Source organism: Rhinopithecus roxellana, chromosome 5 (assembly GCF_007565055.1).
Source record: "Rhinopithecus roxellana isolate Shanxi Qingling chromosome 5, ASM756505v1, whole genome shotgun sequence".
Classification (NCBI taxonomy): Eukaryota; Metazoa; Chordata; class Mammalia; order Primates; family Cercopithecidae; genus Rhinopithecus; species Rhinopithecus roxellana.
Window position 1 is genome coordinate 74,942,952 of NC_044553.1, and position 143,505 is coordinate 75,086,456.

General features: G+C 42.3%; 6 protein-coding genes and 2 pseudogenes across 10 annotated transcripts in view; 5 read left to right on the forward strand and 3 right to left on the reverse strand.

Moving 5' to 3' along the window:
- The window catches only part of LOC115897561 (golgin subfamily A member 8S-like), a 2,989-nt gene extending 448 nt beyond the window's left edge, over positions 1 to 2,541 (reverse strand). The window contains exons 1-4 of the mRNA XM_030930818.1: positions 2,455 to 2,541; positions 1,358 to 1,477; positions 716 to 775; positions 457 to 537 (exon numbers count right to left, since the gene is read on the reverse strand). Coding sequence (XP_030786678.1) covers positions 457 to 537; positions 716 to 775; positions 1,358 to 1,477; positions 2,455 to 2,541 — 348 coding nt within the window. The remainder of the gene's footprint in view (positions 1 to 456; positions 538 to 715; positions 776 to 1,357; positions 1,478 to 2,454) is intronic.
- A 35-nt stretch (positions 2,542 to 2,576) lies between these two features.
- On the reverse strand, positions 2,577 to 3,219 carry LOC115897562 (annotated as a pseudogene).
- Positions 3,220 to 19,149: 15,930 nt separating this feature from the next.
- LOC104666513 (NADH dehydrogenase [ubiquinone] 1 beta subcomplex subunit 4) lies at positions 19,150 to 19,629 on the forward strand. The gene has a single exon (XM_010368587.2). The coding sequence runs from the start codon at positions 19,166 to 19,168 to the stop codon at positions 19,553 to 19,555; it is 390 nt and encodes a 129-aa protein (XP_010366889.1). The 5' UTR covers positions 19,150 to 19,165; the 3' UTR covers positions 19,556 to 19,629.
- Positions 19,630 to 24,504: 4,875 nt separating this feature from the next.
- On the forward strand, positions 24,505 to 49,960 carry LOC104666514 (rho GTPase-activating protein 11B). Of its 3 annotated transcripts, none has more exons than XM_030930140.1 (12): positions 24,505 to 26,297; positions 30,117 to 30,187; positions 33,506 to 33,602; positions 34,178 to 34,431; positions 35,081 to 35,244; positions 35,488 to 35,580; positions 39,037 to 39,111; positions 39,905 to 40,072; positions 43,277 to 43,406; positions 44,223 to 44,331; positions 46,050 to 46,188; positions 46,531 to 49,960. In XM_030930140.1, the coding sequence occupies exons 1-12, from the start codon at positions 26,169 to 26,171 to the stop codon at positions 48,117 to 48,119; spliced, it is 3,018 nt and encodes a 1,005-aa protein (XP_030786000.1). In that variant the 5' UTR covers positions 24,505 to 26,168; the 3' UTR covers positions 48,120 to 49,960. The 3 variants fall into 3 exon arrangements, with proteins under 3 accessions (XP_030786000.1, XP_010366890.2, XP_030786001.1); XM_010368588.2 differs by having other exon boundaries at positions 35,488 to 35,634; positions 46,531 to 49,646; XM_030930141.1 differs by lacking the exons at positions 39,037 to 39,111; positions 39,905 to 40,072; positions 43,277 to 43,406; ... (1 more) ...; positions 46,050 to 46,188; positions 46,531 to 49,960 and having other exon boundaries at positions 35,081 to 35,207; positions 35,488 to 35,631.
- A 1,969-nt stretch (positions 49,961 to 51,929) lies between these two features.
- Positions 51,930 to 108,337, forward strand: SCG5 (secretogranin V). 2 transcript variants are annotated; one of them, XM_010368591.2, is made up of 6 exons: positions 51,930 to 52,095; positions 53,860 to 54,092; positions 91,019 to 91,168; positions 96,351 to 96,463; positions 102,922 to 102,975; positions 107,751 to 108,337. In XM_010368591.2, the coding sequence occupies exons 2-6, from the start codon at positions 53,867 to 53,869 to the stop codon at positions 107,844 to 107,846; spliced, it is 639 nt and encodes a 212-aa protein (XP_010366893.1). In that variant the 5' UTR covers positions 51,930 to 52,095; positions 53,860 to 53,866; the 3' UTR covers positions 107,847 to 108,337. The 2 variants fall into 2 exon arrangements, with proteins under 2 accessions (XP_010366893.1, XP_010366894.1); XM_010368592.1 differs by having other exon boundaries at positions 96,354 to 96,463.
- On the forward strand, positions 94,893 to 95,220 carry LOC104666515 (annotated as a pseudogene). Its single transcript, XR_004057243.1, has one exon. The product of XR_004057243.1 is annotated as a 60S ribosomal protein L38 pseudogene (transcript).
- A 20,497-nt stretch (positions 108,338 to 128,834) lies between the features above and the next one.
- The window catches only part of GREM1 (gremlin 1, DAN family BMP antagonist), a 17,035-nt gene continuing 2,364 nt past the window's right edge, over positions 128,835 to 143,505 (forward strand). Inside the window, exons 1-2 of the mRNA XM_010368593.2 lie at positions 128,835 to 128,979; positions 141,907 to 143,505. The exon at positions 141,907 to 143,505 is cut by the window's right edge and continues 2,364 nt beyond it. Coding sequence (XP_010366895.1) covers positions 141,908 to 142,462 — 555 coding nt within the window. The 5' untranslated portion in view covers positions 128,835 to 128,979; position 141,907 and the 3' untranslated portion in view covers positions 142,463 to 143,505. The remainder of the gene's footprint in view (positions 128,980 to 141,906) is intronic.
- Positions 128,843 to 129,677, reverse strand: LOC104666520. The gene is made up of 2 exons (XM_010368594.2): positions 129,363 to 129,677; positions 128,843 to 129,184 (listed from the first exon to the last, which is right to left on the reverse strand). The coding sequence occupies exons 1-2, from the start codon at positions 129,511 to 129,513 to the stop codon at positions 128,871 to 128,873; spliced, it is 465 nt and encodes a 154-aa protein (XP_010366896.2). The 5' UTR covers positions 129,514 to 129,677; the 3' UTR covers positions 128,843 to 128,870.

Here is a 143,505-nt window from a genome sequence, read left to right on the forward strand (position 1 = left end):
TTGGCCCTGAGGTTTCCATTCTAGGCGGCCTTTAAATCTCGGACTCTCAGAGCTAACAGACACCTTTGATAGTCACTACCTCCTCTGAAAACACGAGTCCAGAAAGGAGAGGCGGCTTGTCCAGAATCAAAGAGCAAATTAGGGACTGAGTCACAGCAGAAATACGGAGCCCCTGACAACCAGTCAGGCTCGCACTCCCCCGAGAGGCCACAACCCCAGGGCGTGTGTAGCAAGGACTAGAGCAGGGGTGTGTGGAGAGGAGACAGTCAGCAAAGAAGGCAGCAAAAGAAGAGCCATGCTGCATGCTCTGGGGTCCCTCCAGGTGAGGTCTTGGCGCCCCAGCTCCCTATTTGTCCTTGGCACCAGGGGCCCGCAGTCTCTTTCTTCAGGGCCCCAAGGGAAAACTGGAGCCTGGGATTGGCAGCGTGGAGTCAGGGGACCCCATTGGACTCTTACCAAAGATTTGATGGTCTTCTTCAGTGGACTGATTTTGACGGACCTCGAGTCCAGGGCTGCTGGTAGTTCTTGGCACGGGCTCTGAGGCGCATGCAGAGAGGAGGAGGTGGAGGAGGAGTGGGGGAGAGGTAGAGAGAACAATCAGGGCTGGGGTGTGTGGGGCTGACTCAGCTGGCAGAGGGGCACCCACTCCCCGCTGTGGGAGGAGGTTGGAGGGCTGCCCTGCGGGGTCACTGCACCTCCGCCCAGAGCCTCTTACCTCCAGTTCCTTCAGGGGAGCAAATGATGTATGGCCGTCCCCGAGGATACCCGTTGCTGACTACAAGAGATGAGAGTGCACATGGAGATGTTCTGTCCCTCTGTGTCTAAGCCCTCTGACTTCCGTTCTTCCCCATCAACTGGCAACATTTTCTTTTCTGCCTATCTTGAACCCTTTGTCCCATAACCCCTTTGTGCCAACTTCTCTCATGGTTCTTATCTCCCCACCATCCCACCCTGGGGCCCTTTCTGTGACTCCTGATGGCAAGTGGCTGTTCTCATTGTCCTGGCTTCCCCATGAGACTGGGGATGAGGAAAATCGAACAGCAATGACCATATCCTGGTGTCCTGGGTGTTTACAGCAGGCCATGTACTAGAGATTAACATAAAACACTAACAAATCTCATTTAAACCTCACAAATGGAAGTCAAACAATAACACCACCTCTATTATACACATGTGCTAAGAGAGGCCCAAAGAGCTCAAGCAACTCACCCTAAATCCTATCCCTAGCAGACAGAGAGGCAGGATTCAAACCCAGAGTTCTGAACCAGGACCCAACAGTCCATCCACAATCTTAGCAATTACCCTCTACTGCCCCTTGTGCCCCCTGCCCGCAGGAGCCTGGTCAGCCAAGACTCACATCCGCAGGTGAGTGGCAACCACCAGAAGTGGCTGTCTCAGGGACACCGCCATTTGTTTTCCTGTTCTTCTTCGCTCCTGCTGGACCACCAGGGCTGTTTCTCTGCCAATATTCTTTTAACTGTGGGAAAGAAGAGCAGTAATCCTCATGGAACCATGAGCTCCTACAGCCACATCCTCCTTTACAGTTTTTACAAAATACTCTTATACACCTCTGATTTAATGACACCAACCACTGTACAAGGTGTTGTCACAATCATTTAGTGACTGAGAGGGATTGATATCATGGCTAGGAAAAAAAAAAAAAGGAAAGGAAAAGGTGATACTGGAACTTTGAAATCAGTCTTCTGACTCCAAGCTCTGGGGTTTTGAGAAGAATCAGCAGCTGCCTGGGACCAAAACCAGAGGCAGAGGTAGAAAAGTAAACATTAAGTAGGCAGGAACTCTGTGCCGTGTGGTTTAGTCATACATCCTGACATGTCTGTTAGTGTGAAGAAGTGCACCAGTACCTCTCAAACTTTTATATCAATGCATCCTCATGGCAGAAGGCAGCCTTTCTGTGAAATCTGGGAATTTATCAGAAAGAGGACAACCCAAGCCTCATTTCAGAGAGAAGTCTGATATACTCTTGGAAACCTGTGACTGTCATCCCTAAGTACATTAATGTTTTTTCTCCTGATCTCAAGAGAATCAAGGGAAACTGATGCTTCAGAAAGATGTCCCATATTTATCCCGTGGCACTCAAGGTACACCAGGTTGAGATAATATGGGGAAGAGTCAAACTGTCAAGTTCAGTTTCCCAAGATCTATTCCACAGAAGATGAGCAAATCTCACTTCAGAGACGACTGACTGAAGGGCAGTCTGGTCCCAGAACCATGGAGAATTAGAATACGAGGTGGAGAACTCAGAACAAAATGTTAAAATCTCTCTCCGGAAAGTAGAAACCTGGGAGAAAACCAAACCAAACCAATTCTCTCATTGTCACCCAGAGATACTGTCAACGTTTTGCGCTCACGGGGGAAGTGGAGGCTTTTCCCCCGTCAATGTCGATGTTAAGGGAGTGAGGCAGCCTGTAACCTCTTGCTCCTAGGTCCCACAGTCCTCCATTCCCCTTTCAGCTGGAAATTTGTGCTGTGACCAGAGGAACCAGAAATGGGGTGAGAACGCTTAGGGGACTGGGTCATAAGATCAAAGGCCAGTCTTCCAGTAATGACAGTTCCTAGGCAGACTGTGACATCACTACATTCCACTCCTCCATGGTGAGGGGGAGGGACCACATCAGCGCAATGTCCTAGTCACCACTCCACTATGGGGGAGGGAAACACAAGGTTGGGACCCAGGTCCTTGGAGACGCCAGTGCAAAGAGCCCAGGGAGGTCGACCTTGAGGCAGCAGGATGGGAGGGCAGAGTCTGCAGCAGGGAGCCCCAGGAGTCACCAGCCCAAAGTCACCCGGGGATGACTCAGGAGGGCAGGGCCTGGGGCTGGGGGACCCAGGTCCCAAGAGATGCAAGCCCAAAGAGCCCAGGGAGGTCAAGCTTGGGGAAGCAGGAGATGAGGGCCCAGTAATGCAGCAGGAAGCCCCAGGAGTCACCCGCCCAAAGTCACCCTGGGGTGCTTGGCAAGGGCAGGGACTGGGCTGCTTGCTGAAGGGGTGAGGCTGACTGACAAAACTTTGATGGGGGTAGCCCAGAGGCACCAGGGTTAGCAGGCCCAGTCCGGTGTGCCTCAGGAGTGGTATGGACTCTGGCAGTGGTCTTGTTGTCAGAGGGGATCTGTGGCTGGGTTGGGGGGCCATGACCTGGTATGTTTTTACCTTTTTCTTGGCCTCAGCCAATATGCTCTGTCGAGTTTCTTCTGCCATTGCAGAGTGGGGAGGGAGGCGGGGTTGGGGCCACATCAGCAAAATCCCAGCGAGCACTGATCAACACCTCCAGTCACCTACCAGGCAGCTGTGTGACTGAGCCAGAGGAGGCGTAACCAGGGTTGCAGTAGAATGCCAAATAGGGGCGTGGCCTTAAGGCTCTGAGCCCATTGGTCAATTAGAAAGATGAAAGGGAATGGGGGCGTGGCTAGACAGCAGTGTGTCCAGAGGGACTGGTGGCTCACAAGGAAAGCTGCCCATGCAACTGCTGTCCCCACCCACTCTAAGAGAGGGGAGTGGTTGTCCACTCTGGGAGAACGGAGGGGCTTTAAAAGCTTTAAAACTTTAAAAAATATATGTGTGTGTACTTTATATATATGTGTGTCAGTTTTTGTGTATCTATGTGTTCCTCCAGAGCTATCTTCATGACCCAGCTTCTATTCAAGGTCTATGATTTTGACCTATATTTTTCATACAGTACAAAAATTACCAGTATTACGTTAACTGAGATACAGATCATATAAAAATGGAAAATCCATAGCATGCTTGATGGTTAATGAAGCAGACTATATTATTCAACATTCCAATAAGATAAAAGAATCACAATGGTTTCTCTTTTTTGGAAAAATATTTCTTATTCTTCTATGTTATTGTTAAGATTATTTTTTCTTAAACAAAAGACATGTTTAATATCTGTAAAAACCAAAGCTTTTGGGCCAGGTGTGGTGTCTCATGCCTGTAATTCCAGCACTTTGGGAGCCTGAGGCAGGCGGATCAGGAGGTCAGGAGATTGAGACCATCCTGGCTAATACGGTGAAAACCATCTCTACTAAAAGTACAAACAATTAGCCAGGCATGGTGGTGGGTGCCTGTAGTCCCAGCTACTTGGGAGGATGAGGCAGGAGAATGGCGTGAACCCAGGAGGCGGAGCTTGCAGTGAGCCGAGATCATTCCACTGCACTCTAGCCTGGGCTACAGAGCGAGACTCTGTCTCAAAACAAAAACAAACAAACAAACAAACAAAACAAAACAAGGAACTTATATTTCTCTCACTTTCTAATATTATTTTAATACGTCCTCCAGGGATTTCACTAAGACATATTTTAGACCTCATTCTGATCTCCCTGTCCCTGCCAAGTCCACCAACTCCTGCCCTATCATCTATCCTCATGTCTCTCTGTGTAACATACTGACTTACTTTTTGCAGAGAATCATCTAACCAATTAATTCTTTCTTCTTGTGTCTAATCCATCCACTGAGTCTCTTATTTCAACAATTACATTTTTAATTTTATTTTATTCAGAGAGAGAGTCTCACTCTGTCACCCAAGGCTAGAGTGCAGTGGCACGAACCTGCAGCCTTGACCTCCTGGGCTCAAGTGATCCTCCCACCTCAGTCTCCTGAGTAGCTGGGATTATAGGCAGGTGCCCTATACCCAGCTAATTTTTTTTTGGTGGTGGTGGTGGGGTATTTTTTGTAGAAATGAGTTCTTAGCATGTTGCCCAGGCTTGTCTCCAACTGCTGGGTTCATGCCATCCTCCCGCCTCAGCCTCCCAAAAAGTGCTGGGATTTCAGGTGTGTGTGTCACCATACCCAGCTATGTATTTTATTTCTGTAAGTTCTGTTTCATCCATTTTCCTTTCAGGTCTTCCTCATCATTTCTGGTGGTCTTACTGCTTGCTTAATTTTATGAATGAACTTATATATTTGTATATATATATATTAGATTTCACATGTAACTATTTTCCCACAATTTTAATATTTGAAGTTTGTGTTCTGTATCTGATAATTCCAAAAACTAGTCTTTGGGAAATATGTTATTCATTATTTTTAACAATTCTCAAACATGTTGGGTTGACTACTTGAATGTTATGATTTATCTGAATTCATAGTTGCCTGCTTTTAATCTTTGGCAACCTATAGGCTTCAGTTAGAGAAAAATTCCCTCAAAAAGTATTGGCGTCTGCTTTTGATGAGAGCTGTGGATACAACTAACATATGACCACTTTACCACCATGCATAGTGCTCACATTCTCTTAGATTCTCTTGGAGAATCTTAGGATTACACAAGGTTTTCAAATTTGCCTCCCCAAACTTGCTCATTTATACACAGAATACTAGACTGCTTAGTATAGGTGGTGACTCACTTCCTCCTACCCTGGAAGAAACAAAACAGATCTCTCATCTGAATGTGATCACAGACTAGGAAAATCTGAAGGTGAATAACTGGAGGTTGTGGGCAGCAGGGAAAGACAGGTGTCTTTCCTGACCATAGAAATAGGTCCAAAGCTGCCCTAAAGGCTGTGTGCTCCTGGATTTCACTATTTAGCTCAACAACCAGTCCCTCCATGAGAGTGAATAGAAGCTTCTCAGAGCACCATGTTGCCTTTAAACCAAAAATTCTTGCTAAAAGTCATGGTCATGGTAAAAAAGCTATGGCTTTGGAAGACTTTCTCAGTAATGTCCTAGAATTAAGGTTACAGCCTGCATTTCATGTTAACTGAACAGAAAACCAGTCTGAACAACATCCTTCTGCCCCATGGCGTGCTCTCAGCTCCTCTCGGTTGGGCCTTGGGCAGCCAGACTGTCTGGTTTTAATCCTTGCTCTGCTGCCTGTGACCTTGGATAAGTTACCTTCCTTCAGTTACCTCATCTACAAGATGCAGAGATTAGTAATACCCTCTTTTTAAGTTATTAAGAGGATTGAAAGAATAAAAAGTAAAAATTAAAAAGACTTGGTAAGCATAGGCACAGAGGGGAAAAAAAGTAAAAATCAATCCATAAATAAAAAGACTAGTGCCTAGGACATAAAAGTTCATCAGGAATTAATTCCATAATATGAACTCAATTTTGCAAAACTTCAAAGTACATATAACTTTTAACTTACTAGGGTATACATACCAATAATAAATTTACAACTGTAGCCATGTTTGTCTTCAGTAAATATAACAAAGACTAAACAAGCAGGTACTAAATCATTAAGTGATTATCAGTATCTTCCAGTTTCTTATACTTCTGTATTTTCTGTAGATCATCTTTGCAACAAGAAGAAAACAAACTAAATGAAAATGAAATGAATTCTCTCAAAAAGAATTAAATCAAGACAGGAAGAAGGCTCACAAAGTAATACAAAATATATCTTATGGTTTAGGTAAAATTCTTAATAAAAGTAACTTATTTACTCCAAACTGCACTCTGGCTTTGCCTTTGAGTCAGGTGGCATTTCTTTGCACGATGACCGGTTCTATTGAGTAGGCACTGCTTCAGCCCTACAGGAAGAACAAAACATCTCTAGAACGCAGCAGCATTCCTGATTCCCACTTGAGAAGGCCTAGCAAGATGGCATATGCCTCAACAGCAGCAGATCAGTGTTTTTTTTTTTTTTTTTAAGACGGAGTCTCGCTCTGTCACCCAGGCTGGAGTGCTGTGGCCGGATCTCAGCTCACTGCAAGCTCCGCCTCTCGGGTTCACGCCATTCTCCTGCCTCAGCCTCCCGGGTAGCTGGGACTACAGGCGCCGCCACCTCACCCGGCTAGTTTTTTGTAGTTTTTTTTTTTTTTTAGTAGAGACGGGGTTTCACCGTGTTAGCCAGGATGGTCTCGATCTCCTGACCTCCTGATCCGCCCGTCTCGGCCTCCCAAAGTGCTGGCATTACAGGCTTGAGCCACCGCGCCCGGTCGCAGATCAGTGTTAAAACATCTGGAGACAAGGGGAAAAAGTAAAATTGGACCGTTTCCAGAATCTCACAAAAACCAACAAACTGACATTCTAAGTGCCCAACCATGAGCAAATTAGAACCTTAAATAAAGGTCACTCTTAATGCTGATCCTAGCATAGATTCAGCACCAAGTACAATCTCATTTTACTGGTTGACCTCTTTCATTCTTGAAAGTAGGGGCTATGAAAAAAAAAAAAACACTAAAATTTCTTTAAGAGAATCTAGCTTAAATCTAGCTTACATAATCAAAACACTCTATTGAGGGTGAAAATTGAGTATCATAAGAAAATCACCTGTTTCATGAGAAGTTCCATACATAATGCTGTTCTACCCAATATATACCTTAAAGAGAAAAAAGGAAAGATACAAAATTATCTCGAGAATTATTCCTGCTTAAACAATTTCTACGTGCCATTACTAAGAAAGCAAGCACACAGTAAAGATGAGAAGAGAACATGCAAGCATGAACATACTTGTTAGGGATATAGGGCTATGAGTAATTTAAAAATTCTAATGGTATTACTCTCATGTAATTGCTCTGAAATTCTAGTCAATTGTTTGAAATGGCTCTTAGAACAGGATACTTTGACATTTTTATGATGTCAAAAACTAAGAACTTAGCCTAAATATTTCAAAGAATAGGGGCAGAAGAACCCGTTTCCTTAAATGGCATTTGAGTATTCTTTTTTTTTTTTTTTTTTTGAGGCGGAGTCTTGCTCTGTCGCCCGGACTGGAGTGCAGTGGCCAGATCTCAGTTCACTGCAAGCTCTGCCTCCCGGGTTTACGCCATTCTCCTGCCTCAGCCTCCCAAGTAGCTGGGACTACAGGCGCCCGCCACCTCGCCCGGCTAGTTTTTGTATTTTTAGTAGAGACGGGGTTTCACCGTGTTAGCCAGGATGATCTCGATCTCCTGACCTCGTGATCCGCCCGTCTCGGCCTCCCAAAGTGCTGGGATTACAGGCTTGAGCCACCGCACCCGGCCGAGTATTCTTTACAACTGAAACTTTCTCTCCCATCCTGTGATGGCCAAGAGTTTTTCCTCTGACAACAGCACTGATCTTACCGTATCCAAAATATAAACATCTGCATCGTTTCATGGTTGGAATTGTTTTTATCCATTCTGTTGTGAGAATCAAAGGGTTCAGACCATGCAGCTCCTCTCTGGGACTCCTCAAGTCCTTTCTAGATCTGAAGACTGTTCTCTGAACCAAAGTCAACTTTTGGGGGTGTACCAAATCTCCCATTAGAAAATTATTTATATCAAGACGTTTTAACCTTTTAACTCTTTCTCAAACAAAATAATTTCATTTCTCCTTTACTGTTACTTTAAATTTCAAAATACACAGATAGCGTGCCTACAATAAAATCAAGGGAATGACAGTTTTAGAACACAAACTGTGGTAATTTTGAAAACACAAAAGCTAAGACCACTAATTAGGTCTATGTGGACACCAAGTCCACCACAACCTGTTCTGTCCTCTGGGGCTCTGTCCACGCCTTTCCCTTGCCTGAGATTCCTTCTGCTTCCCACCCTTCCAAATGCTGTATTTCCCCCCAGAAGAGTTGCCAAGACCACTCTCTCCCACACATCTTCCATTCCAGCTAACCAAAGGCATCCTTGCGTTGACTAAACCGAATTATTTTGCAGAGAAGGCATCTGAAAACTTCTACTGTAGACCATTCACCTTAATAATTGTTCTCATCACATTATTCAATAATAAAATGAGGGCAAGAAGTCCTCTTCACTCCCTTATCCTGGAGAATCCAAGCCAGTGTCTTTCCCACTTGCTTTGCCCAAACCCTAGGACCTTTCAAAGTAACAGTTTAATGGAAGGGAAAGACAATCTAAAAGAAAAACTCTCCAAAAAATTAAACTCAGGCAAAGAACCATGGGATTAAAAATTTTTATTCTTTATGTATTTCATTTCTGAAATGTAGAAATCTATCTCCCACTGCTTAAATCTGCCACTGGGCTAAGAGAGTATTGTATACAATGTGCACTCACTGATTTAACAGAATTAGAACATCCAGGCACTCACTGAGATTTTGCTTCCACAACCACTCAAAGTCTAGTGATTAGTTAATGAGTTAACACCACACTTGGTCTTCACATTTTGGAAATGCTGACGGCAGACAGGGACTTGTTTTGGGAAAGGAAGTGTACAGTAGACATTGTTCCCCATTACCAGCCACCACCACCTTTCCTTTAAAGTACCCCACTCTTCCTTTAAGGTTGCAGAGTCTCAGGAAGTGGGAAGAAAGGAAGTTTTTGCATTTTCAGGTCAAAAGAAAGTACATTTGTACAACCACATAATACCTCTGCAAAGGTTTGTTGAAATCTAAACACAAGACAGAAGTAGTTCTAGCACCTCCGCCAAAAGTAAGGTAAGTAAACTTTTCCTTAATATACACTTTCAGCAGCATTGACACCTAAAAGTGTTCGACTTTACTACTGTACTAAATTAAATTACATTCATTTTGTCAATATGTGTTCCAAATTCATACTGCTCTTTCTCTCCAAGGGGTTCCTGCTGAATATAGAGACAGTTGAAGATTACTAGGGGAAAAAATTCTTAATAATTGAAGTAAGGGTCATCTAAAGATAATATGCCACATAGACAGACACAGTCATATTTTCAACTTTAAAAAATTCAGTTGTGAAAGTTGTACAGCAAACACTATGCTAAGCTTAGCCTCTTCAGGCATTTGATTTATAATCACTGTAAAGAAAAGCCGGTCACAAAATGCCACATTTTGTATGATTCTATTTATATGAAATGCCCATAGGCAAATCTACAGATAGAAATTAGATCAGAGGTTGCCAGGATCAACGGTGGGGGAGACGGGTACAGGAAGTGACTGCTAATGGGCACGGGGTTTCCTTTTGGGGAGATGAAAATGTTCTGAAATTAGGGAGTGGTAATGGTTGTGTAACTCTGAATACACTAAAAACCACTGAACTGTACGCTTGAAGGGTGAGGCTTATCACATAAAAACTGTATCACAATAAAGCTGTCAGTTTGAAAAACGTTTGGCTATGTCAAGAAATAAAGAAATAGGGTCATAGCTAGAAGATATGGGATATAAAATACATGGAACAAAACTGCTCAATAATCTATCTAGAATCACACAGCGCTTAAGCTTCACTCTGACTAAAATCATGAGCTTTGTGTTTTACTGATATTTCACATTTTTCACTTCTTCTGTCAGCCAATAATTCCTCCTCCTCACTTAATAGTGGACTACAAAGACCAAGCCATTCTGATTCTGCCGCCAATGGGCTTTCACATTTCATTCCTCCTGCCATTCCCGTGACTACCAAACCCATATAGGTTCTCCTCACTTCACTCTAAGACAACAGCGTGGCCCTCAACTACTGTCAAGTGCAGTGGCTCACACCTGTAATCCCAGCATTTTGGGAGGCCAAGGCAAGTGGATCACTTGAGGCCAGGCATTCAAGACTGGCCTGGTCAACACAGTGAAACCCTGTCTCTACTCCAACCTAGGTGACAGAGCGAGACTCCGTCTCAAGAAAACAACAACAACAACAACAAAAACCCCAAAACAAACCACACACACAAAGAATGAGGAGGAAGTTTGTTTAAAACAAGAAAATCTAAATTTAAGAACATAGACTTTCAATTAAAGAAAGAAAAGATGGACTTTCAAGACAAAAAGACGGGGTAAACTTAATATTGCCAAAAAAAGATCAGCGACATCAACACGACCCTGGGGGCCCGTGGACAACTCCTGGCTGCAGGTGCAGAGCGTCCTTGCTGGACGCAGGTACCAGGGCTGGCCCCCACAACCCCAAAGCACCCCGGCCTCCATGGCTGAGCCTGGGGGCTCTTGGAACAGGCTCTGTGCCCAAGCTGGCAGACGTGGGTGCTCTCTGGAACCGTCAGAGAGCTCGTGGTTTATGGTGTAAGGGCTGAGAGCTGGGAGGGGGTTGTGTGTGGGGCTGTACTCTGAGGCCGCCAGAGGCCTAGGAATGTCATCCTGGGCACGCTGTACCTGTTGTGCCGTCTGAGTCATGCTGCCAGGGCAGAGCATCCAGCTCCCAGCCTGGGAGTGCTGAGAACCAAATCCACTGCAGATGAGGGGTGAGAGTCAGGGTCCCACCTCCCCTATCTGTCGGCAATCCAGTAGTGAGCCAGGATAAAACCTCGAGAGTCCCAAACACACGGTCAACCCACAGCACACCTCACAGGCCAGGCAGGGACACATGGCCCCATCCCTCCCTCCCAGGTACCATCATAGCTGCCAGCGTGTGACTGAAGGCAGGGTCCCTGGTCCCCGCTGAAGTACTATCGCCGGCCAGCAGGCTCACACACCTTGGCCTGTTGCTCCTAGAGGTCACCTCTGCTATTCAGCCAAGGGGACCACAGTGCCTGGTGTCCCGGCTGAGCTCTGCCCAGCAAGCCCACCTACCTCCCCTGCCATGGACTCTCCTTCTTCTGCTTTTCCGAGCAGGAAGGGCCCAGCCTCACCTATACAACCTGCAACCCCCAACAAGCTGAGGCTCCCCTCTTAGACTTATAAAACTTATAATTCTATAGCCAGTGGCATCCAGCTGCCTGCCCTCCCTGCCTCCCCCAGGGTCCCTTCAGAGGGTCCTGGGCTTTCTGACCACCCAGAGGGTTCTCCGGCGATCACTCCAGCCACCCATCCCTTTTAGCTTCATCATCCTGGTTCAAGCAGTGTTCCTTCTCTATCAGGCCTGGTGGCTGTTGTGTTGGGCTCCCCAAGGCGAGAGGTGGCCCTGGACCAGTGGGTTGGAAAACAGGGTGACCAGAGAAGAGGGAAGCCTGAGGGGGGCGAGCATTGGTCTTAACAGAGGGTGCACTGCCTGGGTGCCGTGGATGAGGCCAGCGTGCATGGGGTTGGGAGGGCTGCCACAGCCCCCAGGCACTACCTGTGAAGCTCTGGCTCCTTCCTCCATCTTTCTCCCCTTTCCCTTCCAGCCCCTCTTTTCCAGGAACCTTGCCACACCTGCACCTGTGCCCTCCGCTCCCCGGCCCTCCCACAGCTGCTGTGGCACACCTGTGCTCTGCATTTGCCTCACCAGCTCTCTGCTCGCTTTTCTCTCGCCTGTTTTCTCTCTGCTTTCTCTCCAACTGCCAGCCGATCGGGTCCGACAAGTCCATCCTATTCTGAGAGCCCCAGGACCCCCTTCAACCTCTAAATAGGTCCCTCTTCTTCTCGGAGACCTCCCTTTCCAAGCCTGCCTGGGCGGCTGTTCTGTGATTTGACAGTGGCTCCCCCAGACCCAAAGCCAGCCCCCTTCATCTGTGACTTGGTCTGTTGTAGTGGTGAGCTGACACCTCCAGGTGTGACCGTTGCTAAAAATGTGTGCCCCCCTCTGTGGTATGCCCCTGCCTTGTTCTATAAATATCTATAAATACATATATGTACATATATACACATACATATATGCACAAAAATGAGGTGGGCACGGTACGCACTTGTACTCCCAGCTACTTGGGAGGCTGAAGTGGAAGGATGGCTTCAGCCTGCGAGGCTGAGGTTGCAGTGGGCCGAGATTGCACCACTGCAGTCCAACCTGGGTGACAGAGCAAGACCCTGCCCCACCCCCCACCAAAAAAAAAATGCTAAGCTTTGAAGCTTTTAAAGACATACATCATTGCTTCCACTGAGTTCCATTGGTCAAAGCAAGTCATGGGGTCAGCCTGGATTCAAGGAGAGGAAAAACAAAGCCCACCTCTTCATGAGAAGAGTGGTAAAGCCATGCCTCAAAAAGTCGCCCAGGATGGAAACAATCTGTGCCTCTATTTGAATTCTTTTGGGGATGAGTGTAAATGTGATCAAGCCTCTAGATCTCACTAATGTATAAATTAGTTCTTTCCCTTGTTGGATGATTTTAGATGATAGAAATGTCTTCATTATTTTGAGGTAAAATCTGTCTCTCTTAAACTCACATCCATTTTCCGTCACCTATCCTTTAACACAGCACAGCATAAATCAGTACTTATACTTTTCTATACCAAAAGGCTGAAATACCCATATGTCGTCTCTTCTAGTCTTCAGGCCTATACCTCCAAGAGTTAACAAAGGTTTCCAAGACCCTGCACCACTTCGGTAGTGCTTCTCTCTTAGTGAACTCAGTGTGTCAATATCTCTTATAAATATGGACTCCAGAACTAAATAAAAAGACCCCAGATGTTGCCTGATTAGTGCAGAAAAGAATGAGTTTATTATTGCCTATAATTTGGAAATGTCCATCAAGTGAAATGGTCTAAGGTTGTGTGTTAAGTTTTTGGCAGCTGCATCAGGCTATTGGTTCAACATTTAGTATGTAATAAAGCAGCCAAGTTTTGCTTTATAATAGCCTGATATAAATACATATTTGTGCTAAGCAATTTACCATAAACATCTCTTCTTTGTAGAACATTATACAGGAGGATTTATTTTAAAAGCATTTTCTAACTTTTTTGGTCAGGACTTCAAGTATGCAACATGACATGCATAAATAGGCTGACCAAGCTTTTAATTAAACCGAAATCCAACAAAAATGGAGCTTTATTGCCAAATATGTATTTCCTGAAATTGTGAAAATAAAAAACTTAAGACCAGGAAGAAAAGGATCACCAAGTAAAACACCATTGTTAGAATGATGGTGAAACTGAGGCTCAGAGATGTTAAGTGACTATCCCAGTGTCACACAGTCAAAGGGAACTGGCCTGATGTTGAAACTGGGCCTGAAGACCTGCAGCAAGCATACTGTAAATGACACCATGCTGACAGCATTATTATTCTCCACCTGTGTACTCCATGTTTCTCCCAGGATCCCACGTTCTCTATAGTATCTAAGACTGGAAAGGAAAGGCTCTCCCACATTCCCAGTCTGACCCCGACTCTCTTTGACTTTGGCAAAATTACCACACCAAAAAATTCCACCTTTTGGATTCCCCTTTAATAAACATAACCAATTGTTTATTTTTCTTTTTTAAATGTATGAAGTGGAGATAGTTTACATAGCATAAAGTCACCCCTAAAAATCTGTGAGAATAATAAATGGAAGGAAATGGAGAAAAGGTAGTACCTTATTTTGTGGGGAAAGTTAGATTATTGATTAAATATTCAGGCTGTTGGGGGTGCCTAGTGAAATGTGGAAGTGCCAGAGTAAAACATTACATCCTTTCTGGGGAAATATAATGATGAATAAAGAGAAGATATATGCCTGTACTTATAATGAAATATTTAAAGAAATATATCAGAAAGTGGCATCTAACATGTATGCAAAGGGATGAAGACAGAGGCACAGTATTAAAGTTCAACGAAGTCGTTTTTCTTGTTATAACTAGATTCTTTAAACAGACTCTATCCTGGTGATTCCACTTCAAACCTTCCCACACCAATGGTCAGCACACCACTGTCAGATTTTCCTTTCTGCAGTACCACTTTACCTGGTCACTCTCCTGCTCAAAGGCTGAAAATGGTCTATGATAAATGTTTGCAAAGCCACATTTCTCATTCAAGGGTCTGCCTATTTGGAGCTCAACTTACTCCTTCCCCTTCAATACTCTATTTCCTGGCAGAGGGTTGCTCACTGTCTGCTATATGTCAGTCTTAATCCTCCTTGACCCAGCACGTGTTACTACTGTCTCCACGAGACCTTCTTGACAAATCTAGCCCAGGCCAGTCTCGTGCTTCTTAAATCTGAACTCATAGTGCATTCTATCCAGAACAGTAGTTCATTGTTCTTTAATTTGTGCACGTATGCTAGATTGATCTTCCCACCTGGGTTGTATAGGGTCTTAGGCTTATGACTCTGGACTGCCTGCACTATCATAATATCCAAATGCGCTGATACAATTCTAAAGGGAGTGTTGACAAGCCAAAGGGAAATAGCAAAGATGCAGTAAAGTAATTAAATGGAGGCTAGAATGAGGAGAGACTGTAATCTGGCATTTGAACAAACAAAACAAGAGGCTTCTTTTTGAGACTGCAATATGAAGCAGAAATAGAATACTCCAAGAGCTTATTGTTTCATGCTTGTTTCCAGGGTTTTGGGGGAAGAGCATTTCTCGTGAGCCCTTAGAGAACGTGAATTGGGCCCATTCTGGATTGCAGTAATCACTACTATCTGAGTCAACCGTTGACCATGTGAAGTCCATGTTTTCATTTGTTGTAGATCAATTGTCTACTACTTTTTAGTGTCCACTTGGACTCTGAAATGTGTTCTGTTTATATGACAAATTATATGGTCATCCTTCATAGGTAAGTCAGGGTAACCTCTCTACAGGAAACACCTTTCAGCTAGGAACAGAAAACCAAGCAACGGTTTCCCAGGATGATGCGCTGAAGGAGACAGCCAAGTCTCAGTGGTCCTATAGTAAGCTCATACCAAAAAACAAGCAAGCAAGCAAACAAATCAAAAGCAAGATTTAGTGCATTATTACAGGCATTTGTCACATACAAACACACACACAATCAGCCTAGGAATCCTCCACCATCCCCAAGTCTAAGTGCATGAAATTGCCTCCATGTCTAGCCTCTTCCTCCAGATTCTCTCAAAGGGTTTTCAAAGGTTTTTAGCTCTTGTGATTTCTCCCATTCAGATTGCTTCCTCCAGGAATTTTCTTTTATTTGGTGCCATCTGCATAAGCACATGTGGACCCAGGATGGGGGCCTCATGGTGCAGTGGACCCGCTCCCCCCACCTTTCCTGCCTCTGCACAGAAAGGAGAAGGCTATTTCCTCTTCTCCCCAATAAACTTGCTGACATTCAGGACTGGGTGCAAAATGAAATTTTGAAAGAGCATCTGTAATGAGGAAGATGGTCAGAAAGGAACAGTAGCTCAAGGAAAAATGAAATCTTTATACGAAATAACGGGAATCTAGGGAAGTAGCCTCTCGGATGCTATTTTTATTTTCAGCATTTCAGGGCAACAGATTGAGTTAGTGATGTTTTCCTATAGCTCCAAGGCAACTCAGAAATGGCAGTGTTCAGACCAGCAGAGATGCACTTCCTGCAGATTTGAAAGGGGTGAGGAGCCAAGTCTGGTGGTGTGCTGTGTCCCCGAGCTACAGATCCAGAGCAAAGTAGTACCGTATTAGGGAATTTCGCATTCCACCCTAGGCGCCTGGCAGTTTGCACAGATCCTCTCTTATCAGTTTCACCACTTTGAATCAGCTGCTCCATTTCCGTGGCTAACAGGCTTTTGTACTGAAGTAACCCCAGAGGTTCGATGATGGAAAATTAGCCATATCAGAACAGGGGACCATTTAAGAATCCTGAATTCCATTTCACCCCTGATGTTTATGTTTTCCATGATAAAAGTGTGTAGGTTCAAAAACAGGAAATTGCTGAAACCCAACTGGAACAGTTTGAGATGTTTCCTGCTGTTAAAGAACTATTAAAGACCAAAGAATTAGCCCAAACTGAGGTCCGTTTTTTGGATGACTGGTGATTGTTATTTGGAGGTTTTATGTCAACCTATTAAAATCAGTGAAGACTGGTAGAGACACTTTGACGTTCCAGCTCTTCTCTCTCCTTTAGTTACATTTTCTCAACATACACCTTTTGCAGAATTATTTATCAACATTGTTTGAACTCTTCAAAACCCTGACACATGGATGCTTCCCCAGCCTCAGCATGTGCATGTGTGTGTGTGGATATTTTCCCAGACACACTTCAGACAACTCTCTGTCTATACACTTTCCAGATAATTGTCTACCTTGCAGTTATAGTCTTTAGATTGTAAACTCCCAGAGAGATACTTCTATGTCTGTTAATATTGAACTCTTTTATGTGGTAAAGCATGATAATAGAAATGGGGAAGGGTAGAGTACCTTTCCTGAAAAAGGAAATAGAATTTATTGGTTATTCATATCATATTATAATTCATATTGTCATATTTTGTTACTGTATTTATATATGTTATTTGTACTATAATCCTTTTTAACAAAGGAAAACATTCAAAAAGATTAGATAGAAACATTCATCCCGACGGCCGGGCGCGGCAGCTCACGCCTGTAATCCCGGCACTTTGGGAGGCCGAGGCGGGCGGATCAGGAGGTCAGGAGATCGACACCATCCTGGCTAACACAGTGAAACCCCATCTCTACTCAAAAAAAAAAAAAAAAAAAAGAAAAGAAAATAAATTAGCCGGGCGTGGTGGCGGCGCCTGTAGTCCCAGCTACTCTGGAGGCTGAGGCAGGAGAATGGCATGAACCCGGGAGGCGGAGCTTGCAGTGAGCTGAGATCGCGCCACTGCACTCCAGTCTGGATGATAGAGCGAGACTCCATCTCATTAAAAAAAAAAGAAAAAAGAAAAGCATTCATCCTGATATGGCCTGTAAAAGCATAAGTTGTGACTTTAGTCTTCCCATCCAGCCCTTGGCCTCCAGAAAGTATCTAGTCCATGTCAAATGCATTGCCTCTCACTGATTTTTTTTATTATGATAAAAAACACATGCATAAAATTTACTGTCTTAACCATGTTTTAAGTTTAAAATTTACTGTCTTAACCATGTTTTGGTAGTGTTAGTATATTCATATCATTCTGCCACCAATCACCAGAATGTTTTTATCTTGCAAAACTGAAACTCTACACCCATGAAATAACTACCTGTTTCCCTCTACCCCCCAAACCTGGCAGCCACCATTCTACTGTTGGGGTTCAGAAAATATTACCCCAAAATGAAGGTCTCAGAAACAACTTCAAAAGCAAAAGTCTCTCTCTGACCTCCTGTCTCTGGCCCCTCATTCTCCCCTGAGGCTAACCTTAGAAACTAGAATACCTCTTCCCCAAAGCAGGTCATAGAAGCCAGAACTGCTTTTCCCCTTTGTGGTTCTTTGTTGAATCTAAGCATTAAAAAAATGGACAGCTCCCCCTGCATCTCTGAGTGTTCATTCTCAGGCTCCCATGTCATGTACAATGAGGACCAAATCAATTGTATGCCTTTTCTCCTGTTGTATGACTCTGCCATTTGTCCCCGATTTTCAGCAAACCTTCAGAGGGCAAAGAGGAAGTTTTCCCTTGGCCCCTACACTACCTTCTGTTTCTATTAGTTTGACTACTTTAGATATCTCACAAAAGTGAAACCACTCATTGTCTTTTTGAGACTGGATTATTGAATTTAGCATAATGCCCTCAAGGTCCATCCATGTTACAGCGATGTGACGGGACTTTTTTCATTTTTAAGGCTGAGAGATACTCCCTTGTATATATAAACCACATTTTGTTTATCCATTTATTTGTCAATGGTCATTTGGGTTGCTTCCACATTTTAGCTATCGTGAATAATGCTGCCGTGAACGCGGGTGTGCAGCTGTGTCTGAGACCCTGATTTCAATTCCTTTGAATGTATACCCAGAAGTGAACTTGCTGCATCAGATAATAAGTCTACTTCTAATTTTTTGAGGAACTGCCATATGGTTTTCTATAACAGTTGAACTGTTTTATAATCCCACCAACAGTGCACAGGGGTTTCAATTTCCCGACATCCTTGCCAACTACTTGTGATTCTCTGTTTCTCTAATAGTAGCCAGCTTAATGGATGTAAGTTAGAAATTTTGGACTAGCAAATTTCACAGCTTGTATTAGGGTCTTTTCAGTGTCCTATAATTGTCACTATTAAACTATCTCACTCTGTGTTTGTTCATTCCTTCATTCAGCCTTTGTTCAGCACCTACTTTGTGCTAGGGAAAAGGGGATATCAAGACTTTTTAAAAAGACATCTTGCCTGCCGTCAGAGAACTAACAGACTCATCAGGGACAGGCCTGTAAATACATAATCATGTGTTTATACGTGGCATAATGTGTCTAAACACACTCAGGTACTATGTGACAGAGCAGTACTGAGGAGGGGTGCTTAACAGCCTGGGGAGGAAACCCCAAGGAGGTGATGGTTGAGCTGATTCTTGAAGCATAAGGTTCACAAGACAGAAAGAGAAAGAAAGACCTAAGGGACTTGCATGTGCAAAGGTTATAAAGGGATGGACGAACATTCAAGTTTAGAAAACCACCAGTTGTTTCCTATGGACATAGGATTCTCCAGGGTTTTGTCCTCCATCTTCTCCTCCCATTCTGCACAGTCTGCCTGAGTGATGTCATTCCCTTCTAAAACTTCATGTATTAATCAGTGGCAACTTCCAAATCTATGTAGCATAGAACGTCTGGTGGAGCGTGACAAAGGAAATAGAGTTGATGCCAAAATGTAGTCAAGAGCCAGGTATGGAGTTGTGCCCTGGGGCGCCAAGATGTCGTTCACAAAGTATAAGTCGTCGCGCCTGGCCGCTCTGCCCTCGACCCTCGACCCAGCTGAATATGACACATCTCCGGAAACCCGGCGGGCGCAAGCCGAGCGGTTGGCCATAAGAGCCCGGCTGAAACGAGAGTACCTGCTTCAGTACAACGATCCCAACCGCCGAGGGCTCATCGAAAATCCTGCCTTGCTTCGTTGGACCTATGCAAGAACAACAAATGTCTATCCTAATTTCAGACCCACTCCTAAAAACTCACTCATGGGAGCTCTGTTTGGAATCGGGCCCCTCATCTTCCTATATTGTATTATCAAAACTGACAGGGATAGGAAAGAAAAACTTATCCGGGAAGGAAAATTGGATCGAACATTTCAGCTCTCACGTTAAGTCTGGCAATGATGACTATATGTATTCCTGCCTAAATAAATCGTCTATTAATCATTAAAAAAAAAAAAAAAAAAGAGCCAGGTATGAAGGGGCTTTGTGTGGCATACTCTAGAAGAGGATGTTAATTCCACTATGTGGGAAGTGACGGGGATAGAAAATGTAATAGGGTTGTAGGAAGAGTGGGGAAGATGAGACTGAAGATGAGAAGGACAACTCAGACATTTCAATTGTTATAAGGGTTGAATTAAACATGATGTTAATGTGTTACTAGATCCAGAAGCTACTTAGGGGTTGAATATATGGGCTCTGATGAGTCATTTGCTGACACGCAATGGAAGGTGAGGAATCCAGGATGACTCGCAGATTTCCGATTTGAGAAACTGAGTGGATAGTGATGCCATTAACTGAGTGCAAAAATAGGAAAAACAGGCAGGCTGTTAGTGCTTCTTGGGGTGGGGACGCCAGAAGGATGACAAAGACATAAGAAGACGTTGTGAAGGACCTATAAGATATACAAAGAGAGATGTTTAGGGGAGTGATTTAGAGGGAGTGTCCTGAAGCCCCAGAATGAGATCTGAACCAGAGCAATACAGATTTGGAAGTCACCACAGATGAGTAAGCGAAGCCATGGGAGGGAATGACATCACTCCGGCAGACCATGCAGAGCAGGAGAAGAAGATTGAGGACAAACTTCTGGGGGAAGCCCAGCATTAACAGAGCAAGAGACACAGGAAGGGACGAGAAGGCAGCCAAAGGAAGAGAGTCCTCTGGTTGGTCAGAGAAGTGACGTAATGACTGAAAACTGTCCAGTGAACTCAGCCATCAGGTTATCGTCATGTCAGCAAGAACACTTTCAGTAGATTGGTGGCCTTCACTCCCAGACTGCAGTGACCTGAGAGGCGAGGAACTGAAAACCACAAATGTGGAATACTCTTTCAAGGTGCTTGTGAAAGAGGGGGAGAGGGTAGGAGGGAGTAGCTTGAGAACTGGTTTTTTATGTTTTCCTTTTTTCTTTTATTTTTCTGACATGAATATGTTTTTAGGCTAAGTGATGGAACCAGTGGAGAAGGAAAAATTGGAAATGGAGGAGAAGGAGGAAAACTGATGAAACAAGATCCTGAAGGAAAGAACTGGGTGGGCTTAAAAGCGCACAAGGAGACTTTAGCATTGGGCAAAAAGAGGTTCCCTTCTTTCTCAAAGGCAAAAGGTAAGAAGAGATGTTCTAGGCCGGGCGCGGTGGCTCAAGCCTGTAATCCCAGCACTTTGGGAGGCCGAGACGGGCGGATCACGAGGTCAGGAGTTCGAGACCATCCTGGCTAACACGGTGAAACCCCGTCTCTACTAAAAAATACAAAAAGCTAGCCGGGCGAGGTGGCTGGCGCCTGTAGTCCCAGCTACTCGGGAGGCTGAGGCAGGAGAATGGCATAAACCCGGGAGGTGGAGCTTGCAGTGAGCTAAGATTGCACCACTGCACTCCAGCCTGGGCAACAGAGCGAGACTGTCTCAAAAAAACAAAAATAAAAAAAAAATAAGTTGATGCATTAGGAATGTAATGCCTCATACATTCTGTGGATTAAAATTATGTACTTTACCGTGATGACCTTTTCAATACTCTGTCATTTGTTTGACTGATCCTGGAGCTCTCTTGTGTTTACAGCATCATTGACCTCCACAAAATGCACACAGAACAAATAGATAAACACACTAAACTCTGCAAGGGAAACGTGCAGATGAGGGTCCCCATACTAGCCATGTCATTCTGGCAGGTAAATGAGGCCGTTGTCCTTTTCCCTGGTATTAAGCATTTGGAGGTGAAGTTCAGCAGATAAGGCTTTTGCTGTCTGAGAAGCAAGAACAGTCACATTCAAAAGGTCCTAGAGAAGAGTTTTAGTGGCACTGTACATGGTACACACAGTATAGGCTTTCTCTTACCTTTTAGCATTTCGCCAGCTGTCAACATTTCCTGAGGGCTGAGACCTCTGACTTTGTACCAGCTAAAAGTATCTATAATAAAAATAGTTAACGTTTATTGAGGTGTTTGATACCGAGGTGTCTGAGAATAACATGATCTAAGTAAGAATATTATACGGTTCATGTGATTCAAATAACAACTCTTTGAGATAGATACCTTACTAATTTCCATTTTACAGCTGATGAATTTTGGGCTCAGACAAATTAGATAATTTTTCCACACTTAAGTGGTAGAACTAGAATTCAAACCCAGGTCATCTGACTTCATTCCCCATGGCGGCCATAAAAAAATGTACCAGTCAGATTTCCTGCTGCAAGGAGCATCGTTGACTGAAAGACCTAGCTGCTCGTCTCGGGATCCATCACTGCCTTTGCACTCTGGGCTGTCCTCAGTCAATGACTGAGGGTTACTAGTGCTGGTCCATTCCTGTGGGATGCAGAACTCTAACGTGGGACTTTGGTGGGGAATTCCCTATCAACTTGTCCAAAATGTCTTAGAAGGATGCTGTAGTTTGAGGCTCAATCCTCCTTCCTTCCCTTCTCTTTTCAGAGATGTCTGAGCTACATCTGATCAAGTCAGAGTTGACTGTTCACAAGTCCTGGCCTATCATTTTGGATGCCAGAACAGCCTACAAGGCAACCTCAAGAGTAAGAGAAACCCCTGTTACCTGAGGAGACTAGAATACCGAAAATTATCTAGTCAGATAATCAAGTTTCTCCTCTGGATGCTTTCTACTTTTTGTTTGTTTAATTTGCATATTATAAAGCACAACAAAACATTGCTTGCTTTCTCCACCTAATAAGCCACAGTAAGAAACATTTTTGAACTCAGGCCATTATCTTTTGAGCCTATACCAGGTCTTCTTAAATCTTGATGTACAAATTTTTTTTGAGAATCATAAAAATGCAGATTCTGATTCAGTAGGTCTAGGGTGGGGCCCGAGTTACTTCTTTTCATGCACCACATAGCAATGTTTGGTCAACAATGGACCATATAAATACATCACTGTCTTCCACCTCCACATTCTGTCCCACTGGAAGGTCTTCAGGCGCAATAACACACAAGGAGCTATCATCTCCTATGATAACAATGCCTTCTTCTGGAATACCTCCCCACAGACCACCACAAATACGTGAGGATTGCACTGTGCTACAGTGATGCTACTACAGCAACATCATCACTAGGCAATAGGAATATTCCAACTCCATTATAATCTTACGGGACCAGCGGATATGGATGATCCTGACCCCGCCTAGGCCCAGGTTAATGTGTGAGTTGGTATCTTCATTTTGGTTTTGTTTTTGAGACAGGGTCTCACTCTTATCGCCCAGGCTGGAGTGCAGTGGTGCAATCTCAGCTCACTGCAACCTGTGCCTCCCAGGTTCAGGCAATCCTTCCACCTCAGCCTCCCAAGTAGCTGAGACTACAGGTGCGTGTCACTACGCCTGGCTATTTTTCATATTTTTTTGTAAAGGCAGCGTTTCGTCATGTTGTCTAGGCTGGTCTCAAACGCCTGGACTCCAGCAATCCACCCACCTCGGCCTCCCAAAGTGCTGAGATTTTAAGTGTGAACCAACACGCCCAGCCCTCTTAGTTTTTTTGTTTGTTTGTTTTTGAGACAGAGTTTCGCTCTGTTGTCCAGGCTGGAGTGCAGTGGCGCAATCTCGGCTCACTGCAAGCTCTGCCTCCGGGGTTCACACCATTCTCCTGCCTCAGCCTCCGGAGTGGCTGGGACTACAGGCGCCCGCCACCATGCCCGGCTAATTTTTTGTATTTTTAGAAGAGATGGGGTTTCACCGTGTTAGCCAGGATGGTCTCCATCTCCTGACCTCGTGATCCACCCACCTTGGCCTCCCAAAGTGCTGGGATTACAGGCGTGAGCCACTGCGCCCGGGCCTATGTCTTAGTTTTTAACAAACAAGTTTAAAATATAAAAATAATAGAAAAAATCTTATAGAACATGGATAGAAAAAAATATTTTTGTACAGCTGTACAATGTGTTTGTGTTTTGAGCTGTTACTACAAGAGTCAAAAGCTAAAAAATTTAAAAGTTGATGAAATTAAAAAGTTATAGTAAGCTAAGGTTAATTTATTACTGAAAGAAAAAATTTTAATAAACTTAGTGTAGCCTAAGTATACACTGTTTATAAAGTCCATAACAATGTACAGTAAGGTCCTAGGCCTTCATATTCACTCACCACTCACTGACTCACACAGAGTAACTTCCAGTCCTGCAAGCTCCGTCGTCTCAGCTGCTCCTTCAGGAAGCTCTAGAGCTAGGAGGTCCTTCAGTTGTCTTGATAAGGGGGCCAGGCCTATGAAACCCCATATTAAGCAGGCATGGAATGTAGACTGCCCAAGGGAAGGCGTCACTTGGGGTGAGGCAGGTCCTTTCCATGGAGCAGCTCTCAGAGGGGGACTTAGCTGTGAGCCATGAGGAGCCAGCACTCCTGTAAGCGGGGCCAACGAGCACTTCAGCCTGGAGGGGGATCTAGGTGAAGTACCAGTGTCTACTACTCTGGTGCTAGCCCCAGTGACCTCAGGAAATCACTGTCCTGTTTTCCATCTTGGTCCACATTTAGGACAGAATATGATAGACCTTTCTTCAAACATTTCTGTTTTAATAATAAATGGGACAATGTGTCTGTGGAATGTGCCAGGCCCTAGAGGCAAGTGATTCTAGGAACAGTCATTCTGGTTTTACAGAAAAAAAAACTCTGACCTAATTTGAAAGTTGCACAAATCATCTTATTTCAAGCAGGGATGCCGGTAAAAGGTTCAGGAAGGCCCTTTGGCAGATACTTCATGTATTGATTTCACAGAAATGAAAGCTAGGTGAGCTAACATCTGAGGAAAAGGATGTGTGTCATCTAGTGGCACTAAAAGCAAAGCCTAATGCTTAAGGGAAGATTTCCCTTTTCATTCTCAGGGAACTCAGTGAGGTTTTCAGTAGTGTTTTCCTACTTAAAAGAACGTTTCCTCCTTAAAACTCATTCATTGGGCAACTATTCATTTAGTCCCTGGCACTATTTGGTAATGGGAATACAGGAGTGCATATGGCAGATAAAGTTCTGTTGCTGCCCTTACCGAGTTTAGTGGGGGTGAGATGTGGTGTTAGTAAATGCATACTATATTGTCTGTATTTAAATCGAGTCCAAATCTCCCGCTCTAAATCTCGCCTTGGGATGTTTCTTACATCTCAAGAAACAGAGTATTTTGACGGGATCGCTGATGTTTCAGAATGCAAAAGTTTGCAGTCGTGCAAGTCAACAAGATAACCGTCTGAACCGAAAGCTGGGCTCCTCCGGGTCTCCTAACTCCAAATCCAACTCCAAGCTTCTGCAGCTGCCACCTCCCATAGACTTCTCATTTCTTCCGCACTCTCCTCTCACGACGGGTCTTCTTTGTTGTACTTAATTTCCTATGCAATAAGATTTCAGCATCACCATCAGTCCCCCAAAGACCAGTTCTCACAGAGCCGAAGTTCCCACCAAGGGCTGTGGGTAAGGGTTACTGAAATCAGCGTTTATGAATCCTGTCTCAAGTTGTCTCACCTGGGGTTCCGTAGAACGGTTTCTTCGTAAGAGGTCCTTCAGCGACAGCCGAGCTCCGGGAAAAAACGGGAACAAGGTGTCTTTTACATTTCCTCAAATACCGTGTATGGTCTGAGGCGCAGGTCAGGTGTATTTAAATATCCTTTAAACAGTACTCCCCCGCCCCAAAAACTGGCCTTGAAGGAACAAGTGAAACTCATCCTGCTTTTCATGTTTGCTGGGTTTGCCCGTTACACCCCTTCCCCCCGCACCTACCAAGACAGGCAGTTCTTGGCCACCCTCCGGGGCCCTGATTTTGAAAAGAGGAGTGGACCAATCAGATGTGGAGCGCTGTTTGGCGCTGCAGTTTGAGCCTGGGCTGAAACTGCGGGTGTGACTGCCGCGGTGGCTCGGGGTGTCTGCGGAGGCGGTGGGGGCGGAAGCATGAGGCTAACGACTTGGCTTCAGTGATCCCACCGGGATGTGCAGGCCGGGAGCTAGAGGCAGGCTGATGGGGGAGGGAACGAGCAGCCTGTGAGACGGGGTGACTGCGGCGACCAGCCCGGGCGGGCACCGGGACTGGAAGAGTTGCCTGAGCAGCCGGCTGGTCCGGCGGCCAGACTGGGGCGGGGGCGAGCGCCCAGTTGAGCCTGCTGGGGCTGGAGGAGCGAGAAGGGTCCTCTTCATATTTCAGAGCGAACCAGACGGGAACAGTAAGGTTTGGAGGAAGGGGGGGATCGTTGGAAGCAGCCGGAAGTGGTGAGAATCTGGCAATAGGCGAGAAACGGGAAGAGTCAAAAAGAAGCGAAGTCTATGTGAGTATCTGAAAGGATTGGGTGACCAGAAAGAAGGTCGGTGTAAGTGAAGGAAGAGTGAGGTGTGGCTGGATCAAAGGGCTAAGAGAAGAGGGTCTGTGTAAGTGGATGTGAGTGAGGATCAAGGAAAAGCAGTGGAAGTGGCCGGGGTTCGGGGCCGCAGGAGTGCCAGACGGGGCCGGAAGGCAGCCGAGCGGAGTTCAGATTTGAGAGCGTTTGGAAATTGGAAGACTTGGTGGCGAACGAGGGTCAGGACCTGCATCCTGCCTCAGAGAGCGATCGACGTGTCCGGAATGTGGGATCAGAGGCTGGTGAGGTTGGCCCTGTTGCAGCATCTGCGGGCCTTCTATGGTATTAAGGTGAAGGGTGTCCGTAGGCAGTGCGATCGCAGGAGACACGAAACAGCAGCCACGGAAATAGGGGTAAGTTCTGTGAAAAGGGATTTAGGTTTAAAAGAAAGGGCACACCCTTTATCATCACTTACTACCAGATCGTGCTAAAATGTTCACTCTGTGTATCACAAAGAATGGTTAGGTGTGTAATTCAGTTCAGATGGTTGATTGCTGATATTTAAAAAGGGACCTTGTTGGTTTTTGGTGGTTTTTTTTCCCGTAAGGATTTTTGATCATTGAGAGAAAGTTGCAGGATTTTCCAACTTCAGCACTATTGACATTTTGGATTAGATAATTTTTGTTAGGGGAAGAGGAAATGCTGTTCTGTGAATTGCGGGATGTCTGTCTTTTACCCACTAGATGCTGGTAGCATCTCTCGGTTGTGACAATTAAAAATGTCTCCAGATATTGCCAGCTTACTGTATTTGGAACAGGTAGTACGTTGGGAGGGACAAAAACTCTACCCCTCCACCCTTGTTTTAGAGTAAGGTTGTAGAGGGACAAGGGAAACCAGTGCATTTTCTAGAAGAATTCATAGATGAAGAAGTATGAGAGAACATTAGAAATAGGCTTCAAATGATAACTGCATATTCACCAATTTGAGAAATAAGTTTGCTGCTTGGCCATGTCATACTTTTGAGACAGCAATTTTTTTTTTTTATTTGGGTAAATTGAGAAGCCAGAGTGGAATAATTGAAAAGTTGTTGATGTTTTGGTGGTTGAGGTAAAGGGATTTTGAATGAGGTTTTAATAGCTCTGCCGCATCATCAAGAATTCCATTGTGAAAAATAAGCTGAATGTAAAGCATTTTATTTTAAATTTATGTGCCTAATTTATATGGCATTTCCTATTACTTGGAGACAAGCTAATAAAATTAATATACATTGCTCTTAATAGTTTATGGTTTCTTTAAAAAAGTACTTGGAGAAGAAAACCACTAACAAAACTAATATGTGTACCTCTTAGTCGCTGATAAACTTTGGAGAAGTTATTTTTATTGGTAGCAAATTAATGGCAATACATGTACTTACATTTAAAAAGCTACAGTGATTTCTGATTGTAAAACTGGTTTTCCAAGATCTCAAATGTAGCTGATTTTGTAAGTATATGGAAGTTTGTATATGGACTTTTTTTCACCCCTTCACCCCTTTTCTTTCTTTCTTTTCTTTTCTTTTTTTTTTTTTTTTTTGAGACGGAGTCTCACTCTGTGGCCCAGGCTGGAGTGCAGTGGCGCGATCTTGGCTCACTGTAAGCTCCGCCTCCCGGGTTCACGCCATTCTCCTGCCTCAGCTTCCCGAGTAGCTGGGACTACAGGCGCCCGCCACCACACCTGGCTAATTTTTTGTATTTTTAGTAGAGACGGGCTTTCACAGTGTTAGCCAGGATGGTGTCGATCTCCTTACCTCGTGATCCCCCCGCCTCGGCCTCCCAAAGTGCTGGGATTACAGTCGTGAGCCACCGCGCCCGGCCTTTTCACTCTTTAACAAGAAAAACTGATGCCTGCTTTCAGAGTCAGGTAGACCTGAGTTTGAATCCTGTTCTACCCCTGCTACATCTGTAACCTTGGGCTGCTTGTTTGATTTCCCTAAGCTTCAGTTTTCTATCTATAAAGTGGGAACAGTGGTATTTCTCCTTGAATTGTTTAGGGATTTTTAAAAAGTGAAGCTCTTTATGTAGGCCTCGCACAGTGCGTGTCACATGCCACTTCTTCATCTAATGATAGTTGTCATATCAATGGTCTGCCTCCTAATTGGTAATCATGCCGTATAAATTCAGCTAGAAACACTTAAAAGAATATTCTAATGAAGCAATATAGATCATTGTGTTATGAGATCTAATGGGATAGGTAGGTTGTTTGAAAACAATTTCTGTAGTCCACTGTGTTTGTTAGCTATTTGTAGTTTTTGAGCTTTTAAAGAAAAGTACTATAAATCTTCTTTAAAATGATACTATAGGTGAGATTCTAATACATAACGTTTTAAAAACATTTTATGAGATTAAATTATAGTGGTTACTTGTGAAGCCAGTTATTCTAAATAATAAGACTTAAGGAAGAAAACACGCTGAATTCTAGTTATATATAACAGAAGTAGACTTAGCAGCTTAAGTATCTGGTTTATTTTTACATTTGGTTTGGCTGCACAGTATCAAGAAAATTCTGATTTACCCAATAAGGGGTTGCCCATACTAACATTTTTTAAATAGCTCAGCTTAAAATGATGATCATAATATTAACAAATACGTTTTGAATGCTTATTCTGTATCAGACACTGATACAAGTGTTTTGTATGTTTTAATTTATTTAATTCTTCCTACACCTCTATGACTTAGGATCTGTATGAGGATACTGAAGAACAGAACGTTAATTTGATCCAGGTCACTCAGCTGATAAGTAAGATTTAAAACCTGGCATTTTTGTGGGCGCAGTAGCTCACACCTTAAATCCCAGCGTTTTGGGAGGCCGAGGCAGGTGGATCACAAGATCAGGAGATCGAGACCATCCTGGCTAACACGGTGAAACCCCGTCTTTACTAAAAATACAAAAAATTAGCCGGGCATGGTGGCGGGCGCCTGTAGTGCCCAGCTACTTGGGCGGCTGAGGCAGGAGAATGGGTGAACCCGGGAGGCGGAGCTTGCAGAGAGCTGAGATTGCACTCCAGCCTGGGCAACAGACCAAGACTTTGTCTCCAAAAAAAAAAAAAAAAAACCTGGCTTTTTTGCCTTTAGGAGCCTACTCTCTTAAGCACTCACTATACCATACTGTCTTTTCAGCTTAAAACGTTTGTAAATTAATTGGAGCCAGGCACTTGAAAGGGAATTAGTAAAATTTTGTTACTGTGTTGTGTCATTAACAATGCTGAGTGATTTTTATTGTAAATATAAAGTTAAATTTAATGCTCTTAAAACATAAATGCTACTTGCTTGATAACTTATGATATCTAAAAAAAAGTACTTTAGCAGCATTCACAGAGCAGATGCATGTAAACTAAATTAACATGTGAGATTATATACCCACTTAATTTTGAATAACCAGACATTTACAGACTTGAATTTACCTTTCAGTGCTATGGAAAGCAACACATTTTTAAGAGGTTCGAATGCATGCACAAAGATAGTGGCAGATTCTTTATCCTTCAGTATGCAAAAACATTCAAGTTAACCAACACACAGCTTTACTCTCGGGATCTTCAATGTATTAAAATTTGAATGTGAGGTTTTAAACATGGGTTTCCAGCTAGTTAAATGAAGTTTGACTTAAATATTTGCACACCCCTGCCTTGCTTACCTCAGGGCATGGTTTGAAAAGCAGTCTTCTATAGAAGGTGGAAAATGGTTTAGGTATAAAAATAACCTCTTCTGATATAATTTTAGGAAGACTCAATGAAGGACAGGAATTACTGTTTTGCTTTTCAGTTAACTTAGTCTTTTGTGTGTTTATAAGGTGAGCAAAAGAAAGTATATAGTCAGTATTTATAAGGTCATTAAAGGAACCTATAGTATTTTTGGGGTAAATGTTAGTGTTTTGGTCCAAATTCTGTTTTAAGAATTTACTAAGCACTAACCCAATTATTTTTTATGATCAGATTGGAAACTTGAGTTTACTAGATTATTTGAGGGGAATGACATTATCTTGGCCATCTTTGTACTCCCAGCACTTAGCATCCTGTCTAATATAGTAATTATTTGTTATCGAATGCACTTGAAATGATTTGTTTTTTTCTTGATTGACAGTTTATCATTTATTTCTGATTCTTTTTAATTTCTTGAGGTCTTTAATTTGCCTAAAGTTTAAGAAAACTGATATTATGCCTAATATTTGTGTTAGAGTAACTGAATTTGTCATTTTAGGGTAAAATATTTGGAGTACCTTTTAATGCACTGCCCCATTCTGCTGTACCAGAATATGGACACATTCCAAGGTAAGCAGAGTTTGAAATAAAGAAGGCCGGGCACAGTGGCACATGCCTGTAACCCCCACATTTTGAGAGGCCAAGGTGGGCGGATCACTTGAGTCCAGGAGCTCAAGACCAGCCTGGGCAACATTGTGAGACCTTGTTGAAAAAGATTAAAGGATTAGCTGGGCGGAGCACAATTGTAGTCCCAGCTAGGCAGGGGACTGAGTTGGGAGGATTGCTTGAGCCCAGGAGGTTGAAGCTGCAGTGAGCCTTCTAGCCAGGCAAATGAAGAAGAGAGTAAACATTTCAAACTGGTTTTAGAGAGTTTAAAAGAAATAGTTGATTAAAACATACTTGTTTCAAACCAGCAAATGATTTCATCTCTCATTAGCTAATGTTAAGAAATTTTTTTAACTTTTACATATTTTAAATTTATAATTTGTACCCCTTCCCAGGATTGGATTTTTTTTTTTTTTTTTTTTTTTTTTTTTTTTTTTTTGAGATGGAGTCTCGCTCTGTCGCCCAAGCTGGAGTGCAGTGGCGGGATCTCAGCTCACTGCAAGCTCCGCCTTTTGGGTTCACGCCATTCTCCTGCCTCAGCCTCCCGAGTAGCTGGGACTATAGGTGCCCGCCACCTCACCTGGCTAGTTTTTTTTATTTTTTAGTAGAGACGGGGTTTCACCGGGTTAGCCAGGATGGTCTTGATCTCCTGACCTTGTGATCCGCCCGTCTTGGCCTCCCAAAGTGCTGGGATTACAGGCTTGAGCCACCGCGCCCGGCCCGGGATTGGATTTTAAAGTCCAGTAATAAGTAAATGTTAGAAATCACAAAAAAAAAATTTGTCTGTTAAAGTCACTTTTCAGTTCTATATGAATTCTTTTGCCACAACTCAGATTAAGTAATATACCGAATTACCAATTCAGTAATAATTTTGACTTCTTGTTTGTTTAAAAAATATTGGCCACGCATAGTAGCTCATGCCTATAATCCCAGCACTTTGAGGGCCGAGGCAGGTGGATCGCTTGAGCCCAGGTTTTTGAGACCAGTCTGGGCAACAAAGCAAGATTCCATCTATAAAAAAATTTTAAAGAAAAATCAGCTGGGCAAGGTGGTGTGCACCTGTAGTCCCAGCTACTCCTGAAGCTGAGGCAGAGGATTGTTTGACCCTAGGAGTTTGAGGCTGCAGTGAGCTATGACCATTGCCACTGCACTCCAGCGTTGGCAACAGAGTGAGACCCTGGCTCTTGCAAAGAAATATTGGATAAAAGAATATTTAAGCTAAGATATTAGAGTATTTGTGAAAATGTATTATGTATCACTTAGCTTTTCTATGCCACTTACTATTTATAAATAACCTTTTTTTTTTTTTAAACAGTTTCACCCTTGTCACCCAGGCTGGAGTGCAATGGCATGATCTCGGCTCACTGCAACCTCCACCACCCGGGTTCAAGTGATTCTCCTGCCTCAGCCTCCCGAGTAGCTGAGATTACAGGTGTCCACCACCACGCTTAGCTAATTTTTGTATTTTAGTAGAGATGGGGTTTTACCATGTTGGCCAGGCTGGTCTCAAACTCCTGACATCAGGTGATCTACCCGCCTCGGCCTCCCAAAGTGCTGGGATTACAGGCATGCATCACTGTGCTGGCCTATTCTAACTGCATGAGAAAGTACTAGGAAAGTCTATGTTTTAAGAATATAATTTTAAAATGCATATGATGAAACTTATCCCTTAATTCATTTCCCCTCCATCTAAAGTAGGGTTCCTTTTGGCTACTATAGACCAATAATCTAGGTTTTAATTGACATGTCATCCCAAAGCAATTATTGAACACCTTGTTGCCTTAGGAGAGTTTCCCCCCATTCATCCTATAGGTGTAGATTCACAGTCTTCTTAGGTAACCGCTTAACCATTATGCTCTTTAAATGACCTATGAAAGGCTTGATTTTCTTATAATAAACACCTATAATGATTTTCAACAGGCTGGGCACAGGAGCTCATGCCTGTTATCCCAGCACTTAGGGAGGCCCAGGTGGTGGATTGCTTGAGCCCAGGAGTTCAAGACCAGCCTGGGCGACATGGTGAAACCTTGTCTCTACAAAAAATAGAAAAATTAGCTGGGCGTAGTGATGTGTGCCTGTAGTCCCAGCTAGTCGGGAGGCTGAGGTGGGAGGATCACTTGTGCCCAGGAGGCAAAGGTTGCAGTGAGCAGTGATAGCACCACTCCAGCCTGGGTGACAGAGCAAGACCCTGTCTCAAAATAAAAACTGAAAGAAAAAAAATTTTTAAAAAACCCCAGATTTTCAGCATCTGGAATTGCAAAGTCATATTCCCAGGAATAATGACTAAATCTTCATTGTAATTTCATTACCTACTTTTTATTTAATTAAAAGACTGTTTTGTCAGTTACCATCTATAAATAAGGCTGACATTCAGCCACTACACCAGTACAGCTGTCTCAGTTGCTTGTAGCTGATATTCATTCTAATTTGTGGGTGCCAGCTGTTCAGTATCTAGGTATCTAAAGCCAACATTGATTGAGATTATTGTTCAAAATAAAGAAATTGAGCACATTCCCCTTAATATGAAAAGGCTTGTAAGGACTGGGATAGGTCCTACTTCTCTGAGGGATGATATTGGTATGAGGGAAAAAAAACACATTGCCCTATTTTTGGGTAACGTGGGAGATGAGAAGATCACCCATGGAGAGATAGTAGACAAAAGAAGAAGGTGTTGGACAGAGCCCTGGGTTGTTCCAGCATGTAGAGGTCTGGCATGAGAGGAATGAGAAAAGGAGTTTGAGAAGGAGCAGTCAGGGAGACAGCAGGAAAAGTAACAGAGTAGTGAAAAAGTATTTTTGAGATGAACAGGGAAGGGGTCAGGTGTGTCAGATGGTGATACATCAAGCAATATGAGGACAACATACTGACCATGGATTTGGCAAGGCAGAGGCTGTTAGTGAGCTTGAAGACAGCTATTTCTTTGGAGTTATGAGGTATGAGAATGATTGGAGAGGGGTGAGTGGAGACTGAGATATGAAGAAGTAGAGGCAGTAAAAAAAGACAAGTCTCGTGTCCTGAAGGGAAACAGAAATGAAGTAGGACTGAGAAAGATAAAATTTAGTGTGCACATTGGAGTTGTTATGAGTGAAAAGATGGGCCTTGGAAAAGAATTTAGGAAGCACGTAGACAACTAAAAGTAACATTTTATCTCAAAGACTACAGACATTTGTGACTTTAGAGCTTCTGAAAGGTATGTAGTACTTGGCCTGCTCATGTGTGTTAGCAGAGGAATAGGATTTGATAAGATGTATATCTAGCCAACTGAAGAAACGTCTCTTTCAGCTTTCTTGTCGATGCTTGCACATCTTTAGAAGAACATATTCATACTGAAGGGCTTTTTCGGAAATCAGGATCTGTTATTCGCCTAAAAGCGCTAAAGGTAAGCATATTGTTGAACTATAATTTTTCATTTGAACCATTTTCTGATTTGGTTTTTAAAACAAATATTTAGAACTATTAATATGAATAGTTGACAGAAATTGAATTTGCATTTTTTTCATGGCAGAAGAATTTTTTTCCCAAAAGAAATGGTGTATTATTTCTATCGTGCTTTAAAAATTTAATAACTTTTAAATTCATGGTCCTTATTTCTATCAACTATTATGTAAAATGAAAAAATTTGTTAAACTGTATTGTTGTTAGCCTTCTAGAAGGAGTGATATAGCTGAGTGTGGTGGCACATGCTTGTAGTCCCAGCTACTTGGGAGGCTGAGGCAGGAAGATTGCTTGAGCCTGGGAATTTGAAGCCAACCCAAGCCACAAAATCTGCACCACATTTCTATAAAAATAAAAATAAATTTAAAAATCGTTAAAAATAAAGTAGTGACATATTTTAAAATAAGAGTTAGGAGAAATTTATTAAATAAAACTCTCTTATTAGAGTATAACAAAAGATACTTTATTTGCAATAAACTCTTAAGTTGCCAAAATACTAGATTATTATATTTATTTCAGAATAAACTGGATCATGGTGAAGGCTGTCTATCTTCTGCACCTCCTTGTGATGTTGCCGGACTTCTTAAGCAGTTTTTTAGGGAATTGCCAGAGCCCATTCTCCCAGCTAATTTGCATGAAGCACTTTTGAAAGCTCAACAGTTAGGCACAGAGGAAAAGAATAAAGCTACACTGTTGCTCTCCTGTCTTCTGGCTGACCACACAGTTCATGTATTAAGATACTTCTTTAACTTCCTCAGGAATGTTTCTCTTAGGTAAGTGGTAATTAAAACTCTTGGCAAGTAATAGTTGAATTTTTCAACTAACTAATGTTTAATGCTTGTAGATATGTTCCATTTCACTTGGAATGGAAATTTTTCTTTAAAAATTATATATTTCTTTACTATGAGGAGTATACTCTGTAATTTAAGAAACAGCATACCAAATGATTTAATATATCCTTATCTTAAAGTCATCATCATGAATGCCTTAATGGTTCATTGCTGTTTATAAGATTCATTGTCCACTGAAAGGTTTTGTTTAAATATTTCTGTTTTGCTTTTCAAAATTTTCCTCTCCCTGCTCTCAGTGAGCCTACTTATTCTAGACATGCTTGCTGCCTTCTGATACTTCCAACTTTTTATGTGTAGGTTTGAAAATCAGATAAAGATGTTCAATTTGTGTGGTAAAGCAAAGTATGAAGTCTAAGATTAGCATGGTTTTTATAATACATATTTAAATATAGAGAGGCTATATATTTCTGGTTCTTTTTTGTGTTCAAGCCAATCATGTACATGAAGGGTAACTATTTTGCCTTGTGTATGACTGATAGTAAGAGGTCTTCAAAATGTACTACCTACGTTATTTTAACTGTTGTATATTTTTACTTTGGACTCCATCTAATAAAGCCTTTATTCACTTAAGGTCCAGTGAGAATAAGATGGATAGCAGCAATCTTGCAGTAATATTTGCACCAAATCTTCTTCAGACAAATGAAGGACATGAAAAGATGTCTTCTAACACAGAAAAAAAGCTACGATTACAGGCTGCAGTAGTACAGACTCTTATCGATTATGCGTCAGATATTGGTAAGATGTAGTTGCATTATTAACAGGATTTGTTTAAATGAGGAAAATCTCTGTTTCTTCCAAAGGAACTATGAAGGCAACTGTTAGAAAGTTGGTGTATTACTGATTTCACCCCCACCCCACAGTAGCGGCCCCTCCTGCAAAGACAAAAAGAAAAGAAATGGGTATATTACTGTCACAACATTTTTGGGGAAGAGTGGAGGAAGAAGAGTAATTGTCTTATTTGTGAACATTTTCATTTAGGGCGTGTACCAGATTTTATCCTGGAAAAGATACCAGCTATGTTGGGTATTGATGGTCTCTGTGCTACTCCATCACTGGAAGGCTTTGAAGAAGGTGAATATGAAACTCCTGGTGAATATAAGAGAAAGAGAAGACAAAGTGTAGGAGGTAAATGGCAGTCCCATTTTATGGAGGTGCAGTGATGTGCTTTAATTGAAAGTACATTTCACATAAAGAAGCATGAATTGTGGTATGTGCCTTTTTGAGGCTTATAGCACAGCTGGAAAGATAGGACGTGTGGATGTAAAAAGTTACAGCGATAGTACAATCTAATGTTAAGTGCTAAATCTTTAGCATAAACATAAGATGTATTAAAAGGAGAAAGTTCCCTGGGTTGTAACAATCAGGAACTTGTCAAAGAGGAGTCAAACTGAACCTTCTTGAATAATGGGTAGAATTTAGTGGGATTGGGTGGAGGATTAGAATACTTGTATCCTATTCTAGATGAGAAGGATGCTATGAAGAAAGGTTTGTGTAGGGAAGAAGTAACCTATGTGTAATGTAAATAGAGCAGTATGACTTGAGTGAAGTGTTCAGCATAAGGATGAAGGATGGTATTATGGTAAACTTAATGCCAGGCTAAAGAATTAGAATATTGGCCGGGCGCGGTGGCTCAAGCCTGTAATCCCAGCACTTTGGGAGGCCGAGGCGGGCGGATCATGAGGTCGGGAGCTCGAGACCATCCTGGCTAATGCGATGAAACCCTGTCTCTACTAAAAAATACAAAAAACTAGCCGGGCGAGGTGGTGGGTGCCTGTAGTCCCAGCTACTCGGAGGCTGAGGCAGGAGAATGGCGTGAACCCAGGAGGTGGAGCTTGCAGTGAGTCGAGATCGCACCACTGCACTCCAGCCTGGGTGACAGAGCGAGACTCCGTCTCAAAAAAAAAAAAAAAAAGAATTAGAATATTAACCTGGGTGTTGGTGAATCATTGAAGATTTATGATGTGAGGTATGATATGATTAAAAAATTTTAGAAAATTACCTGATTTGAAGAATTGAGACTTGGAAGTAGGGAGAATGGTCAGCAATGTGTGTCAGTAATCCAGGCATGAGATTATTGTTTGAACTTGTTAGTGACATGGATTAGTTAGGAGTACAAACTAAATAATGAAGCAACTATTATCAAGGAAGAATCAGAAAGACCAAAAGTTTTATGATGGTGGAGTTGGTGATAAAACTTGCAATCTCCTTGATCAAGAAATCAGAGGCCATTCTTCTTCCAATTACTTTAGGAAATTTATCTTTTGAATATCAGAACCAGATGTTACTAACTGTCCCATTCCCTTTCTCATCTTTTGGCTTATTTGTTATCGCATGCTTGTGTTTCTTCTTTACCTCCTTTGTAGATAGGATAATATTGATGACTTATGTATCATTTTCCTAGGGCTACTGTAGCAAAGTACTAAAAACTAGGTGGCTTAAAGCAACAGGAATTTGTCTCACTGTTCTAGAGGCTAGAAGTCTGAAATCAAGGTGTTGGCAGAATGCCTGAAACCTGCAGGGGAGAATCCTTTCTTGCCTCTTTCTGGCTCCTGGTAGTGGCTGTCAGTCCTTAGCATTCCTTGGCTTGCAGCTGTGTCACTCCAGTCCCTGCCTATGTCGTCCCGTGGTGTTGCTCTGTATCAGAACTTCCCTCTTATAGGACACATTGGATTAGGGCGCACCTGAATGACCTCATTTTAACTCGAGTACATCTGTAAAGATAGTAATTCCAAGTATGGTCACCTTCATAGGTACTGGGGGTTAGGACTTAAACATAGGTTTTTTGGAGAACACATTGCAACCCATAAAACTTCCTATCCCAAATGGACATATTTCCCAGATGCAGATCGTCTTTATCGCCCTCTTCCCCAGTCCTGTAGGTGCAGTTATCACGTCTAAATAGATAACCATCACATCTGTACCACCGTTATCTTGAAAATGTCAGTTCTGCTTTACTAACGGCCTGCTAGGCAGACCTCATCACATCTGCTTTTCATTGGTGTTTTAAGCTTAACATTTTGAAATGACCATCTTCATCCTCTTTAACCCGGTTCTGTGTGAATTCCATTTTCTTCTAACAGCACCACTATTCCCTAGATACTCAGGCTTTAACCATGGGTTCCACCTCGTCCTCTACCATCTATAATCAGACAGTTTTCATGTCATATAAGATTCTATCTTTGTAGTGTTTATTGCATCGTTACTGTAAGAATCTTCCTGGCCGGGTGCGGGGGCTCACACCTGTAATCCCAGCACTTTGGGAGGCCAAGGTGGGCAGATCACGAGGTCAGGAGATGGAAACCATCCTGGCTAACACGGTGATACCCTGTCTCTACTAAGAATATAAAAAAATTAGCCGGGTGTGGTGGCGGGCGCCTGTGGTCCCAGCTACTTGGAAGGCTCAGGTAGGAGAATGGTATGAACCTGGGAGGCGGAGGTTGCAGTGAGCTGAGATCGTGCCACTGCACTCTAGCCTGGGTGGCAAAGCGAGACTCCATCTCAAAAAAATAAATTAATTAAAAATAAAAATAAAAAAAAGAATCTTGGTCTTTATGCTTCCTCCTTGAATCTTCCCTATGTATTGCTATTAAGGCTCACTTTTTTTTTTTTTTTTTTTTTTGACTGAGTCTCTCTTTGTCACCCAGGCTGGAGTGCAGTGATGCTATCTTGGTTCACTGCAGCCTCCACCTCCTGGGTTCAAGTGATTCTCTTGCCTCGGTCTCCGAAGTAGCTGGGATTACAAGTGCACACTACCACACCTGGCTAAGTTTTGTACATGTAGTAGTAACAAGGTTTCACCATGTTGGCCAGGCTGGTCTCTAACTCCTGACATCAAGTAATCTGCTTGCCTCGGCCTCCCAAAATGCTCGGATTACAGGTGTGAGCCACTGCACCTGGCCAAGGCTTACATTTTAAATGTATAACTCTACTCAAGTATCTCACATACATACCCTTCAGGAATTTTAATTGATAATAGTGATATTTATAGCTTGGCATTCAAGGTCTTTTGTAGGATTGCTGTAGCATACCTACTGTTTCCTGTCTTTGAGCAACTTTAGTCAAACTACATTATTTATTGTTTTCCAGACACTTTTATTCATTTGCTTACATTATTTATTGATACAATATTTTTACTTCCATCTCTACTGATCTTTTAAATATCTTTATTCGTGCCTCCATTTCCATGGTTCTTGCCTCAGTTCAGACCTTCATCTTTTGCCTTAACATGTAATGATTTCTTCTTCCCTACCCTTACTGTACATTATGTGTATTTGTATTACATTTCTTTCTGTATCATGTCTTTTTTTTTTTTTTTCTTTTTTTAGGGATATGGGAGTATAAGTGGGGAATGAATAAAAATATATCCTTTAGTGTTTTTCCTATTTTGAAATAATTCCTCTTAAATAACTTAAAATTTATAAGCCGATATAAAGTTACATGTTGAATGAAAACCGCAAATATTAATATGAATTATTGGTGAAAGACAAGTAAATGTTAAGTTGTAATTGCTTATGCCTTGCATTTCAGATTTTGTTAGTGGAGCACTAAATAAATTTAAATCTAACAGAACACCTTCTATTACACCTCAACAAGAAAGAATTGGTAGGTATTTATTATATGCATTTATTTTAATTAAAACTTTTATAATATTCTATAAACTATAATTACAATAATAATTATCTAACTTATATTAGTTAATCAAATTTAATCAAATCAAATATTTTTAATAGACATACTGTACTATATATACTATGTTGTGACATTGCTAATTACATAGGCTATAATGAACCCAGAATTGTAGGCAAAAATTTTTTTAGTCTGTTATGTCTTTAATCTTCTTAATCATGCTTTTCTGTTTGTAATTTAGATGCTATTGAGCATGTGAAAATAGTTCAACCTCATTTTTGTCTTAGGACTAGAAGTTCATTATTGTGTATTTCAACTTTTTATCCTAATTTGCTTGTGGCTGCAATTATTCAGCCAGTAAGAGGCAACATGATCTTTTGTTTTCTAGAATGAAGAAATGAACTGGTTAATACTCAACTATGATGAAAAGCAAAAATAATATTTAGATTAGTTTTTGTTTCAACTCCTTGATTGTAATGTCTTCCTTAAAGTAATATTTTTTAATATATATCATATGCATCTTTTAGTCTGTTAGATTTAAGTAACTGCTGTCTCTTAAGAGTCCTGCCTCTGCGACTTCCTTATTTTCATTTAAGGAATTGCAGAGTGTTTTAGTTAAACAACATCTGTTTAACTGATAATGTAAATATATCCTCATTTTTTGTTTAGCTTTAAGTAATATTTTTATAAGAAGAAATTAACGTAAAGCTTTTATATGTTGTCAACTCTGCAGTAGAAACAAGTTGGTTTTGTTTTGATATTTTTTCAGCCCAGCTGTCCGTATCACCAGTGATTCTTACACCAAATGCTAAACGTAAATTGCCAGTAGATTCTTCTCATGGTTTCTCAAGTAAGAAAAGGAAGTCCATCAAGCATAATTTTAACTTTGAGCTGTTGCCACGTAATCTCTTCAATAGCAGTTCTACACCAGTATCAGGTAGCAAATAGAATGTATATAAATGAATTGTAAACATTAAAATGGGTGCCTATTCCAGGCACAGTGCAATTTCATACGAATAATACCACCCTAAGGAACTACAACTTTTTTCTGTGTTTTATCAAATTTATGAATTTTTATAAAACCCCCTGCCTTTAAAATAGACACTGTTTCAATATAGTGTGTGTGTATATCTGTGTGTGTTATGACCACATCTATTGAAAGTTATGATAACCCAGAGTAGTAGTAGTGATAGCATTGATGCTTAGGTTTTATGTGATTAGACATCCTGAATCCTGCTACAGGTACTTCTGGGTCTATAGCTGTGGCTTTATTGCTGTCATTTGTTGAATTGAGGTTGCCAGATGTTTGATCATCTCTGATTCCCAAGTGGGAGTGTTACAATTGCAGGTTATGGTTTGAAAATGAGGGTATTTTTAAAGTTTTAGACTCAAGTACCTTTTGTAAAAGCTTTAGAACTTTGTTGACGCTGTTCCTTGTGCCATGGCTTCCAGATCCCTTACCAGCCCAGCCATTTTCTTCCAAATTAACAACAAGTTCTAATGTGGCCAACCAGAGCCTTCAGAGAATAATAGAGTATGATCACGCTAATCCGAAGATTAGTCTGGGTCTTAGATTGAATTGGCTCTTTTAGCATATACAGAATTCAAGTTGGCTTATATTAACCTTATGATCAACCAAAAATGAAATGAAACTCTAAACCCAGGGTCCTCCATCTCATTTATTTTACATTTAGTCAAAATGTGAGTGATCTCTCATTATTTTAGATTTTTATTTTGTTGGTTTCAGACAATGTTAAGTTTCATTTTTAATTCATTATCTGAGTTATATGAGTTCTTCCCCAAAGCCTTTTTTTTTTCTGTTGTCCAAAAGGGTTCTTATTTGTTTTATTGAGAAGTTGAACAGAATAGCAACTTGAGATTTTCCAGAAGAAACCACTTCTTCACAGGTTCTCTAGGACTCATTGAAATGTGATGATAGTAACTCTGAAGCTTATGTCTATAGCTTTTGCAGTGTTCACAGGTTGGAGACTTAAACTTTTTTAAGTCACATAGTTCAATTTTTTTGTTTTTGAATATTTAAGAGGCTTTGCAGTTTGGAGGACTTTTTCCAAGTGGCAAATGGGAATTGTAGTTCTACCTGCCTTTGCTTATTAGCATTACATCTTCCCCAAGATGAACATATTGATTCCTTCTCCTCCTCCAAGCTCCGAAAACAGAGGTTAAACAGTCTGTGCTATTTTTAGTTTTAGCTTGCCTAATCAGTGAATTTTCTTTATAAAAAAATAAAAAAATTCAACAACAGTAATTCTATTATTTTTACACCATTTTTCTTTGACCCTACTTTCTCAGCCACAATTCAACAAATTCCATATGCAAAATTGAAAATAGATTGATTTCTATGTTTAGATTGTAACAAATATGATGCTTTTTAAAATATATAAAGGCAACATTAGTCTGTAGTCCATAGAGTATCTATTCATAATTTTCTTTTTTTTTTTTTTTTAGACAGAGTTTTGCTCTTGTTGCCCAGGCTAAAGTGCAATGGCACGATCTCAGCTCATTGCAGCCACCACTTCCCAGGTGCAAGCAATTCTCCAGCCTCAGCCTCCCAAGTAGCTGGGATTATAGGTGCCCGCCACCACACCTGGCTGCTTTTCTTTTGTATTTTTAGTAGAGACGGGTTTCTACCACATAAGGCCAGGCTGGTCTTGAACTCCTGACATCAGCTGATCCACCTGCCTTGGTCTTCCAAAGTGCTGGGATTACAGGTGTGATCCACCACGCCTGGCCATAATTTTCTTATATATGTGATAAATTTGCATTGTTCCATATATTCTGACTGTGCCTTCTGTGACCATTGACACATTTTTTATTTTTATTTTTTGAGACGGGGTCTCGCTCTGTCTCCCAGACTGGAGTACAGTGGCATGATCTTAGCTCACTACAACGTCCACCTCCCACATTCAAGCAATTCTTGTGCCTCAGCTTCCCGAGTAGTTGGGATTACAGGCATGCACCATCATGCCCAGCTAATTTTTGTATTTTTAGTAGAGACGGGATTTCACCATGCTGGCCAGGCTAGTTTGAACTCCTGGCCTCAAGCAATCCGCCCACCTCAGCCTCCCAAAATACTGGGATTACAGCAGTGAGCCACTGTGCCTGGCTGGACACATTTTTAAAGTGACTAGACTGCAGCCCTAGAATAAAGCTACTTATGTCACTTTAGATGTATAATATTGGCTTCCAAAATTTTCTTTCGCTAAATGTACCCAAAAGTTACTATGATGGTCGTATTTTTTCTGTTTTCATAATTGAAAAAATGTGAATGTCTCTGTTTGGGAAACTTTGTGAATTCTTTATTAATAACTCAGATGAATTGAGAGGGTTCATGTTTGTTGAATGTGTCCTGGGTATGATTCAAACATAAGTCAAGTGTATATGGAGCCTTTGTTCATAACTATTTTACTTCTTTCATAATTGTTTACTGCAGTTGATTTCATAATATAAATGGTGTTAAATAATTAAATCGAGCTTCTGTTGTACCAGTAATTATTTGAATGGAACATAGCAGCAGCCAAGTGATTAGGCATGTTATAGAATAATTAGTTTTTGTTTACTTGCCAAAAATATTGCACAAATTACATTCTGGAGTCAGGTGGGTAGCAGTTGGCCAGCAGGTGTATCTCAAATATTCTGATTCCAACTTGTTTGCCAATAGCTTATTTTTTATAATACCATAAATTAGTATTATGTACTGGATACTTACTAAATATTTTATATAGATAACAGTAATATTCATCATAGAAGTCCATTTTCAGAGCCTAAAGCCATTTAGTAAGTGATGGAGCAAACTCAAGCCTGTCTCCAAATCTTGTTTTTTTCCAGTCTGCAATGGTGCCTATCCCTGCCTTGTATTATTAAAAGAGTTTAAAGAAAAGCTCTAATATAAAAGTAATGCTTAATCTGACCTTTAATTGGCAAGTCAAAAGTAAGAAATGAATGCTTTTTCTTAGCTGAGTTGGGTTATTTGACACTTGAAGTTTCTAACCAGAAATTAAGTGATTTCAGTTGTTGCTTGGTATAGAAATTAAAGCTTTGAATCTAATTGTAGCTATTACTATTTTATACTTTAAAAGGAAAATAGGTATGCGTGGTATATTACATGTGGTTATTTTCGTAGTTCACATCGGTACAAACTCAGAAGGATCATCTCAGAGCTCACTCTCGCCTGTGCCCAGTGGTGGAAACTATTTGATCACTGCAAGTGCGCCAAGGCGAAGTAAAAGAATTGCAGGCAAAAAAGTTTGCAGGTACTTTATCCAGGACATTTTGTTTTCATCAGATAAATATTTGGTATACACATAGTTAATAAAATGTTTTATCTTTCTGTCAAGCATCATATTTGAGTCATAATTTTAAAAAATCCCTTCTGGCTTTATGGTCTTATTGATCAATTGCCTTTTCAATACCCACCAGAGAAAAATTACTAATTTGAGTCCACTGTGCTTGCTTAAAATCCTATTTTATGTCGATGGTATAAGTTTAAAATTTCCTGTTAGAGGCTGGGCACGGTGGCTTATGCCTGTAATCCTAGCACTTTGGGAGGCCGAGGTGGGTGGAGCACTGGAGCTCAGGAGTTCAAGACCAACCTGGGCAATGTGGCAAAACCTCATCTCTATAAAAAGTACAAAAAGTAGCCAGGCATGGTGCCACACACCTGTAGTCCCGGCTACCTGGGAGGCTGAGGTGAGAGGATCATCTGAGTCCAGGGATGTCAAGGCTACCGTGAGCTGTGATTATGCCATTATACTCCAGCCTGGGCCACAGAGTCAGACCCTGTCTCAAAAAAAACAAACAAAAAAATTCCTGTTAGGTTAAAAAGCTAGCCTATTCTAACAATTCTGATTTATAACTGATTACATAACTTTTAAGATTAACAGATCATTTTTATATGCAAATACAATGTGTTCATATATGGTATCTTAAAGTTGAACTGTTTTTAAAGAATTATTAACCCACCCAATTATTATCAGTATGATTTGCTGTGGACTTTATTTCAAATTTTATATTTCAGGTATTTCTCTGGTGTTTATACTATAAACTGACATTTTTAATTCCACTTCTAGAGTAGAATCAGGAAAAGCAGGCTGCTTTTCTCCTAAACTCAACCATAAAGAAAAGGTTCGAAGATCTCTTCGTTTGAAATTCAATCTAGGGAAGAATGGCAGAGATGTAGTAAGTTTCTTACCATTTTATTAATCTTTATATTAGCATAATGCTATAAACTTGATACTAAAAAACACTCATAACCCTGCCTTCCCTCCAGTGACTGTCACATTCTGTTCTTTTTATACAAAACTCATATACTTGAGTTGATATCAGATTTCCTTGCATTGGAATACCCAAAGCTTAGTCCTTGGACTTCTCTTTTTTCTCTCCACTCACTCAAGGCGATCATCAGTTTTAAACATTACATACAGGTTGAGTAGCTTGAGACCAGAGGTATTTCAGATTCCCCATTTTTGGGGTGAATTACGGAATATTTACATTATTTTTGTCAGTTCAACATCCCTAATCTGAAAATCTGTAATGCTCCAGTGAGCATTTTCTTTGAGCATCATGTCAAATGCTTAAAAGCTTTGGATTTTGGAGCATCCAGAATTTTGGCTTTTCAGATTTGGAATGCCCAACTTGTATTTACTTAAAACTTCCAAGTTTATGTTCTCTAATCCCAAATGCTCTTCTGAACGACTTGACTGTTTCTTAACATCTGCTTTTTTGACTCTCCTACTTGGATATCTAATCCAATAGGCATTTCAAATGTAACCTGTCCCAAAGCAGGTGCATTTCTTTGCTGCTGCTATCCCCTGCACCAAACAACACTTTTACCTGTGGTTTTCCCTATCTCAGTTATGGCAAATGATTCTTCCAGTCACTTAAGCCAAAAACCATGGTCACATCCTTGATTTCCTCACTTTCTCCAACACACCATGTCTAAACCATTAGAGAATATTGTCTAACTTCTGCTTTTAGCTTATGTCCAAACTGACCAGTTCTCACTATTACTACTTTTCCCACTTTCTCTAAGTTCTGTCATCTTTCTGCTGGATTACTCTAGTAAATTCCTATTAATAGTTCTACCTTCTCCTACCTTTGCTGCAGTTCTGAAATTGCTCTTTTAAAATCTGTTAGGTTATGTAGTCTCTGCTCAGAACTCTCCAGTGATTCCTCATTTCACTCTGAATAAAAGCCACAGTTCTCACGTTGACCTGCAATGCCTCACGTGATCTGTTCTAAGGCTGCATTTCTGAGCTCTTCTCCAGTCCCCCTTGCTCACTCTGCTCCAGTCTCAGAGACTGCACTGGCATTCTGCTCTTACTGTAATGTTCTTCCCCCTGAAATCTTCGTGGCTCTCGCCTTTGTTTTGTTTTACTCCCAAATCATCTTCTCGTCACCCTATTTTAAACTAAACCTCCATTCTTCAACACTCCATATCCTTTTTACCCTGTTTTACTTTTCTCCATAGCACTTTTCACCTTGTGTATTTTATTTATGCAATATAATTTACTGTTTATCTTATTTAAGTCTAAATTTCCCCATCTAAATAGAGTGTAAATTACATAAGGATAAGATTTTGGTCTAGGTACTCCACTGCCCCAACTATTTGTGAACAGGCCCTAGCACAGAGTCAGAACACACACAAAAATTATTTTAATTAATATGTCAAACTGTTTTAAAAGTAGATCATAAAATACCAACTAATAGCAAAATCAAATGATCACAGTTTTCATTAGCAGGCAAGAATATTTGTCATTGTTAAGAATTGTTTCTCAATTATATGTCCCTTTTTAAATCAGCTAAAGATTTTGATAACTACAAAAAAATTATTCTGTCTTTATATTTTCAGTTAACTAGGCTTATTTCTTAACTAAAACTTTTTTTTTTCCGTACAGAATGGATGTTCTGGTGTCAGTAGATATGAAAGTGTTGGTCAGCGACTTGCAAATCAACAAAGTTTAAAAAATCGAATTGAATCTGTAAAAACGGGTTTGCTTTTTAGCCCAGATGTTGATGAAAAGTTACCAAAGAAAGGTACATTTACATACTACTGTTAAGAGTTTTACCTAAAAATCCTGCTTTAGTTGCTTTTTTAATGATAAAATATATTAATTAATTTACTGTTCTAGAGATTAGAAGTTCATGTTTGAATAGTGAAAATATTAGAATTGGCAATGTATTTTTATATCAACAATTGGGAAATGCTTATACATGTAAATATGAAAATGTTTGACATTCTTATGTTAAAAATTATTTCTTATAACACAAATACTTTATTAGAATTAAATGCTTAGTGACTTATTTGCCATATGCTTGGATATTATTTCAAAACAAGGTTAAATACAAAGGATTAAGCACTGAACTGCTTTATTTTAGGTTCACAAAAGATCAGTAAGTCTGAGGAAAACTTACTAACTCCAGAGCGACTAGTTGGAACAAATTACCGGATGTCTTGGACAGGACCTAATAATTCAAGTTTTCAAGAAGTAGATACAAATGAAGCTTCTTCAATGGTGGAAAATCTTGAGGTAGAAAACTCTTTGGAGCCTGATGTTATGGTTGAAAAGTCACCTGCTACTTCATGTGAACTCATCCCTTCCAATTTAAACAGTAAGCATAATAGCAACATAACAAGTAGCCCTCTTAGTGGGGATGAAAATAATGTGACCAAAGAGACTTTGGTGAAAGTTCAGAAAGCATTTTCTGAATCTGGAAGTAATCTTCATGCATTGATGAATCACAGGCAGTCATCAGTACCTAATGTGGGGAAAGTAAAATTAACTGAACCATCTTATTTAGAAGATAGCCCAGAGGAAAATCTATTTGAAACTAATGATTTGACTGTAGTAGAATCAAAGGAGAAATATGAACACCACACTGGTAAAGGTGAAAAATGTTTTTCAGAGAGGGACTTTTCACCCCTTAAAACTCAAACATTTGATAGAGAAGCAACTATAAAATGTTATTCAACTCAGATGAAGATGGAACATGAAAAAGACATTCATTCAAATATGCCAAAAGATTATTTAAGCAAGGAAGAATTCCCCAGTGATGAACAAATAAAGAAACAGCAGTCCCCAAAGGATAAACTGAATACTAAATTAAAGGAGAATGAGAATATGATTGAAGGTAACTTACCAAAGTGTTCAGCACATAGCAAGGACAAGACTAGATCCTCTTTCTCACAGCAGAGTACATGTGTTATAACAAACTTGTCAAAACCTAGGCCTATGAGAATTGCTAAACAGCAGTCATTGGAAACATGTGAGAAAATAGTTTATGAAAGTTTACAAATGACAGAACATAGAAAGGTTTCAGATCACATACAGTGGTTTAACAAGCTTTCTTTAAATGAACCAAATAGAACAAAAGTCAAGTCACCTCTTAAGTTTCAGCGTACTCCTGTTCGTCAGTCTGTCAGAAGAATTAATTCTTTGTTGGAGTATAGCAGACAGCCTATAGGGCATAAGTTGGCGAGTCTTGGTGATACAGCTTCTCCTCTGGTCAAATCAGTGAGCTGTGATGGTGCTCTTTCCTCTTGTATGGAAAGTACATCAAACGATTCCTCTGTTTCATGTATCGAATCAGGTCCTAAAGAACGGAAGTCCATGTCATGTGAAGAGTCAAATATTGATGCAATTTCAAAGTCAAGCATGGAGTTACCTTCGAAATCTTTCTTAAAGATGAAGAAGCACCCAGATTCAGTGAATGCTTCTCTTGGGTCTACTACAGTTTGTAAACAGAAGATGTTATCTGATGGCCAAGTTAAGCTTCCCTTGGATGATCTGACTAATCATGATATATTAAAACCGGTTGTAAATAACAATATAGGCATTTCTTCTGGGATACATAACAGGGTCCTTAGGAGACCATCAGAAAGAGAAAGGGCCTGGTACAAAGGTTCTCCAAAACATCCTATCGGAAAAACTCAATTACTACCAACAAGTAAACCTGTAGACTTGTAATTGGTAAATGTTATGCTTGTCATTAATGTAAGTAAAGTGAGCAGTTGATGGTATGACTTGCAGGATAATCTACGTGTTAGTTTGTAGCTCAGGACGATTATTAAGCAAGAGATTTGCTCTGAAACGTTTTTATTTCACTGTACAAGCAACTTGGATTTTTATTTGTACAAATTCTTTGTTTTTCGTAATGATGCCAATTTTTAAACTTTAATTTTATTGTGATCTCTTAAAGCAGAGGTTAGACTTTACCTTTCTAAAGAAATTGTTGACTGGATTTATAAGAAGTTAATTTTTGAAAATTACATGATATTTTTGTATGATAGGAAGAATGGAGCAAGTTGTGTCTATTTCCTCAAGTCAGATAAGGTTTCTAAAATAAATTTCTAGCATGTAAAGGGTAGAGATAAACCCTGCAAATCTTATGTCTGGAATTATATTAATGTTGATTGTCCTTGCCAAAATTCCTAGAAATTAATGTCCTTCAATAGCATCCTAATATTCTATTTTTGTTTGGGGCAGAGTAATTTCATTTATGTTGCCTGTTAGGTGTACCATGTGTTCACTTGAACAAAGAACAAATGGCTGAGATGGAGTAATGACTAAAGTATGTTCATATATTATGATGCGGAAATAATTGATAACTTTTAAGCCATACTACGATTTTAAAGACAATTTGCACAAATACATTTGTATCTGTTTTGTCCAATATAGATTTGGCAATTATTTAAAGAGGGATAATCTTGAAAAAAATTAATCAAGATGATTTCTTATATGCAGATGCTTGATTTTGGAATTTGAAATAGTAGATGCACCTCTTTAACCTTTTTTACTTGGATAAAAACCTATGATGATTTTGTCCTGTGTGTAAATGTTATTTATTTAGCATAGACATTAAAGATAACTCTCTGGAAAATGACTTGACTAAGGCTGTCATGAAATTCAAAGTGCCATTTAGAACATGTGCCAGATTGTCAGGCAAATCTGTCTACATTTATATTTTAAATTATTACAAATTACACATCTTTGAGGAAGGAGTATTATGAACAATAGAACATATTCTCTAGGTTGTAGAGGAAGGAATAAGCAGACAGAATCAACCACTAAAGATAGTTTTTCAGATCAGTTGTTAGAATGTCATGTTTAGATGTTGGAGCAGATTAGAGCAGCATTCATGCCACTCGGAGCAGCCAGACTTACAGCATAAGTATGGATGAGGAATTTCAAATCATCGGATGTTTGCTTGGCTAGGTTCTACTTTGTTTATTTGATATCAAATAGGTTTGTAGATGTTTATGGTATTTCTAATTGTAAGCAGAGACAAAATATTCATATACTCAGATATATGTTGTCTGCTTTAAACAATTTTTAAATTTTAAAAATGCATTAATGTCTTTTTATATCCATCAAGGGAAGGATGAAATGTTGAATTTGAAGACTAATTCAGTAAGAAGTCCTAGGGGTTTAACTGTACATACTACCTGAACTGGCTTTTCTGAGAGATGAATCAATAATGAAAAATGTCTGTTTAAAAAAAAAAAAAACTGCCACATGTGACTACTATTTTTGTTAGTTGAAAGCTGCAATACAAAGTATTACAGGAATATGAAGGTGAACAGCTTGAAGATATGGTAACTAGAGAGTCAGAAAAGTTTTGTTTTAGACTTGATTTAATGTGTTTTTATTTTTTCTTACACAAAATAGAGATAATGTTGCTAACTTCATGGGATATTTGAAGAAATGATATAAATACACTCTACAAAGTTAAAAGTGTCTGGACATGTGCAGTAACTGCATGGGTTCTTTTCTGTGTCTTATTAATGTAAATAAAGATCTAATATTAATTTGGTTATCTAATAAGCAACAAACAACTTAATACATAGAACTTAATAGACTGCTCAACCACATTTTATAATATGATCACTAAGAACTTAATGTAGGATTTTAATAATTTTTTTAATTGTGGCAGAATTTAAACCTTAATTTTGTGATCTGGTTTTTTTTGTTTGTTTTGTTGAGTTTTTTTTTTTGAGACGGAGTCTCGCTCTGTCGCCCAGGCTGGAGTGCAGTGGCACAATCTCGGCTCAATGCAACCTCCGTCCCCTGGGTTCAATCGATTCTTCTGCCTCAGCCTCCGGAGTAGTTGGGATTACAGGCACGCATCACCACACCTGGCTAATTTTTGTATTTTTAGTAGAGACAAGGTTTCGCCACATTGGCCAGGCTGATCTTGAACTCCTGACCTCGTGATCCACCCGCCTTGGCCTCCCAAAGTGCTGACATTACAGGCCTGAGCCACCGCACCCGGCCTCTGTGATCTCTTAAATATATATGAAGTTATATTTTTGAAATACCAAATTTCAGCCAGGCATGGTGGCTCACGCCTGTAATCCCAGCACTTTGGGAGGCTGAGGTGGGCGGATCACGAGGTCAGGAGATGGAGACCATCCTGGCTAACACGGTGAAACCCTGTTTCTACTAAAAATACAAAAAAATTAGTCAGGCGTGGTGGCTAGCGCTTGTAGTCCCAGCTACTTGGGAGGCTGAGGCAGGAGAATGGCATGAACCCGGGAGGCGGAGCTTGCAGTGAGCCGAGATCGCGCCACTGCACTCCAGTCTGGGCGACAGAGCGAGACTGTCTCAAAAAAAAGAAAAAAAAATTCAGATGAAGCATAGGCATTTTGGTGTATTTCAATTAAATTCAACACAAAACCAGTAAATTGTAGTGACTTCATTTTTTCCAACCACAAAATGAAGATAACAATTGAACATAGCTAAAGTAAATTCAGAATTGAAAAAAGTCACTATGCATCAATAATGAATACTAACTCCAGCATGGCCAGTGAGCCTAGAGCCATTTAATGGATAGTGTTTGTCGTGTTGAGTTTAGCATGCATTGAAACAAAATCCAAGAAGCAGAAGAGCATCCATGGAAGAAAAAATACTGGGAAAGAGACTTGACTTCAAAATGAAAGGCCCCGTGTCACATAATTGAATTTTGCCAGCCTCTATTCACTGCATAAAATTGCTGTGGATGGCAATGGATTTGCTGTCTAGAGCTAAGATAAATAGATCTGGATTCTAACCTCATCAGGTTTCTTATTTTGAGACCCCTCCCTCCCAGGTACTTTACTCATCCTCCGTCTTGATGAAATTTGCAGTGCCATATTTATTGTATGGCTTTATATTTTGATTTTAGTATTTGAACAAATTTCAGTGTTCAACAGTGCACATAGTAGGTGCTCCGTAAACCCTCATTTAAGAATCTGGGACTAGCTGGACATACTTCTACAGTATGCTGGGAGTATGGTTTCTCTTCAGGCCAAAGTGGAATTTTACTTGATGGTTTGTGGAAGTTTAGAAATAACGCTCAGAGCTGGTATTTCTACAGATGTTCAAGTTTATCACTTTAATGAAAGTTTCTAGCTTCTTGTATTAAATGTCCTCACAGTATTCCTGATCAGTAAGAGGCCCCTCAGAGCAGGGTATACCTTATCATAGCCACCAGTAAAAGTTCTTAGGACTTCATCTTCTGTCCCTCTACCATTCATTGCCTCTTCCCTCTTGAAGCTAAAAGACTTTAAAAAAAAAAAAAAAAAAAAAAAAACAAAAAAAAACACGTTCTAGAAGTTGGCAAAATTAAAAGTGTGCTATAAGTGGTGATCTGGCACATTGTAATTGAGATTGAGAAAGGAGGTGAATGACTTCCACAGAGGTCGATGGAGCTGGAGGAAATGTAGTCAAGAGGTTTGTATGAAGAATGTGTGGGTTGAAGAGCTGTGCGGCTCCTGGTGAGAGGCACACTTATCTGGGATGCAGTTTGGGGAGGCCTGGCGAGGCAACTTCCACCTGCTGGAGGAGGGGCCGGGGCGGAGCTAAGATGCGGAGGAAGGTGACGCACGAGCTCTCCAGTTCGCCCGCTCCTGGCCTGACCCCCACCAAGGCCCATACCGCAGTCGGCTCCTCGGGCTGCTCCTCGGTGAGTACAGCTTTGATGTCGGCTCGGCAGCCTGCTGCCAACCCGAGATTTGGTATCGCCAGTGGGGGAGGGCGTCCTGCTAAAATCCTCGAGGTGGAGGCTGGGGTCAGACAAAGGATGGGTAGGGGATTAGAATGTTTGGCTATCAGTAAGGGGAACGGAATACTGAGGGAGGAGATTGGGCAGTTCATCAAATCAGAGCGGCTTTTGCTGGAATGGAAGTGAAAGACTGCATTCAGAGTGGACAAGGGAAAGATGGAGATGGAGAGCCTCGTGCCTGCCTCCAGCCTTTTTCATTAGAATTGCAGATTTTGCTGTTAGAACAGCTACTCTCAGCTCTTTGGAGAGCGAGGATTTGTATCTACTGACTAGAAATAGGCTTTTTTTTTTTTTTTTTTTTTTTTTTTTTTTTTGCAGAAAAATCGGAGGGTATAAAAATTTTAGTTTCAGTAAGGGAAATGCACAATTTTGCCGCCTCCCATCTCTCCATCCCCCATCCCCCATCCCCAGTAGAAGAATGATTAGAAGGAGGATTTGCGCAGGGCATGGTGGCTCACGCCTGTAATCCTAGCGCTTTGGAAGGCCGAGGAGGGGTGGATCACCAGAGGTCAGGAGTTCGAGACCAGCCTGACCAATATGGTGAAACCCCGCCTCTATTAAAAATACAAAAATTAGCCGGGTGTGGTTGTGGGCACCTGTAATCCCAGGTAGGGAGGATGAAGCAGGAGAATCGCTTGAACCCGGGAGGTGGAGGTTGCAGTGAGTGCAACAAGAGTGTAAAAAAAAAAAAAAAAAAAAAAAAAGCATTTGCAAGGCTGCTGCCTGAAGCATCCATCCCAACAGGTTAAGCAGCTGTCGGGCAAGCTGCAAGGATAATGTTCCCTTGTTTTGCAGTCATACCCATAGAAACCAACATTTAGGACAGGCTGACCCTCAGGCTAGTTTTCTCCCTCTGACCACCACTACCTCCCTGAATTCTAACCTCCAGAACTGTAAGGCAGTGTTACCAACATAATAGCAATATAGGGGCTCATTCTGTGCCTGGCATTGTCCTAAACACTCTTAACATGTATCACAACAACCCTATAAGGTAAATGCTTTTATTATCTCCGTTTTGCAGAGGAGGAAACTGAGGGATTTGCCCATGATCTCTCAGCATGTGGCTGAGTAAACATACCTCAAACTACCCCAGCAGATTGCAGGGCGGGGTCTAAGCAACATTTTCCTTCCTTTCAGGATCTCAAACGTATTAGATGTTTGCTAAACTAAAATGTTTTCCTGCCACCACTCCCAACCTGCCTGAGCTTCGTTACCATTTGTGTTTTCCTGACTCCCTCCTGTTAGCCTTTTCTTCCCTGAGACTGGGAAAACTCAAGATGCCACTATCTCTTTCTCAAAATTGAGGCAAGTTTGGTTTCTTTGTTTTAGTAAGAGAGGGAGAGAGTGATGAAGTTAGGAGTAACGCAGAACTTTCAGGGAGCTACAAGGAGGATAAAAATTATGAGTAAGAACCGCCATTCCAGCCTAGCATTCCCAAGAATGCAAACAGAGGGAATTGGATACCTGCAACTGTTTTATTTAATACCTTTCTGCAATGATGTTCTGCCTAGCATGGAAACTTAAGACAGAAGCAACCTCCTAAGGATTTTTTAATTACATCCTGTGGTCCTTGAACCACAGCCTGGAGTAGTTGCATCATTATAATTGTATTATCACAATTGCTGATTGTAGCCAGTCAGTATACATTTGGTCTTTTATCTGCAGGTTAAAAATGGTCTCCAGGATGGTCTCTACCATGCTATCTGGCTTACTGTTTTGGCTGGCATCGGGATGGACTCCAGCATTTGCCTACAGCCCCCGGACCCCTGACAGGGTCTCAGAAACAGATATCCAGAGGCTGCTTCACGGCGTTATGGAGCAATTGGGCATTGCCAGGCCCCGAGTGGAATATCCAGCTCACCAGGCCATGAATCTTGTGGGCCCCCAGAGCATTGAAGGTATTTACTGTGTTCTGATGGTTTGAAGTTTCCATGAGCATTTTAAATAATATATTTGCGCACTTCTCCTCACAACAACCTTATAAGTAGATGCTTTTATTATCCCATTTTTTTTCAGAGGAGGAAGCGAATTTTTAAGAGACTCTACTTTCTCATGGTTTTCCCTTTCTTCCTCCACACAGTGTCTACATACTTACATATACACACCCACATGAGAATGTAAGTCATGTGAGATGTGGGACCTTATCTATCTCATTGACAGTTGTAGCCCTAGCCCCTAGCACAACATCTGGTACGCAATAGGTGCTCAATTCATGTTTGTTGAATGAATGAAGGAGCATCTAGTGTTATCGCTAAAGACAGGTTAGAACCCAGACCTGATGTTTTCTCCTCACTGCTGATCTGACTGAAATTGTGTCGTCAGATAGCTGCCTTTTGAGCCAATGCCAGCCAGGACTTGTAAAAGAGCTTCAAAATGCAGAGCCTACAGGATCTGACTTGATTCCTAGGAATGACTCCAGTATACCTGAGAGGAGACAAAAGAGGTACTGACATTAAGAGTTTACGCTGAAGGCTTTTGAAAATATTTAAAAATGTAACAATTTTATTAAATAATAAATTAAGAATAGTTAAATTGTTTTAAGGTGGCAAGACCATTTCCCCCCTGAAGTTTTCCAAGTTTCTGGCAATGTGGTCATAATACTTGTATTAGTAAGCAGTACCTCATTTGTTTGTTGTTTAATGATCTGTTTATAAAGAGAATCTAGCGCCTATGAGCTGCTGATGCAGCATTAGACAGATGCCCTATTTCCATGCCTTGATTTTTATCTTCTGATTCTAATGATCTCCTTCTCCACTAAGGCAGAATCCTAAAGAGGTAGCATGGTTAATTTCAGTTGAATGCAAGGGAGCATTTCCTTATAGTTCAAGGATTTGCCCATGGAGTAGGTCCGAAGGAAAATGAGAATTATCTCTAAAAACATACCAAACAAATGCTGTTTGTTCCCTACAGATTGATTATGCACTATTTTGCCTGAGTCTGTGATTTTCTAAAAATGCTGTCTGCCCCAGGGTTCTGTGAATGCCATGAATATTGTTGATAGATGATTCTCATTTTTGTTTTGTTACCCATAGTTTTAAGCCATTGAGTAAAACTAATTCTGTGAGATTGTAGTCTGTTTAGGTTGACATCTGATTTCAGGAGTGGATTAACACAAACGCGTTGACTCAGCAAGCATGCAAACCTAGCACATGGCTTGAATGAGAACAAATCAGATAGAGCTTCCTGTCATCCCTCTTGGGGAGAATCTCAATCCTTCTCAGCATCTGTCACCTGTTACTTCAACCACACCTATATATTTCAGGCCAGCTCTTTTGAGACAAACAATAAATACCTACCTTTTTAAGGCAGGAAGTGCTTGGTTATTCACCTAAGCTGTTGTCATGGAGAAGGCTCTCTGAGTTTCCACTAATACCTGAGGCCTGATCAGCTGTGCTGAAAGAGAAACATCAAAAGCCTATGTTTATCCAGAGACTCCATTCCCTCCACTATCCAACTATTTAGTACCCACTATATACCAGGCACTAGGCAGGAGACTGGTGCAGCTCTGCCCTAAAGAGTCACAATCTGAGTGGAGAGGGAAGTGGGGATACACATCAAAAGTGATGACAGTGCACCCCAGCAGGTGTTTTGATAGCTGTACACACAAGCTGCTGTCGTGGAAGCAAAAAGAGGGAGTAATTTAGTCTGCTCAGGAGTGGATGGGGTGGCTATAAGGAAATGCTGCTTTGAAGAAGCAACATTTGACCTGAGTTTTGAAGTTTGAGTAAGAGTTCATCAGGGAACCATAAGTGTAAAGGCATGGAGGTACAACTATTACGTACCCACAAAAACTAAAAAAATAAAGAAAAGGCATAGAGACATGAAAGATCATGGATTAGGACAATTCAGAATTAAAAACTCGGTTTCTCTTATTACCCTTGGAATAATGTGCTAACATAGCAATCTTCAGTCTTCCCTGTCAGTGTCTGTGGAAGGGATGCATACTGACTTGAATTTTAGTTTTCTATTACTGTATAATAAATTACCACAGATTTAGCAGTTTTACACAGCACTCATTTATTATTTGAGTTTTCCACTGCTCAGGTGTTTGGTGTGGGTTAGTGTTCAGGTGCTGACCAGAGGTGTTGTCTTGGCTGCGGTTTGGGTCCTCTTCCAAGCTCGTTAAGGCTGCTGGCAGAATTCCATTTGAATTATCTTGTAGGACTGAGTTCCCTTTCTCTTGCTGGCTGTCAGCCAACCAAAGCTCCTCTCAGCTCCTAGAGGCCGCCTCAGGTTGTAAGCTACATGCCTTCGCATAGCTGGAAGGAGAATATCTCTTTAGTCTTCTGATTATAATGTAATATGATCTTGGGAGTGACTATCCCATGACCTTTTTCGTATAACAAGGGACCGATACTCATTATATTCCCAGCAGGTGGGAATCTTGGGAGTCGTCCTAGAATTGTCTACTATAGCTAGGATGAAAACTAACAAAGAGAATAGTCCAAAGATACTTCGGGCAAAAACAACAAAATAAGAAGCCTGGGTTTTTCCCAGTCTGGAACCTTGGCATTGAACTTGTTGGGTGGTCTGATCATTTATTCATGTGAGTTAGTTATTGTTTCACCTCATCCATTTATTTGCATTATCTTTGCTCACACTCCCTGATGCTAATTCCCTTTGACAGACACATGGAGTATTTTCCATACCCTTCCAACATTGATTTTAGGATTTTATTACGAAGAACCAAGTTGGGGAAGTTGATTTTTAATTGTTACAGAAAGAATATATATAATATAGTATTATATTGTATAGTAATACCGTATTCTGGTGTGAATTTCAAATACATTTAACATGGTGCTATGAGCACAAACCATTGTCAGAGACACCCGAATTTGAATGCCACCTTCATCATTTATTACTAATGTGACCTTGGGCAAGTTACTTAACTCCTATAACCTTCCGTTTAGCTTCGGGGTAGGATTTAAATTCACTTACTTGTAAGCAGGTAATGTTCCAGTCCAGAGAAGCAAAAATAAAGTTTTAGCATGGATAACCGCACTACCAGGAAATCACTTCTAAACAAATCATCATCTCATCATCACTTTAGATAATTACTGGGTGTTAAGTTCCTTGCAGGCAGAGTTGTTCACTGCCCAACACATGGTACATAGAAGACAAATATCTATCGTGTCTACTTTAATAAATGAATTGTGTGATCCATGGATTTTAACAAATGTGTATATTTGCTCTCAAATATAGAATTATAAATTGGTCTTTTAGTATAGGAATATAGTATCAGTATAAATTAATGTTAGGTCAGGGAGGTATCATACATCCCATTAAAAAATTTTTTCTTCTTTGATTCCATATCCCTTCTAGTTACTGTTCCAATTTTCTGCTGCCTTTCACAGCAACCTTTCCTCACGTGCTGATTGTACTTCTTCACCTCTCATTCTCTCCTGGTCCATTGTAGCCCACTGTTCTCACCACTCATTCATCAAACCAACTATAGTATTTATTGAGTGCCAGGCACTGTTTTAGGTGCTGAGGAAATAAATGTGAACAACAAAGTAGCAGGGCAAGGAAATGTAGTCCTTAAATAAACAAATAAGTATTGGGCTTTCCTTTTTTCCTTTACCTGTTTGTTAGTTTCATTTACAGTTTTCTCTGGCAGTCTTTAAATGTTAAGTTCTCCAGGGCTCAGTGCTGGGTCCACTTCTCTTATTTCCCTCAATTCTCTATCTACTTGATTTCATTCATTCTCTTGACTCTCAATCCATTTCTTGGCTCGTGAATCCGGTGTTTGTATTTCAGCCCACACTTCTTTCTTGTATATCCATAGGCTTACACTAATTGCTAAATTGCCAGGTTTCAATCCTGATTTCTCAAACCACCACCTTCCCCAACCTGTTTATATCAGTCTTTTTTTTTTTTTTTTTTTTTTGAGACGGAGTCTCGCTCTGTTGCCCAGGCTGGAGTGCAGTGGCTGGATCTCAGCTCACTGCAAGCTCCGCCTCCCGGGTTTACGCCATTCTCCTGCCTCAGCCTCCCCAGTGGCTGGGACTACAGGCGCCTGCCACCAGGCCCGGCTATTTTTTTGTATTTTTTAGTAAAGACGGGGTTTCACTGTGTTAGCCAGGATGGTCTCGATCTCCTGACCTCGTGATCCGCCCGTCTCGGCCTCCCAAAAGTGCTGGGATTACAGGCTTGAGCCACCGCACCCGGCCTACATCAGTCTTCTCTGGCTAAATGAGTAGTGCCGCTGCTTAGCCATGTATGCAAACTAAATACCTACGGTAATCCTTGATTTTCTCCATCACTCTTCATGCCTCAATTTTAAGTAATTTATTTCATTTTTATTTCTAAAATCCATGTGCAATTTGCCTGTCTGCTTCTCTCTAGCTCTACTCCAAATACCCTGTCCAAGATACCATCGTGTCTAGCATGGAGTTTTGAAATCGCCTCCTAACTCATTTTCCTGCGTTTATTCTTGATCCCTTTTCAATTATTCTTCACAGGAAGGGCAGAGTTAAACTTGAAAAGTTTAAACCATATTAGTGTCACCTCCATAGTTACAGTTCCACTGATGGCTTCCCATTGCACCCTGAGTAAAAATAACCTTTCTTGTCATGACCTACGGGGATCCACAGCTCCGGTCAGTTTTACCCCTGACTTGGTTCCGCGCATTCTGGCCCTGAGTCACACCGGCCTCTTCCCACCTCAAGGCTATCAACACAGGCTGTTCCTCCCACTCCTTGTGTAGCAAGTTTCAAAGTCACCCACTCAGAGAGGCCTGCCTGACTGCCCTGTCTGAGTAGCACCCCCCTCCATTCTCTGTTGCAGTATCTTTTTTTTTTTTTTAAGCTCCATAGCATTTTTTGTCATTTATAATCATTGTTTGTTTTCTTGCTTATTGTTTATCTCTCCACTGGAATGTAAGCTCCATGAGGCTATATCTGTTTATTAACTGCAATATATTCTAGGCACATAGTAAGCATTCAGTAAATATTTGAGGAATTAATATATAATATTGGGGAAAATAAATATATCTAATGGCAATAAGTATGTAAATACTGTTTTACATCTGGATCTGTCAAGACTTTCTTCCTTTTAGTTCAAGGAAAATATTCCATTTCTATTCTGTGTTTTTAAAAATCTCTGCCTAGAAGTTCTTGCCATGAGCTCAGTGATAATGTGCTGAGCAAAAATATCTGTTATCTAGAATTGACTGTGACTGTGATCACCGTGGTGCAAGGTTTGTACCCTTTGTACAGCGCCTCCCAAGGAGCTAGAAGGACTTTTTGCAGTCCTGGGACTAAACCAGCAGAGGGCCATCTAGACTAGAAGTTTCTTTTGGAGGATTCCTGAGCCAGCCTCCTGGTCGTTAATAGCTTTAAATGGTCACTGGGATAGAAGCATTTGCCAAAACATCCAGAGAGGATTGGGGGTTATGTTTAACTTCTCCGTGGGTGCCTTAAAAACAGCTTGGTAAGGAGCATCTTTCAAATGTGTAAATTCTTAGTCCAAAGCAAATAGAAACACAAAGACAAGCAGGGACCTACTTGGCATTACATGAAGAAAAGAGTGTGTATGTTTATGGCAGATAACTGGGGTTAAGCCGTGGCCATGCTATTTTCTAGCTATGTATAATCTTGGCAACTTTCTAAGCCTCCTTCTGTCAAATAAAATGGGCCCAAATAAAATGGGCTTATCTGGTTCGAGTTGGTGTTTGAAAAATAAAAATAAAATAAAATGGAGTTTCCAGCCCACTCTTACGTGTCATCAGTGGGTGCTGTTAGCAACTGAATTGCAGGCCTTCCTCCTCTCACTTTATGGATTATTGACAACATGTTTTCAACCTTTAATGGCTTGCCCCGATCTTATTTATTTATTTATTTATTTATCTTTTTTTAGACGGAGTCTTGCACTGTCGCTCAGGCCGGAGTGCAGTGGCGCGATCTCCGCTCACCGCAAGCTCTGCCTTCTGGGTTCACACCATTCTCCTGCTTCAGCCTCCCGAGTAGCTGGGACTACAGGCTCCCGCCACCACGCCTGGCTAATTTTTTTTTTGTATTTTTAGTAGAGACGGGGTTTCACTGTATTAGCCAGGATGGTCTTGATCTCCTGACCTCGTGATCTGCCTACGTCGGCCTCCCGAAGTGCTGGGATTACAGGCCTGAGGCACCGCGCCCGGCGCCCCGATCTTATTTTTGATTACTCATCAGTTAGCAATACAGTTCAGATATGCTTCAGTGCACCATGTATTTCAGCAGTAACCATATTCTCCCAAGCCCACGGTTGCTCACTGGTCTCCAAGACATAGCTAAATGGCTACTGTTGTTGTATTATCCCCAGAAACAAATAAAGCCACCAGCTCTCCAAAGGACTGCTTCAGAGAACCATGTGCTGTGAAATGGGAGCTCTTGGGAGTCAGAACTGGTTGTGCCAGCTGACACTGATGATGGCCTTGGATGGCCTTGGATGAATCCAACCAGAAAATGTGCTTTCGTTTTCAGAACATTAACAGCCTCAGGTAAAAGATGGCTCCTCAGTGCCAGCTGTTCATTTTCCCCACAGTTCTAGACCACCAGATATCTAGCACTGTGATAACACCAGATATCTAGCCATTAAGATAGAAATGTATAAACGTTCACATTTGATGGCTCTGAATAATTTTAAATCTATATTGTCAAACATTAAAATACCCATGTTCTGCCAGGCGCAATGGCTCACACCTGTAATCCCAACACTTTGGGAGGCCAAGGCGGGCAGATCACCTGAGGTCCGAAGTTCGAGACCAGCCTGGCCAACATGGTGAAACCCCATTTCTACTAAAAATACAAAAAATTAGCTGGGCATGGTGGCGGGCACCTGTCATCCCAGCTACTCGGGAGGCTGAGGCAGGAGAATCGCTTGAACTCAAAAGGTAGAGGTTGTGGTGAGCCGAGATCGCACCATTGCCCTCCAGCGTGGGCAGCAAGAGCAAAACTCCATCTCAGGAAAAAAAAAAAAAAATCCTTTTTTGTAACACTGACTGTTGGACTTCAAATTTTTCACTTAGAAATAGAGACCCAAGGTTATTTTCTTAATAAATATCAAGTGGAGAAAGAGTCCTATGGATGATAGGCTCCTTGAAGAGGCAGATTCTAGGAGCCTCTACTCTGACAAGCTTTGGCTTTGGTGAAGGAGCGGCAGTGCCTCTGCTTTACCACAGGGTGGCAACAGTTGCTTCCCATTTGAGGATAGGAGGGTGAAGCAAACCTTGAACAATAGGGGACCCTCAGTTTCTGGCTAGTTGCTCTCTGCAGCTGGAGAAAGCAGTGCAGCTGACTCTTACGTATCTTGACTAAAATCTGTTTCTAGGTCATCTTCACCCTGGAGGAACCAATGAGAACATTGGGTTTGTAGGCCATCTTTGAATGGACTGGGAGCCCCCCCGTTGCACCCATGCCTTTGGGGTTACATTTTGTCCACCTTGAACTTCAATCCTTAAAGTCTCTGGATGATTTTCAGTTTTCTCTGTTGAGCAATTGCATGTTTAGTAATGAGAAATTCAAAAGAAACAGGGGGAGGTTGTTTTTGGGAGGGGGACAGGATAGGAAAGATGAACATGATGACATGTTTGTGTGTGTTTAAGGTGCTCTGGTATCCAGAAGGCACTTACATGTGTATGGCACAGGAGAGACTTCTGGGAAAGGAAGGGTTTCAGAGTCATCCCTGTGTTGGTGGTGGCTGATGCTGTAGGAATGGATGGGGTCACCCTGGGTGGGTATCGAGAACAGCAGGGCACCTAAGACAAAGGCCAGGTAGATGAAGAAGAAAACACACAGGAAACTGGGATAAATCGGCCAGAAAGGAGAAGAGCCAGAAAGATAGACATAATGAAAACAAGGAAATAGTGTTCTGAGAAGGGGCAGTGGTTACCTCTGTCAGGATCAGCGGAGAGGTCACATGAAATAATAAAAACCATTGGATGTCAAGTGTTCACTGCAGGTAGCAACACAGAAGTTACTGCTTTGTGGGGCCTTTGGGCAGAGCTGGCTCTGGGGAGTAGTGGGGGCCCACTGCAGGCCGCAGTGCATTGAGGGGATAATAGGAAACAAGGAAGAAGATACAACGTATAAATGTGTTCCCAGAATGTCAGGTAAAGGGGAGATGAGTAATAGCTGTGGAAGGATTGGGGGAAGGGTGAATGATTTAGAGCTGAGGAAGGTTCCTGTTAAGGTTGTTTTAGGATGTGAGAAATTGAACTTGCTGAAGTGCTAATTGCCAAGAACCAGCAGAGAGGGAGAGTTGAAGATGTGGGATGGGGAGCAGCAACTGGGGAGGTGGGAGAGGATGAGGACTGGAGCACAGGCGTTGGCCTGCGTCTTAGGTCGTTCCTTCCTCCATTGGGGAAAAAGGAAAGCGGCAAAGGTGTGCTGGGATACAGAGCTTTGGAGGTTTTGACCTCAGGTGTTTGCAAGCACTGTACTAATTCTAGCCACCTGCTCAATTAAGAATATAAGAATGAAATGCATGCAGTCTCCCAAATCTCTTTTCTTTGCCAGCTTATACATTTCATACACCACACTGATAATGTCTTTCAATGTTTTAAAATTTTGGACAGCGCTATTTTTAACTTTTATAGCGATAACTATTAGTTATTTACTAGTTATAATATAAACTTTTAATATTTACTTTTTATAACTCCTAGATACCTTGTAGATCAAAAGATCTAAAGTGTCATCTTTGTCTATTTTATATCTTGCTTAATAGTAATAGATGTTTTAGTGAAGCATATACCTAGAACAAAATAGAAAATAATCTTTTTTTTTTTTTTTTGAGATGGAGTCTCGCTCTGTCGCCCGGGCTGGAATGCAGTGGCCGGATCTCAGCTCACTGCAAGCTCCTCCTCCTCCTGGGTTTACGCCATTCTCCTGCCTCAGCCTCCTGAGTAGCTGGGACTACAGGCGCCCGCCACCTCGCCCGGCTAGTTTTTTGTATTTTTTAGTAGAGACAGGGTTTCACTGTGTTAGCCAGGATGGTCTCGATCTCCTGACCTCGTGATCCGCCTGTCTCGGCCTCCCAAAGTGCTGGAATTACAGGCTTGAGCCACCGCGCCTGGCAGAAAATAATCTTAATAGGGTATTGGGGAATTTTATGTGAGCACTTCATGTGTCTTTGAAACAGTACAATGTAAAAAATTAGTACAGTCTTCTTGCATGCACAAAATGTGAAATAATGTGAATCTTTCCCAAATAACAATTTGTGAAGAATCACAATTTCAAAGTAGTAGGCTTAGTAATTCTAAACAGTGATCAGCAGAATTTGTCATCATCCTCAATTAGGATTGTTCTTGAATTTTGTGAATTTTCAATCACATGAGTGAGATCTTTAGTCCATTCCTTAAATAAAATGTGACTATCTTAGAATGTCAAAGAGGGACACAGAAAACCAGATAACAACTTCTGAAATTGAGTTTACTGTATGGCAACTACTAATTGCTCTGCCAGTTGTCTGACTACAGAATAATCCTTGTGAAATGTTCACTTCTATATGGGTTGGAACCTGGGCAAGTCTGAGGCCCAATGTATGGAAGTCACTAGAACCAGATGTAAATCCTGGGTTCTCTAGAGAAACAGAGAAACAGAACCAATAGAATATATAGAGAGACAGAGAGATAGTTATTTTAAAGAGTTGGCTCATATAATTGTGGGGGCTGGCAAGTTGAAAATTTGTGACACAGACTGGAGACTTGGGCAAGAGTTGACAATTTTGAGTCTGAAGACAGTCCAGAGGCAGAATTCTTTCCTTTTCACAGGACCTCAGTCTTTTCTCTTTAGGTCTTCAACTGATTGGATGAAGTCCACCCACATTATGGAGGGTAATCTGCTTTTCTTGAAGTCCACTGACTTAAACGTTACTCACTTTAATACCTTCACAGAAAAATCTAGTGTTTGGCTCATGTTCATACAACTGGGTACTATAACCTAAGCAGTCTGACACATGAAATTAATAGGGTGTTGGGGAATAAAATTAAATAACACAGTTGTCATCAAGCCCCCATTTTCTAAGGAAAATTATTATAATCCACATAAATATGGTATTTTGCTTTTGAATCTCTCTAATAGAGTCTGGGTCTCAAATTATCTTCATGCACAGTGTCATGCTTACCCTCACAATCACTGGAGGCAGGCAAGGAGGGTGAGTATTCCTTGCCACCTTTTACAAATGTGGAAAAAGAAATTCAGAGATGTGACTTATCTAGGGATACAGCTTGCCTTCTGGTCTGTTCAGGCTGCTGTAACAAACATTCCACAAACTAGGTGGCTTAAATAACAGAGATTTATTTCACAGTTCTGGAGGCTGGGAAGTCAAAACCAAGGTGCTGGCAACTACTAATTGCTCTGCCAGTTGTCTGACTATAGAATAATCCTTGTGAAATGTTCACTTCTATATGGGTTGGAACTTGGGCAAGTCTGAGGCCCAATGTATGGAAGTCACTAGACAGGATTCCGTGCCTGGGGAGAGACTGCGTCCTGATTCATAAGTGGCTGACTTTCACTGTGGGCTCACGTGGCAGAAGAGATGAGGGAGCTCTCTGGGGCCTCTTTGATTGCCATCACATTGGGGATTAGGCTTCAACATGTAAATTTTAAGGGGAACACAAACATTCCATTCATAGCCCAGCTAGTATTTGTGGGATCAGAGCCTGAGCTGGACCCTGGTGTTTTTCTGTTCTCTGTGTCCAGCACATCACACGGCTTCTTTGGCTAGTTGATCCAGTTGATTATAGGTACTGCACAGATGCAGAAAGGGTTAAACCTCGACCACATTGTGGTCTGTAGTGCCTAGACAAGGCCAGGCAAATAACACCCACTAAATATTTGTTGAAACAACCTTGCCATATTTGCTCCCTTGAAACAGCCATTGACCTCTGAGACACCAGCAAGTAGGACTCGTGTTATTCCAGTCAAGATTATCCAGCCTTCACAACCCGTAAATACATCTGGAGCATTTTGATGGTAATAACGTAAAAGTCACTGGCTTTTCTCATACTTGGTCACTTAGGACTGCAATTTCCTGGAAAGTGCTCTACGTATTTCTGGAGATCATAGAGCATACACCATATATGATCCTGGGCATAATGCACTGGTCCACTTCCGTGGGACAGTTACCCATTTTCCCCTTTTCCTCCTCTTGTTCCCTTAAGTTTGGCACCACCATGCCCTTCAGCTATGATTGTTTCCCATTACAGCTGGTGGGTGCCCCCAAGCTCTGCAGCCTCAGAGTGTTCTGTTGTAGTGGGTGCTGACTTGGGAGGGCAACGGGAAATCCCTTCCGTGTATGCTACAGTCTGAATGTTTGTGTCCCCTGCAAATTGATATGTTGATACCTAATCCCCACTGCAATCGTATTAGAAGACAGGGTCTTTAGGGGTGATGAGGTGATGAGGGCTTCACCCTTACAAATGGGATCCATGCCCTTGTGAAAGAGGCCAGAGGGAGCTTGTTCGCCCTTTCCACCATGGAAGAACACAGTGAGAAGGAGCCATCTGTGAGGAACAGGCCCTCACGAGACACAGAATCTGCAGGCACTTTTGATCTTGGACTTCCCAGCCACCGCAGCTGTGAGCAACACATTTCAGCTATTTGCAAATCACCTGGTCTAAGGTATTTTTTCACAGCAGCCTGAATGAACCAAGACAGTGTGCCTTGACATCCCTAAATACTAGAGAGTTTTTAGGGAAACATAGCTTTATTATTTTTGCCCCTCTGCCCCACAACTTTCTGTAAGATTCACATGTTGGGGGTTGGACATGGAGACAAAGCCAAGCACTGGAAACCATAGGTTCTAAAACATCCCATCCTTCCCGTTGACCACTAAGGCATTATTGATTGCCTGCTGCCTTGGGGTTGGCAAGCCAGACTCCTCTTTCCTTCCGTGTGAGCTTTCTCCAGGAGGTTTCTAAGTTCTTCACGCAAATAGACTTCTGGCAGATGTCCTCCTAGACCTATCTGTTCAAAACTCAGAGTGTTAAAGCCGGGACCCTGTTTCATGTCACCTGAGTCATGCCATCTGGAAAAAGGGGGAGGCAACAGGAAGCCTGCTGAGTCACCAGGGAAGCCACAATCAACAATTTCCCACAGGTAATTGTCAAAGTGCATCAGGCACATGTAGGAAGTGGAATTGTGGTAACTAAATGGTATATATTTTATGGTTTGCAGAAATACTTTTCTATATTCTGTCTCATTTGATGCAGCCTTTAAAAAGGTTAAAAAAAGTTTAACATTGCCCACAATCACACCGCTTGAGCTTTACGAGTTAAATGTGCTGTTGGCAGGACAGCTGTGTTAGGTTTAAATGCGTCTCCCCAACCAGCTGTCTTCTATCCTGGTAGACTAGTACAATCCTGTGATATTTAACTGAGAAACTATAACGATGCTGGGAGTCGTGGTAAACCACATGTGGATTTGAGTGGATGGTGTTTCAGGGACATGCCGCTTCTGGAAGCAAATTTTCTAACAAACTGCCCTCTTGGAACCAATTGGTGCAAATACCTTGGGCACCACAGTTGGTAAAGAAAACTATTGAAGGTGGCTGGGAGGGTTTAGCAGACCACAATTTCACACCACAAATAGAACTGAGCATGCACTTTTGACCATGGCGTGCTGGGTGATGTTAGTAGAGGAAGGGGCACTGGCGGTGGAGGCTGGGGGGACTGGGTTTGCACAGCATGCAGGAAGAGCACTGAGGCAGGATGCCCAGGGGTTCTAGTCCTAGCTCAGACCAGCTGCGTGGCACTGAACAAGTCCCTTCAGTCCCGCAAAGTTCAGCTTCCCGATCTAAAAATGGAGATAAACTGTCCAGTCCATCTCACAGGGTTGATAGGGCAGAGAAAGTAAATAATATATATAAAAGTATTTTGGAACGCATAAAATGGTACACAGGTGCAAAGCATCATTCTCATGGCCCTTAATTCTTTCATCCATATATATATATATATATATATATATATATCTTAGGTTCCCTGTGTCCTTCACGTGGCCTCAGAAAACTGCCCCCAGTAGTTGCCTGTTAAACTTTGCCAGAATCAATTTCCCACCTGGCCTTAAGTGCTCTGCTCTGTGTTGGTGTTAACCTTAGAAGTGAGAAACATGTGACTCTAATGAGGATGGATGCTTTCTAAAAACTCTCATAAATAGCAACTTTTCATACTCAAATTTGCTCTGTTCCATTCTTGCCCTTGTGACTTTACAAATGTCGTATTCTGCCGTGAAATAGGTTATAGAAGCAGGTTTAAAGGGAAGGAGACTATGCTGCCAAACTAAAAGTGAAACCTGTCCATGTGGATATAACAGATGTCAGTGGAAGAAAGGTGTGCAGAATTGAAAAGCTTGCTCTCCATGGTTTGGGAACACACTGTCCTCTTGTGGTCATCTCTGGGAAGCCCATGATCAGTACACTTCCTTGAACCAAATAGCCTATCAAAATATTGTCTAGTACATTTCCACTTGTATTTACTCAATAATTACTGAGTGCCTACTACATGCCAGGAACTGTGGTCCTGATATGTTTCAAAACCCATAAACATGCATCTAACTTGTTTATATAGGATCTCTATCAGACACTATCGTCTTTAACCTTTCCAGTGAAGGTTAAACTCTGACCAGAGGAATTGAGTGTGTTTGCAGAAAATCAGAGATGGAACAGAATTAGACTGCTTTTGCCCTTACTTTCCCATTCCCTTACAGCATGTTCCATTGGTACTTGAGTCTAGAGGCATCCAGAGGTGTAAGAATAACAAAACACAACAAAGATTAGGAGTAACGAAGTGTTTTCATGCAGTGCCTCACCCCAGTGAGGTGGGCCGGCTAAAAGGATGTGATACAAACTGATATCCAGGGAATGGCAGAGGAGTACCTGGGCCTGTCCATCATCTCTTATCATGACTCACAGCCCTTGTTTAAGGAACTTGAAGTCTAGGTGGGGGAGAGGGACATCACACTTAAAATGCACAGCTGCAACCTACTAGATAGAAGCTGAGAACCCTGTATGTGGATCAGACAGACAGTCACCACTGGAGTTCAGGAAGGGGATAGGGCATTGGCTCCCAGAGAAGACGTCGCAGATCAAACTTGAGCTAGACTTCCTTGAGGAGGGGTAGATGATAAAGATTCAGCTTCAGGCAAGAAGAGCATCTGGGCACAGTGCACATGGTCTGTATTACTCAGGCCCTGAGTTCACTGGGAAGCTGCAGCCTCCCTTCTGCACCTTGCCCACAGAATGTTCTGTCACACCTCTCTGTCCCTGCAGATAAAAGGCTGCCCCAAGTCTAGCGATACCCTCGATGGCAGCAGTGGTGGTAGCGGTGTTATTGGATGGGACGGTGGGTTGGATATTTCCCTTTGTATTGCTCAAATACATGCACAGATGGCACCAACACCATTGGGATCTCTGGAGACTGAGGTAGGTATTTCTTCAGTCACTCAGCACGAACAACTGTCAGAGAGGGCCGGGCGCGGTGGCTCACACCTGTAATCCCAGCACTTTGGGAGGCCGAAGCGGGTGGATCACGAGGTTAGGAGATCGAGACCATCCTGGCTAACACAGTGAAACCCCATCTCTACTAAAAATACAAAAAAAATTAGCCAGGCATGGTGGTGGGCGCCTGTAGTCCCAGCTACTTGGGAGGCTGAGGCAGGAGAACGGCGTAAACCCGGGAGGCAGAGCTTGCGGTGAGCCGAGATCGCACCACTGCACGTCCTGTACTTGCACTGCACAGCATGTGCCAGATAATCTGTGAAATGGATCTTTCCTCTAGGAGCTCCACCTTTTCCAGGTGATTGTTCGCTTGGACATACTTGATTATAAGCTCCCAGAGTGTCAGACACGGACCTCTCATGGCAAGTTAGACCATCCCAGGTGCTCAGGTGGCAGTGCAGTGAGTGACAGGAGGAAGAGTTTCCTGCTGGCTTTTGGTCTGACCAAGACAGAAGGATACTGATCCAGGGCCTAAAATGACTATGGCAATAGGCCTTGCCAGAGGGATCTGTGGCAGGCTCCTGGCACTACTGGTCATTTCCCTCAGTGGCCTGTTCCAATTTTTCTTTGCATGAGACAGAGATTATGGCTGAGGAAACAGCCAGGCCAGAAGGCTCCCTGCTCTGCAGAAGCCCAGGGGACCTTCCTGATGCCATCTTTCTGGTACGACAGCTCAGCAGGACTGTATGAACAAGACCTGCACGGTTTGGACAAGATGTGAGTGACTAAGGTTTTCCTCCGGAGCAGCAGGAATGGATGGGCCTGCTGGTAAGAATCCCTCTGCTGTAAACTACCTAAGACCCCTGTCTCCTGGATTGAACCAGCGGGTCCCTTCTCTGTATCTTGCTTGCTTTCCTAAAAATATATATATAATATATATATATAAATCTTCAGCAGATGATGGGAGGAACTATTTGCTGAGTTTGTCCAGGCTCTGAATAGCCTTTGGTCACTGAAGTGTGCAAAAACATGGCAACACTGCAGTTGCTGTGGTCTGAAATGTTTGCAAAGGAAGAGAGGAAAGAGCAGTTATTCTGACAGTAAATGATGCATAATACTAATATTGGAAGGATTATTTTTTCCCTGTGTGGTCAGTGAACAGAATTTTTGGCAGTCATCTATCATTTAACTAGGTCTGTATGCAGCACACTGGAGCTTGGTAAGGGTCTCTGGCTTTTATTACAGTCAGAGTTTTGGTGCCTAGGGGTCTGGGCTGTGGACAGGCAAAATGTACCTGCAGGCAGGGGTGGTCAGCTTACTCCCAGCTTGCCAGATCCGTGGCTCTGATGAGAGAGTTATCAGTACCTACAGAGCTTCCTCCTGCAGCCTGCCTACCCACCCAGGCCATCTTCTGACACTGCCTCAATGTGTCCGTGCTCCCGGGCAGATCAGATCACCTCCCTTACCTGGTTTGGACATTAAGGAGACTGCGTGAATGACCATCAGCCTCTCTTCAGTATACCCAAAGGTATCAAGTATCCAGCACTATTCTGATGGAGAAGCAGTAAGAATGAGCCTACCTTAGATCTATTAATAGAGCTCATTCAGCAGAGGAAAAAGATCCAGCTAACCCAGATGACTGCATGAGCCCTAGGTCATTCACATGTAGCTTTGGTATGTAATGAGAGATGCACGCATGATACACAAGCTGCTGTCCTTTGGTGCCCTGCACCCCTCTCAGGTGCTCTCCAGACTCAGCCCTCTGACTGCAGGGCAGACCCCAAAAGGAGATCAGCATTTCACCTCAATTACTCCTAGTACTTAAGACATTTGCCTTCATGAGTTTTGGGTAATCAATATTGTACAGCCATCAATTTAATTTTTTCATGGTATCAACCTGACATTAAAGCTCTAGAATCTGGGAAGAGCACCACAAATCTTACCTGACTGACTCCACAATTATATTTGAAATGGATAATTGAGATATAATTTAAAGAGTAGAATATATTTTTTCCATAATTGCAAAAGTTTGCTATAACTAGCAAAAGGAAATACAAAATTGAGTAATTGAGTAATAGTGTTGTAGGAGAAGGAAGCAAATACTTATTTTGTATCTACTATGTGCCAAACACTTGTTATTTTGCCCTCAGAAATCATATGCAGATGATTCTATTTTACAAGGGAAAGTTGAGGTTTAGAGCAGGTGAGCAACATGCCAAGATGGAACAGAAGGGGCATAGGACCTGGACTCAAGTCAGAGCAGGGTTTACACCCTTGGCACCATTTACATGTGGGTCAGAGAATTCTCTGTGGTGGAGGCTGCATCCCCGGCCTCTACCCACTAGCTGCCAGTAGCATTTCCCTGATTTGTGACAACAGAAAATATCTCCAGGCCAGGCACGGTGGCTCCCACCTGTCATCCCGCACTTTGGGAGGCCAAGGTGGGCGGATCACCTGAGGTCAGGAGTTCAAGACCAGCCTGACCAACATGGAGAAACCCCGTCTCTACTAAAAATACAAAATTAGCCAGACATGGTGGCGCATGCCTGTAATCCCAGCTACTAGGGAGGCTGAGGCAGGAGAATCACTTGAACCTGGGAGACGGAGGTTGCAGTGAGCCGAGATTGCACTATTGTACTCCAGCCTGGGCAACAAGAGCGAAACTCCATCTCAAAAAAAAAAAAAAGAAAAGAAAATGTCTGCAGACATTGTGAGATGTCCTCTGAGGGTCAAAATCAGACCCCTGTGGAGACCTGTGGCTCTAGAGGCTTTGTTTTTCCTGCCATCGCATGCTCGGAGGGAAATTTTGGGGTACCTTTAAGGATGCTATACGGATTACTTATGTTTCAGTATTTTTTTCTTATGAAGATAATAAAAGCTGTTGTGGATCATTTAGAAAATAAAATAAAGATTGTTTATAATCTTACCACCTAGAGATACTCACTTTCAACATTTGGCTGTTTTCTTCCAGTCTGTTTTCTGTGCACGCATAGGTAGTTTTTAAAATCATACAGTAAATATTTTATCTGTATTTTTATACTTAATATTATATCAAGAGCCTATCCCTACATTAAAATAAATGTAATTATTTTTAGTAGCTGCATTATATCCTATTATATGTTTTTGCCTCAATTTACCCAAGCATTTTTCCAAATGGCCATTTAGAGTTTTTCCAGTTTATCCCATCATAAACACGGCTTCAATGAACATATTTGTGTATAAACTTTTGTGTCCAGTCTTGATAAATTCTCTGGGGTATGTATTTCTATGAAAAGAAGAAGAATTGAGTCAAGCTCTATACCTATTGTTTAGGCCCCATTTCCTACATGCTGTCAGGTTGCTTTCTGTAAGTGTTGGACTTACATGGCTGTGCTCTCTCTCTCTCTTGTGCGTGGGTGTCTTGTCTCACTTGTTAACTATGAGTATTACCTTTTTAAAGTATTTTAATTTGATAGGCCAAAATGGCATCTCATTGTTTTATTTGTGTTTATTTGATTACCAATGAAACAGAATATCTCTTCCTATTATATAGCTATTTGTTTTTCTTAGTCTCTGAAATATTTGTTAATACGATGCATTGCTTCTTTATTAGATCTAATTTGTGTCTATCCACTTCAAGATTTGTTTCTTTCCATTTTCACACGTAGACTTAAAACTACAGTTCTTTAAGCTGTTTAGCAGCTGTAGAGGAAGACTTGAGGCAAGAGTTTGGAGGAGAGATGAAAGGGAGTGCTTTTGTATAAATTGGAGATCACCTCAACTATAGAATTAACTGAGCCCTGAAGTTGAAAGAAGAGGGAAGAATGGCAAAAGAGTGCAGAGGTGTCCGGTCAGGATTTCCTGTAGTGGCCACCAGGTGGTGCCATCTGCCCGGGACGATTTGATGTCTCTGGTGCAGGAGAGCTGGAGAGCTGGGGAGAGTATTAATAAGGTGGTCTCAAGTGAGATGGTTGGAGTGCCATTCATACATGTGGGACGTTAGTTGGGCCTCTGTAATTAACCTGTCAATGATCGTGAGTTAGTGCACGTGTGTTTGTGTGTAGAGCGGGGAAGAGAAGATTAGGGCTGTTAAAAAAAAAAAGAAAAAAATATATAAAATATACATATATAATATATACATATTATATAATACGTGTATACGAATGGCAGGTTTATTGAGATATAATTCACATACTATACAATTCAACAATTTAAAGTGTACAATGTAATGGTTTTTAGTATATTCACATAGTACAATCAATTTTAGATTTTTTATTGCCCCAGAAGGAACTCCGTTCCCCTTATCCATTCCCCCCATCTCAGCCCCTTACTCCTTCCCTCAGCCTCCTTTCCCCAGGCACTGGAAACCACTACTCTACTTTCTATGTCTGTGAATTTGCCTCTTCTGGACATTTCATATAAATGGAATCATAGAATAGGTGGTCTTTTATGGCAGTCACTGCTTGTCCTAGCCAATACTACACTAGCTTGACTTTGTGGCAGGAGGCATCAGGGTATCCAGATAGACTTAACTGTTTTAAAAGAGACAGCATTTCCAGGCTCCTAGGACAGAGAAAACTACCTAGGACAATACTTTTCCTACCTGGTGGATCATCACAATTACCTGGGAAGCTTAAAATGAAAGATTCCTGGCCCCTAATCTCTCCAGGAATTCAAATATGGTAGTTCCAGGGAGTCTGAGCTGCTTGGGATTTTCTCATTGCCACCAGTGGTTCTAACGATTGCCTAGCTGTAAGCAGTGGGACTCAAGTTTTGAACAGAGGCATGAGACGAAAATGGTATTTCCCTGCAGATGGGCTGTACCAGCTGCAGCTTCAAGTCCGGTGCCTCTTGTGGGAAAGGAACCACACCCTCGTCATTTGCCACATCTACACTGCAACACTGGTTCATCTCAGACTATCATCTTTGACGAGGCATGACAACAGTGCATATTTGAAGGCCATCAAACCAATGATATTAGCCTTGTTTACTGTTCATCTGGAAAATATCTCCCATGTGGTATGAGTAAGAAGAGCACTGAATTTGAATTCTGAATCTCACCAGAGTGTTCCACTGACTAGTCTCAGGGCTACTGTGAGCACCCAGTGAAGTGGCCGTGAGAGGTGACACACTGCACAAGTCAGGGCACTGGAATCATGGGACAAGATGGGACTTTAGAGAATGTCTTGTCCACCTGCTTCATTTCATAGTAGAGAAAATGAGGCCCTGAGAGGTAAAGTTCTTCACTGAGGGTCATATGCCAGCTATTAGTAGTGTAGCCAGCACCAGGGTGACCTAGCCTTTGCCTCCTTCTGTTTCTGTGTGCCCTTCTTCCCTACATTGCTCTCTTTTGGAATCCGAGGAATCACATTCAATCACTTTTCATTTTCAGAAATGAGGAAACCCAGGTCTCATTTGTCCATGGCTACAAGGCTAATTGATTTATGTTTGCTTTGGATGACTACGAGTTAAAATAATGACAGATGAAAAATCCAAGATGGCATTTGTATACCGCTTTTAAGAGCAATCCACAACAGATTCAAATTTTGTGAGGCCTGAAACTCATGCAATTCGAAAACTTTTTTCAAGAAAAATAAAACACAATTGCAAATGAAAAGGTTCCAGGCCTTAGAAGCAGTCTGCGCCCATGAGGGGCCCTCATTCACTTCACTATAAATCCGGATACCTCCAGGAGCAGTAATAAGGAGATCCCTACTCACATGTGTGCTGCTAGGTTATTCTGTTTGTATAAGTAGCATGTGACCTGCTAAGTCACCTCCACTCTTACACAATGGAGGCCAAGCGGTCAACAAATATGTATTGAACCTCTGCTATCTGTAAGGAATACTGAAGGAAACCACGAGAGGAAAATAAGCTACCATCTCTAAGTCAGGAGATGAGACACAAAGGCAGAAAGGAGGAATTCCTTCCCTGCTGTGGTCTGGGCCAGGGCGCCTATGGGAGCCCAGCCTCTAGTAGGTTTCCAGTTTTGGTCTCGGAGAATCTTCCTCTCATAGTCATTCTTCTCTCTCTGCCTATCAAATGGGGAAGCGGATGTTGACATGAGTAAACCCTTTGGGGTTTTTGGATGAAAAATTTTTCAAGATTTACATGACATTTTTGGGGTTGTGCCTACCCAAAAAAGTCTCATATCTCACATCACTGCCTTGAAATGGATTACAGGTGCATTTATCCATCAGGGTCACATTCCCCTAAATGCACCTAATGGCACTGAAACAATTAGAATAACATAGGCATCCTGAATAATCCATGCCTCTTCTCAAGAATTTTTTTTCTATTTTTATTTTTGTAAAACAACTTCTTTATTCAGTTGTGTTTAGTTTATTTAAATGATCACAACAGCATTAGGTTCTGATTTGGGGTGTTTTTTTTTTTTTTTTATGTGTTCGTTTGTTTTAAGTCTAGTTTCTGACCCTTTCTGAAAGATACAACATGGAGAGAGGCCAAGAGGGAAACTAGTTTTAGGGTGTTCTCATTACATTCATTTTATGTCATTTTTAATTATTAGGTTTACATTATTGAATTCCTGTGGGGAAGGAGGAGTCAGAGCTGTGAAGAAGCCAGAAGTGCCTGTGGGTAAAATCAAGTACTATTTGTCTCTAATCAAAATTGCCCTTTCCATTGATAGGAGAAACGACTGGGCCTCCTTATCATCCAGAGTTCATTTTGTTTTTCGTGGCAGTTTCACTGTCTTTGGGAATTGAGCTTTTTGACATGTTAAAGCGTGAGGGGCATGAACACCTTGGCAGGGTTTGCAGTACCTCCCTTGAGTGCAGGATGGAGGGCTCCAGAGCTGGCAATTTGAGGAATGGCTGGTGGCTTCTGACGTCACAACCAAGCCTGCCACTCATGTGTCCCTCCCTGTTTTGAATCATGGATCTCAAACATCCTCAAACGCTCTTCCATGGTAATTTCAAAACTCTGAACAAATCAATCCTAAGAAAAAATAAACATGCAGAGGGGCAGAAGGATATTTAGGGTATGGTTGTAATTAAAATTTTTAAGTTTTCCTTTTCAGAATCCTGTATGAGCTATTAAATATGAAAAAACAAACTTCTGAGTAGGAAAGCAACAAAGGCCATTACCCTCAGAGATTTTGAATCTTATAATAAACAAATAGGTCTTCTTTTCCCCGAATGTTTCTTCTCATCCACACAAGGGAGTTGAGTGATGGCTATAGCTCTAAAATACTGAACATGGCTGCCTACTGAATTCAGCGTCCATACATAGGGATATGTTACATAAGATGCACATACGGGCCGGGCGCGGTGGCTCAAGCCTGTAATCCCAGCACTTTGGGAGGCCGAGACGGGCGGATCACGAGGTCAGGAGATCGAGACCATCCTGGCGAACACGGTGAAACCCCGTCTCTATTAAAAAATACAAAAAACTAGCCGGGCGAGGTGGCGGGCGCCTGTAGTCCCAGCCACTCGGGAGGCTGAGGCAGGAGAATGGCGTGAACCCGGGAGGCGGAGCTTGCAGTGAGCTGAGATCCGGCCACTGCACTCCAGCCTGGGCGACAGAGCGAGACTCTGACTCAAAAAAAAATAAAATAAAATAAAATAAAGATGCACATACATACTTTGTTTCTATTAGCCTGTGAAACAGTGAACATGCCTGCTCTTATAAAGCGTCTAGTAGAGGAACTACAAAAGAAACACATCTACTGGGCACTCTCACACTGGCTGAGGTAGGTTGGAACCATCTGGATGCTTGCCTGTGCCATAGTTAACCTCGTGACTATCCAGTTTGCCAGTCATCCAGGCCCATTTACCTCTGGTCCCACTCAGCGAGCCCTTTGGCTATTTCTCTGTTCATTGGCACCTAAAGTCAAGGAGAAAGAAACGAACATTTATTAAGTGCTATGGTTTGTACCAGTTACTCTTCTCAGTGAAGTATTATTATCACCCTGTTTTACAGAGAAGGAAACTAATATTCAAAGGGGTAAGATAACTTGTTCAGGACCACATATGTTTTTTAAGTATCGAGCTCATGCATTATAAAGTGACCACACTAGCTAACATTTATGAAGCACAATATTTGCCAGAATTCTTGCAAAAAGCCTTACAAGGACTATTTTGTTTTATCCTCATACCAACGGCATAAGGATGGTATTACCTAAATATTCTTTTTTTACAGATGAGGTCATATAGCTAGTGTGATGGAGCCAATATTCAAACTCAAGCATCTGGATTGCAGGCTGCACTTTTGATGGCCATGCCTAGCTTCCTCTATACACCTGCTCTGACCGATTTGGTATTCACAGGCCCATGAGGCTACTGAACACCTGAAATATGGCCGGCTCGAGTTGTGATGTGCTCTAAGTATAAACTACACACCCTATTTGGGAGACAGTATGCCAAAAAGAATATAAAAAGTCTCGTTGGCAATTGTTTATATCAATTACATGTTGAAATGATAATTTGGATATATTGGGATAAAAATTATTAAATTTAATTTCACTATATTTACTTTTTGAAGTGAGAAGACTAGACAATTTAAAATTACAAATGTAGTTCATATTCTGTTTCTATAGAACAGCACTGCTATATAGTAATTTAAAATAATACATAAAGGGGACTGGAACTGACTCAGGCCAACGTTATTTTTCATCAGTAGTTCTAGTTAAAAATTTGGTTGGAGTGGGTGGATGGGATGGTTGAAGCCATTTTTAAAGATAAGTTTCGGTGGCTCAAGCCTGTAATCCCAGCACTTTGGGAGGCCGAGGCGGGCGGATCACAAGGTCAGGAGATCGAGACCATCCTGGCTAACACGGTGAAACCCCGTCTCTACTAAAAAAATACAAAAAACTAGCCGGGCGAGGTGGTGGGCGCCTGTAGTCCCAGCTACTCGGGAGGCTGAGGCAGGAGAATGGCATGAACCCGGGAGGCGGAGCTTGCAGTGAGCTGAGATCTGGCCAGTGCACTCCAGCTTGGGTGACAGAGCGAGACTCTGTCTCAAAAAAAAAAAAAAAAGGTAAGTTTGGTGTTTTTATGAATTTGAGTTATGTGCGCTTTCTTCACCCCTTTTACCATGTGTGGGTAAGAGACTTGCCATTTTTAAGGATCAAAAGAATTCTGTGAGGTGTATTTCCAGTGTCTATATGTAGTGCTGCAGCTGTCTGAGCGTATCGCCAGAGGCACCTCCTTTGGCCTGTAAGGCACGAATCGCTCACCACTGTCCACACAGCTTTGTGACCGCCTTTGAGTCTTTCTCTTCTAACATAACATTGGCTTCTGGCTCCAGGTGTGGTTCCTGGCACAAAGCTGATAATAAGCAGTGAATACTCTTTTGTTTGGTTTGTCGTAGTTTTATTATTTATTTATTTATTTTGAGACAGAGTCTCACTCTGTTGCCCCAGCTGGAGTGCAGTGAGTGGCGCGATCTCGGCTCACTGCAGCCTCCACCTCCTGGGTTCAAGTGATTCTCCTGCCTCAGCCTTTCGAGTAACTGGGACTACAGGCACACACCAGCACGCCTGGTTAATTTTTTTGTATTTTTATTACAGATGGGGTTTCACCATGTTGGCCAGGCGGGTCTCAAACTCCTGACCTCAAGTAAGCCGCCTGCTTTGGCCTCCCAAACTTACGGGATTACAGGCGTGAGCCACTGGGCCCACTTTATTCTTAATACCTATTGCCAGGCAGAGGTTGCGTGGATATAAAAGAGAGAAATTGGGAATATTTGTATGAGATGGGAAACCACAGGCCAGGAAAGCATTACCAAAGGGTTGTAGAGGATTTAGTCTGAGCCCTGTCCCCCTCCCCAACACACACACCACATGCCGTCCCGAGGCTAGAATTAACCCCTGCGCCTACAACAGCAGCCACCGAAAAATAGTAATAACTGCCAGGAACTCAGAAACAGAAAAGAATTTCTACGAGATTACTGTCCAAAACAAATATTTATTCTAGCCATTTATAAAGAACACTTATGGATTTACAGCAGTTTAGGATAGAGCAAAAGAAGTAGGGGAATGGTAATTAATGCAGGTACAAATTTGTAAGGCCAAGTGAGAATCACGTTCCTTGTCGTGGCCCAAAAGGCCTTGTCACACCCAAATGGAGTCTCCTCGTTTTAGTCAACAGACACATGGAGGGAAGTGGCATGATGGAATAATTACATTCGCAAGCCATGTACCCCCAATCTGTGCTAGGGCCACTCCCCTGGCCAGTGCAGAGCCAGGCCAGCTGGTGGAAGGGGCTCTGAACGGGCACAGCGCTGCCAGGCCCTGCCACTCCCCCTTCATCCCATCCAGAATAGGCCCAACACAGTTCCTGCTTCCCCTTATTGACACCCCCCCAACCATAGTCCCCAGTGACCTACTTCCTCTGTGAAGCCCAGGCTGACTGGAAAGTGGGCCTCAACAGAAAACACCAGAGAGCTTTGGGTCTGGGGCGGAGGGTCACCTCCACTATCACGGTGTCTTGGTGTTAATGTCATCTGTTGGCTCAGCCATTCTTTGCTTCCGTCTTCCCTAAGCTCCTGCAGATCTCCTTTACTTGTTGCTTTCGTGTTGGAAGCTATCTCCTTGGACGCTGGGTCACTAATTACAAACTCCCTGTGCATTTACCTGACTCTGCTTTGGCCCCTAATGACTTTATTTCTGCCTGCAGGATTGTCATTGCCATTGCCCCTTCTCCTTACCTGGGAACCTGACATACTCTGCTTATCCCTTGAGCTGGCACACCAGGGGGTCTGGAATTCCTGTTGGTGAAGACACTACTTTAAGAGAATAATCCCAGAAATCCTCTAAGTTGCAAATATACAGGAGCAGAGTACCACATGTGAATTAGCACTCAGGAGCAGAGTACCACATGTGAATTAGCACTCATTATCATGTTAGTAGAGAAGCTTACCCAAAACGATGATACATAGGACCTGCTATGTCATTGAGAACAGAGAGGTGGGGCTCAGGTTCTGGACAAATGATGTCATAAGTAAGTATAGTTTCAGAAAGGAAGATGAAGTGGGAGCTTTAGATCATTGGTGGTGGTAGGCCTGTATATGGAACCAGATGCTGGAGGGCCCACGTCCATATTTTTACTTGACAGTTTTGTGTCCATATCCTCACCTACTCCCAACCACCACCACAGTTCTATATCCCATTATTTTTTCAATATAACTGGTCCTCAACTCAAGCTCCACTCTGACCCTCAGCTCAGCCATCTAATTTCAGCAAAGATTATAAAATAAAGATTTTAAAGGACAAGCATGAGCCTTGCCTTAGTATAAAGACATGCTTAGCCTTCATACAAGTTGCCAAGTTAAGACTTCATTTCAGACAGCAAATAAAAGTTATATGAAGGAGCTAAAAGTACTACCGCAAATTACCTATTTGAAATGGCTTTTTCGAAACCTGCTAACTTCACAGCTCTCCTAAAAAGGCTGCATTTCCAGGTTATTTTATTTTGGGGTTTTGTGTGTATGTGTTAGAGGGGGTGGGGTTTGTGGTGACTACAGAAAAATTAAATTCATAGGATAAAATTTGAACTTTTGCAAATAAGTAAACAGCCAAAACAAACACCACTTCAGAAAAAAAAAATACATTTTCTCCTTTTGAAAAGCAAGCAATGCTTAAGCAAAATACCTTAAAAGTGAACTAAAAAGCTTTTCTAAAATAAACAACTCTGCTTGTGATCCTAAATTGGGACCACATGTAGATGTGAAAGCTACAAATGCAGTGTGCTCAGAATTTGCGTCTCTGCCTTCACTGTTTGCGTGCCCCTGAGTACATGATGATAATGTTGCCTTTGGTCCCCAAGGAGCCTGCGTTTTTTAGATCCTAGTATGAGGGCAAAAAGCAGAAGAAGAAAGGAAAGGAATGAAAACAAATGCCTTTCAAGACAAAATATCCGAATGGGTTTCACTTTGCTTATCTGCCAACAGGCTCAACCCAATTTAGATCTCTCCTACAAGGACAGGATAGTGCCAGCTGGGGTGTCTGCCCTTGCCGTCTGCGTGGGGCAGTCCCTGTGAGGGACCAGGCTCAATTCAGAGCAGAAGGATCACTCTAGCAAACTGCCTGGGCCAGCCGTCTGCCCTGAGGCAAGTCAATGAATAAGCCAATTCAGCACAGATAGAATCATTCCTTTGTTTTTCTCAATTACCAAATGCTGTGTGCTTTGGGGTCACTTGTGTGAGTTTAGAGAATGTGGATATTGCAACATAAACCCTCGCCGTTCTAAACAGCTTAAACTCAATTCTGTTCCCAGGGAGGAGAGCTGAGGTGATAATACCCATTTCTAAGTATAAACTATCGTGTGTTAATTTTCTTATTCCAGGAGACACATTTCTCTTCTCTGCTAGTGCTGCTGGTCTCTTCCAGCAAGCACAAACATCAGATATGTGTTTATGTGGACATATTTTGTCCCCTATTACTGGAGAGCAAGCTCCTTGAGAGAAGGGATTATGCTGCCCGGATAAGTAACTTTTGTTAGGCAAAGCATGACTTTATTTAGTTTTGAATTGATAAGGAGGCACTGATGTTAGTAAAAAGCTCAAATGTTCTGAGCCCTGTTGCTCAATACCTCAAACACAGGACCATGATCACCACAATGAAAAATATGTAGGATCATTCATTTCAGCTCTGTTAATTGTGCGATTAGGACATGTTGACCAGATAGTAAAAGCAGCTAGCATTCACAGAGTGCTTATTCCATACCAGGTACTGAGGTAAGCATTTTACATCCAGTATCTGATTTGATCCTCCCACAAGCATGTTATCCCCAGGTTAAAAGGGGAGAAATTGAGGTCCAGTGAGATTGGGAGGTTATGGGAGGTTATCCCACAGTGTGTGGCAGAATGTGGACTTGAACTCAGGGCCCTGACAACAGGAAGCTAAAAAAGCCTCTTTGTATAAACAGTGCTCTGGTTTCTGCGGGTCCTCTGGAAATGAAAATAGTTGCTTTTCGTAAATCGGTTTGAATGTTGGGACCCTCGTTTCTCAGCAGGAGGCAAGGCCGAAAGGTCTTAATACATAGAGTGGATTTTGAGAAAGGATGTGTGGAAATGACTCTGTTCTTTTCATTTCTTTTATCTCACCTCAATTACTTGGGTTGCAGGAAGCAGAAACATGGGGGTCAGACATCTACAATGTGAAGTTCCACCCTCATGTTGGCCACTTCTTTCAGGCTCCTTTCCCCATTCATAGGGGCCAATCTGTTTGTCCCTCTCCTGCTCTTTCTCCTTGCCGCTATCTTCTTTCCGGTGGAGACACAAGGTGTGGTGGAACTGCCTGGGCGCTTACTGAGAAGGGGAAACCCAGGCGCAGATTGTACAGAAGCTGACTGATGAGCCCTCTGGTTGTGGACAGGTGATTGTGCTTTTTGTGAAATTGTGTGTTTACTTCAAGTTGTGAAAAACAAAACAAAACTTTTGGGGCAAGTTGGACCTTAGGAAGGAGATTTCTGGGTCTGTGACTTCTCTTAGCCCCCAGTGCCTGGTGCCTGCGGCCGGTGTCGCCTCCGGGAGTCCAGGCTGTTCTGTGGCCTCCAGAAGGAGCCACCCCGCCCCTTCCTCGCCCCACTCCACTTTGCCTTCCCCTAGCCTGGGGAGGCTTGCCGCCCTCCGCCTTCTCTCCTGGTCTCCTTGGGCGCTGCTGCGCTCCAACCTTCAGCTCTGTCCGAGTCTGAGTGGCGGAAACCAAAGGAAACCAGGCGGTGTCTGGAGTGCCCCATCCCACTGCTTCAGGCTCCCAGACCGCTGACAAAAGGAAAACTGGTCGGTCACTTTCTGAACGATGTATCGAGACCGCAGTGTATTTTTAGCATCTGCTGTTTGTGGTAACATAAGTGAAAACTGCTGGACCCGTTCCCTTCAGCTGAATGGCTGGTATTCAGGGCAGTGTGCCCACTCCCTGCCAGACGCTCCTCATGGAACTCCCTTTTTACGAGGTGGGCGACTGGCTCCCTGGCACCAGGCTGCCCCACCAAAATTCTCCTTTATTGCCCAGCGCCAGTGCCCCGTTGCCTGAGTCCCCAGGGCTGCAGGCAGGGTGAGGGGTACGAATGGGACGACGCTGGCTGCGGGCTTGTCAGGGTGTTCCCAAGTTGTGTGGCAGAGTCTGGAGGGCAGGGGTTGTCTGGATGTTCCAAACCTCCAGCGTGAGATGGGCCCTCAGGTGCGAAGGAACCTTGGTGGCGAGGCCGACAGGTGGCATCCCATTTCAAAGCCATTTGGCCAGTGCCTGGCTCTGCAGTGGTCACGGATGCCGAAGATCCCCTGAGTGACCTGGAAACTATGAGAGACGCCAGTTACCCCAACAGGTCATTCTACTAACGGTGGCTGTGGAGCTCCAGCTCATCTTTGGAAGATGGAAACGCACTGGAAAGGGTACGAATGGACGCAGAAGGCCTAGTCGGGGCTCTCCCAGTGCCACTGTAGAGTGGACACAGGGCTGGAATCCAGAATAGCACCAACTTGCTGAGTGGCTTTAGGCAAGAAACCTTTCCCCAGGACTCACTTTCTCACTTAGAATTAGGAATAGTGATTCTTGTCCTACTGACCTCACTAGGATATTTTTAATAAGGATGGAAAGCACTTTGAACTGCTGAAACCATAACATTACGGGGGAAGAAAAAAAAAGAGTGACCAAGTAGCGCAGGTCCCATTTATGTTCTTAATTTCTGACCAACCTTAACGTCCATCAAAACTGTCCCCACTAGCCCCAGCCAGGAGAGCCCTTGCATCGTGGTGGAACATCATCAGGCTCTGCAAAAGACATCACTGATACCATGAGAACTCACTTTCAGGGGAGGTGTTTACCTCTAATTCTCATAGAATTAGCGTAAGAAATGGGGCAGCAGGATCCTTTCCTTGCAAAGTGTGAGCAAGTGCCTCTGTAGAGTAAAACCTTAAGTAAAAGGACTACAACTGCAGTGACAGCTCCTTTATCTGAAACCGCAGACTTTTAAGAAGGTTCTTAGCAGCCACACCGATGTCACAAATTCCATAAAGCAAGATCGCCTAGGCACACTCTCGGAGCTAATTTTCTCTCATTTTAAATATAATTCGAATAGGCCTGGCTCTCTCATTTTCTAGCCCCTTGTTACTGAAAATGTGGCTCATGGACCAGCAGTGTCTGCACTACCTGGGAGCTCGTGAGGAATGCAGAACCTCAGGCCCCACCCCTTCACCTTGGATCAGAATCCACATCGGGATAAGATCCCCGTGTGCGTGTGCGCGTGCGTGCGTGCGTGTGTGTGCGTGCGTATGTGCGTGTGCGTGCGCATATGTGCTTGCGTGAGTGCATGTGCGTGCGTGTGTGGTGTGTGTGTGAGTGCGTGTGTGTGCGCGCGTGCGTGTGTGTTTGTGGGGGGAGGGTAAAATTAGAAGAGACTTGCAGGGCCTAGGTGCACTCTCAATTTATTGTGTTTCATTATGGAAAGGATTTGGGATGACTACAATTAATAACTTGGAGTGAGGTGACAACATTAAAAACGATTGCATCTGGGACCATTTAATATAGTTTTGTTTTTGTTTTTTTGACACTGTCTCACTTTGCCACCCAGGCTGGAGTGCAGTGGCGTGATCTCGGCTCACTGCAACCTCCGTCCCCGGAGTTCAAGTGATTCTCCTGCCTCAGCCTCCTGAGTAGTTGGGACTACAGGCACCTGCCTGTAATTGTATTTTTAGTAGACACGGGGTTTCACCATCTTGGCCAGGCTGATCTTGAACTCTTAACCTCGTGATCCACCCGCCTCCACTTCCCAAAGTGTTGGGATTATAGGCGTGAGCCACCGCGCCCGACCCATTTAATATAGTATTATACCCAAATGCCCTTTAATCCTCTGAGAATACACTGTTACAGTACTGTATAGTCATTGATATTCCCAGTAATAGTCCCAAATTATCAAGAACAGGAAAGTCATATTCCCCTGCTGTTTATTCACCTAATATTTGTAGTGGAAAATTTTCCTTTAAAATGGTTAAATAAATCTTGATCTTAAACCGATGCTTCAGTGATCTGAACACTACATGAAACAGCGCTTTCTCTCTAAAGAGATAAGTAAGATATTCCCTATAATCGGAAATCTCAGTTAACTCAGATTTTTTGTTTTTGTTTTTGTTTTTGTTTTTGTTTTTGTTTTGGTTTTTGTTTTCTTTTTTTTTTTTTTGAGACGGAGTCTCGCTCTGTCGCCCAGGCTGGAGTGCAGTGGCCGGATCTCAGCTCACTGCAAGCTCCGCCTCCCGGGTTTACGCCATTCTCCTGCCTCAGCCTCCCCAGTAGTGAGACTACAGGCGCTGCCACCTCACCTGGCTAGTTTTTGTATTTTTAGTAGAGACGGGGTTTCACCGTGTTAGCCAGGATGATCTCGATCTCCTGACCTCGTGATCCACCCGTCTTGGCCTCCCAAAGTGCTGGGATTACAGGCTCGAGCCACTGCACCCAGCCAGATTTTGTTTTTTATGCACAACATTTTGGAGAGTCAAATGATACCAAGATAAGATGTGATAACAGAGATTTACTCTAACATTAAACAATGAAAAAAACTCTACCAGTGCAACAAAAAGGCCATGACTGTTTAAAGCCAAGTAAAACTTTGGGGATCAGAAGGTATTTAATTTACATATTTCCGTTTACTAGGTACTAACAACTGATCTTCAAAATCATGGAGACAGGAAAATGGATTTGAAACCCAAGGGAGTTTTTAAGTAACCGGAAAAGTTAGTGCCCTGTTCTGGACAAGCGATCATTGGAGTTGTTAGACTCCAGCTGGTGGTCCCTGGGAGTGCTGTTGGGGGCTCTGTTGACACCAAACGAGACCATGAGTGGCAAAGCCTGGAGCTGTGGTTGATCAGATCTCCAAGGCCAGGGAGAGACTGAAACCAACCAGGTCAACTTGCCAGCTGAATTGCCAACCTCAAAGGGATACCTACAGAAGGGAGAATTGGAGGCACATAGCAGAGGGTGAGAATGCAGAGAAGAGCAGGATGCGGTCAAAAGATTGGCAGATTTTTATGGAGGGTTCCAGCACAGGCCAAGAAAGAGATTTAAGGGCTCTGACTCAAATAAGACCAACTCTCCTTCTTTCTCCCTCCTGTGATAATTACATCTGAGTGCAACTTTATTACCATGGCAATACAAAGAAAGTCTACCAATGATTTGATATCTAGAGCTTGGAAATAAACAGCTGCATGGTACCAATTTTATTATATAAAGCAAAGTTTATATAAACACAACTGGACTTAAAACTCATTTGGCAAGAATTAAACATTTTCCATTTATTCTAGAGACATTTGTAGAGTACCATGGCTGTGGTGGAAACATAAATAAAGCATCATCACAGGACGGGATTAATTAATTGCCTGAAATAATTTCAAAGCTGTAAGTGAAAGATCCTGTCTTTCTGAATGGTATTCTTTCCTCAAATCAGCAGATTTTGAAATCTCACAAGCTTTTGACTCATCTCTCTCCTGTGCACTGCTAGAAATCTTATTTAACTCATGTTGCAGCCACCCTAATTCCAATCCTTGTCATTGCACTCCTGAGTGTCAGCGACACTCTTACAGCAGAATTTAATTTCTCTCCAACCTAGCTTTGTACAGTGGTCTGGTCTCTATACCACCATCTATTGTCTGTACCACAATACATTATGTTGGGCATTTATCTTATTCTGTACTACTGGCTTATTGTGTTAGTCATGAGTAACCAACTAGAATGAAGAACGAACTAGAGAACAGGAACTATGTCTTTCACATTTATATCTTCTATAGCACCTAACGTAATTATTGCTACACAGTATGTTGCTACAGGAAGTCTTCCATGACCTAGATCTGGGCTAGACACTTCTCCTCTACACAACTGTGACACACTGCCGTACCCCGGTTACATTATCAGTGCATTACAACTGGCTGTATTATGTTTATTTCTTTTTGTTTCTCTATGAACCGTGAGAGCAGAGCCTACATTTATCTGGTTCATCACTGACCCTCTAGTACCTAGTCCAGGTTTTAATTATATATTACGTGCTCAATACATGTTTTTAGATCGAGTGAGTTATTTGTTGTTGGTTGTTAGTGCAGTAAGACAGTGAAGGAGGCTGGGATGAATAGACCAAATGGCATCCATAGCATCATATTATTTTGTTTGACTTGGCTTCAGGTATGATAGATCAACATAACCTAAATATTCTAGTGAACCAGATAACTGGCATTTGGCTGTATTTGCAACTGTATAATGTTAAAATTATTTTATTTTTTATACCTGTTTACTTGTCTATAAAATTCTAGCTCCTGGAGCGCAAAGGACAGCATTTTTTACTTCTGCATATCTCCCTCAGTTCCTGCCTCAGTGAGTGTTTCTTGATTTGACATCATTAAATGCAGTTTAAAAAGAGTCTGTGTTCTAATCTATCTGCCTAGTGCTAAACATCTGTTGCTTCCTAACAAGTGCTGCATTCATTTTAATGGCACTGGTGCACAGAGGTAAACAGAGCCTTGGCAGGCCTTCCATAAGGGAAACTGTTTGCTTCCTTCATTAATTACTAATGGAGCATTAAGACACGCATTCCTCCTTGAGCCAAGTTGGATAATTCCTGGCACTTAATGCTAGAGTGCTTTCAAAAGTTGAGACATGTATTGACACACCAGACAGCCTACCCTCTAGCAAGCACAGTGGTGGCTGTAGTGCCAACATTATATAAAGCTTCAAGTCTATCAATACCAAGTGTACTGACATGTCTAACCTTTGCAGCTATTGGGTTAATGTGGAATAATATGCATCCCTGCACTAGCTCTGAAGGTAGCTATCACAGATGAACTGGATGAATCATCAGAAAGATACAGAAAGGTTAAAAATGAAAGGATAATCAAAGATTTACCAATTAAACACAAATAGAGTGAGAGTGGCAAACTAATAGAACTATAAATCAACATATGATTTATCAGTTTATATTTAGCAGCCAATTACCAACACAATTAAAGTGAAACATTTATACCCTTGGATATGCTAACTAGTATAGCATCAAAATGATAAAAACAGTAAGAAATAAGAGAATGACAGTCACTTGTTGTTAGTAGTAGAGTTTAACGTATAATCATCAGATTATGATAGACTAGAGATAAAATGTGAATATGGATATAAAAAGAATATAATTAAAATGTTGATAAATTGGCTATATTGAGATGTTTATGGGTTATATAATTATATATCTTATATTACATATTCACATGGAAATTTTCCAAAAATAATACGGTAGTTTACAAAAGAAATTCTTTTTTTTTTTTTTTTTTTTTTTTTTTGAGACAGAGTCTTGCTCTGTCTCCCAGGCTGGAGTGCAGTGGCCCGATCTCAGCTCACTACAACCTCCGCCTCCCAGGTTCAAGTGATTCTCCTGCCTCAGCCTCCCAAGTAGCTGGGACTACGGGTGTCCGCCGCCACTCCTGGCTAATTTTTGTATTTTTTTTTTACTAGAGACGGGGTTTCACCGTATTGGCCAGGCTGATCTCAAACTCCTGACCTTGTTATCTGCCCGCCTCAGCCTCCCAAAGTGCTGGGATTACAGGCGTGAGCCACCGCGCCCGACCACCTTTTTTTTTTTTTTAAAAGTGCAGAAATTTTACAGTTTCTCTCATTACAAAACAGTGACCTAGATCTGGGCTAGATACTTCTCATCATTCTCGTCACAAGGCAATGAAATATAATATAAATGTAAACAAAACAACAAACAACCACTTGATTTTGCCTGACTTTGGGGGCTAGAGGAATCAGCAGAGGTAAGATTGTCCTTTTAAGGTTAAACTTGAATCAACGCAGCACACAAAGACAGAGTGATGCACTGTCACTTCAAGGAGACAATATGATCCCCAGGGCACTGAGATCTAGTCCTGATTCTACTGAATATATTCACATTTCCAAGGGGGGAAAAGAAGTGTGAATCCAAGGAAGAGCTGGTTCAGCCAAAACAACAAAGGCAAGTGCTCGTGCGTGTTCATCCAGGGACAAGGGAGCCTCATTCAACCGGACTCAGCTAATCCAGCCTGTGGCAGGATCCTCCTTCGGGAGAAGATGGAGGCATGGTGTTATTTTTGCCTGATTTTGCTCAAATTTCATGCCCACCAAGGCACCTTTTGATTGTAAACCAGCCTCTTCTGTACAGGTCTGCGTACACCATGATTGTGCGTTAAGGGAACTGAGTGTGAGGCTCCTGTGTCCCCATGGAGTCGGTAAGTATGAAATCCTGCCAAGAAATGATCTGCTGTGGTGCTGGACAAGGAAGCTTCGTGAGCCTTATAGATTGTTAAGGCTACAAGAAAAGAAAGTCCAGAAATTCACATGCGTTCATATGTTAACTTGGTAACTTGGTAAAACAAGTTATGGAGTGTAAGTTGTTCTTAATTCACTGCTGTGTTTTGGTTCTCAGAGTAGGTTTTAGTATGTATGAGACACTTAAGTATTTGTTAAAGACATGAAACAAGTAGGAAAGGACAGAATTATTTAGCAAATGCTGGTGGGATAATTGGTTAACTATTTTACATACACTAAAATAAATAACATGAATTAAAGAGTTAACTCACAAATGGAAAAATTGAAAGAATTATCCAAATGTCAGTAGTACTTCTGAAGGGGCAATGATTTTGTGCATTTAGAAGGATAAGAAGAAATCAAAAAGGAGAATAAAAATGAGAAATCTGACTACATAAATATTAAAAACGTATGTTAGCAAAATACTATAATAGTAACCAGAATTCAGAGTCAGACAACATGGGAAAATATTTGCAGAAAAGGCGACAGCCAGAGGCCTTGTATCTTATTATGTAAAATGTTCATACAAATTGATAAGAAAAACATTGAAATTCCAAGAGCATAAACAAACAGCTCACATAAAAGAAATTAAAATTAGTAAACATATGGGAAGATATTTGACCAAGCTGGTAATCAAAGACATTCAAAATAAAACGGTAATTTTAAAAAATTTGAATTAGCAAAGAAAATATAAAAATTGATTTTCATAAAACCCAATGCTGGTGAGAATGTTGCAAAAGTTGTATTTCATATTTTGCTGGTGATGGCTTATAAATTGGTACCTCCTTTTTGGAAAACAGTTTGACAATACAATATCAAAAGTCGTTAAAATGTTTTATAGCCTTTGACCCAGTAATTTGACTTCTGGGAATCTATCCTGAGGAAAATTAATCCAAAATATGGAAAACATTAAATGTCTAAAATGAATTGGGAAACACTAATTGCCTCACAATAGGGGAGTGGTTAATATGCTGTAGTACAGTCATTGGACTAAAAACTACATAGCCATTTATAATTACAGGAATAGACACCATGCAGCCAAATGGAAAGATGCTTGTGCTTTAATATTTAATATTTAATATTAAATATTTAATATTAATAAAATATTTAATATTAAATATTTTAATAATTATATATTAAATATATTAAATATATTAAATAATTTAATATTAAATATTATTTAATATTTTATATTAAATATTTTATATTAAATATTTTATATTAAATATTTAATATTTTATATTAAATATTAATATTTTATATTAAATATTTAATATTATATATTTAATATTAAATAAAAATGAATATATCCTTTGTATAAAGAGATACATAGCAACAATTGGAGTAAGTACACTAAATTTTAAGTGGCTGAGCTAAAATAGCAGGATAACAGTGACTTTATCTTTTTTCATAATGTGCTTTCAGCCTGTATATCTGGATGGCAATTGCCTTCCTTTCTTGCCCCAAGTCCTGCCCAAGCTCCATGCCCAGCTTCCAGAGCCCTACCTGTGTTGGTGCCACTCAATTTCCAGCTTTTCCAAGAAGCCCTCCCATCCCATCAGCCAAATGGAACTCTCCCTTTCCCATGCTCTCTCTCTTTTTTTTTTTTTGAAACAGAGTTTTGCTCTGTCGCTCAGGCTGGAGTGCAGTGGCATGATCTTGGCTCACTGCAACTTCCACTTCTCGGGTTCAAGTGATTCTCCTGCCTCAGCCTCTTGTTTAGCTGGGATTACAGGCACCTGCCACCATGCCCTGCTAGTTTTGTAATTTTTTTTTTTTTTAGTAGAGACGGGCTTTCATTATGTTGGCCAGGCTGGTCATGCACTCCCGACCTCAGGTGATTCGCCTGCCTTGGCTTCCCAAAGTGCTGCAGTTACAGGCGTGAGCCACCATGCCTGGCCCCTCTCCCATGCTCTTGTGATGCTGTATTCACATTTATTTTACAGGACAGTATACAGTTTGCCTTGTATGGAAATCATATGTGTACAGTATGCGTCTGTTTCTGCAACTAAATTTCTAAACCCCTAGAGGGTAAGAACCATTTCATTTATTTTTCTCTCCCCGCAGCAGAAGGCACAGGGCTTCTCCTGTTTGATATGCTGGAAGAAATATTAGTTGAAGTTAATTTACTTGCACTGCAATGAACTCCTTCTGATTCCCTTGCAGGTGGAGCTCATGAAGGGCTTCAGCATTTGGGTCCTTTTGGCAACATCCCCAACATCGTGGCAGAGTTGACTGGAGACAACATTCCCAAGGACTTCAGTGAGGATCAGGGGTACCCAGACCCTCCAAATCCCTGTCCTGTTGGAAAAACAGGTAACGGACATGCCCTTGGGTTTCCATGGAAAGTTGGGGCTTTGGAAGGAAATGAGAAATTCTAACATCGGCTACAAATATTTCCAGAAATTGTTATTTCCATTCTGATGAGCCCATGCATATTTGTAAGTAGATGGGAAGGGGAAATTTATTCTAGAATTTTTGTGTGAGCTCTGTGTTCAGACACACCCACATAGGATCTTCCCCTGCTAAGGCTTTACTTTCTTTCTGTGTCTCTCCTTCTTTGGGAATTGATGTACTTTTCTGCACTTGCTACTCTTTTAATGAAAAGGGGGAACATTTTTTTTTTCCTTTTCCATGATACAACTTCTGCTGATTTTTAATGTCTTTGGAACTAGTTATTTTGTGGATTATCCATGCTTGTTTGTTTTCCTCACTCAGTGTTGACACATGACACTGTTAGAATGTTGACTGTCATGAGGAGTGACACTGTTTATTTGGGGTCCCGGAGGTGGGGCCACTGTTTATTTGGGGGCCATGACACTGTTTATTTGGGGGCCAGGAGGTGGCATGAGACAGAAGAGGTTCAGGAAGAAGTTGGTTAAGGAAGAAGGTTGAAATTCTCCATGTTGTTCACGCATCCCACCCACTTTCCTACCTGCTAATGCCAAAGAGGATGGTGAGTGGGCTTCACTTACATCGTGCTTTGAGCAGCTGACCTTGGTGGTTAAGAGTAGTGGCTCCAGACTCTGACTACCTAAGTTCAAACTCCAGGTCAACCTGTGTGACCTTAAGTTAATTAATCACTTTCTACCTCAATTTCCTTATTTGCAAAATGGAGGTCATTGTGGCAATTAAATAAAATTATCCATGTAAAGCATTTTAGCACACACCTAGCACAGAGTAAGGACTCTTTAAATGTCATCCTGATTATAATTAGCTTTGCTGCCCCTAGTAAATAATGCTCTTCTTACCTTGGGCTTGTGTTAGCTTCTAGCACCAGAGTATTCTTTTCCTGCAAGCCTAGTAATAATAATAGTTGGGATTTATCAGGTTGGTGCAAAAATAATTGCAGTTTCTGCCATTGCTTTCAGTGGGAAAAACTGCAATTACTTTTGCACCAATCTAATATTATTTCTACTTTATATTAGGAAAACAGAAGCTTAGAGAGTAACTTGCGTAAGGTTATCCAGGTAACAAGTAGCTGAACCAAGACTCAAACCCAAGTCTACCTGATTAAGGACTGTGTACCTCAACCACCAGGACATACTGCCTTGCTCTGAAAATTGTGATAACATTAACTACTCAACTCTTTTTCTTTTTCTTCTTCTTCTTTTTTTTTTTTGGAGATAGGGTCTTACTTTGTTGCCAAGGTGGGGGTGCAGTGGCACAATTATAGTAATTCTCTGCCTCAACCTCCCGAGTAGCTGGGACAACCTGTGTGCACCACCATGCCCAGCTAATTTTTAAATTTTTTGTAGAGGTGGGGTCTCATGTTGCCCAGGCTAAGCTCAAACTCCAGAGTTCAGACGATCCTCCCACCTTGGCCCTCCAAGGTCCTGGGATTATGGGTGTGAGCTACCACACCCAGACTTTGTTTTCTTATGATGCCCATAACTGGTCTGACCTCACCTTTTCTTAAACACAAGCAGGCTCTCTCTTAAAGAGACTGTTTTAAAAAAAAGATGCTCCTCCTTTCGTTTCAGGTGAGGCCTCTGTTTTCCGTGGGGCACAAAGCTTGCATCTTGAGGCAGAACAACCAAAGTAGTTGTATGTGACCAAGCCAATGTGTGGCTGCTGGGCCAGGAAGGCAGGAAAACCTGAATCACTGCCTGGCTCTAATCATTTCAGCCACCTTTTACTTGCTTGTAGGGTTTTGGATGGATAGGAAGAAAGACTAGATCAGAGTTTAGAAAGCGACAGTCTCCATTGTGAAATCCATTGGATGTGGTACAGTGCAGTGGTTCTTAAATCCCAGGACCACCACCAGCAGCAGCAGCACCTGGAAACTTGCTAAAAATGCAACTTCTCAGGCCCTACTCTGATTCAACCTATTGAATCAGAAAATTCTGGGGGTAGGACATAGGAATTTGTTGTATGTAACCAGTCCTCCTCATGGTTCTAGTGCACACTGAAGTTGGAGAATATTATAGGAGAATGGAAAGAGGTCCAGAGTTTGAACCAAGAGATCTGAGCTCTAGTGTTGACTGTAGTATATGCCACTTTCACTTTCTTGAGCCTTAATCTCTTCACCTATGGAGGGAAGACATAGACAGTGCCTTCAAAGAGCATACAATGTAGTTCTAGCTTGTCTGAAAACAAAAACAATAAAAACACAAAACCGTACAGACCTATGCTATCAAGCTCTAGTCTGTGCACTTAGGAGCTCTGGGAGGAGAGCAAGCTGGCCCAGTAGAATTGGACAAAATCCAAATCCAGACACTTTCTTGTCACAGGTTGTCTGCCATTTCCTTTGCTATCCTTCCATGAAACTAACGTATTCCGTCACTCTTTGTTCTGCACAATCTGCATTCCAAGATGAAATCGCTTGCTAAATTTAGCCATTATTTGTGAGGAATTGCTTGAATCATGACACAGCAGAGCACAGTCGAGCAATCCAAGAATAAAACCTTGACTTCTCCTTTCATGCCATGCTCTCCTCTGAATCGTGGCCCACTCACCCCGGATAGAGCAGCAGAGCTCAAAAGAGTCCATCTCAGCTTCAGAGATAGGAAGTGAATTTAAGGCACATTTTCAGGCCCGGAGACACCTTCGGTTCCCAGAGCAGGCTTTATCTGCATCTCAGTCGGGGCTCACTCAGAGGTACACCAGAAACAATTATAGCAAAGACTTGGAATCAACCCAAATGTCCATCTGTGACAGACTGGATTAAGAAAATGTGGCACATATACACCATGGAATACTATGCAGCCATAAAAAAGGATGAGTTTCGTCCTTTGTAGGGACATGGATGCAGCTGGAAACCATCATTCTTAGCAAACTATCACAAGAACAGAAAACCAAACACCGCATGTTCTCACTCATAGGTGGGAACTGAACAATGAGATCACTTGGACTCGGGAAGGGGAACATCACACACTGGGTCCTATCATGGGGAGGGGGGAGGGGGGAGGGATTGCATTGGGAGTTATACATGATATAAATGATGAATTGATGGGTGCTGACGAGTTGATGGGTGCAGCACACCAACATGGCACAAGTATACATATGTAACAAACCTGCACGTTGTGCACATGTACCCTAGAACTTAAACTATAATAAAAAAAAAAAAAGAAAGGTTATGAAGGTGCCGTATGCAGATTGCCTGAACTGTCTTGAATTGGTGTATTTTCCTACATGTTAATTGTTATATATTGTATAAGTTAGGTAAATAGCTCACGGAAAAGTGGAGAGCCGCGATAGGGGTTTGTTCAGAATGCTGATGGCTTCCACACTAGCTGCATGCTGCTAAGAGCTGAGAGACTGTGTGCTGAAAGCTGTTAAGAGCAGTGTCAAGAGCTAGACATCCTGGCTAATTGTAAATAGCCCCCCTTTCAGCACTGCCTTTGATGTCTCATTATGTCTTTAAAATGAGACCCTCCTTCCTCCTCCTAACCCTGCACAAAATTCACAATCCCTCCTCTGTCCCCCTTTTTATTGCTGTTGTCTAAAATATATTAGACATGGGAAAAATGACTCATTTTTAGAGCATCACGCCTAATAATGATCGAATTTACATAAAAGCAGCATCTGGAGGGTAATCTGGGGCAATCTACGGCCAGGTGAAATCTGGGGACCTCAGGTCCCGGTCCGCGCCAGCTCCCAGCGCGCCTCATCGCCATGCCTCGGAAAATTGAGGAAATCAAGGACTTTCTGCTCACAGCCTGGCGAAAGGATGCCAAATCTGTCAAGATCAAGAAAAATAAGGACAAGGTGAAGTTTAAAGTTCAATGCAGCAGATACCTTTACACCCTGGTCATCACTGACAAAGAGAAGGCAGAGAAACTGAGGCAGTCCCTGCCCCCCGGTTTGGCAGTGAAGGAACTGAAATGAGCCAGACACACTGATTTGAACTGTATTAAAATACTAAACCCCCCACCCCAAAAAAACAGCAGCATCTGAGAGACATAGCCTTCTTTCTTTGGTTTGAATGGAAAACTTGCTTGATTTCAAAGGGCAGTCGTAGTATAAACTGTCAGTTAAAGGGAGATGATGGGAAGGGAACTAAAGCATATTGCAAACCTGTTATGTGCCGGGTGCTCTAAATATAATCATCTCTATTCCTCACAGCAATCCTGTAAGTAAGTATTTGATTATTTGCATCTCACAAATACATGAATGAACTTGGAGAGACCAAGTTAACTTTCCAAAGGAACTAAGCCTATCTATATCTTAGGAGCTGGGATTTGATCCGTGAGCTCTGTTCTTGTCTGACTGCAAAGCTTAAGTTATCACAATAAAACACAACAGCAAGTGATGAAGTGCTGTGTGGAGGTTGTTGTTGCTGTGTAATGTACTTTCTCCAGGAAGCCAAAGTGGTTTCTAAACCACTTGCTCAAGACAAAACAGAGTGGGTCATGTGCAATAGAAGTATGTTACTTAAGGGAACACTTGCTGTTGTAACAGATACAAAAATTTTATGACTCAATGCAATAGAAGTTTATTTTTCACCCGTGTGAAGTCCTGCCAGAGGTGGGTGAGGCTGTGGTGCGGTGGATGGTTCAGCAGCCCAGACTGCCATGTTTACACTTGACACCCACAGTTGCCCTGGCAACATGTAACAGGCTGACCAGGAGATGGGGATGGGAGATGAGGAGAAGTGGAGCATGGTATGAGAGGTTTTTATGCTTTTCGGTGATGTATTTCACTTCCAGACCTGGGAATGGAATACATCACTTGTGCCCACATTCTACTGGCCTCAACTCAAGCAAATGACTCCACGTGATTGCAAAGCAAGGCTGGGAAATTAGTCTAGCTGGGTGCCGAGGAGGAAAGGGAAGTGGGTTTGGTGAACAGCCAGTGGGTCTCTGCACAGGAGTGGGAGTTTGAGATGAGCAGTCCTATCTAACTGGATCCTAGAGGGAAGGTGGCTTCTAGTGTTCTAAGTTACTACTGTTGTGAACAGATTCTGACCTGTGGATGCTAGTTGTTTTGGTAAATTAACTCTTAGAGTAATGATAAATGTCTTGGCTGTTCCTCAAAAACCTTTGGCTGTTTGCAGTAGATGATGGATGTCTAGAAAACACCCCGGACACCGCAGAGTTCAGTCGAGAGTTCCAGTTGCATCAGCATCTGTTTGATCCGGAACATGACTATCCAGGCTTGGGCAAGTGGGTAAGTCCTATCTCAATTGTTAGTAGATTTTGCACTTCAGTACTCTGAAGGTGCTGATGGCAGGGATAAGCAATATGGGCAGGAGAGAAGAAAAAGTATTTAGAAGCAAATTTTTCAGAAATCTCTGGTTGACAGACCTTCAAGTCATTACTATTCAAAACCACACTTATGTGTCCAGGCAGCAGTATACCAAATCCATCTAAAGAGACACAACCTAACGTTGACTGTAGTCTCCAGAGGCTTCTACTCTGGTCTACTTCATAGCCTGTGTCATATACATCCTAAATATCACCAGTGTTTCATGCATCTCTATAGGGTTTTAGCAAAGGATATGATTTTTTTTTAAAGTGACACAGAAAATTTGCAAATTTGATCTCTACACTAAGGGAGATGATCTCTGTGGAATCAAGGGAATTGGGATGCCAGAGCTTAGAAACAGACACATATAATTCTGCTTTATAGAAAGAGAAAAAAATAAATTCCAAGATGTGTAGCAGTGAGATTGCTGTTGGTCCTAGGTAAGTGCGTATAGCTGTCAGTTAAGGGAGTTGTTTATAAGCACTTGGAAAGAGAAATCATGACCATTTGGCATTGGTGTGCTAAAAGCAAATCTTGCCAATCCAATTATATTCTTCCATTTGCCAGCATTATTCATTTATTTGCCAGCTTGATGAGGGAAATGAAGTGGGCATGGTACATTTGGACTTTTGCAAAGCATTTGACAAGATTGTTTTATGTTCCCCTATTGAAAGAGGTGGAGAGATATAGCCTAGGCAACAGAATATCACCAAAATGGGGCTTGTTAAAGAGTCCGTGTACATAGGAAGGGAGATTTCACATGGTATTCTGTGTGTCTTAGCACTACCCAACTTCACATTTTTATCAATGTTTGTAATAAAAATATAGAACATGTACTTGTCAGATTCCCAGAGGATGACATGAAGTTGGAAGAGATACCATCAGATGACAGAGTTGGGATTCAAGAAGATCCCAGCAGACTAGAACAATGAGCCAAACAAGATCAGAACTGAGAGGGGATATGTCTGTGTTTCTGTGGTTGGGCTTATGTAAGCAGACGCTGAAGCCATGGGAGAAAAGTGGGGAAATACCTAGGAGTGTTCATTCACATGTAACAGTAGGTGGCCAATACGTCTGTGGAATGAATGAGTGAGTGAATGAACAAGTATCCCAACTCCCTCAGCCCTTCTAAAGTCCTCATCTCTTCTCAGCTCATTATTGGCAGATGGCCTTGCTTACTACTTCACTGGGAATACTGAAATTTCAAAACTAAATTCCCTCCCTTCCTTCTACATTGTTTTAGAGAAATCTTCATTAATGACCACATTTATTTTTTTTAGCATCTTGCTTTAACATGCATTGTCAGTTCCCTCTGTCTTCAACATGCAACATTTCCTGTCTTAAAACAACAAAACAACAACATTCCTGAGTTAATTTTGCTTCTTCCAATTTGCATTATTCCATCTCCTTCTTTTTCATAAACAGTTCTGTTTGGAAGAACTGGTTTGCAGAGCCACTTTCCAGCCTACTAGTAGAGCTTAAACATGTTGAATGAAATAGAAAAACAACTTTAGGTTCTTGAATAGGAGACTGAAATAATAAAAGCCTTCTATAAAAAAAGTTATTTTGGTGGCATATTAAAGGATGAAGTAAAAGGAGAAGGGACTGATCCTAGACAGAAAGAAAATATGGGAGTCATTTCAGTTATGATGACTGTGAACACAGTGAAGAAGGGTGAGAATCCAAGACATTTTAAAGGGGGAAAAACTATCTAGAATTGGTATATGGAATAAATATAGCATGAAGAGGAAAGAAGAGATATGTCAGGTTTGTGTGAAATGGACAATATGAACTTTTTCTTTGAGTGCATTTTAGAAAGAAAGAAGAGAGGAATAGAGGGAGGAAGGACGTAAAAAAGAGAAGAGAGAGTGAGGGAAACAGTAGATTACTGAGGATTACTGGGAAGGGATCCACAAGAGGTGATCAAAGCATTACCAAACAGAAGAAAAAGCCAGCTTCAATAAGGCACAAAGAGAACATATTGAGCCCGCTGTTTTCCAGGCACTGTGCTAGATGCTCAGTATACAGGAGCCATCAGGAGATGGTACTGGTCTTCAGAGAGCTTAGTCCTGTGGTTGAGATGAATTGCATGAAATGAAATGAACCCAACTTAGCACCACTCAGCTTCATGTTTTGTCTGTATTCTGAGGGCCAGGGGCAATTATTAGGGAAGATGGAAGACAAGGGTAGAGGAAGATCCAGAACTGAGGACTGGTGTGACTGATTGGGATAGTAGCCATGAAGAAAGTCAAAGGTACTAAGGAGGGCAGCACGGAAGTTTCAGGTGGGAAGGTCTTCAGCTTCACTGGTAGGCTAGAAATGAGACAAAGAAAGGAGGGAGACTGAGTCAAGGTGTGAGTGCAAGCAAGGAGCCCAGTTGGTGGCATGATGAGGTGGGAGGGATGAAAACATCTCTTTTCAGCTTTCCTCATCTCTTCTTGAAAATCTTCACCGATTTCTCTCACCAAATTCCACTCACTTCCGTTGCCTCAGCATGAGGCCAACCACTGTTCTTCATTCTCTGTGCTTCCTTCTCGAAACACTGACTCGAGTTTCAGGCTTTCCTATTCTTTGTCCACATTAGAGCTAAAGACTAGAATCTAGGACCAAATGTAAAAGGAAAAGATTAGAGATCAATGACCAGGAACAATATTTAGATACCTTTTATCATCTGCAATTATGTGTTTACTTAAACTTAGGTTTCCTTGTTGATTTTCTCATTACCACCTACCAGTAAAACAGTATTTTCTTGGTTTTCACACGGAAGTGTGAATTGAGTATGTCTTGACTTTCTAAACTGGGAACCACAAACCTTCCTCAGTGCTTATATGGAATGACAGTCTCAAGCTTGTCTTCAGCCCAACCATCCTTTAAGTTAACAGAGTCACCATCTTTCATGATAGAACAGCACAAAGACCCTGCTTCCTTATCTGCTAATAATGCTTCCTTATTTTTGACACTAGCTGGAGCTGAGCTGCATCTTTAACGATGATTCACATATTACACATTTCAGTGTCTACCTTGTTCCCTGCATTTCTCTCTCTTTGTTAGTGCATCAAGACACATTTATTAACAGCACGTCATATGCCTTGCTGGCCCTGTATTAGGTAATGGGAATGCAAAGATGACTAATAATAGTAATTTTATTACATAACACATAATACTATAATACATAGTAAATAGTAATGTTTATTGAGCACATACTGTATGCCAGACACCTTTCTAAGTAATCAGTCATCTTATTCCATCTGGCCATCCTTGTCATTCTCACTTTCCAGATGAGAAAATGCAGGCTTGGAGACTGAGGAGACTGCTCAGCATGCAGAGCTGGGATTTGAACCCCATCATCTGACTCCAAAGTACTTTACAAGCTGGATACGTTCCCTACCTTTTCATGGCTCATTGCTCCTAATGTGTCCTGTGTGGTAGTCCTATGGAGTCCTATCAAGGGCTGGCTGCCTTCCAGACAATGGGTGTGACTACACCAGTGGTGACCACACCAAAGGCTGGCTACTGTGCATGCCGGCTACCCACTCTCCCTTTACACATTAACTGCTGAGTGTTATTTACTTATGAAAAAGTTGTCTCAAAAAGCAAATCTTTCTCCTTTCCAAATGTTTTCACACCTTTTCATCAGCAGCTGATCACAGCCAGTGCCTGAGCCACAGAGATATGAGGGACCAGGCCCCTCCCTGACTTGCTTTGTCGTTCCTGACCTTAACATGTTTGATGAGTTGAATGCTCTTCAGTGTGGATTTGACTCAGGTTTTTCCACGTGATTAGACCTGCTTCGTATTTTATGTGCTACTTAGTACTTTACATCAGGAAGCACATGATGTCAGTCTGTCTCTTGGCTGGCAGTGTTAACTTTGTTCAATTTGTTAAAGTCCTGCCCTCCAAGTTTCTCTGGTGTAAAATTCCCTTAGAAATTAATAGTTAATCTGTGAGAAGACGTTTTGGGGCTGTGTAAATATTCTGCTCCCCATTCGACTTTTAACCAACAAACATAACATCCATTGATGATGCTTACCAGATTCAATGATAACGATGATAGCTGCAAAATGATGATTTTCTTACTCCACTATTCTTTCTGCATTTACTAGTTGACATTCTATTCTAAGCAAGAGTTTCCCCTGCTTCTCTATTTATTTATGTATAAATGTTTATTTATATAAGTATGGATTCATGGATTCCATAATGCGTATTATGTATTTTGGTGTTCTAACTGTCTGAAATTTGGCCAGTGGGAGTCTCCTCAGGCTGGCTTTTCTTTCCTTTTGACAAGACCCCATCATTTTTTTGAGCACTTCTTTACTTTCTGACCTAATTAGATATTCCATCTTCACCCATCCTTGTACTTTCCTTTCTAGCCCTGGAATTAGACGTTTCTCCAGGAAGCCCCCTGGTTCTATTTAAGAGAGTAATTTGAAACCAGGATCTGGACAGTTGTCCAAAATCTTGATGGCACCATGGAAAGCCCTTTTAATGAACTTGAACCTGCTACTCACATGGAAAACAGGCTCACCTCTCCCCAAGGAATCAACAAGGAATGGGTGTGAGGAGAGATAGCTGATTTCTTTTCTTTCCATTTGTATGCTTCTCTTACCCATACCATACCTGCAATGCCTTCAAGTCCATACAATAACAAAGCTAATTAAGAATGTCCCAGACACTTTCATGCAGGGGTAGGGAAGCATTATCCTGCTAATCCTAACCCTAGCTATTAAGGAGACACGGGGACCATCTTTGAGAGGAAGATTAGCCAGGCCTTTTGCATTTCTTTTTGAATGAAGACTCTTATGGGTATGACCTGCCCCAGGATCTCCTAAATAATTAAATGATGCTGCCTTTACCTGGCTGATGGCACAGTGGAGCGAGCTCTGCCAGGGCTGGCTGACAGTCCCACCCCATGGTAGTAGCTCTCAGGTTCTTCCACACTCCATCCAGCTCAGGCAGCTGAAAACAATGGTGCACATGAACAAGCCATTGTCCTCACCCTTTCCTGCCCTTCCCAGCTCTAACACCAGCTCTTCCGGACATTCTGTGCCTCAGGAGTTTTTACATTCACAGAAGGGCAACCACAGACTGTAGAGAATGAGCCTCACAACAATATCCTCATTGCTCAAGAAAATGATCTGCAAGTCTGCCTTTTCTCCCTTCTGAGATTAAATTGATTCATTCCCCAAGTAAGCAGGAGATAGAGGCCACAGCCAGCACTGGCGTTTTTGGCAGTAGAAGCTCCTGCACTCTGGCACCGCCTCCCTGCATAGTTGAGGTTGGGCAAGAGATATGCATTGTAAATTGCAGGTGGGGTAGATTTTAATGAACATGAAAAATGATGAAGCTCATTCTTGGCAGTGGTCATTTTCAATTCCAAATCTACCACTCAAAATAAATCTTTATAAGTGGACAGCTCAGAGGATACATATTGTATAAACTTGTTCCTTACCAGAACTCTGTCGTTGTCTTTTTTTTTTTTTTTTTCTTAATGTCAGGGTATTTTATTTAGAACAAAATGAATCACCTCTTTTATACATTATTATTTTCCTCCAGATAAAAAAATCAAATAAATAAAACAACACAAGTAAAGCCCCCCACCCCAAATCCCCTTCTCCCTTTCTGCCTTCAGGTTAAGTGTTCTGTCTTTTATAATCTCAATAGAAGGGAAATCTGTTGAGCATGTGTCTGATATTCTAGAGCTCATTTAAGCCCACTATGTGTTTGAAATACAGCAATATGTGGAAACACTTATACAAACTGTGGTAACGGAGCCCTGCCCCCCAACCCAAATAACTTTCCTTTCTGCCAAGAAGTTTTTTGGCAGTTTTTAAAAGGTTCACTCTATTAAAAATGTTACAGACCAAATGGTTTTCCAATTGTCTTGACTGGGGGCACTGACTTACGCCACAGACGAAATGGTTGCAGAAGTCAGAATGTCTCATTTATTTACACGAGGGATTGTTGGTAATAGTCAGACACGACTCTGGAGAGCAGTTCATGTGTACAGTTTATAAAAAGGGAGTTAGATAGAAAAATACATGAGATAAAATTATTTGTTTTAAACAAAGGCTGTTCAAAGTGAGGAGATGGGTTTCCAGCACCCCTCATGTTTTAAAATGTCGTATTTCCCTGTTTATGTGATTGTTGATGACACTGCTGTGCCTCAGGGCATTGCAGAGGACTTTATTAAAAGCTGAACCACCACCAGCTTTTCTCTTGTGGTCTATCTTTCTGACACGACATTCCTTTCATCTAGTTTTGTTTCCAAAATATGTGTATGCAAATATCTAGGGGACACACCAAGTATTGCTTTTAAAATAGACATTCACCAAATTTGATCCATACTTCTGCATTTTTGTTTTCTTTTCTCCCCATTCTAGAACAAGAAACTCCTTTATGAGAAGATGAAGGGAGGAGAGAGACGAAAGCGGAGGGTAATACGCGGCTGGCTGGGTTGTTGCTGGGATGCTTGGAGCTTTCTGAGTGGGGCAGTGAACAGGCTGAAACCCTCGCTTGCTGGGAAGTCACAGAATCCTCCCTTGTGTAGTCCTGAGAAACACTGGTCCGTGTGACGAGGGCCACACCCAGAAAGTCTGTCCTTGGTTTCTGCAATGGCTTCCTCAAGCTTTAACAGATGATTTTTAGTGGAACGCCTAGTTTGTGGTGATTCTATTAACTCTATTCTGTTCAGGAAATAGATTGTGTATTGCTTCCCCCATCAGTGTGGGACATATCTGGGGGGACATGAGGGTCTGTCTGCCCTCCCAGGGTCTGTAGGCCAGTGGGGAAAACTGATCACACATCTGCATCAATTCTATAAAAACACAGGACAGGCAGGGCACGGTGGCTCACACCTGTAATCCCAGCACTTTGGGAGGCTGAGGCAAACAGATCACGAGGTCGGGAGATTGAGACCATCCTGGCTAACACGGTGAAACCCCGTCTCTACTAAAAATACAAAAACTTAGCCGGGACTGGTGGCGGGCACCTGTAGTCCCAGCTACTCGGGAGGCTGAGGCAGGAGAATGGTGTGAACCCGGGAGGCGGAGCTTACAGTGAGCCGAGATCGTGCCACTGCACTCCAGCCTGGGTGACAGAGTGAGACTCCGACTCAAAAAAAAAAAAAAAAAAAAAAAAAAAACGCAGGACAGAAACAGGGAAGTGCTAAACTCATGCTCCAGGAAATAATTTTGAAGGAATTTGGGAGCAACCGATGAGATGAACAAACCTAATTTCTCCTATATATCTTTTTTTCTTGGCCTAGCCAGACTGATGTAAAAATCTACGAGATCTATAATATTTGTTTGCTGTCTGTTGAATTTACTGCAGGCTTAGTTTTTAACCATCCCAGGGCTGCCCAAGGTAGGAACTTGGTCTAGGTACTCCGCATTTAGCTACTTCATATACAGTGTTGCCTCACATAAAACTCAGTGTCACATTTGCTTTGGCTTTCCAGAGTATTTTATAGCATCAGGACTTCATTACTGATCAAGTTCCATTCTGCTAATCCACTGGTACCTTACTAGTCAGAAGGGCCTGGCCACCTGCCTCTTTTTTGATCAGATGAAGGTGGGAGAAAAACAGCGCCACTGTTACATGGTAAAATGCTATGAGATAGCGACCATTTTAGTTAAAACATACAAACCTAAGCATGTGCTCAAAACCACTGACTATTCAGAAGAGCAAGTGCCTGGATCCTCTCAAAATTTGGGAATCTGGGCAATGGTAATTGTGGCCATTCTGAAGGATTTTGCCAAATATAGTCAGAGAGAGTTTTAAGAGGTGTGGATTTTCTGGCCTCAGCATCAGTCCTCAGGCCCCCACAACAGAAGGTTCCAAGCCCCTGTGCTGCCTGACAAAACACAGAAGACATACAGCAATTTTCTGTGCAAGAAGTAGAAAATGTTTACCTCTGGAAACAAATCTTTTTTGAGGAGAGTTAACAGAGTTATTAAGAGTTTTTCTTGGTGATTACAGCTTCCAATAGCAGATGGTGACAGAAAGGGTCCAAAGGGTATAATGTGGTCTTGAGGGAGCATCAGGAAATTCCATTCTAGGAGCTCAAAATACACATAATTTACCGGTAACATGGCTTGAATATCTCCCTACAACACAAGAACATTTCCCAATAAGAGTAATGACTGACTTACAATGAATAAGTTAGCTTGAAGCTTTAATTGTCTCTACTTCCTGGCCCACCATTCCTTCTGCCCTGACTCAGTGAATGACCATGGGGCATGACTTAGGTCATTTTTCCATGAGACTAGTGATTACCAAAACTCAGCATGCTGGCTAAGACGCATGTTATAAAGGATTTTACTTTAGCCTCAATTTCCTCCACATAGGAAAAGCTTAGAATTTAGGAAAAGAAGGGTCACTTTGACCCAGAGATACCAAATTCTTGGGCATCTACGAAGACCCATTCTCATGCCATAAACCATGGGCCTCTCTGGATTGATAAGGAAGCAAGTTGGTCTTGCCCATCATCAGGTCTCAGATACTGTTCCCATCTTGATTGAAGACCTTAACACTGCCCCCACACCACCCCCAGTGCATGAATCAATATAAAGAAACTATAAGCTTTCTTTTTTGAACAATGAAGTCTTCCTCCAATGAAACTCAGCATCTGCTGTGAGTTTCCAGAGGACATCGTAAGCAAAGATCCAATCCCAGTGGTTCTTCCAGTTTTGAAATGGGCATCATGTTCTCTGTGAGCCCTACCTAGTCTCTTGCCCAAGTGAGAGAAGATAAATACAGAAGTGCCCTGAGTTTTCAGAGCACAATCAAAGCTAAGCCTCAGCTGGGCGCAGTGGCTCATGCCTGTAATCCCACCACTTTGGGAGGCAGAAGCAGGTGGATCACCTGAGGTCAGTAGTTCAAGACCAGCCTGGTCAACATGAAACCCCGTCTCTACTAAAAATACAAAAATTAGCCAGGCATGGTGGCACGCTCCTGTAATCTCAGGTACTCGGGAGACTGAGGCAGGAGAATCATTTGAACCTGGGAGGTGGAGGTTGCAGTGAGCCGAGATCATGCCACTGCACTCCAGCTTGGGTGATGGAGTGAGATTCTCAAAACAAAAAAACAAAACAAAACAAAGCTCATTATTATTATTCCTAAGTGCTGGATTCAATACTCAGTTAAATATTTATCAAAACAGTTCACGTGATTCCTCTTTTTACTTCCTCATTAATTTTTCCCCTCCCCTCCAACCTTTGCATGTTGTGGGTCTGGGCAGGATTTCTCCCATGAGAGAGAGAGATTCTCCTCAAAGTTGCAACCAAGCACCATATGGCTTTGTGCAACTTTATGTACTCACCCAAATCCAACTGAATTCCTCATTGCTTCACAAATAAAAGGTCAATCTACTTTTAAATGACTATGAACTTTTAAACTCTTAAGCTGTTTCTTGTTAATATGTGAGCTCTACCATTTATCTTACTTAAACAGCTTATGAACTTTTTAATCTCATATTTGATAAACTTGAACCTCTCATGTCCTCCTTTAACATATTAGAATTTTTGGAATAAGTATTACTAAACAAAATGTTCATGATACTGAATATACTTTTTCAGTCCACACTTGCTCCACTTACCCAAAGATTCTGATATGATCCTCTGGGGTAGGCCAAACCACGGTAATTGATAAAAGGAATTTTTATTATTTTAAATATTTCTAAGATGAATTCTCAGCAAGGTGTTGTCTTGTGACGTGTCACTTTTAAAATGTCTGAGGACATTGCTCACTTTGTAATTCTCACCTACTTTGTGATGCATCTTTGCAGAGTGAGTCAGACCTTTCACGATTCATGCGTTTAGCAGCCAGAATGTGAAAGAACATTTGTAAATGCTAAACTCAGGTTTCATTCCTTTTCTTTTGAAGAATGTCTGTTCACCTTTCAAGAGTCATGGCGGGCCATGTCATGGACCAGAGAGCTCCCCTGTGAACAGCCTCCATTCATTTGTACGCGGGGACTGAGCATGCAACAGGTTGCTGCTCAATTGATGATCGTTTGTAACTACAGTTTCTTTTTTTTTGAGGTGGAGTCTCGCTCTGTCGCCCAGGCTGGAGTGCGGTGGCCGGATCTCAGCTCACTGCAAGCTCCGCCTCCCGGGTTCACGCCATTCTCCTGCCTCAGCCTCCCGAGTAGCTGGGACTACAGGCGCCCGCCACCACGCCTGGCTAATTTTTATATATTTTTAGTAGAGACGGGGTTTCACCATGTTAGCCAGGATGGTCTTGATCTCCTGACCTTGTGATCCGCCCGCCTCGGCCTCCCAAAGTGCTGGGATTACAGGCATGAGTCACTGCGCCCGGCTACAGCTTCTTTCTTATATTTTTGTTCCATTATCGGAAGGCAACTTCAATAAACAAACATCTTCCAAATATTTTGAATTTTTTTTCTGCTTGTTAAATGCTATTTTGTAAAGTTTCAATTACTAGTTCAAATCCAAACCTCAAAAAATAGGTATGTATTAGAAAAGGAATGGAAAAATATTTACTCATTAAGAATATCAACACATGAAAGTGATTTCAGAGTAGGGAGTCTTCAGTCAAAAACAAAGGAGCCTTCCAGCCCTTTCAGGAAGCTTCCTTTTTTGCTTCAGTGTTTGAATTTGACTGAGGGAAGGTGGAAGTGATCGCTTGAGCCGCTGATGAATTCTCCTTAGTAAAATACTAGCAAGGAAGAATCAGTCCCAGCAGCAGGATGATCTGGGACCAGTCTTCAGATGCTAATTCCCACTTGGCCCTACTCTTCTCCTTTAGAACATTTTTCATGCAAAATAAAATTTAATGCATTTCAGATTTCCCCTCCTACCTAAATAGGGCCATAGAATAATAATTATCTTTCTTATGCGTCTTGGTCCCTAACTTAGTAGCAAGGACTTATGAGCTGGTTTACCCCAAATCTTTGTGCCAAAAATACTAATTTTTAAAAAGAGCACATTGCATCTGATAAAGGGCTATATAGTTGTGTGAAAAACACAGTTAGAGCTATCTATCAGTCAGAAAATGTTTCATAGGCCACTGAGGTATTAATTCGTCCACTGGAGTAGTTGTTTGGTGGTTGGTAGGTGCCACTGATACATTGTTGTTAACCCAATAGGCCAGAAACAATTCTTGGTCATTTCTTTTCTGAGCTGTCTGTATCTGATGTTCACATATAACACCAAACCACATGGTTTTTGTTTGTTTGTTCATTTTTCAGAGTGTCAATCCATATCTACAAGGACAGAGACTGGATAATGTTGTTGCAAAGAAGTCTGTCCCCCATTTTTCAGATGAGGATAAGGACCCAGAGTAAAGAGAAGATGCTGGATGAAAACCCACATTACCTGTTAGGCCTCAGCATGGCTTATGTGCACGTGTTAACGGAGCCCCTGTGAATGACAGCATGTTTCTTACATAGATAATTATGGATACAAAGCAGCTGTATGTTGATAGTGTATTGTCTTCACACCGATGACTCTGCTTTCTGCTAAATTAGAATAAGAGCTTTTTTGTGTTTTGGGTTTTTAAAATGTGAATCTGCAATGATCATAAAAAAATTAAAATGTGAATGTCAACAATAAAAAGCAAGATTATGAAAGGCTCAGATTTCTTGCAGTTAAAAATGGTGTCTGAGGTCGTACTATGTTGGCCAAGTCTGTAAAAAGCTGGCATTCGATTTTGATTATGAAGTTCATCCAGCCCTTGGGCATTGTTCTACACCAATAAAGAAGGCTGTACTCAAGAGGAGGAGCTGACACATTTCACTTGGCTGCTTCTTAATAAACATGTATGCAAGCATTGGCATATGAAGTTTTCTTTTTAAAGCATGATAAAGAACAATTTCTTTGCGTAATAGAACAGCCTGATCTACATACATGATAGCATATGACCCTAACAATAATACTGTGAACTTAATGGGTCTGGTGTTATCCCCATTTTACAGATGGCAGAACTGAGATGCATTCAACACACTGAGATGCATTCAACACACCATTGGGAATCGTCAGCAAAATCTAGCATGAAGAGACTCTACAGGATAAGTAGCCTAGCTTTTTCCAACAAATAAATGGGAGGAGGGAAAAGTGGGGTACTGTCTTAGATTTTAAAAGGCTTAAGAGACATGAGCCAAATACAATGTGTGTGGGTCTTATTTGCATCCTGACTCAAATCAAATCAAGAAAAGTATTGATCAGACAATCAAGGAAGTTTGAGTAGTGACTGAATATTTTGGTATGATTTAAGTGTTACATAGTATTTATATTATGGCTATTTTTTTAAAAGAGCCCTTATCTCTTAGGGATAAATACTGAATTATTATTATTGTTGTTGTTATTATTATTATTATTATTTTATTTTTATTTTTTGAGATGGAGTCTCGCTCTGTTGCCCAGGCTGGAGTGCAGTGGCACGATCTCAGCTCACTGCAAGCTCCGCCTCCCAGGTTCACACCATTCTCCCGCCTCAACCTCTGGAGTTGCTGGGATTACAGGCGCCCGCCACCACGCCTGGCTAATTTTTTATGCATTTTTAGTAAAGACAGGGTTTCACCGTTTTAGCCAGGATGGTCTCGATCTCCTGACCTTGTGAATCGCCCACCCCTCAGCCTCCCAAAGTTTTGGGATTACAGGCGTGAGCCACTGCGCCCGACAATATTGAATTATTTACAGATGAAATGATATGATGTCTTGGATTTGCTTTAAAATAATCCAGTGGTAGTGATGAGGTAGAGGGCCAGGAGGGAATGCGGATATAGATAATCAAGACTGGGCCATACACTGATAACTGTTGAAGTTAGGTCAAGGATACTTGGGAGTTAATTGTACTTCTTATTTCTTTTTTCTTTTCTTTTTTCTTTTTCTTTTCTTTTCTTTTTTTTTTTTTTTTTGAGACAGAATCTCACTGTGTCACCCAGGCTGGAGTGCAGTGGCGTGATCTCAGCTTACTGCAACCTCCACCTCCCGGGTTCAAGTGATTCTCCTGCCTCAGCCTCCGGAGTAGCTGGGATTACAGGTACCCACCATCACCATTAGCCCTGCTAATTTTTGTATTTTTAGTAGCGACTTGGTGTCATCATCTTGGCCAGGATGCTCTCAAATGATCCTGATCTCAAGTGATCCGCCCACCTCGGCCTCCCAAAGTGCTGGGATTATAGGCATGAGCCCCCACACCCGGCTTGCACTTCTTATTTCTATGTTTGTATGTATTTGAAAATTTCAGCAATAGAACCACAGTTGACTGTTAAAAAGTAAGAGTAGATCATGGTGAAAACTGACCTGGAATCCGGGTGTTGTGCCTCATGCTTGTAATCCCAGGACTTTGGGAGGCTGAGGCAGGCGGATCACCTGAGGTCGAGAGTTCCAGACCCGCCTGACCAACATGGAGAAACCCTGTGTCCACTAAAAATGCAAAATTAGCCAGGTGTGTTGGCGCATGCCTGTAATCCCAGCTACTTCTCTCTCATGACCCCTTTTTGTCTTCCTATGGGACCTCACGCCTCCTTTCATATAGTCCCTGTAAGAGAGCGTAATGATAAGAATTACTGTATATACAGAGCAGGCTCTGTATACATTGTTCATTTAAACATCCCTCCCTAAATTTTATAGATGAAGCAACTGAGGCAGAGGGATTCCATGACTTAACTAAGTCTCCTTAACTAGTAAGTGGAAGAGTTAGAACTTGAATTTAGGTCTCTTGGACTCCACAGTGGATACTCTCCCCTGTACCACACTACCACCTGTTAAAAGAGAAACCTTAGACAAATTAAATTGAACAGACTTTAGTTGAGCAAAGAACAATTTGGAAAATAGGTTCAGAGAGACTCTGCACTGCCGTGTGGTTGAAAAAAACCAATGGACAGAAAAAGAAAAGTAAGGTATACAAAACAAAAGTGAGGGACAGAAACAGCCGGATTGGTTACATTTCAGCGTTTGCCTTATCTGAACATGATTTGAACAGTTGGCCACCTTTGGCCAAATCTCAGTGTTTGGCACAAGAGTAGGTTACAGCCTGTTTACACATCCAGTTAGGTTACAGTTTGCTATGTACAGAGAAAACTTTAGGCCGAGCTTACACTATGTAAGGAGGCAGCTTTGGGCTAAACTTAATTTAGCATACCCAATACTTGTTTACTTATTATGTGTATGCCTCATTCAACTGGGTTATAAGCTCCTTGAAGCCATAGGCTCTGTCTTACTTTTCTCTTTATCTTGGTATCTTGCATGCAGCCTAACAAAGGCTAATAACTGCTGAATGAATGAGCTTGATGGAATTTTTTTTTTTTGAGACGAAGTCTTGCTCTGTCGCCCAGGCTAGAGTGCAGTGGCGCGATCTCGGCTCACTGCAAGCTCCGCCTCCCGGGTTCACAGCATTCTCCTGCCTCAGCCTCCTGAGTAGCTGGGACTACAGGCACCCGCTACAGCGCCCGGCTAAGTTTTTGTATTTTTGGTAGAGATGGGGTTTCACCGTGGTCTTGATCTCCTCACCTTGTGATCTGCCCGCCTTTGCCTCCCAAAGTGCTGGGATTACAGGCATGAGCCACTGTGCCCAGTCAATAGAATGTTTTAAAGAAGTCATAAAAGGTCAATCATCTTAGACTGTGTACAGAGGGAAAGGTGGAATTACCTCTCACTTTGGTGGGGTTTACAGATTGATGTGAAGTTGTGTACATGGTTCTCAAGTCTTTCTTCTTCTTATTTTTTTTTTTTTTTTTTTTTTTTTTGAGACGGAGTCTCGCTCTGTCTCCCAGGCTGGAGTGCAGTGGTGTGATCTCAGCTCACTGCAGGCTCTGCCTCCCAGGTTCACGTCTTTCTCCTGCCTCAGCCTCTCGAGTAGCTGGGACTACAGGCCCCTGCCACCACGCCTGGCTAGTTTTTCTGTACTCTTAGTAGAGACAGGATTTCACCATGTTCTGCAGGATGGTCTCGAACTCCTGACCTTGTGATCCGCCCGCCTTGGCCTCCCAAAGTGCTGGGATTACAGGCGTGAGCCACCACGCCCGGCCCTCAAGTCTTTCTTAGAATCAGCCAGTAGAACTATCCGCTTCTTTTCTGAGTCACTGCCCAAATGTCGGTAGTTCAGGAAGTGTCAGGGCACAGAGTTCCTGCCAAATATCTCAATTTGCTGCATACCACGAAGGTTGTGCATGATTCATTTATTAGGGAGACAGACCAGATGCGTGGGACGGCTCTGCTCAACATCAAGGCAGATCTATGGGCAGACAGAGCATCGGGTTCTGCTGTAGGTTTTCATTGACCGGTGTTCCTCTGACCATGGCATAGCCACTTGGGCAGTGCAGAAGTCATATCCCAGCCCGTCACTGGTATCATGTGCTGTGGCAACAGTCTTGGGGGTTAGAACAGAGAAACCTGGGGAAACACTGGCCACTCAACGGGGAGCAAGCTTGGAGGGTAGGAGAGTCCTAAGATGGGGTCAGGGAGGGATCCAGGCCATCACCTTTCAAAGTGCTCCAGGACATTATTTCCAAAGTCAATTGACATACCTAGCCAGGAGCATATCTTGAGAAAGTAGTATTTTTTGAAGCCTCCTGAAGCCTGGGTTTTACCAACAGCCTAGGCCGGGCAGGATTCAGAGAGCTTGTACTTCACATACTCAACTTTCTGTTTCTAAAGGGAAAGAGAGACTCTACCAAGACTTTTTGGCCATCAGGCTGCTCTTCCAAAATTGTCTGGTGACTTAACCATAGGTGAATCAGAAACGTGGATCAAATTTCCTGCTAAAATACACATGAATGTGGCAATTAAAAGAAAATGTGTAGAATACAGCAGATTTGGTGGCCAGAAAGCCCTGTGAGAAGGCAAGGGCCTTTGAAAATTATATTAACTATATAGTAAAAGAAAACTTGATTCCAAATGGGCACGGAGGAATCCATGGAGAAAGCTGCTAAGACATTTATGGGTGTCACACATCGGCTTCTGAAGTCTATAAATAAAGGCAGGGTGTTTGCAAAGATTCTTGTAGAACCATGTCCTTGAATTTGGGTTTAAAAACTTATTAACTTATAAGTTGCAAAAGAAAGACTCTTTTAGAAAAGAGCTGCTATAAGATGGGCTGAGTTAGAAAGACCTAAGAGCCCATCCTAATAGACTGAATGTTCTATTGTTTTTTTTTTGTTTGTTTGTTTGTTTGTTTTTTGAGACGGAGTCTCGCTCTGTCGCCTAGGCTGGAGTGCAGTGGCCGGATCTCAGCTCGCTGCAAGCTCTGCCTCCCAGGTTTACGCCATTCTCCTGCCTCAGCCTCCCGAGTAGCTGGGACTACAGGCGCCCGCCACCTCGCCTGGCTAGTTTTTTGTATTTTTAGTGGAGATGGGGTTTCACCGTGTTAGCCAGGATGGTCTTGATCTCCTGACCTCGTGATCCGCCCGTCTGGGCCTCCCAAAGTGCTGGGATTACAGGCTTGAGCCACCGCGCCCGGCCTGAATGTTCTATTGTTTGATGAATGTTATGTGCCAGTAGAACTTGTTGATAAGCCGTTCTTCCCAACAGAAGCCGTAACTATATACACAGGAAACAAAAATATTTGTAATGGCTTTTAGCCATGGCAACTGAACACCTGAGGAGTAAGAAGCATCTTAATAAAGCCCATTTGGAAACTATAGTCACTTCCTCACAAGGTGGCCATCATATGGTGTCACCTTCCTTGACAGGACTCATCACGATACCATTCATTTATTCATTCAGCAGTAACTTATCAAGGATCTATTCTATGTGCCAAATACTGAGCTATATTCTGGGACTGGGGAGTCTTATCAAAGAGGTATGAGATATAGGCTCTTCCTTCATGGAGTTTAAAGCACATTTGCAACCATAAATATTCAGCTATTTGTACACTATTATCACACAGTTGATCCCATGGCATCACTGTTTAACAGAGTAGTTAGATACAGACAGTTTGTAATTAGATTTGCAGTTGACTCTGGGTTCTGTGAATTTCCAATTGTGTGTCCTTGAGCAAACAATTCCATCTCACTGAACCTTAGTTCTTTCATGTAACCAACAGGAAAGATAATACTTACCTTATCATATTGATGTGAAGATAAATTCCCTGCAGTACAGCACCTGTGTTAAACCTCGATTTAGATTCCAAATTCAGAATTCATCAGATTTCAGTGCAAGAAACAAACTCTTTACTCTGGATATGTCCATATGAAAGGGATTTAATGCAAGGAATTATGTGCTTACAAAATTATTTAAAGATGTGGAGGAGCATGAGGCAGGGATCCACAGTTGGGCTTAACCAGTTCAAGCTCACCCACATAGCTGGACTCCAGAGGTCAGGAAATAGTGGTTGGTGTCACTGCCACCATCACATCACTACCACTGATGTGTGACACTCCCAAAGTCATTGTCCTGACCCAAGAATGGTGGGTTTGCCTGCAGCTACCATCTCTCATAGCAGACACAGCAGCAGAAAAAGAGATGTTTCTCTTTCTCTTCCAACTTCAGCATCTGTGGGAGTGCATCTATCTGGTGTTCCAGTTTGCTTCCAAAAGCCTGTCTCCTGAGGAGTCAGGCATCAACCACGTCAGGGGTTCCCAACCCCTGGGCCATGGACCAATACTGGTCTGTGGTCTGTTAGGAACCTGGCCATTCGGGAGGAAGTGGAGGAGGAAGTGAGCCCTGGGTGAGTGAACATTACCGCTTGAGCTCCCCCTCCTGTCAGATCAGTGGCAGCATTAGAGTCTCATAGGAGCGCAAACCCTGTTGTGAACTGTCTGTGTGAAGGATCTAGGTTGTACACTCCTTATGAGAATCTAATGCCTGACAATCTGAGTTGGAACAGTTGCATCCCAAAACCATATGCCCCTTGCCATCCGTGGAAAAACTGTCTTCCACAAAAATAGTCCCTGGTGCCAAAAACGCTGAAGACCACTGATATATATTTTCCAGATAGGGATAGCCAAAACCCAGGGAAGCTGAAGCTCTATCGAAATTCAAAGTAGAGCCCAGCTGTCCTGCTCTCAGTTTTACTCTCAATTTACTATCTTATAATAGCGCCAAAGGAGAAAAGTGAAAAACTGTAGAATTTTAGAGATTATTTTTTCCCACCTTCAAAGTAAGAAATAGTGCTTTAAAGAAGATGAATAATCACAGCACAGATGTAAACCAAACTCAAGCTTTATCATTAGGATTGGCATAGGAACCATCCCCATGACTAGACCCCAGACGGACAAGGGTATGAATGAAAAAGGTCACAGCGGAGGCTGATCTTTATCATTTTTCACTACGCTTGGTTTTTTTGTCGTCGTTGAGTTTTGAGTTGGAATGTGAGCTTACTTATTCTTCACAGCTTTTGGAAGATTTCAGCCTGGCTCATCCTATTTTAGAGTGTCTGACAGGGGAATAATGCATGGTATTTAGATGGTACCAGTTAACCAAGAAGGTCACATTTCTTTGTAATTAGTCTATCATACTCCAGAATACCCTGAGAGAGGTTGGGGTAGGAGAGAGGGAGTTATCTTCATTTAACAACAGATAGACTTAGGAAGCGGTGGGGGCCAATGAAAAAGCAGGAACGAGAATGGCAAGATGTGCCAACGCTATCTCCCTTCCCCCACCAACAACCCAGGGAAGTGTTTCCAAATCACTTTCTACATATGCCTTGACTGTTGATTCATCAAAGATGTCTTCAATAGAGTCACAACTCAAACCACATTGCAGTATTTAAGTAAAGGGGAGCATTGAAAAATGTGAGTGTGGTATTTCTTCTATTTTTGCAAATGGATGTGTTTGATACCAAACCCTGTCAGCAGCTAATACTATTACTGTGTTTGCTAATATGCTCAGATCATCTGGGCACACAACCAAAACCCGTAACATTCCTGAGTCAAGTATGATCAGATGCTCTCAAATGCAGTTTGCCTTCTTCCCTCGCATCATAAGAGAAAAGGCTTTTGTTGGATATGTTTTGTGAACACCAAAGAGAATAAATAGCTTTTTGAAGGAGCCAAAGTGTTTCCCCCGATTCATTGTGAATGCCTGCAAGAGCGTTTCCTTTTAAGTTAAAACAATTTACAAATTCTTCCTCCTCAATCAATCTACATATTTTTATCACTGCTATTTTTAATAAGTAACTTTTCTTTCTGAAAATGTATTTCACTTTCCCCCAACCTTTCTGTGATTCTTGGGAGACAAGAGACAGAGTTCATTTAAAACACTCTTGTTTATGATGGATGAAACCACAAACTTTGTGTGATGTTAACCCACTCACAGAAGGAGAATCTGAACTTCAGAGTATTTTGTGTTTGGAGAGAAGGCTCACTAAGGAAAATGGGCTCATTTCAATTCAGTATATTATAGGAAGGAAAAGATCAAGGAAGAGCTGGTCTTAAAACTGTCAAAATATAATAATTTGATGGGAAGAAAGAAGGAAAACAGAGCAGTTGGAAATGCAAAGATAAAAGAACTGGATCCAGACATGTCTATGTAATTTCCCAGAAATGGAAATTGTACTGGCAATTTGGAAAGAGATATCGAAAAACAATATACATTAAATGTTGAGCGTTTCTTGCAGCAATGCACTTGGAAGGCTCTTGGAACACATGGCATAATGGTCTTATGATTCATCTACATATGGCCTGATCCTTGGTAACTGACGAAAGGGGAAACCAAGTTTCATAAGGAATCAAACACAGAAGAGGAAGTTAAACAGTTTTTTAGGTAAAAAAAAAAAATACTCTTTTAAGCTGCTAGGTCATCAGCAGAGGATTAACTAACGCAGCCTACGAAATTTGCATTGGGATAGATCACACATGTAATTTCCTTTCATTCTTCAATAGCCCTGTGATGCAGGCATCATTTTCTCTGTTTCCTGATAGCCCAAGAGTTGGTGTCTCTAAAGTTGCTTAGGTAGTTGATGGTTGAGCTTAGATGCAAATAGAATTCTTTCCACCACACCTCAGATTGTCAAACCTGGCTGCTTATCAGAATCATCTGGAGAGCTTTGTAAAAATACAGATTCTTGGGCCTCAGCCCAGGAAATTCTCATGCAGTAGTATAGAGCAAGCTCTGGGGATCAATTCTTTTGTTTTGTTTTGTTTTGTTTCTCCAGTGACTCTGATAACACAGTGAATTTGGGGAAACATTGCACACAGTTGCAACCAGAAATGGTGTGAGAATGGGTGAAGACAAGAGCCCTGGAGGGAAGGATGTAGAACGCAGGAACTCCACTGCTCTATGAGAAGCCTGCTAACCTACACCAGCCATACATAGTCTTACAAAAATCTACCAGATCTGGAAAACATGCTTCAACTTCACCTGAATTTATTTCTAAGACCCCAGACATTCCTAATCAGCCCATCTCCTCCCAGATGGCTCTGCAAACCACTCCTATCGTTTGGAATTATGTTTTCAGAAACCTTACAACGATGATAAAATGCTGTTGCCATAAGCATTTTCCTATCTCCTCAAGATGAATTAGATGAGCTACTTAGTCCTTCATCAATAAATTATAAGGGAAGAGGCATTTGGAACTATGGATGCCCTTCAAATGTACTTGGCTAGTTACTTGCCTCCGTTTCCAAAAAGATGAAAACATAAAATGAAGTCAGTGGCAAAATGTGCATCATTCCTGGCCACATACCCAAATAGTCTTTGCCTTATCCAATATGACTTTTTCCTTTGCATGCTTTTTCATCAGGCTAAGAAAACTAAAATATCTTTCTACAACAAATCCTTAAGGTTTCCCAGAAACACAAAGCAACAGTGCATTATTTACTTCTTATGAAATTTTACCATGATATTTTTAGCAGCGTGGGTGTTATCCTGACACAGGCCATAAAACTTACTCACTTCTTTGGGGTCTGAGGAATGTAATCTTGTGATTGGTTTTACAGGGAGAACTTATTGGGGTGCAGTTGCAGTTCCCAGAGTGAGTCTGTGCCATCATTGCCTCTGCTGTTGTTCAGTGGGTGGGGCACCCAGAGCACAGGATGTGCTCTCTGCTTCTATGACAAAACTAAGGACTGAGGCTGCCCTATAGGGAATGGATTCGGAGGCTCCTGAGGCTCAGTTCTCCAGTGAGTTCCAGGTAAAATGCAGAAACCAGGCAAGGCACAGTGGCTCATGCCTGTAATCCCAGCACTTTGGGAGGCCAAGGTGGGTGGATCACTTGCCCCCAGGAGTCCAAGACCAGCCTGGGCAACATGGTGAGACCCCATCTCTACAGAAAATACAAAAATTAGTGGTTACCTATAGTCCCAGCTACTTGGGAGGCTGAAGTGGGAGGATCACTTGAGCCTGGGAGGTCAGGAGTGCAGTGAGCTGTGATCACACTACTGTACTCCAGCCTGCTGGGTGAGAGTAAGAGCCTGTCTCTAAAAAAAAAAAAGAAGAAGAAGAAGGAGAAATCAGAAACAGGAGCAAGGCAAAAAGGGGGCTAGAGCAAGGGTTATAACATGAAGGAAAATGAGAACAGCTGCACTTTTAATCTATGAATTCAACAAAGGTCTGGGAGCATCTATGTACTCCAAGTGCCACGTAGAGGCTGGGGAATCAGTGAGCCACACAGAGATGGTTCTTGCCACCACAGAGCTTAAGACACATGGAGGAAACAGACAAAAACCAAGCAAATCTGTAAATTGCATAATTTAAAAATTTGGTAAGAGCCAGGAAGAAAGGGTATTAGTCAAAGGAAGGACATAGCCTAGGACATGAGTTAAGAAATGTCTAGGCCGGGCGTGGTGGCTCACACCTGTAATCCAGCACTTTGAGAGTCCAAGGCAGGCAGATCACGAGGTCAAGAGATTGAGACCATCCCAGCCCACATGGTGAAATCCCATCTCTACTATTAATACAAAAAAATTAGCTGGGCGTGGTGGCGCATGCCTGTAATCTCAGCTACTTGGGAGGCTGAGGCAGGAGAATTGCTTCAACCTGGGAGGTGGAGGTTACCGTGAGTCAAGATCATGCCACTGCACTCCAGCCTGGTGACAGAGCAAGACTCCGTCTAAAAATGAAACAAGCAAAACAAAACAAACAAAAAAGAAGCTTCCAGTGGCTATGGGTCAGCATCGGGGAAAGTGGGGAGAGCAGTAAAGAAGCAATTGCAACCTTCTAGGTGAGAAATGGCCATGACCTGGACTTGGGAGTGGGCAGTGAAGAGGCAGGATGGACTCAAGACAGCAACTAGACTGCCACTGGCAGCGACATTTTGGAGAAGCTCTAGCAGTTAGTTCTTCCGACACGGTTCCTACAGGTGATGGGATAAAAATAGAAGACAGCAGTGGAAATGATGAGGAGACCTGGAACATTTTAGTTACGATTCAACTCAGCCTGTGCTAGGGCCACAGGGACTCAAAGAAGAGAAGGAGACACTTCCTCCATGCAAGGAGTCTACATTTCATTGAAGAAGATGCATCCAGCATACATGTAACGACAATAAAGGAAAAATATGACAAGAATAATAGAAAAGGCAGAATGCTCTGAGAAGGAGGCTTGAGGTCAGAGTATGAATTCAACCAGAAGACAGAAGGGTGGGGAATTCTGAGGGGAGGGAGGAGCAAGAGCAAAGGCGTGAACATGGTGACCTGTGTATGTACTCAGCTCCTGCTGGGCTCAAGTGTTGCATATGCAGAGAGAACATGAGCTGGAGACCATCAGGCTGGCATTGAACACCAGGGGCAGGAGTGGATGCTTACTGCGCAGCTGCATACTCCTCTCTTGTTTTCTGCTACATTTGTGCAATGGAATGTCTGTATTATACGTGTGTATTAAAAGCAAACTCTCACTTTGAAATTTTCCTTCTTAGTGGCAAGATTCTTTTCTCTAGATTGACAGTGCAGAGCTCACATTGTAATAACTGCTGTTAGAATAGATATTTAGGACTATAGGGCTAAAGCTTAAATACCACTTAAGGGAAGCTGCTGTTATCTGAAATAATTTGTCTTTCTTATTTAAAAGAACCAAGACCCTCCCTGCCTCCTTCCCTCCTTCCCTCCCTTCCTTTCCTCTTTTCTTTCTTCCTTCCTTGGAAGAGTGGAAACATAACGAGGGGTTCTGGCTAGTGTCCTGAGGTGTTGGCTAGGTAAACTTTTTAGAGTTGCTTGTGCCAAGCGACCGGCACATATATTTCTCTAGGGGAAGTACATCCTAATGATTCCACAGACATCCATGGATTGCTCTGGTTAGCAGAGTAGCGCTGCAAAAATCATTATGATTTTTCTTTTTTTTCAGAAAGTTGTTCTTCTTTGGCTTAATGTCCACATGACAAAGAATCACACTTTACAGTCTTTAAGGGCCTATCCCAGGCTCAGCAATCTTTCTACAAAATCGTGGAGACGTGGGCAGGCAGACACGTGCACTTGGGAGGTTCTGAGATCCTGTCTGCTCAGGCTGGTGCAGTAACCAGGGTCACCAGAAAACCTCTGCTCCATCTGGGAGACCCAAGGGAGATCATCTGGAAGCTGGTATCTGGGGACACACTGCTACACTGTCCAGTCCAAAGTCCATCAGCTTTGTTTTCTTTCTCTGTCACACGAACAAGTAAAACAGAGTGTGGAAACAAACACTGCAGGCAAGGTTACCTAGTCTCCTTGGAAATGTTGCCTTCCTACTGGCTAACTTTCAACCTAAGGGAAAAGGCAGCTCGATGCTCAACTTGAAGATTTTCTTTCACATTCTATTATACATGTGCACATAAAGGAATTTCTCTTACTATTGGTTTCTTCCTTCTCTGATCCTCTCTCCAAAGGCACCATATTTCTCCAGAGTGTCCCAAATGCCTCAGGTCTACGGAGTACTTTGCAAACATTAATAGACAAATGGTTAGTTTATATAAAGCACACATGTATTGCTCTGACATAAGCAGTGAGGAGCCCACAGTTTACATTTTTCATCTTTCTTTTAAAAAGGAATGACAAATCATATTCCAGGTGATCCAACCTTTTACGCTACGAAGGGAAGAGTGAAGAAGGAACCAAGATGGAAAAGAGATTTAAATTTGGACCGTTTGTGAGCCAAGTGCAAATTGGTGCACAAGTTCACCTTGATCCTTAGAAGGGAAAGCGGGTATTGAATTTGCTTTCCATCTTTGGCTCCATCCTTCTCTACCTTGAGAAGTAACCCAAAACACTGAACTTAATTTTAAGCTCCTAATTTTAAAGGTAGACTGATACAGGTTGGATGCGGTGGCTCACGCCTGTGGTTCCAGCACTTTGGGTGGTCGAGGCAAGCGGATCATTTGAGGTCAGGAGTTCGAGACCAGCCACGGCCAACATGACAAAACCTCGTCTCTACTAAAAATACAAAAATAAAATAAAAAATTAGCGGGGCGTGGTGGCGGGTGCTTGTAATCCCAGCTACTTAGGAGGCTGAGGCAGGAGAATCGCTTGAACCAGTGCAGCAGAGGTTGCAGTGAGCCGAGATTGCGCCAATGAACTCCAGCCTGGGTGACAGAGTGAGGCTCCCTCTCAAAAAAGAAAAGAAAAGAAAAAAATACATATATATATAGAGAGAGAGAGAGAGAGAGAGAGAGAGAGAGACTGATACAGTCATTAATAATGGTTCTAATGGCAATAAGGCAGGCTTGGGTTTTTGTAGGAAACCTCAAGACAGGGCATATGGGTTTTCTTTTTTCCTTTTCTTTTTTTTTTGTTTTGAGATGGAGTCTTATTCTTTCGCCCAGGCTGGAGTGCAGTGGTGTGATCTCAGCTCACTGCAACCTCCGTCTCGCAGGTTCACGCCATTCTCCTGCCTCAGCCTCCGGAGTAGTTGGGACTACAGGCGCCCGCCACCACGCCCAGCTAATTTTTTGTATTTTTAGTAGAGACGGGATTTCACTGTGTTAGCTAGGAGGGTCTCGATCTCCTGACCTTGTGATCTGCCCAGCTTGGCCTCCCAAAGTGCTGGGATTACAGGCGTGAGCCACCGCGACCGGCAGCATATGGGTTTTCGATGGCCATGTGTTCAGCATTCTTTATAAGTAAACTCATGTGATATCTAAACCCATATTCCTCATATATGTGTTCATATTTTACACAACCAAATGTTTTGACAATACCAGCTATCAAATTATTTAAGTCATTTGACACTTAGGAATACTTTTCTTTGGTGGAAAAAATAGTGGTATTTGAATACCAGTTCTAAGAGTGTGTGGTGTAGACTCTTGTTCCCAGTATAGAGGGTAGAAGCTCAGTGTGTGGGGCATGGGGGTCAGCAGCTGTGAATTCTTCCTCTGCTTCATACAGCTGTGTGCCCTTGAGACAGTCACACCACCTCTCTAGACATCAGCTCCCTCATCTTTAAAACAGAACAAACAATAGTAGCAATTTCATACGAGTGTTACGATCATTAAATTAGATAATGCACATAAAGCCTTGTGTTTGGTACACAGCAGGTAATTAATAAAAGGCCACTTTAAGAAATGCATGTATACACACACACACACATTGTTACTCCTACAAGAGAAAATAAAATGTTATAGTATGTTATAGTACGTTATTCACACAAGATAATATTACACTACTGTTAAACTGATATTTTTGAAGACTTTTAATAATGTCCCCCAAAATAATTAAAATATTAGGTTAAATTTAAAAGTTAAATAAGGTATCTTATTAGATAGAGCATCTTCTCTCTCTCTCTTTCTCTCACATACACACACACATGCCATACACACACACTATATAATTAAAAGGAAATCCATATATATACATATATGTAGTGTGTGTGAGCAAACAGTGGTTATTTGGGGATTGTGAGATTACGGCATATTTTTATTTTCTTTATATTTTTCTCTAGTTCCAAGTTTTCTGTGATGAGTTTGTAATATTTTTACAATAACTTTATGTTATAAAATATTTTATTTTATTTTTTTTTTGAGACAGTCTCGCTCCTGTCGCCCAGGCTGGAGTGCAGTGGCGCAATCTCGGCTCACTTCAAGCTCCGCCTCCCGGGTTCAGGCCATTCTCCTGCCTCAGCTTCCCGAGTAGCTGGGACTACAAGCGTCCGCCACCACGCCCAGCTAATTTTTTGTATTTTTAGTAGAGACGGGGTTTCACTGTGTTAGCCAGGATGGTCTTGATATCCTGACCTTGTGATCCGCCCACCTCGGCCTCCCCAAGTGCTGGGATTACAGGCGTGAGCCACCGCGCCCAGCCTATAAAATATTTTATAAGATGTCATGAACCAGTCCAAGTGACATATTAGGAGAGCTGCAGCAAGAGTAAAATCACACCTATACTTACATGCCTTTAAAAAAGGACACAAGAGTGAAAAGGTGGATCCTAAAATGACTTCTAGCAAATAGCAGAGACATCAAGGAAACAAAGACTGGGAATGGACTAAGTAAGCCAAAAGTTAAAAAAAAAAAAAAAAGTGAGGATCCGGATAGCCAGAGACAGTGGGATAAAACCTTGCAACCTTCAGTTTAATAGATACTTTCAACAGATCCTCCCCAATGAACTAGCATTTTAAAACTGCAGTAAAATGAGTTTTTTTCAAAGAGAACTCCCCCACCAAAAAAAAAAAAAAAAAAAAAAAAAAATTAGAAAATGAAGAACACAAGCTATAAGGGAAAACAAAATTATTAATAAAGTCCCATCACATTTTTTTCCCCAAGAGTGAGGTCACATCAAAGAGGTCAAAACAAATACATTCGGTATAAACCTTTCGAACGTAACAAGTTATCCTGTCTGCAGACAAAGAAAGGAGCCTCATTTCAGACAGACTCTGTTACATTTAAGCACTGGGTATGTGAATTTTTGCTGAGAAATACATTGCTGTCTCTGGCTTCCTGTCTTGTTTCACTCCCCAGTCTCTTGGATGGGAGTTTCAGCCTGTCTAACTACACATTTGGGCATCTTCTGGTCTCTTATTCTTAGCTTCTATTACTGCAGTGGAACCTTCCTGAGAAGGGTAACTTTAGGTTAGCGTGATTCTTACAGTGCAAGCAAAAAAGAGCCAGAAGTGTTTGGTAAAACTATTTACTGGTTTTACACACACACACACAAATTTCTGTGCCATTTACTGGAAGGTATCATTCATTTTCTTTCCTGTCTTCCTCCTTTCCTCTCTCTCCCTCCTTTCCTTCCTTCCTCCCTCCATTCTCTCTATCTCTTCCTCTATCTCCTTCTTTTCCCCTTATTTTCTTCCCCTCCCTTCCTTCTTTCTCCCTATGCAAGTACTCATTTCATAGCTTTGTCAAGCATTTGCTGTGTGCCACCCCTGCATTACCCAGAGTGAATATAAAGATACATAAGACCCAACACACGCTGATATTAGACTTACTGTTTTTTGTGTTAGCTCCTCGTTGAACTCTAGTATCCATGCAGACACTGATGTTTATTAGGTGCCTGGCACTTTCACAGAGCTTGTGTTACTTAATTCCAGCATCTACCCAGAAGTGGGTGTTATCACCATTCCTGTAATACAGATGGTTGAATTTCAGCCCAGAGGCTTTAAATACCTAATTGAGACACTCAGCTTCTAAGGGGAAGTATCAGGAATTTACTCTGACTTTCCTGACTCTGAGTTCATTGCTTTTTCCCACTGTGCCAGAACTATTGACTCTGAAGGATTATGTTCATAGTTTGAAACTTTCACCTTTTGCATATTGCACTGCACATGGAGTATACACAATAAATATGTGCATGAAATAGGACATGAATAGTATTATAATGGTCCTGAATAACTCATTTCATATACCTGTATTTGGCAACATTGTCCAGAATTTTCATATGCACATGCATTTTTCATACACAGGAAACTGGTTAGGCATAGATAGCAAGGTGGAGAGCCAGGAGTCAGCCCTCAGACAGGTCAGTAGACATACACACTTACATAAGGGCTTGTTTGCATTCTGAAAACATGCCTACTCAGATTGGAGCTGGTTACAAAGGACACATGGGAAGCAAAAATGTTCAGTTTCCAAATGATCAAAGTCACTCTTGAAATCATAATAGAAACATCACATTTGTTTTAACTTTGAGGGTTTAAAAAATTATCAACATGGAGACAGAATTATCTAACAAACACATCCATGTACCCATCACCCAGAAATTCAAATTGTCCACATTTTGTCATATTTCTTTCAAGATTTTTGTTAAAGAAATAAAATGTTTAAATGTTTTGTAATGTTGACATTTCTTTTGTCGTCCATGCCTGATCCACCTCGTTCCCTCCTCATTCTGGCGAAGATCATTAGAGGTCTAGATTCCAATCCGCTATTTATACATGCACATGACCACATGTTTCACAAGCAACTTATGCTATTTTTATATGTTTACTACAAAATACACATAATGGTGTCATACTACTTATATCATTCTGCAGCTTCCTTTTTTTTTAAAAAAAGCATCTCTATGTTAAAATATAAAAACCTAATCAATTTCTTTTTTTTTTTTTTTTTTTTGAGACGGAGTCTCGCTCTGTGGCCCGGACTGGAGTGCAGTGGCCGGATCTCAGCTCACTGCAAGCTCCGCCTCCCAGGTTTACGCCATTCTCCTGCCTCAGCCTCCCAAGTAGCTGGGACTACAGGCGCCCGCCACCTCGCCCGGCTAGTTTTTGTATTTTTAGTAGAGACGGGGTTTCACCGTGTCAGCCAGGATGGTCTCGATCTCCTGACCTCGTGATCCACCCGTCTCGGCCTCCCAAAGTGCTGGGATTACAGGCTTGAGCCACCGCGCCCGGCCCATCAATTTCTTTTATTAGCTGTGTAGCTTTTTGCCATATGAGTAAAATAATTTCTTATGCCCTCTCCTATATCTGTTGATGGACATTAAGATTGCTATGAACAATACCACAATCAACATGCTTACACAAGTTTCCAGCCCTCATACACACATTCAAATTTTTCTAAGGTTTTTACCTAGAAGTCTAATGCCTCAACATTCTCAATCCACAACTATTTATTGAATCTGAGTACTGTGTTAGACAATCTATATTCTATGTGTTTCATAGAATATATGAAGTGGCATACTAAGTGCATGTTTAATTTTAACACATATTGACAAATTACTCTCTGAAATGATGGTACTAATTTACCCTCTCACTAGCAATGCATGATTGCTTGCTTCTCTCTATCTTTTCCAGTGCTGGGTATTGTCAGACTTTTAGATCTTTGGTAACCTAATAGATAAGCAACAGTATCTTCTCATTTCAGTTTATATTTCCCTGATTTACTGGTGTAATGTTGCATCTTTTTGTATTTACCGGCTGTCCAGGTTTCTTTTTTTGTGAATTACCTGCTCATGTGCTTTGGCCATGTGCAATTTTTTTTTTTCCCATTGGGTTATCTGTGGAGATTTTTTTTCTTATTAACTTATAACAAAAATTCATTCCGAATATGATCCATTTAACTGCTATTTGACTGTTGTAAATATGTTTTTACTTAATCATTGTCAGGTTTATAGTTTAATACTTTTTTTTCTTTAGAAAGGGCATACAAGTTCAGTTCCAACTGTGTGAAGGGCTTTATTCTTTTCTAATCCTATGCAAGATGGCATACGTAGTCTCTGCAATTGGATGAACAGCTGTACATAGCTTTTGCAGATCTAAGTAAAAAATTCTTCTGTAAAGGTATTCAAAGTTCTTCTCCAAACCTGGGGAGTAGCCCTCTTTTAGCTTCTTGGGGTTAGAGAGAGGCTAGCACATTCCATACACAGGTGGACAAAACAAGAGGAAACGGACTTTACTTTTACAAACCAGTGGCTGAGCAGAATCTACTCTTCTCACAACCTCAAAGTAGTTTGAAAGTACTTTCATTAAATAAAATTAATCATTAAGTGGTCATGGTTTAGGCATCTCAGATTTAAGAGTTTAACTTTGACTACATCGAGTCATTCTACGTCTTCTCCCCTTACTAAAAGCAGGTTTTAATTATGTTACCATGTTTAGAGAGGTCTAGGGAGTTTTTACCCTTATGCCTTCATCCTGATTGGAAAATGGTTTGCAAGAACTTGTTAGGAGCTGTGGAAACACAAATATTGGGCAAAAAACTTGTGTTTCTATATAAATATTTACAAACATACTAGACTATAAACTCTGTGAGGTGAGGGCCTGTGTTTACTCTATCCACAATGGTTATATCCTCAGCATTTGGCTCAGTTGATAATATTAGTGGGAATGTGCTCAACATTCTCAATCCACAACTATTTATTGAATATGAGTGCTGTGTTAGACAATCTATATTCTATGTGCTTCATGTAATCAAAGTGACCTAGACAAAATCTCTGACCTTATGAACCTTACATTCTAGTGGCAGGAAATACTATAATGCCAGGGAGAAGGGAGAGAGAAGTGAGAATGAAGAAAAATGTTGCAGTGATGCACAGCTCTCTCTATCTCTTTGGGATACAGAGGAGGGGGCGTGTGTTGGGGGGAGGAGGTGGGGGTTGTATTGTAGAAAATATGGCCTGAGAAACTGCATGAGGAAGAGTCATCATGATTTGATAGATGGAGATAGAGAAAACCACAACGTCAGGGCTCCAAAAAAAAATCACTTCCATTTTTGGGAGGCAATTTCAGCCTCTTTGTATGTTGATTTGGGGCAGGATGTAAGCCTTGGGGGGAAAAAAGAAGTGACTAAAGCTTTTATTTTAGATGAGAAGGAGTTAATGAATTTGTAAAATATGCTCCCTTTTGAGGGAAGGAGTAAGCTGTTTGCACGTCGGGAGAACAGCTGGCTCCAATACAGCTTGGTGGTGGGCTTTGGCTGGACTGGTCATCGCCTAAGTATTTTGTGTATTTCTGATCACCTACCTCTCCAGGAGCCCATGTGAGCAAGACAGGTCTTCAATCTGGTTCAATGCTCCCATCCTGCAGGCAACTACAAACTGTGGCTCACTGGATGATTTAACAAAAAATGACTGAGAATTGTAAAGTGCAGCCTCGAGTTCATGCGTAGAAACTGCCATCTGCACAAACAAAACATTCAGAGGACTAAGATTGTAAAGATATTAATGCAGACTTCCTTCTTCCTTCATTTATTAAAAAAAATCTATTGCACGTTCCTAACAGCATCTAGTAAATATTTCTTGCTTCTTCCCCTCAACGCCAGACTAAAGAGAAAAAAAATAGGCTGTTTCCTCGTCTGGTTTTGTTTTCCTAGTCGAGTACTTAAATTACGGGTGTTTCATAAGCATCTTTTGATGGATTTCATTGTTTTGTTTATTTTGCTTTAGACAATACAGACACCTTCATATTTCCTTCTGTAACAAATCTTTTCCAAAGTCTTCATTTGACACGGCTGATGGAGCTGGTCTGCAGATCTTGCAGACGTGTTGATTTGTGCACGGACTTTAGCTTCGACACACAAAACTTACGGCCTCTTTGAGGAACCAATTTTTCAAGCTAAGAGAACAAATGAAAGTGTTAGCTCATTTTTCGAAAAATATTTATGTACTTGGTATTCAGAATGTGACATTGGTTTCACACGTTGGTAGGTTTCTGTCCTAAATTTCTGGGAAGTTACTTCCTCATCTAACGTTTTATTTTCCTCACTTATTCGTCTTTAATATGCTACAGAAAACCCCTGTCGCTCAGTGACTGTTCTCTCTCTCTCTCAATATTATTTAGGAATGGAAGCCTTGACTTTTGACGGTCCTTTTAGTTTTATTCTCCTCCCGTGACTCCCCTCTGTACACTCACAGCCCAGGCCGCCGGCATCTGGACTGAAACAACCCGTGGCGGGCGAGGAGAGGAGGGTGTAGGGGGGTGTCATATTGGCGACAGGCTCCTGCTGGCGGCCCGCGAGCCCGCGGGTTAACGGGGGCGCCGGGGTCAACGCCCTCGAAGTTGGGGGCCTCGGGCGGGGCCGCGCGGGAGCCACGACGGTCGCTCGACCAGAGCATCCCGCAGTCCCGTTCCCTCCAGAGGGGAAGAATGGCCGAATCTAGCACGATCCCACGGAGATCTTCCTCTTCCCGGTGCAGTCTCCGCTACTGAGCGCGGGACCAACGCAGGCGATGCCGGGCGGCCGACAGGGAAAGCCCAGACCTGGGGCAGCGAAGGAATGAGGGGCCGGGAGCCGGGGGGATTTCCTCCCGCTCTTCCCTCTCCAACGGGAGCGGAAAATGTGATTTGCTGTGCATTCCAGGCGCGGTTCCCTGGGGTGACCTCTCCCAGCCGGCCCGGGCGGGGGGAGCAGACAAAGAGGCGAGGCGGGCGGAGAGGGGACCCCGCGGGGAAGCAGGAGGGGTGCGGGGGGCGGGGGCAGTACCGGGAAAGGGGGCGGATAGCGGGTCTGGCGGCGGCGGCGGCGGCGACTGGCCAATGGAGAGGCGCGGTCCCGGGCGCCGCGCGCTGCTGCCGGCATTTAAACGGGAGACGGCGCGATGCCTGGCACTCCGTGCGCGGACCGGGCGACCCAGTGCGCGGCCGCAGCGTCACTCTCGGTCTCGCTGACCCCGCGCCGAGCCCCGGCGGCTCTGGCCGCGGCCGCACTCAGCGCCACGCGTCGAAAGCGCAGGCCCCGAGGACCCGCCGCATTGACAGGTGAGCGCGGACGCACCGGGCAGGGGTGTGAGTGGGCTGGGGGGAAGAGGGCCGCACACGAACCGCAGGACCCGCTCAGTTCCACGCGCTGCAGCCCTCTGTGCGCTCAGGCCCTGGTGCGCTGTTCGCGTGGGCGAATCGTGCAGAACCATCGCGGGGTCCTTCCTGCTAAGGTCGAGGACACCGTGACCTCGCTGCTCTGGGTCTACAGGGAAACGTAGGAAAAAAGGTTATCAGGAGCGGGCAGGATGACCCCACATCCCGTTTCCACCTCCCGGAGGGCCCCGAACACGCTCCTGGTGCTCGTGGCAGCAGCGCCTGGCAGACGCGCCGGCTTAGCGAGGACGCGGAGTCCGGGCCGCCAGAGCGCAGAGCATCGGGACCTGCGAGTCGGCCGCTGACGGCGCGGCAAGTTGCCTTGAGAGGGTCCCTTGTGCTTGAGGCGCCGCGCTGGGTCTGGGGGCGTCTTCGGGCGCCCATTGGAGTCCGCGGGCTGGAGCATCCGGAGAATCCATGATGTGTGCATTTGCCCATCCCCGAGGTGAGATGGAGACTGGCAAGAGCAGAGCCGCTGTGTTCAGCCACAGCGGAAAACCGAACTGTGGGTAACCCGACAGCTGGGGTGCGGGGCGCGGCCCTGGCCGCGGGGTCCAGGGAACCCGCAGTGCTCACAAGGCACACACCACACGCGCTCGCGGACCGGCCACGCACTCGCGGGCGCTCGCTTCTCTACTGGAGCCTCTTCCCGGCCCGCACACGCCCGGACTGAATGGTAGACGTTCTGGCGCCGGGCAGTGACCACCGGCTGGTTTCCACTTACGCGCGCACCCCTTAAACTGTGTTCTAGAGGCCCCGGGCCTCGCCTCGCTGCGCCTCACTAGCTCCTGAGGACTAGGGACTGGCGGGTTGGCGGCTCCAAAGAGCTGGGCGTCTTTCGTTCTCTCTTGCTGCCCCGCTCGCTCCGCTGGCCCCTCCACAGCCTGCGGAGCAAGGCCATAGTAGGGGAGTGGGAGGTACATCGGGGCTGTCACCTCTTTGCTGGCCGGAGTTATTTGTAGACTACAGGCTCCGGAAGAACAGACGCGCCACCGCTCTCGCTTGGCATTGCCTTCAGATCGCAACCCCCAGCTTGGCATTTATTTGCCTGCACCAGGCTCTGGCGACGGTCCCCGGGCCAGGCGGGGAGGGACGGACGGCAGGTGACCAGCCTCTGCTGTGATGAAATTCCCGCGCGCCCGGAGCTGTCCCTAATGCGCTCCTCGACCGACTTCGAATCCTGGCTCTTATAGACGGAAATATAGCCTCAGCGTTAAGGGTTAAAATCTCCTCTTAAACGGTCGGAGGGCAGAGAGGTGACCACCGATAGGTAATTGGATCTCCTGCTGGAAAGAGCAAATCTGAGCGGTGTGCGCGTCTGTTTATGTTCCCCTTCGAGATGGTGCCAGGACACGAACTGATTAAAACAATCTATTGTGTTAAGTGGGTCACTAGGGTTTTAAGCTGTCCCAGGGACCCCGGAGTAGTGGCTTCCTTCTGGCTGTACACACAAGTTAAATAAATAGCGTAGAAGAGGTTAAGATAACCCCATTCTCGGGTGAGGAGTCCTCTTTCATCCCTAGGGCTTCCCCCTCCCCTTTTATCTTTTTTTTGGAAGGAGGGGGAGCATGAGAGTCTTGAGGGGGGATGTACTTTTCAAAGCAAGGAGGGAAAGATCTTAAGAAAACTATAGATTCTTACTGCCCCCCAAGCCAAGTCTACAACAGTAGGTGATTTGATTACTATCTCTGGATAAATGGCACTGTCAAATTGTTAATATTAACTATTTAAGGGATTTTTTTAGCAGGGTAGTGGCAGTGTGTGTGTGTGTGTGTGTGTGTGTGTGTGTGTGTGTTTAACCTCCAGGTCATTGTAGGAATTAGAGTCTTTTGTAAACTTTGTAATTTCACAGGTTTCCTATTTTCTTAAAAGTTCATTTTTAGTGAAATGTTTTGGTAACCCACGCTCTGTAGGAAATCCAGGTTGGCTAATGTGGTCTTTATGTGAGTAGTTACACAGGGAAGAATAAAAACCTATTATGTCCCCACATCTCTGAATGAGGGCTGCCTACCCTGTCTTTGAAACTAAGTCGAAGGTGCCTTCAGTCTTAATGGTCAGGTATTAAAAGTGATAAAATGCGAAGAAATTTCATGCCACAGACACCTCCCCCAAGAACTGCTGTTGGAGCATGTTCCACAGTAAAGGAGAGCCAGGAAATCTAAACCTTTTATGTAAAGGAAAGGCAAGTGGGGGACAGTGGTTAGGGGAGGTGACTGCAGCCTCTAACCAAAAGGCAACTATCAGGCAAGTGCTACCAGCCCGTGTCTTACATCTATCTGCAGGAATTTTCTTTAGTTTTAACGTATGCTCTTAGAAATTCAAAGTACAACAGGAATTCCTGGGACAAGAGAAATCTTTTTATTCACATGTGAACATGAAGATACAAAATAGATGATTATTTTATTTGTAGCACTCTTCAAATTGTATTGCATTAGAAAACATATCCATTGACCCACTGTTAAGGACAGCACTGGGTGTTATTAGGACAGTGGTTAAGGACCTGTATTTGGGCTAGATAGAATTGGTTTTAAACCGCTGGCTCAGCCGGGCGCAGTGGCTCATGCTTGTAATCCAGCACTTTGGGAGGCTGAAGCGGGTGGATCACCTGGGGTCGGGAGTTCAAGACCAGCCTGACCAACATGGAAAAACCCCATCTCTACTAAAAATACAAAATTAGCCAGGCGTGGTGGCGCATGCCTGTAATCCCAGCTACTTGGGAGGCTGAGGCAGGAGAATTGCCTGAACCTGGGAGGCGGAGGTTGTGGTGAGCCCAGATAGCGACATTGCAGTCCAGCCTGGGTGAAAAGAGTGAAAACGCCGTCAAAAAAAAAAAAAAAAACAAAACACAAAAACCAAAAAACAAAACAAAAAAAAAAACGCTGGCTCTCCCACTTATGAGCTTTGTGACCTTGGACAAATGTCTAACTTTTCTGAGTGTAGATACCCTGATTGGTAAAAGGAAGATAATATTATCTACCTCATATTTTGTTATGAAAAATAAATGATAAAATTGGGTCAGAATTCAGCATAATGCCTGGCACAGTAAGGGCTTCAAAATAAGAGGTAACTCTTATTATTAGTAATGGTGTTAGGAAAAGTAGTAATGTTATACAGAACCAAGATATATCACAGGGTAGTTCTGAAATTAAATCCTGAATCCTGGCTGAGCTGAGGTGGCTCATGCTTGTAATCCCAGCACTTTTGGAGGCTGAGGCAGGTGGATCATGAAGTCAGGAGTTGGAGACCAGCCTGGCCAACACAGTGAAACCCCATCTCTACTAAAAATACAAAAATTAGCTGGGTGTGGTGGCAGGTGCCTGTTATCTCAGCTACTCGGGAGGCTGAGGCAGGAGAATCACTTGAGCCTGGGAGGTGGAGTTTGCAGTGATCCGAGATCGCGCCACTGCACTCCAGCCTGGGTGACATCTTAAAAAAAAAAAAAAAATCCTGAATCCCACGTTAGGCAGTGACTAACACATCTTTCACTACATAATAGAACCTGTAACTTGGCCGTCTCTCAGCAGTGCTGCTCAGTGAACGTTTAATATTTATTACTTTCTAACTCGTTTGTTGTTGATCTCAAGAATTGCATATAGTCATTAACTTTCCTAAGAAAATCTTTGACAAACATAGAGCTCCTGAGATATTTCACAACCAGGTGGTCTCCTCCCTGTCCTATGCAATGTTGGGCCCTAGCCTGATTTAGCCAACCTGCTCTTCAGACTAGAGAGGCTGTTCAGGGTTTTTACAACACAAAGGCGATGAGACTATCCTCTACCTGTGTGTCAAGAAGGGACTCTTCTTATCTCCTTGGTGCAACTTGTCTGAAAAAGAAAATCAAGACAATTATCTTTTTAAAAATTAAAGATCAAATTAAAAATAAGCTATACTTTTCCCAAAGATTTAGACCTAAGAAAAAGGAATAGATCTTTCTAAAACCTGACCTGCACTTAGAGCATCTGTAGTCACTTCCACTATTTCTTATGCTGGGAGAATAATTTGATGTCATGCCTATTGAATGTCTTTCTAAAGCTTGATTTATCAGGAGGAACTGACCAGAAGTCCATGCACAGACATTTGGCTTTCACTGTAATTCCTACTCAAAACTCCCTTTCACTGATTATGAGCAGGTTGGTTAGCTAAAATGAGAAATACAGCAAGAAGAGTGACAGAAGGAGCTGGCTTCAACTTTCCCAAAGACATCATGAACACTGGAAATAGGTCATACATATACCATTTTTATTTCTCAGTCCTCAGAATTAGAATATTGTGTTCCTACAGGCTTTGTGAAAATTGGAATACATTGCCATGACCCGCACAGGATAGAGGTGGTTAATATGACTTATCTTGCTTGTAGATGTTTACTCTTCATCCCTAAGGGAAACTGGAAGGAAAGCATGCTATACAGAGGACCTGCTTTGAGAGTATGTGTCCTCTGGGACAAGTGGAATGAAAGAGAGGATAGAGGCAAATATAATAAAAAGGGGAGATGGGGTGAGACTTGCTGGTGGAGGACAGTTGCAAAGAAAACTCATGATGAGAATAACATCACATTTTTTGCATTGATGGGAAACTGAGGCTGAGTTTGAAACGAAGATATACTGTCTGCAAAAAAGAATCAACAGAGATGTTAGGTATCTTGATGTACACTGAGTCTATGAGATGCAGCTTAATTTAATTTAATGATGTGAATAGGCCATTTCATAAGTGGTGGAAATTACCATAAAGTGTTTGCAGCTAATGACAGGGCATGGATGATGTCATAGGAACCTAAGTCTGGATGAGCTATGGATTGAATTTTTACTATGGGATACCCTTCTACATGTTGCTGTGGAAAAGAATTGTCTTCAAGAAATGTACATCTTCTGCATTTCCTCTCCATCTCTGTACAATAATGTACAAAGTGCACATTATTTGGTGACAATACAATTGGGATTTCAAGTGCATATCATTCCTATTTCCTTCACTGAAGAATCAAGAGCAGTCGGGGGGTGGGGAGAGCTTGGGTGATTGACAAGCATGTGGCAGAGCCCTGGTTCCACTATGAATTGTAGTTCTTACCCTGCTTACTGTCACTCATGTAGAGCAGCTAGTGTGCCTCAGAGCATTGCTGTTCTATGAGAAGCTGAGATATCGATTGACATTCTTGCAGTTGGTGTTTACTTCTCTCTGAATAAACAAAGGTTGACAACTCAGACATCTTACAGTTAGTACTAAAGATTTTTGAAGAATAGGCTTTTAAAAAATGAAAAAAACCCGTCTCAAAAAAAAAAAATGAAAAAAACATTTCACTTTCCATAACTAATAAATCTTATTTTGAGAAAAACGTACTTTTAAGAAAAACAAAAAGCCTATCTGTCACTCTAGACCCTTTGACTTAGAAGGTAGGCGCCTCCCATAGAAACAGAAAGTCTGTCTAAATTAAAATTGAAAACCACAGTTGACTAATTTTGAATTTATGGCTCTGCTGTTGGCTTCTGCCCTAGTATTACTTTCAATGGCTTCAATTAGAAAATGAAACCCATAGCATTCTATACGAGAACAGGTGAAAAGTCAGGGACATGTGGAGTTTTCCTAGAAAAAGAAAGACAAGTCTTTTTTTTTCTTTCTTTTTTTTTTTTTTTGAGAGCGGGGTCTCGCTGTGTTGCCCAGGCTGGAGTTCAGTGGCACGATCTCGGCTCACTGCAAGCTCCGCCTCCCGGGTTCCCGCCATTCTCCCGCCTCAGCCTCCGAGTAGCTGGGACTACAGGAGCCCGCCACCGCGCCCGGCTAGTTTTTTGTATTTTTAGTAGAGACGGGGTTTCACCGTGTTAGCCAGGAGGGTCTCGATCTCCTGACCTCGTGATCCACCCGCCTCGGCCTCCCAAAGTGCTGGGATTACAGGCGTGAGCCACCGCGCCCCGGCCGAAAGACAAGTCTTAGGAAGCTCTCTAGGATGGAAGGAATTTGCCACACTGAGAGTCAGACATCCAAAGGGCTGCGGTTGGCTCTTCTGCTCATGGGCACTGGTGAAGGCTTTTTAAAATGCAAAGGATAGTAACTCATGTAAATCAATGAGGTTCATAACAATCATGCATTTACCAAATTTTTACAAGCACCTGCCTTATGCCAGGCACTGAGGATAAGGTGATGAATAAGCCCTCATCAACTCTCAGCCTAGATATTTACTCAGTAACACATGTGAAAATGCCAAGAAGGAAAAGTTAAGTATAAAGAAAGCCTTAAGTTGGTTCAGAGAAATAAAATTGCATTTTTCGCATAGACGTTTGTGGAAGGGGCCTTACGAGGTAAACCTGTCCTATGCGGTCAACATATATTCCCAGTTAGTCTCAGATTGGCCTCTGTGATGACAGACTCAGAGGGTCTTGGTTAGGAGGGGAGGGGTGAATTTGTCTGGAGGCCATTTTCAAGAGGTATGGAGGAAGACTGGGGAATAGGCCTGGGGCTATCTCATGTACTCCTCCTCTGAAATGGGGAGCAAGTGAATTGTATTATATTTTATTTTAGATCTTTGTCCCAATTTAATAAATACCAGAAATTCGTGAAACCTTCTGAAATTCACAATATATTTTGAGACCAGGAGAATGGCTCCTTGAGGAGTTGCCACACTGTCTTAACCTGGTCTCTGGAAAAATTCAGTCCTGTATTATAACTGGACTTTTCTCATAAGTGCTTCTTTTTCTTTTTCTTTTTATTATACTTTAAGTTCCGGGATACATGTGCAGAATGTGCAGGTTTGTTACATAGGTAAACACATGACATGGTGGTTTGCTGCACCCATCAACCCATCATCTACATTAGGTATTTCTCCTAATGCTACCCCTCCCCTAGCCCCCCACCCCCCAACAGGCCCCAGTGTTTGATGTTCCCCTCCATGTCCATGTGTTCTCGTTGTTCAACTCCCACTTATGAGTGAGAACATGCGGTGTTTGGTTTTCTGTTCCTGTGTTAGTTTGCTGAGAATGTTAGTTTGCTTGCTCATCCATGTCCCTGCAAAGGACATGAACTCATCCTTTTTTATGGCTGCATAGTATTCCATGGTGTATACGTGCTACCTTTTCTTAATTCAGTCTATCATTGATGGGCACTTGGGTTGGCTCCAAGTCTTTGCTATTGTAAATAGTACTGCAATAAGCATATGTGTGCATGTGTCTTTATAGCAGAATGATTCATAATCCTTTAGGTCTATACCTAGTGATAGGATTGCGGGTCAAATGGTATTTCTGGTTCTAGATCCTTGAGGAATTGCCACACTGTCTTCCACAATGGTTGAACTAATTTACACTCCCACCAACAGTGTAAAAGCATTTCTGTTTCTCCACATCCTCTCCAACATCTGTTGTTTCCTGACTTTTTAATGATCGCCATTCTAACTGGTGTGAAATGGTATCTCATTGTGGTTGTGGTTTGCATTTCTCTAATGATCAGTGATGATCTTTTTTTTCATATGTTTGCTGGCCACATAAATGTGGCCACCTTTGAGAAGTGTCTGTTCATATCATTTGCCCACTTTTCGATGGGGCTGTTTTTTCCTTGTAAATTTGTTTGAGTTCCTGGTAGATTCTGGATATTAGCCCTTTGCCAGATGGATAGATTGCAAAAATTTTCTCCCATTCTTTAGGGTGCCTGTTCACTCTGATGGTTGTTTCTTTCACTATGCAGAAGCTCTTTAGTTTAATTAAATCGCATTTGTTAATTTTGACTTTTGTTGCCATTGCTTTTGGTGTTATAGTCATGAAGTCTTTGCCCATGCCTGTGTCCTGAATGGTATTGCCCAGGTTTTCTTCTAAGATTTTTATGGTTTTAGGTCTTACATTTAAGTTTTTAATCCATCTTGAATTAGTTTTTGTATAAGGTGCAAGGAAAGGGTCCAGTTTCAGTTTTCTGCATATGGCTAGCCAGTTTTCCCAATGCCATTCATTAAATAGGGAATCCTTTTCCCATTGCTTGTTTTTGTCAGGTTTGTTAAAGATTAGATGGCTGTAGATGTGTGGTGTTATTTCTGAGGCCTTTGTTCTGTTCCATTGGTCTATATATCTGCTTTGGTACCAGCACCATGCTGTTTTGATTACTGTAGCCTTATAGTACAGTTTGAAGTCAGGTAGCGTGATGCCTCCAGCTTTGTTCTTTTTGCTTAGGATTGTCTTGGCAATGCGGCCTCTTTTTTGGTTCTGTATGAAATTTAAAGTAGTTTTCTCATGGACATCTGTAGAACTCTCCACCCCAAATCAATAGGACATATGTTCTTCTCAGCACCACATCGCACTTATTCTAAAATTGACTACATAATTAGAAGTAAAACACTCCTCAGCAAATTCAAAAGAACAGAAATCCTAACAGTCTCTCAGACCACAATGCAATCAAATTAGAACTCAGGATTAAGAAACTTACTAAAAACCACACAACTACATGGAAACTGAACAACCTGCTCCTGAATGATTACTGGGTAAATAACAAAATTAAGGCAGAAATAAGTAAGTTCTTTGAAACCAATGAGAACAAAGACACAATGTACCAGAATCTCTGGGACACAGCTAAAGCAGTGTTTAGAGGGAAATTTATAGCACTAAATACCCACAGGAGAAAGCGAGAAAGATCTAAAATTGACACCCTAACATCACAATTAAAAGAACTAGAGAAACGAGCAAACAAATTCAAAAGCTAGCAGATGACAAGAAATAACTAAGATCAGAGCAGAACTGAAGGAGATAGAGACACGAAAAACCCTTTGAAAAATCAATGAATCCAGGAGCTGTATTTTTTTTGAAAGATTAACAAAATAGATAGACCACTAGCCAAACTAATAAAGAAGAAAAGAGAGAAGCATCAAATAGACATAATAAAAAATGATCAAGGGGATATCACCACTGATTCCACAGAAATACAAACTACCATCAGAGAATACTATAAACACCTCTACACAAATAAACTAGAAAATCGAGAAGAAACAAATACATTCCTGGACACATACACCCTCCCAAGACTAAACCAGGAAGAAGTCGAATCCCTGAATAGACCAATAACAAGTTCTGAAATTGAGGCAGTAATTAGTAGCCTACCAACCAAAAAAAAAGCCGAGGACCAGATGGATTCACAGCCAAATTATACCAGAGGTACAAAGAGGAGCTGGTACCATTCCCTCTGAAACTACTTCCAATCAATAGAAAACGAGGGACTCCTCCCTAACTCATGTTATGAGGCCAGCATCATCCTGATACCAAAACCCAGCAGAGACACAACAAAAAAAAGGAAATTCAGGCTAATATCCCTGATGAACATTGATGCGAAAATCCTCAATAAAATACTGGCAAATGAATCCAGCAGCACATCAAATCCTCAATAAAATACTGGCAAATGAATCCAGCAGCACATCAAAAAGCTTATCCACCATGATCAAGTTGGCTTCATCCTTGGGATGCAAGGCTGGTTCAACATACGCAAATCAATCACATAAACAGAACCAATGACAAAAACCACATGATTATCTCAATAGATGCAGAAAGGCCTTTGATAAAATTCAACACCGCTTCATGCAAAAAACTCTCAATAAACTAGGTATTGGTGAAACGTATCTCAACATAATAAGAGTTATTTATGACAAACCCACAGCCAATATCATACTGAATGCTTAAAAGCTGGAAGCATTCCCTTTGAAAACCAGCACAAGACAGAGATGCCCTCTCTCACCACTCCTATTCAACATACTGTTGGAAGTTCTGGCCAGGGCATTCAGGCAAGATAAAGAAATAAAGGTATTCAGATAGGAAGAGAGGAAGTCAAATTGTCTCTGTTTGCAGATGACATGATTGTATATTTAGAAAACCCCATCATCTCAGCCCAAAATCTCTGTAAGCTGATAAGCAACTTCAGCAAAGTCTCAAGATATAAAATCCATGTGCAAAAATCACAAGCATTCCTATACACCAATAATAGACAAACAGCCAAATCACGAGTGAATTCCCATTCACAAGTGCTACAAAGAGAATAAAATACCTAGGAATCCAACTTACAAGGGATGTGAAGGAAGGACCTCTTCAAGGAGAACTACAAACCACTGCTCAAGGTAATAAGAGAGGACACAAACAAATGGAAAAACATTCCATGCTCATGGATAGTAAGAATCAATATTATGAAAATGGCCATACTGCCCAAAGTAATTTATAGATTCAATGCTATCCCCATCAAGCTACCATTTACTTCCTTCACAGAATTAGAAAAAACTACTTTAAAGTTCATATGGAACCAAAAAAAGAGCCCATATAGCCAAGACAATCCTAAGCAAAAAGAACAGAGCTGGAAACATCATGCTACCTGACTTCAAACTATACTACAAGGCTACAGTAAGACAAACAGCATGGTATGGTATAAGTGCTTTTTTTAAAAAAAACTACAAAGTAAATCAATTTTTTTTGTGGTTAGAGTAAAACAAAAATTCTGTATAAAGAGCAAGGATGTTGTAACATAAACTGACCAAAGCTGGGAAACCTACAGTTGGAGCAAAAGCTGAATGTCACATTATCAGCTCCAAACTTGAACTGGTCTAAAAGTACTAGGTTAATGTTGGAAAGATGGTGCCATTTAAAGATATCTTATATTCAATATTTATTTTAATTTGACATTATCCTAGGGTTGAATGGTGTTTACTTACCATGTGCTGTTCATTAGAAATCTAGATCCTACACTGCCTTTGTGCAAAGTAATTGCTCTGACTAATAATACCAACTTGTCCAGTTTTGGTGGGAGAAATAATAAGCTTACTGTTAAATTGCACGTAGTGGTTATTATGTGTAATACTGGTATTCCAAAGAGAGAAGGAAAATGGGTGCTACACAGCTCTATTCTTAGGTTCAGAAAACCGTAGGAGTGGGACAGGAGAACCTTCAGGATTCAGGTCCTATTGATGTGATGGCTGCAGGAGGGAGGCTGTGAATTTGAAACTGCATCCATTGAAAAGAAAATCCTTCCACATTTTAATAATTCTTTCTGTGCTCCATGGCAGCACGTGCTTATAGGCCTTGCTACTCAAAGCTTAATAAAAAGGCAGACCTGCTGAATCAGAATCTGCACCATAGCAATACCCCCAGATAATTGTCTGCACTTTCAAGTCTAAGAAGCACTGTCCCAGGAGGAAAACCTTTGGAGTCTGAGGCTTCTCTCTTGCACTCTCCTTTTTGGAACTGTGCTGTTCCTTCTCCACCCCCCTCCCTTCTGTCTTCTTCCTCCCCTTCTGTCTGCCTTTACTACCTCCTCTGAACACTCAACTTGTAGAAGAGTTCCCCTTTCTCTGAATTGCATTATTCACTTCATTCATTTTTTTCTCTCTGTCTATGGCTTCCGATTTTTTGTTGATTTTCCCTCACCTCACCTCCTTGTTATTTTTTGTCATTGTTCACGTCACTGTCCTTGCAGACCCATATATAGCTTCAGACCTATCCACAGTAATTCATTGCCACTAATTTATTCAACATGCCCATGCCATTTATTAATGTAAATATTTGCACATACTTGTTCTATCATGCCCATTTTTCTACCCTTTAAATTGTATATACACGGACACATGTGAGTGACATATTTCACTATTTTTTTTTTTTGAGATGGAGTCTTGCTCTGTCGCCCAGCCTGGAGTGCAGTGGTACGATCTCGGCTCACTGCAACCTCCGCCTCCCGGGTTCACACCATTCTCCTGCCTCAGCCTCCCCAGCAGCTGGGACTACAGGCGCCGCCACCACACCCATCTAGTTTTTTGTATTTTTAGTGGAGATGGGGTTTCACCATGTTGGCCAGGATGGTCTCTATCTCCTGACCTCGTGATCTGCCCACCTCGGCCTCCCAAAGTGCTGGGATTACAGGCGTGAGCCACCGTGCCCGGCCATATTTCACCATTTAAAAGGTAGAAAAATGTATATTGTGGTACAAAGAATGATAGATTGAGTATCTGTGCCCAGTTTCAAGATGAGAACAAGTGAGAGGTGGAGAAGCCTCATGAGTCACGTCACCTACATGCTTCTGTCTTTCGTTCTACCTGCAGTACTGCCACACTTTTGGTTAGTTCTCCAATTGCTCTCACATTGACACTGAGTTGGATCTGAACAACCTACCTGGGGAGACAAAGTATTGGTATCTTTGCTTAAATGGAGTCATTTATTGAGAGATAAAGTGACATCCTTAAGATCAGATAGCAAGTTACTGCACCAGGATCCCGACCTTTCCTGTTTTGTTGTTTTCCCTCTGTCAAATGCTTTCTGGTCTCCACGAATCTCTCCTTCTACATAGGATAAAAATGCAAAGTCTCAGAAGCATTCACAGCTCAGGAAGCCTCAGGCTAGCTGGGGAGAAAAGACTGGGACATTTCTGGAGGAATGTAGTCCTCTGGGCAGAGAGGTTAATTCATCCTGCTGTAAAACAAACTAGAAAATGAGTTCCCCTCAAAAGGTGCAAAGGTCATATGGCATTAGCACAGTAGGAGCTTACTAAATATTATCAAATACCAGAATGAACATAGTTAAGTGAACGTAATACAAAGTCAAATGTGGTTGGTGCCAGAGGCCGGAAGAAGTTCTTGTGAGAATAGGTGCAGAGAAGAGCTGACCCTAGGGGGCTGAGTTTAAAACTTGACTTAGTCACTGTGGGACTCTGTGGGAGTTACTCCATGGATTGATGGCTGGGTCGTGGAGATAATAGTACCTAATTCATACAGGTACTGTGAGAAGTAAATGGAATGTTTTACATAAGTGTTTAACGAGTGCATTTAAATGCTAGGTGCTACTATTAATTTTTAAATTAACTTTGTCATGTTTTGTGTTTTCCCCTCTCTGTGCTTGCTTCCTTTAGTATGAGCCGCACAGCCTACACGGTGGGAGCCCTGCTTCTCCTCTTGGGGACCCTGCTGCCGGCTGCTGAAGGGAAAAAGAAAGGGTCCCAAGGTGCCATCCCCCCGCCAGACAAGGCTCAGCACAATGACTCAGAGCAGACTCAGTCGCCCCAGCAGCCTGGCTCCAGGAACCGGGGGCGGGGCCAAGGGCGGGGCACTGCCATGCCGGGGGAGGAGGTGCTGGAGTCCAGCCAAGAGGCCCTGCATGTGACCGAGCGCAAATACCTGAAGCGAGACTGGTGCAAAACCCAGCCGCTTAAGCAGACCATCCACGAGGAAGGCTGCAACAGTCGTACCATCATCAACCGCTTCTGTTACGGCCAGTGCAACTCCTTCTACATCCCCAGGCACATCCGGAAGGAGGAAGGTTCCTTTCAGTCCTGCTCCTTCTGCAAGCCCAAGAAATTCACTACCATGATGGTCACACTCAACTGCCCTGAACTACAGCCACCTACCAAGAAGAAGAGAGTCACACGTGTGAAGCAGTGTCGTTGCATATCCATCGATTTGGATTAAGCCAAATCCAGGTGCACCCAGCCTGTCCTAGGAATGCAGCCCCAGGAAGTCCCAGACCTAAAACAATCAGATTCTTATTTGGCTTAAACCTAGAGGCCAGAAGACCCCCCAGCTGCCTCCTGGCAGGAGCCTGCTTGTGCGTAGTTTGTGTGCATGAGTGTGGATGGGTGCCTGTGGGTGTTTTTAGACACCAGAGGAAACACAGTGTCTGCTAGAGAGCACTTCCAGTTTTGTAAACATACCTGCTTTAATGGGGATGTGCCAGAAACCCACATCACCCCGGCTCACATCTAAAGGGGCGGGGCCATGGTCTGGTTCTGCCTTTGTGTTTTTGTGCCCTCCTGGGGACCAGAATCTCCCTTCGGAATGAATGTTCATGGAAGAGGCTCCTCTGAGGGCAAGAGACCTGTTTTAGTGCTGCATTCAACATGGAAAAGTCCTTTCTAACCTGTGCTTGCATCCTCCTTTCCTCCTCCTCCCCACAGTCCATCCTTTCTTAAGTTGTCAGTGACTGTGTCAGTCTAATCTCTTGTTTGCCAAGGTTTCTAAATTAATTCACTTAACCGTGATGCAGATGTTTTTCATTTTGTGAAGACCCTCCAGACTCCGGGAGAGGCCAATGTGGGCAAGGACAAGCAGGATAGTGGAGTGAGAAAGGGAGGATGGAGGGTGAGGCCAAATCAGGCCCAGCAAAAGTCAGTAGGGACATTGCAGAAGCTTGGAAAGCCAATACCAGAACACAGTGAGGCTCATGCTTCTGAGAAGGTCTTTTCCTAGTGTTGAACAGAACCCAAGTGAACAGAGGAGAAATGAGATTGCCAGAAAGTGATTAACTTTGGCCGTTGCTGCGATCTGCTCAAACCTAACACCAAACTGAAAACATATATTGACCACCTCTATATTCAGACCCAAACAAGTTAGCTAAACCAAACCAAGCCCTCTGCTTTGTCCCTCAGATGGAAAAGAAAGGTAGTTTAGAACTCTCTGCATAGGGGTAGGAATTAAACAAAATCTCAGAGGCTGAAATTCCTAATAGCTTTCCT

What these genes read in the sequence shown, in the direction of transcription:
- LOC104666513 (XM_010368587.2), top strand. Translation starts at nt 19,166, where the DNA reads ATGTCGTTCACAAAGTATAAGTCGTCGCGCCTGGCCGCTCTGCCCTCG.
- LOC104666514 (XM_010368588.2), top strand. Translation starts at nt 26,169, where the DNA reads ATGTGGGATCAGAGGCTGGTGAGGTTGGCCCTGTTGCAGCATCTGCGG. An exon ending in GAATATGGACACATTCCAAG is followed by an intron (nt 30,188 to 33,505) that starts GTAAGCAGAGTT and finishes CGTCTCTTTCAG; the next exon opens with CTTTCTTGTCGATGCTTGCA. An exon ending in GGAAGAATGGCAGAGATGTA is followed by an intron (nt 44,332 to 46,049) that starts GTAAGTTTCTTA and finishes TTTTCCGTACAG; the next exon opens with AATGGATGTTCTGGTGTCAG.
- SCG5 (XM_010368591.2), top strand. Translation starts at nt 53,867, where the DNA reads ATGGTCTCCAGGATGGTCTCTACCATGCTATCTGGCTTACTGTTTTGG. An exon ending in CTGTCCTGTTGGAAAAACAG is followed by an intron (nt 91,169 to 96,350) that starts GTAACGGACATG and finishes GGCTGTTTGCAG; the next exon opens with TAGATGATGGATGTCTAGAA. An exon ending in GAGAGAGACGAAAGCGGAGG is followed by an intron (nt 102,976 to 107,750) that starts GTAATACGCGGC and finishes TTCATTTTTCAG; the next exon opens with AGTGTCAATCCATATCTACA.
- LOC104666520 (XM_010368594.2), bottom strand. Translation starts at nt 129,513, where the DNA reads ATGGGCAAATGCACACATCATGGATTCTCCGGATGCTCCAGCCCGCGG. An exon ending in CGTCAGCGGCCGACTCGCAG is followed by an intron (nt 129,185 to 129,362) that starts GTCCCGATGCTC and finishes GTTTCCCTGTAG; the next exon opens with ACCCAGAGCAGCGAGGTCAC.